Source organism: Eufriesea mexicana, unplaced genomic scaffold (assembly GCF_001483705.2).
Source record: "Eufriesea mexicana isolate 0111107269 unplaced genomic scaffold, ASM148370v2 scaffold7846, whole genome shotgun sequence".
NCBI lineage: Eukaryota > Metazoa > Arthropoda > Insecta > Hymenoptera > Apidae > Eufriesea > Eufriesea mexicana.
The window spans coordinates 1-120,295 of record NW_016915643.1 but is presented as its reverse complement, the minus strand read 5'-3'; the positions used below and the strand labels follow the sequence as shown (position 1 = coordinate 120,295).

At 39.8% G+C, this 120,295-nt stretch overlaps 1 long non-coding RNA gene across 1 annotated transcript; it reads left to right on the top strand.

Moving 5' to 3' along the window:
* Positions 1-47,927: 47,927 nt before the first annotated feature.
* Positions 47,928-118,868, top strand: LOC108552713 (uncharacterized). Its single transcript, XR_001890578.1, has 3 exons — positions 47,928-48,438; positions 118,289-118,476; positions 118,628-118,868. It is a non-coding gene; the product is annotated as an uncharacterized LOC108552713 (long non-coding RNA).
* The last annotated feature ends 1,427 nt before the right edge of the window (positions 118,869-120,295 follow it).

Genomic DNA, 120,295 nt, shown 5'->3' with positions numbered 1-120,295 from the left:
AATATTGGATTGGCAAGAAAGTACTTTCGGTTTTTTAGTGTGAAATAAAACTCAATTTTTTCTATACAGCAAATGAACTTTAATCGGTCAAATATCTTCCATTCTATTCGATCACCTTTTGCCATCTTTTTGGTAACTTCATGATCCCGTGCTCATAGAATTTCTGGTCCTTATCTGCGAAAAACTTAACCAAGTGCGTAAATCTCAGAAAGTCGACCAGAACGTTGTGGGTATCTTTCAGTGAAAAATCTTCAGAACGAAATTTTTTAAACTAATTCTGACACGTGCGTTCTGTTAAACAATCTACACCGTAAACTTCTCGTATCTCTTTGTGAACCTCAGTCGCATTCTTGCCTATATGAAAATGAAAAAGTAAAATGTGTCGAAAATGCTTATTTTTGCACTCCGTGTTAAGACTGACCGTGAACTGACAGTTATAAACGAAATTACGCGGAATTTCACGAAATAGCAACCTAAAGGTATCGACTCTCACATCTCAAAAGAAAAAAATTCTAACATTGACAAAAGAATAACTAAACAAGCATAACATTATTTACAGATGCAAACCGAAATTACTTTCTTGCCAACCCAATAGGACCGATGCAGGTTCCTTTTGATTTGCGCAGTTGATAATCGATTAAATATACGTGTTTATTCCGTGCATCTATGTCTCTCTTTCTTTTATTCGTGTACAGAAGTTATTATGGTTATCGAAGAACTTATCGTTGATATAAATAGAATTTGTATTACAACCTTCGCGTAATACAGGAATCGGTGATTGTACCTTGCCATACATTTTAATATCCATATATCAGTGAAGACGTATCTACTTTTCCTCTCGGAGAATTCATTTTTACGTTTCTTGAAACATTTTGTGGAACGCTGCGAGAAATATAAATTTCACGAACAGTGAGCTTTCATCCTATCGTTACGTTTCTTGCGTTTTTCCTGTGGTATCGCATCCAAGCGTTCTCTTTCTATCAGAATTCGAATACTTCTCGATCCAATATTCCATATTTCCATACCAGCGACGATTTTTCGTCGTATTAAAGTTTAATTTCCTCTTCTTAAAATAAAAGAAGTCGGATGAGAGATTCGATAACGCGGGAGGATACTCGTCCATTAGCTTGCTAAATCCACGTGCCATTTTTCTCCAGTAACTGTTAAGTCAATATGAAGGTTTCGTGCAATAACGAATCCGTGGACCGCGATAACTAATATCGGGTGAAATTCTTGGCAAATTGTCGAGTTTGGGAGAGAAGGGTCATGAACCTTCATAGGAAACCGGAAATCTCTCGCTACCTCTTCATAGATTATATTTGTGCTCCATGTTTGTGCAAAAAATTGGTTATCGAGGAAGCTCTTTGAACGGTGGATTACGTTGAACTCGATTTTATCTTTGGATGTACACAACGCACAAAGCCTGGCCATGCACACGGCAACGGCTTGGTCTAACGCAGGGAAAATAGTTGCAGAAAATGCTTGGCAGATTTTTACTCGCCACACTGCGCTTCTAACACGTTCGTAAATCCGACCTTTCGCTTCACCAATCACGATACGCGTTGCGTGACCATGTGCATTCGACTGACACCGAAACGATAAAATGGACAGACCTGGTTTTATTAAAAATCCTATATCCTAACCTGTAATTAACAAACTGAGAAGTCAAGATTTTCACAGAGGCAAATACAAGTAGGTTCGTTTGCAAAATCATTGTCTCTTATTAAAATCGAAATTTAGAAACGACTCGATGAATAATGAATTGGCCAATAATATTAATATGAAATTAGAGTGGAGAGTAATTGAAGGTACCATTTTGGTTAGTAAAAAATATATAGAAGAGATTAAAGATTGTTTTTCGATAGGCTATTTTTGAAACATATTAAAACATTTTCCACACAGTATTCCACGCGATACTTTCAATAGTATTACTTTTGAAATCTCGCGTGTCTCATAGCGCAAGGAAATTTTCTCAGAATCCATCATAAAAATCGCGTTAAGATACTAATTTACAAATTAGTAACGTAAATAAGTAAAGTAGTTCAGTGCAGTTCGAACTGTATCCAATATGTGAAAGACGAGAAAGAACTGCTACACGAAATTATGCTATTCTTCGGCAAGTATAAAGAGCCGTATAAAAGATTATCCTAGTCCTCGAGCAACCTCTACACCAATCAGACCAGAGCAATGCGAATTTTCCCGTCGCGATATCCCATAATCCGTTCAGCCATTAAAACCACGTGTCTTAATGACACCGAAACGATTCGCGGTGTCGAACGCGCGTCGACTCACAGGCCAGAAGCGACGTCCCTCGTTGGCTCGTTATCATTCAGACATCCCCGATACGCCGTAATAATCCCGGGGAAACGGCAGGGGTGGTCCTGTTGGCCGCGTGTCCGCCTCGTCGATACGATCTCCGGCTTCATTTTCCCGCGTTCGGAAAATAATTACTGTTCCGTGGCTTGTGATAATTCGAGCGTAATGTCTTTATAGCCTCTTCCAACGTGTTGCGGCGGTCTCTGCGGGTAGCGATGGCTGGCTGTCATAATGAGAGCGCAGCGCAAATCTATCCCATTGCGGAGAGGAAACCCTACTTGGAGTACTACTCCCCGTGTATGGCATCAATCGCGGATATCGCATCATCTCCATCTGGCCATAAAATCTGCCGTACCTCGTTAGCCACGCTTGTTATGTTCCGCACCCCAAATTCAGCCCTCCACCGCTTCATCTCACCCACCTCCGCCGCCCTCCGCTCTCGCCCTTCCTCCATCCACGGATCTCCCGTCGTGGAGCACGGATTCTACCGCATGTACGTATATAAATGCACGCGCGTGTTACCAGCCATGTACGTGGAAACGATCCTATTCCCATGCACTCTTACGTATCGTCAGCTACTACCCCTAATTATTTCGAGTCGAACTTAACGGGAACCGCCACGCTCCGGGATATCGCTCCGTAACCCTAGAAAGCACGCATCCGGTTTGCCTCATTAGGTGCGATGATGAGTGCCTTTCGATGGGATGCGAGGAAAGGTTGCATATCTTTCGACAGAGCAGATTTAGTAGTAGTTTTGTTTTTTCTTGTTGGCTAGGTTCGAGGAGGAAGATTTTTTGTGAAATCGGGTAGCTTTAACGAGGCTGCAGAAATATTCGCAGGCTGTTGCGTCCAATCAATGGAATATCTCCAATTGTCAAAAACGCGTCACACGCCAACTTAATATCGCGTGATTTGTTTATATTTTACGGATCGCGAGTGTAGGTTAGAGATAGAGTATTTATTTTCACTAGTTTGTGGTTATTTATTGTAACTCGACTATACAACAGTTGGATGTGAACTGTTGGATGTGAAGCAGCGGAGTATCGTCTCGAACACGCGTTTTACGTTATTTATAAGATTTTTCGGTGATGGGTGTGGAATACGTACTGATTTTTGCTTCCTGACATGTCTTATCGTGTCCTGTTCGGTGTTTCCTCGAATTTGTTTTGATTGCTTAAAAGTAGACGTTAGTGTAGGAGAAGTAGTCGTGTCCTGTTCGGTGTTTCCTCGAATTTGTTTTGATTGCTTAAAAGTAGACGTTAGTGTAGGAAAAGTAGTTTCTTGATTGGACATGGGTGTGTTGGATGGAATTTTAGTTCAGGACTGGGAACTGTTTTGAACTAGTTGCTTTTCGATACTCGATGACGTGATTTTTAAATAGGTAATAATTTTCATAGCTTCGGTGGATCTGTCGCACGTGGGTCCAATCTGTCGAGTCTGGTAGTTGTAAATGTTCTACAATTTTGCATTTAAATATATGACTTAATTCGCTGAGGGGGCGACGAGGGGTACGTCTAACCTTCGGAGTTGAAGTTGTAATACAAAATAATTAAGTCTTTGGGAATGATCGAAAATTCAATTAAGAGTTATGCCATAAACACGGCCTCTGGGACGGAACACAGATTTTTGTTTTTATTTCGACATTTACGTATGTAGATACTGATTGGGCTCGAAGATAACGAATCAGTATCTACAAAAATATTTAATTTTCTTATATCGCTGTAGATGTTGGGTTGTTACAAATTAAAAAGTGGTTTTCGTCAACGAGAAGCACAGGAGTAATAAAGATATCGCGTAATAGTGCAAATGGAACCCGAGAATCGCGTAGAATCTAATGTAATACAAAATCTGCAAAGCCAAGTATCTGTCGAGAATCGAAAGACATTTCGCGATTCCACGCTGTATAATTTTAGACGAAAGGCAATACTGAGAAACGATTTTTGTGTGAGAAAGATCAACCAACTCAGTGGAGTTCCTCCTATGTTTGATATTCTTTCGATATTCAATCTCTGACTCCCCTCTCCTCGGTTCTCCGTCAGATCTTCGTGTCTTCTCTGATTCTCTTGATCTTGTCATGGATAGAAAATTAGTTTCGAGTCAATATACTAGGCTAAGTACATATATCTGATTACGAGGAACCCTTAAATTCCTCTCATTGAAAAGAAGTAGTAGTTCCTCGAAGAAACGAAATAATATTAATATTAGACAATTGTATAATAATTCTTATTTATTGTCGAGAATGTCACTAGAATATTTTTACAAAAATAATTCGTGAAAGATTAGAAGGAAGCATAGGTTATACGTGAAAGGAGACACTTTTCGTGCCTCATTTGCAATATTTTCAACAAAATGAGTCACTGCCTATATTACGTGCATTTCCCCCGAAATTCGTCGTCATTTTCTTCAACGAAAACCGCATGTTTAATTCAGGAACAAATTTTCCTCCGCCGAAAAACAGTCTTTCTCAGACAGTACTTGGTCCATCGATCTTCCCCCTGAGTCTCAGTATTAACGCAGCCTGGCACAAAGGGCCGCAAACAATTCCGCTGTAAAAACATTTTTTCCCCCCAGCGTACGTCGTAAAGTTTTACGCCAGCCAGCCTTCATAACAGCAATTAATGTGGAAACAGACCGGGCGATTAACTTTTTTTTTCCAATATAACCGCATCGTGGCGCGACGATGACGAAGGGGATCGAGAAGAAGTCGCGTCCAAACTAACGAGCCCTCGACGACGCTTGGACAGGCAACGAGCGACATTTTTTCGTGCACCGCGTGGCCGCGTCGCGACGCCCCGCGTCGTCCCGCGTCGCGTCGCGTCGCGTCGGCGCGGTCGTTCTTAATGACCGATTGTGCCGCGCTGAGTCGACAAATTGAACGTGAAACGCATTCGCTTAAAACGTATCGCGGAAATTACCCAATGCCGTACCACCTGCTGCTCCATTATAATAATTATTGCCGAGCCGCGACGATTCATTTCGTCGGATGCGCCACTTTGCGGCAGTTGCGGCGCGTATTAATTATACGGAGACGTTCGCCGAAATATATAAACAGAGGCGCGTGTCACGTTGCTTGATTAAAATGGACCAAGGAAGCGAGATCGGTTCGAAGGGAGCATAATAGTTGTCGAGGACGATGCAAACGGATGCCCGAATGCTTGCGATTGATGGATCATTTTTGGCGCAAGCAGATTATTTATGGGGTTTGTTTCTTTGGTCCGAAGGACGGTGAGATTGTATCACAGATAGCGTTATAATAATTTTTTCGCAAGAAATTGGTGCGAAAATGTAATAATTTAATTTAATCGATAGTTGGCAGTAGATACTTTGCATGGATCTGTGTGTAAGATTATATTTCAACTTGGAGCAACTGTTCTATAAATAAGTAGTTTAGGTCAGTCATTTTGTCCATAATTGTTTACCTGGAAAAGAAAGAAAGCGTCATGGGACTTTTTCCCCGAAGAGTTTCGAAATTGCAATTTTTATTTGCATTCGTTTCACATACGAACAACCACCAGTACTTGTATTCGCACAGTCCACCAGGATAGTAAGTTCTCAGTGATTAATCAAAACTTTCCGATTTTGTGAATTATCATTCCACCTGTAACGTGAAAATTTCTGTGAATTTTTCCTCTCCGAATCGTATCGAAACTCGATCCAATATTTTCCATTTGCTCCGTTTCACGTACCTTCGGAAAAGCTTCCGCGACGATGTAACATTTTTAAAAATCCACCAAAAGCTGCCTTCACTTTATGCCATTAAAATTCCCGAATTTCATATCGGTGAAAAAACGAGAGAAAAATGCATCTCCCAAACCTTTCGTAATCACTAGCTAGCGCAGTCAATCACTTGTCAAACACCGAATTCAACAAAAAATGTGCCTTTACCCGGCTCACGCGTGTCCCTTGTGCTCTCCGCGCAATTTTTTAGCCAGCCCCAGCTGGACCTCTCGTTCCCTGGTTTTCTGCCGTTCGAATTCACCGGCAAACAGTCGAAGAATCAACGCGAAGTTGGAAAATCCTTCGTTGGAATAAGTTTGCCCTGCGCGTATGGCACGGTCGACTTAATCCGTCAAATGAAAAGCGGGTTGGACAGCTTCTGTCGCGATTGCTTCGCGATTGCAATCGTTTTTCGGTTGTCGTGACCGTGCAACATCCTGCTCGAATGGACGTGGACACTTCGCCCTCCGGTGGCCCCCGTTCGCGTCCTCGAGCATCTCCTTGTACATTTCCTCGTAAAAATCGAGTCATCCCTTATCGCGATCGCTCGCGCTGATTCCGCCCGAAGCTTTGCACTCGACACTCGACAGATTTACTGCTGACTACGATGGAGCGCGTTGCGCGGGCAAGCTGGCTCGTAAAGCTGCGGAAAAAGGGGCATTGTCTTGATTCGACGTCATACTGAATCGTAATGGACTAAACTCGATTAGCTCGTTTGCGGAGCAGACGCTTTCAAGTGTGATTGTATTCTCGGATAGACGCTTGTCTTCAGGCTGCTCGCTCGAGGATAGTAAACGTCGTAGGGGTAACCTTGTTTAACTGTTGATTCTGTTTCCCTTTAATGGGTTGCACTAGAGATAAGGATTTTTACGCAATTCCCTCGGACCTACTAACCATTCAGTCTAGCATCGTTTCGATGCTTCTATGCAATTGTTTCGAATTTTCTATTATTCCTTCCGCAGCTTTGGTCTTCGATTTTTCACGTACTTCACGCGTGGTCTGAGGAGTCTTTTATGATATCAAATGATACAGAATGTCCAACGACACTGACGCGATCCACGAGCCTCTCGAGAATTCCGTGGATGTTAGTTTGGTGGTCTCAACCTCACAAAATCGTGCGGAGTAGATATTATGTTCGCCAGGTCACGAGTTCTTAGTCTCTCGGCTCTATCGCGGTCCAGGGTAGGTTCTACTGCTTTGGAATTAGTGCTTCAGGATCCTACATCTCCTGTGTGTTCTCGGCTGGGTTGCATGATTTCGGAGTCAATTTTGAGGTTTGGAAACAATCCGTGGTTGAACCACTGGCACCAAGGCTCTAGGGTTTCCAGTCCGGAAGCTCTAGTATAAATCTTTGGAGATCGCATGACATCGTAAATGTCCATAATTTGACGATCCAGGTAATCTATATAGCCTCAGGGTCGTAGTTTTCTAAGTTGCTCTGTATTCCTCATTTTTGTCCTACTACGATCCTGTAAGTTTTATCCATTGCTATACGTCAAAAATTATATTTATCTATTTATTATTCTGCATCGCTGTTATATTCTCCGTGTAGAAATTTCAATTTCTTCATAGTTATTTGAGTTTATCCTAGTTAGAAAGACTTGGGCTAAATCTATTGTAGCAGTTAGTATTTAAATATGCTACGTAAGAGCAATTAAATTTAAATAATGAGAATAGATAGGCAGATATAACCGCCAGGATAATAGACAGATTTGTGAGAAAATGTTTAATAAATAATAGGTTTGTACAGTTACATTTCTACCCGAACAGGCATATTTTCAATAACAACGGAGAAGAATCTGAAACTAATCATTATGACTAATTCGGTAATTCTAGCGTTAAACAAACCCGTTCAAATTGCACATTCGAATGCCTATGAATTACACACATGCCTCCACGTAACGTTCGTTTCATTCGTCCACATTCCCTTTATCGTCCCAACAGATCGGGCCAGGGACTCCAGGTATTTATCCTGTACAATCGAAACCTTACCGCGTGATTTTTCAACCATCGTTTATGATTGACGATGTTTGCCCATACACCGAGCGATCGAGCGATCGTCGTTCACCCCGTTTCCTTACTTTCCAACCCTAGTATCGATCTTCGAACGTATAGAAGATCGAAACAGGCACTGTTTGGACCGAGCAAATACAAAAAGCAAACGATGGTCGACTGATCGATCCTTGGACCGTGTCCCTTCCGTTAAATCGAATAGCCACGGAGATTTCGTCCCGCTGTTGTTTGTTCTTCTCTTATAAACCCGTGAAAAAATAAACAGCCATGGCCAGGGAAAGTTAGTAAATTCGGCACGGAGGTAATTTCGTAAATTGGCAGCCATGGCGCTGGCTACACACACGGGGGATGCGTGCCTTTTCAATATCGGTAATGCGTTTCCCTGGACTATCCAATCCGTGGAGAACCGACCAACCCTGTACAAATGATAAAGTTACACCGAATAGCAGGGCTTCTGGCTTAAATCTTGACAAACCTTCAACGTCTCGTGCATGCGTGCAGTTTCCACGGACCCCGTTGATTCGTCTGTTTGCCCGACAAAAACTGTTGCCTGCGACACCGGATTTATTGCAAACGAGTGAATATAGGCAAACACGTAGATAAATATTGAGTCTCGTAGATTGAGCGTCGGGTATAAAAGATGGAAGAGATAAATGCGTTAGCGCGGTTTCCATGAGTGTATGAATGACAAATTTGGAGTCTGTTTGTATTTGAATTGCAGCTATTCCTCGTAGAATTTGTTTCTTTCGAGAGTGAAAGATTCGTTTGATAAATAATTCGAAGCAAGAAAATTTCAGTTTGGTAGATGTGTGAATTAAATGTAAGTACCGATTTATGAGAACGATGATACGATGCGATGGCTTTTTGTTGGAATGCTAATGTTATTAATCGAGATATCTCACATCTATATGTCGATACTAAACTATTTTTGTGCTTATTACACGCACATGTAAGATTGTGTACGTGTCGGTCGCTAGCTAAATTCTATTGTTATTACGATCTAGTCTCTAAGCTATCGTTGTACAACGCACACCGAGCGAATCACATAATATTATAACGCTCCCTTTGTATAATCTGTGTTCTTTCCTTTTTGTGTCGGTCGCTAGCTAAATTCTATTGTTATTACGATCTAGTCTCTAAGCTATCGTTGTACAGCTCACACCGAGCGAGTCACATAATATTATAACGCTCCCTTTGTATAATCTGTGTTCTTTTCTTTCTAACTCCATTGCCATACCAAATTCTATCACTTTTTAATTTCTGTCTCCATTTTGGACTTCAAATTCCTATAGTCGTTTCTCAAAATTCTTGTTTTTCGAGTATAAAATCTTCGTCTATACTTCTTCACTGCCCTTGCACCTATGTTCTTCGTATATTCTCTATTTTGATCGGTATGATTATTTTTGTGGTAGTTGATCTTGTTAGAGGCCCACTGCAGTGTGGATATATCGCGATGTTGGAGGAGCGGTATGCTAGTTATTTTCAATTATGCGTTAATTATAATTTAACGTGATATTATTTAAAGATTCATTCTGAATAATTTCATAGAACATATAGGACTGGGATATACGACACAAGAGATATGAGTATTTTCTAAAAGTATCCTATAAAGAATAATATTCTTTATTATATTAGTTTCTTATAATAGTCCCTATATTGCTCGATCTTTTTGCTTTTTTTTTTCTCGATTCAAATATTGAATCCTGAATCGTTTCGCACATTTTCCATCAGCTCCCCCCCCCCAATTTATATGGTTTTCCAACTCTAATCTTACTCTTTTTTTCAGGTAAATATTTACGCCATTCTCCTGAGCGGAGTCGATAGACGGAAAAATAAGAGGAGATCGATACTCGAGGGACCGGCAATCCACGCACAAAGAGTACGCACACTACTTACATGTGAAATTACAGTGAAAAATTACACACAATTACAGTGAAATTGTCACTCATTGTCGAGCACTGCTCCCTTCGCATCGATGGTGTCCTTGCCCAGCTGATTAAAGTGCAGGTAAATTTCATTTTCATTATATACTACATACTATATATTATTCTGTAATTTTCAACAGATTTATTGCAGTAATTTGTACATAACATAATTATTATTATTTTTATTACAGTAATTATTACATAACAGTAATTTGTCGAGTATGACAGCAGACTCATGCTATTACTAATTGCACTTTAACATTCTATAATGTTATGTGCCTTGATAGTTAGATATTCTTCAATTTTTTGTGTCTTATTTCATGCTTCGGTCACTTTCGTATAGTTCACTCGCAATACACTGGACCTAGATGAATATTCCGTAGTAAATATTCATTACTAGGTTTTATGTAAAGGAGGTTTTTGTCGCATAAGCGCTAAGTTTATAATTATAATAGTCATAATAAGTATCAAGGACTATTTTGTAAGGAATAAAATATTCATCTATCTTATCGAAAAGAGGATTGAAATTGCAAAGAACGAATTTTCGTAGTGCCAATTGCAGTGATGCAGTTGCCCGTCATTCACTCTGACGGATGATCGCTGCCATTCTGTTTCCAAATTCAATTCGTTGGTAAATCGAATTTTTCTTTTATTCCGAAATAAATCCTCGATTTAGTCCAGACTAAATCTCCCAGTGATCGATACCCTCTTTCGACTTATTTTTGAATTCGTTCTCGAAAAGACTTTTAATAGCCGACTTTATCAATGATTTACACAAGAAAATGGAGGGAAATTTTAAATATGGACTTTATTCGATATCTTTGGATAAGGGTTCTCTTATTCGAAATTACCATAGATAATAGGACAGGTGAAATTTAGCATGAGAAGGAACTAATTATATAATTTATCAAAAGGTTAGACCGGTCAATGCATTTTACGTCAGTATTACGTCATATCCTATTTGGGATAATAAATTTTTAAGTTTCTTCCGTTGAGGGAACGCAATTAAAATGAATAAATCTCCCAAATTCGTGGGTGAAATTAAGAAATATACTCTCTAATTGTCGTCCCATAATTGAAATTTTCCTAACATCAGAGAAGAAATGTGTTTACATTTCGCGTGATCGATATGCGTCCATCAAGCCCGCACATACGTCGGGGCGAAGTGCTGACAAACGGGTTGGAAATTGTTGAAAATGGTCCCAAGCAACGTGCAACGTGCGACGATTGTTGAAGCTCATTCGTTCTGAAAATATTTTCGCGACGTATCACCTGCATACAGCCTGCATACAGCTAGAAAAAAATTCTAGTCATTTGTCGTACGTTGCAAAAACGATTTATTCGCGACTTGAAACAGGAAAAGTGGAGGAAAATTAAATCGCATATTAGCTCTCATTGGGACAGAAATTTAATTATTGGTTAATAATTCTACCGTCAATTCCGTTGTTTCGAATAGGGTAAATAAAACTTCTTAAACGAAGATATACTATTTCGAGACCGTAGTTTCGTTATATTTCAAAATACGAGTTCTCCGCCGATTATGACAATTCTTCCTCAAAGAATAAACAACACTTCCGTAATTCTGGAGTTGCAAGGAGAAATCTCGCATATCAATTTCAAACAATTCTAACCATTCTTTTTCGAAGAATAACAAACACTTGCATAATTCTAGTTTGTTCGTTAACTCGTTTGCAAAATTTACAATTTGCATACGTATCGAAATAAATAAGTAAATACAGAGCAATTTTGTTGCTCGAAGAAGAGTTGTGCAACGTAACTGAATGTTTTCAAGAATTTCCCTCTTCTAAAAAATAAAATCAAAATTTCACGTTCAGACGTCGGGACAATATCCCGTCCTTATTAACCATGGTGTTGTGTTATCGATTACTATATAAGGGAGAAAGAATTACACGCGTTACAAGGGAATTCGTGTCGTTTTTCAATGAAATCCTACCATTACCATATGCTCCTCGATATCGTTTCCGTGTCACAGTCTCTTTTCCATATCCGGATCTAACGGATGTACATGCAAGGAAGGGAGAAGAAGGAACCGATAGATTCCTCGGCGTCTTCCCGAAAGAAAACGTGGCTAGTTTCTCCCCCATGGTTTCTACGGTACTCGTACGTTTTGCCAGGGAATTTCATAGGTAGCACGTGTCTTTATGGTTTATGCGTCTGGCCTGGGCACGGATGAACCCCGTAGAAACAGGACTGACTGGTCGTCCGCAATATATTATTGTGCTCCAGGATTCGGGGATTCGATGCCACGATAAACTACATCGAGTCCAGCTTTTCCTCTTCCTTCACTCGTCCCGGCCCGTTCACGTCGATTGGCCACTTTTATGCGCACCGTTTTTCCTCGAAACAGAATTTTTCGGCTTCTAGAGTGGCCTTTGCTCCATGCTTCCTCCACAGATAGGAAAAACGCGCAGTAAAATGTCGGCTATCCTTTTGATACCTAGTCTAGTGTAGAGTTCACTCGGGTAGATCCAGTATGAAGCTAAATAAATAGACGGGAAGTGATTTTCGCAAAATTCGTCATGATATTAAATTTACCTTCTGCACTCCATCCACTGAGATACCGATGATATATAAATTCTTATTTAATTTCATTTTTCTCGATAATAAATAGGGAAAAGGAAGAAGGCTATTTCATAAATGAATTCGTACGAGTTTCTTTTCTATTTCGCCACTATCTTCACACTTTTCATGTGGTACGCTCAAGGAGTCGCAATAAAATTTCTATTATTCTTAGGATATAACGATGAATTATCGAACAACATGGGAAAGAAAAAGAAAATGGTGGAAATTATTCATGTTTTTTATTCAGAATTCTCTATTTATTTACATTGTCGAAATTTTCAAAAAATGGTTGGAATAAAACAAATATAAATTTCAAAAATTAGCCGGACACTGGTGACCACCATGGCAGTCAACGTGTTACTAGAAGGGCAGATTCTTCTTAACCCTTTCGCTACCTGCGTCACATATATGCGACGACCTGATTTTCTTACCTGAGCCCGGCGTCACAAATATGTGACAGGTTTTCATTATCAGTTTATGATAATTGTTTGCACCAAATCGTGTCGCACACAGACGGGTTATATTATAAAACAATAAAATAGGTACAGGATGTTATTGGTCTGGCGACAATTACTTTTTCAGAAAAGATCTGGGCATCACAAATTTATGCTACGTGTTCTTTATCAATATTTTTTAATTGGTTGCACTAAGTGGTGCCGCAAGTATATTAGCTGAGTTATATGTAGAGTTTTTATTTTGCTTTTCCTTTCCAATTTTATTAATTTTCTTTTAATCAAACGTGTCACATATAAGTGACGACGGGGCTACCAAAGGAATTATCTATCTATAGCCCAGTGTCACTTATGTATGACGGCTTGTAAAATTGCTAATTTCACTTAGTTAGAACGTTATAGATACATCCCACAAAAATAAATGACAATTGGTATCACATTTCAATAATAAAACGTCTGGGCTGTGGTGGCGGTTTTTCTCCTGAGGCTCTGGTAGCGAAAGGGTTAAAGAACTTTAGAAATGTTACCTTTTCTATGACGTCTGTCCGCAAATATCCGCAGTTCGATGGAATATTAAATTGCTTCTTTCCAGATCGTTTCCATCGTCAACGCTCACCGTTCGTCGCGCTGGCATAGCAAGTTAGCAAAAAGCAATCCGAATCTCGTACGATATCGTCGGTGCAGCTGAGATAAGATAGGATACTTGGTCGGAATGAATTGCTTGTCGTTCCTTATCGTGGCCAGACATAACTTGGCTTGAGTTTCTCCTCGTCGCTTTATTCCGGTTACCAGTAGTTTAGCTGTATAAAGTCACTAACTCTTGCGCGCCCCGTCGAATTTTCCGATCGCGGGCGTAGGCCGAAAGACTGCAGAGGAACGTCGATCAAATGGCAAATGAGAGGAAGTGGAAGTCACTTCGAACTTGCTGACGTATAATCGTCACGCGATGGAAGAAAAATAGGGAAACTTTTGTGCAATTCTCATCTCTAACAGGTAGGGACTTTGCTAATTGATTCTCCAAAGAATTTTTACGTCAACGTAGCCATTTGCAATTTCTCTGTATTTTTCAGGAAAATTATTCAAATTATTTCTAGATTTATGAAAGAATATCTTTGCATTTACCGTTATATTTGTTTCGTATTTGATCTGGATCGTAGTTGTTCGAGATCCGTTGTAAATATTAAAAATTCAGACAATCCGATCCATTTAGGCAAGTCGTTGATTCAGGTTAATTTTTTAAAGAGTCTAATAAACATCCTGAATGAATTTATTAAATTAAAAGTACTTCTCTGATGTAGGAAATAAATAGATAAGTTTGCAGTAAGGACTATTGCCTGTGGCATGAAGGAAAAAGAATGATACCAGGCTGGTCTGCACGCAAACATCGGTTTTGCGGGATCGATTTCCTATTCTTCTGACGTATTAGACTCTGCGAGGAGAGTTTACGTCGACTTAAGTACTTTTCTAAAGGAATAATGCCTGGTAAGACATCTATAGTTAACAACGATGGTACAAAGTAATTGCAAAATAATTCAATTTCTCGATACTTTTCCATACTTCTCGATATTTCCTCCAAATTACATTTCTCGGTAGATACATAACCAACTGGTGACACAGGTAAATGAATAAACTGGCAATTAAGTGAATCGATTCAATTTTTATTTTCATTCGTCGATATAGAGATAGTCTTGCCAGTCTACTATAGACTATTTTAGAAAAACAGGTAGGTTCTCTCTTACCTATAAAATGATTAAGAAATTATCAAGGAAAAACTAAATAAACGGTCAGTATAAATTCGCAAAAATCACTCCTCGATTGCAAAAATTCTCTCGTCATCTCATATTCGTTTCTGTATTTACGAAATCATTCTTGCAATCTCCTTAACTAAATATAGTTGCGAATTTCATTAAAATATCGAATCTCACTTCCATTTAATCTTCCCTTACGCTGATAACGTATTTAAAATCCAAAGATTCTAACACCAAGTCCATTTCGTATAAGAGTGGCCAATTAGTATCGCGTGATTAACGTCGGAAACCCGAAATTAGCGCACGATTAACCGAAAAAGTTTAACGCGCGATTGCCCGTGTGCTCCCGATAATTATATTAAAATTTCGCTGTCAGTCTCGCAGCGAATTTTCGTGCAACACATACACGTATGCACGCGCGCAGACGAGTAATTCCCAACGGTGTGCGCGTTGCAGCTGTAAATTACGTATCTGGCAACGAATCAAGAAGGCTCTTCTAGTCATGCCACATTATTTTCCGCGCTCAACCAAGTATAACGGCATGGTCACGGAAGTTGTTCTGCCCGGTTAAAGTGCCGATATGCTGTGACATAAGTAACGTCCAATAACAACGCTCATAGTAGTGTAACAATCCTACATAGGTGGCAACTAATCGCTGCGAGGTGATACGAGGCTGTTAACCCTTTGTTATATCACGAGACTACAAAGGCGTACAAATATATACTTGCGATTTTATTACTTTATTAGCGTGTTTCGCCTCTCTGTCGCTATATCGCATAGAAGAACTTGTTCGTGCATGGTAATTAGCAATTAATTTCTTCCTTAGAACGAGCAGTCATTGCAGAAGCAATTGTATCCTTCACAGAAATAGCCAGGATTATAGGAAATTCCTTCTTCCTAGTTTTTAAATTCTAATATGCATATTTGCTATGGAGGCATGCTAGGAGAGAAACGGAAGATTTTGCAATTGCCAAACATACGTGTATATTTTGAAATATAACGTATCGACTGTGACGAATGCTCGTTAACCGAGATGACGAAAATTATTATAATTGGGTATTCTAATGAGGAAAAAAGGCAGGTCTAGTGTTAATGAAGTAACTTTCGTTGTTTTAAGCCTTTCCAACAGAAACGAAAGTGAAATTAAAAGGAAGGAAGGAAAATAAAATTATTTGGAAAATAGTGTAGGATACCAAAAGAAATCGCGAATCAGCTATTGCCAAGAAAAACAAATTGTAAACCGATCGATATCTTCTAGAAGCAAGTAGAAAAGTTATTCTATATAACAAAATTAAGTTGCTTGACTCCCTTACGGGGAGGTGAAGCGTAGGTTAAGGAAAGCATAAAAGCGTGGTCCTTGACAAGCAAAACAGAGTCCTTAGAAATCGGTTGTGACCAGCACAAGCATGAGTCGCTTGGTGCTGGAAGGAGAGTTTTAAAAGAGTGCATCTTTGTGTGTTTTCGATATCTTGGTGTTTTTTCCCTAAGTTAAATCAGTTTACTAGTTTTGAGTTTGTGTTATCGCGTTCTTTCGTCAATTCTCGGTGTCTCAGGACCAGTTTCGCCATCCTGCAATATATATCGACATTATATCGGTATTTTATTCTTTCTTCAATTTCTCTGTTTCTCGATACCATTCTTCATCTGCAATCGTATCAACAATTTTGGACGCGAGTGACAGTCATCTATCTTGTAGTATCTTGCATGGCATATTCCTTCTTCGAACATTGTAGCTAGCTTAGTCAACGGTCGAATGACACCAGCCTAATGTCATAAGTACCACTGACAACTTTCCAATCTTCCTGTTTCCGAAAGAAACTTGCCCAATATCGATCGTATCAAAACGCAAGAATTTTTCGAAAAAGCAATTTGCAACACGCTCCAAGGTGTATGTAGGTCAGCAGGTAAAAAGTTCCCGTTGACAGTCGTATAGGCACGCATTCTCGCTTTCGCAGGAGTGGAAAGGTAATGCGAGAAGACGCGAAAAGCCGTGGCACGACTCACGCGACTCTATTTATCGGATATCATTATTATTTCTCGCGTCAGCCATTTATCGCGCTCCTGTTATTTTATCTACGCGAGAAAAAATTTATAGACGGCGCGATGAAAAAAGGGGGAAAATGGAAGGGGGGAAAAATGAAAAGGGAAGGAAGGAGCAGAAGGGTGAGAGGGAGAGTGGTCGCATGGAACGGGTCGGTTGTCGGCCTAAAGCATGAAAAAGCTCCGCGTACCGGCGAGAATCTCCCGGTGTGGTCCAGAGTATGTCGTTCGAGCGTCGTATGTTGTTTACTCGGCTACAGCGATACCTGTGCACATGCGTACGTGTAATGGGAACGATACGTTTCCCCGACACGTAACACGAGAACCGTGCTCCGTTACATTATTTATCACTTCGCGGTCATTTGTATCGGCACTGAATATCCCCCGTCCGCGCCGACTCCTCTCGCGCCGACTCGTCCAGCCGATTCCAGCTACGCTCCACGCCGCTAACGTTCGGAAAACTGCGGCAAAACGTTCTGCATTTTTCTCTTCCTTTTGCTGGTCCACAGGATTTCTGTTGCCGTTTTTCCAAACTGTGCTTGGACGTTCAGGGCTGCGGGGAAATTTGGAAGCGAGTGTTTATTAGTCTGGATTGCGAGAAATCTGAAGTTTCGTCTGGACGAGCGAAAACTTCATAAGTCTGCAAATTTATTTGCATTACGATTTATGATTATTTAACGATGAAAGTGGTATTCAGTTTTCTATGTGCGTGGGTGAAAAGAAAATTAAACGACTAAATGTAATATTATGATTTTCGTGATTTATGCCCGGGGTCTAGAGTAGGTGATCTACGGCATTGCGCATGGCTATTGATATTTAGCTCTCCCAGTATCAGTTTGTTTGCGATATAGTCGAATTATATTCAACTTGGCGTGCTCTCTTCACGCCCTGGCTCAATGAAGATTACGTGAGATTAGCTGAACTCGTTGATATTTTGGAGAATCTACTGCAATTGGATGTTTGCAAACTGCTAGTCGCATAGATTACTGTCAGACAGACAATTTAGATCGTAACTGTTGTTTATTTCTCGCAGAGTCTCAGATTTCCTGTAGCAACATGTGCTTCTAGCGTCGTTGCTCTTTCACCAATATCAATTGAGTATCATGAATCCGCGATGTGGTGCCTGCGGTTAGAGGCCTTAAGCGGCGTCTAGCATTTGGGTTTCGGGTATTCAACAACGTTCCGTATCTACAGGTTGTACCCGTTCAGGCAGATAGAAATCGTGGTACGGAAGAACTCTGTAACGAGTAAATACCTTTACCGTGAAATTAACGGTACCTTCGCGTTTTATACGATAAAACTAGACCTGCAATTCCGAAAGCTAACGATATCTAGGAAATTCATAGTAATACTTATTGGTTATTGAACTAAAATACTTAGCTTATTAGGAAGGTGAGGAAATGTATCGACTTCTCACATCATTCCCCTGTGAATTAGTACAAACTTTTGTTTCTTCGCTACCATTTCAATGTTTTCGATGTAACAAGGATCGAACAACATCTCTGTTGGGAATTTCGTGGAGGAAATAGCCAAACGCACAGGGAAATAACTGTATTCAGTTGTATAGCAATCTTATTTGTAAGAGGTTTATTATACGATATATAATTAAAACGTATGAGTTCTTTTTTTTTTTTTTTTTTTTTTGGATGCCGCTATGGGTCACAATGTATAAATAGCCGTTTTGGTTTCTAACCGAAGACTGAGGAGCTCTGAGAGACGCCAAGCCCTTTTAAGCCCTCAAAACCGACCCTTTGAAGTCCAAAGGTCGGTAATGCCCTGCAACCTTCGACAGGCATGTCGTCATCGTTGCATGGGCGTAGCTGACTTCCAACAATCTGCCATCTCGTTATACGATTAAAATTACTCGCTTCTCTTAAAATCGTCCCTGAACATCCTTAGCATCCGTGACAGCTACTAACATCGCGTTCTCGTTACGCGTATCGTCCTTCAATCTGCTGCCAGAGTCTATCGCGAAACCAGCTCTCCCTATTATCTTTCCCTATACTTCCGACAGGCCCTTATCGATTTTAGCCGGTATACAAATCCAACTTGGAGTAACATTAGTCACTGACGCTTCCACTGATACACGATGCGTCCTGTTCCAAGTAGACCTTAGGTACCATCACAGCTACGCGCCCACGGGAGACCATAGTCCACACGAAGAAGCTACCGTGACTCTACCACGTGGAAACAGTCTCGATCTCATACGTTGTCGCACGCGTGTGCGTGCTTTCGATTTTATTCCTCCCTTTTTTCCCTCGTGGGGTAGTCGCCATGTGCCTGGCTCCTTTTTGACACCTCGCCTTCCGGCGAGCTTACGCCGCACACATACGTACGTGTATTCCGCATGTATGTATAGGCTATAGGCAGGCTCGTCTCCAGCTCGGTGACAGTTACAAACGACGTGTTATCTATAAGGATTGTACGTCGAGAGGGCGAAAATGGCGAGCACCTGCTTGCTTCACGTACGTTCGTCCTGCTGTACACCCCGTCGTTCAGTTCTCACCCCCTAACTCTGCGCGTCTTCGGCTACTCTATAAACCCGTGTCAATGGGAACGCAATCGCCTCCAACCCTTTTTCGAGCCGCCACCCTTTTACCGTTCCAGCCACGGATAGTGTGACAGGGAGGAAAGGAGTACGAACGATGGTAAGAGTGGGAGAAAGTGAAACGAGTCCTGTATACAAATGGGTGAGCCGTCTCTGTGTCGAGATTAAGTCGAAACGTCGTGCCTGGGTCGCGAGAGCAAATTTTCTGAGATTCCTCGCAAATCGTTTTCCCTCGGGGCGTTACTCTGTTTGCCGAGTTCCCCGGTGTTAGGGTAGCAACGGATTTCTCCATGGTCCGTGCGGAACACGGCTTTTTCATGTCAATTAATTTGCCACGGTGCTAGGTGTTCCTCGTTCTGCGTAAACTGTCCGGGGTGTATGGTGGTTCTTTCAGGCTACTTGTAATTGTCTTCATCGAGTTAGCCGAGGGACATGTCTTTGTCTAAACGCAACGTATGTACTTAGGTGGTTGTACTCGATAAATGTTATTCAGCTATTAGCGTGTACTTATTAATTGCTGTGGTCAGAGGGAGTTTTGGATGAGAGCGAAAAGCGTGACTGTCTCTTTAAAGGGACTATGATGAAATTGTTTATGATAATTTACAATGATATCTGTATGCGCTGTGGAGTGAAGCGAAATAACGGAGAACAGGAATCTTTCGTGGAATTATTAATTAAGAGGATTACAAAGATTTTAGCAAGGTTTTTTACTTATTCCTTCAGCAGAGCGAGATTTACTAAGAATAGAGATTTTAATCAACTTTTTCATTGGAAAAGAGTGAAAAAGAATTTAGAAAGTAGTTAATTGGTTCTGGATAAATGGGATACGAAGATAATTATTCCAAGAACGTTTCATTACATTTTTATTAGGAATGCGTCTGCCCATTTTCCAGGAATATTTCATTTTATTACGCCAATCCGTTATTTTTCAAAACTGCACGAATTCCGCGAACGAATATAAAATTTTATTTAACAAGAATTATCAATGGTAACAGGATCACTGAAAATATTATTTGTTTTCATTTTATAATTCTATTTAAAGAGCTGGAAAATTCCTACATTTTTCTGGGAATTATTAAAATGGTTTCATTTGTTTTACAGAGGCACAAAGGGTGTGGTATACTACATTATTCCATTGTCTTTATTATATTATACAGATACGTGGAACTTGTTCAATGATTTATAGTTCATTACCATTGCAATGGGCAGTTGTATAATACTCATTTTACGAGAATCACGTTAGACGCCGCTTCTGCTAATGAATTTAATTTGCTACGCCACAAGACAGGTCTAATAACATCTGTCACTACCTCCCTGCTGCCAACTTGATTTGTTTCGTTAACAGCGAAGTTTCTCGCACTCAGTGGCTTAGTTATACGTTGTTCCTAAAAGTGGGATTAACGCTCGTGTATTTTTTAGCAGTTATTCAATAATAATAATAAATTATTAAAATATTCGCGCTTGTAATTGGGAATTTTGAGGAAATAGGGGTTCGTAAAATTTAGTAAAATAAACTGCATAGGATTACACGACATAGACACGCGACAAATTTTACAAATTTTTAGAAATGGGTTTAAATAGTACAATTTGAAATATCGAAAGATATCTAGGGATATGGTTCCGATCGGCAATATACGGAAATGAAGGACGGTATCAACTCCAGTATATATATTTTATTTACGAGCTAAGGGACCTTCACTCTTTCAAATTTCGTGTCTACTCTCACCAACAAGACTGTCCCAGGACAGCCCTTGCATCCTCATTTTAACCTTGCACTCTGTCTTCTTTCGTACTCAATCACGCATTTCCCATAACCTCGCTCTCAGTGGGCCACGTACCCTAAACATTCAGGCACCTTTCGCTCTTCACTCGCATTCCATACAGTTATAAATATCTCGTTCATTCGATCCTTGCACGCGGTCACTCGTCCTTCCACGCGTAATTGAGACATCCTCTAAACATTCAGTCCGAACCCTAGATTACTGTTTATTGCCCGTCGCCAGGTAGATGGGTCCAAGGGTTCCTTCGCACTGATTCTCAACCTGATGTTATTACAGATATATAATAGAACTTTAACGCCATTTATACAATGTAACATAAAGACTTGGGAAACTCATAGTGTGATAAGAAAGAACGAGTATCAAACTTTAGAAGCTTGTAATATTCACCGTGAGTGATATAAGAACACAAAATCATCGTGGGTTTTAACCCTTTGCTCTCGACAACTTTTTCGTTACAGAAAAATAGTAATTCGAAGATTTTCTGTCACAGAGTCGACGATATTTTTAAAATGGTAAATGAGAAATCGTATGCAAATTAAAACGTAGAATTATTTTTCTTCGACATTCCACACATCGTTACGTAATTTTAAATTTCATATATTAATTAACGTCGATCTTTAGAATCTGATTGAATGGTAACTGAGAGTCACGTCTCGAATGCAAAGGGTTAAAATCGTAAGGGTTAAACGTAAATTCGACATGGAAGTAATTTATCTCGGTATCTTCGTCCATTAATTTTTTATTCTTTTCTCGAGCCTTATAAGATCGAAATTCTAACACTGTGGAGATAATGACTAAAGTAGTAACTCTAAATTCCTCGAAAGCTATTCCCCGTTTCAACAACGATATTCGCGTGCAAAATTTCGCGAAAAATCATCAAAACGAGGGTATCGTCTTACTGGCAAATAGCCGGGAAACGATGAGCCAGACCCGAAGCCCATAATTAAACGAATAAACGGCGGAATGTCGCGCGGCGTACCGAGAATGGTAGGTAAAACGAATTGAAATTCGTCGCAGCCATGTCGTTGGCGGGGCTTCCTGGCGCAATTATCGCCGGCGCGAAAGTGGAAGACAGTGGCAGAGTCAACAGAGATCAAGCCGGGCGATGATCGCGGGCAAACGATACCAAAAGTGTTCTCCTAAAAGCGACAACAACAGGGAGGAAAGGCGAGAAAGCGGAGTAGGAAGTCGGGCAGCGAGCTCTCCCGGTGTCGGTGTACTTGAGTAAATATAAGCGTGACGTGAATCTTGGCAGCATCCGGCGACGTTCCCTCCACCCACACTTCATCCATTATCCGGCGAAAACAGGTGTGCGTATCTCCGTAGCGAGCCAACTGTGGATCATTCGTCTCTTCCTTCTCTATTGCTTCTTTCGCTTTTTCCTTTTGCTTCTCCATCCTCGCGTCTGCTGCGTTTCTCTGCGGTCGCAGCACCGCCCTTGCGCAATTCTGTCCGATCGAATGCGACCAGTCCTTCTACGTCGCTCGCTTTAATTTGTCGCCAGCAACGTGTTCCTGGCTCGTTCGTTCGACGAATGCCCGTGTCCGGCTGCTTGACGAATATGAAATGTTGGACCAAAGGGAAACTCCATGGGGAAATCGGCCAAAACTGATGAGACCATATTTTTTCCCCGTCTTTATGTCATCTTTCCTTCTCTCTCTCTCTCTCTCTCTCTCTCTCTCTCTCTCTTCGTATCTTTCTCTCTTTCGTAGAACGGTTGTCCCTTTGAGTGGCGTCTTCGTATCTTTCAGCATTAAGCGAATGTCGAAGAACGTTTGAAGAAGTTGGTCGTCGGTTAGGGGCACGCGGTGATTATGGTTAAGTGTCGAAGAAGATTGCTCGTTTCGAGGATAATACGACGTGAAGACGTCAAGGTGTAAGTCGGAAGGAACGAGATATACGTGGATTTTGTATTTCAGGAAAATTTACGGATTTAATGAATTTTCAAGATTTTTCATTGTAATTTGTTACATTAATTACCGTCGATCGTGCAGTTTGAATTTGTTATACTCCTCGATGGAAATTGAAAGCTTTGATTAAAACGTTTGGATTCCGAGAGACAGGTTAGGTCTCTCATATTCACCCGAGAGTCCGTAAATCCTGACATCAACAAGTCCAAGTGGACTGTGCTTCAGTCAAGAATCCACGACATTCATGACTGCGAATTTCATCCGTCTAGGTCTCGTCCCAACTATGAACCATAAACTAGGATTCATAGTTGGACATTTATTACTATGTCGGTTGGACTCTCCAATATTTTTTGGCTTAAGTTCCTCAGGAAATTCAATTAACCGTAACATCGTTAAACGTCGCAGCCTCAGAAATTGCGTAAAACCGATAGATTTTATACCATAATTAGGATAATAGTGTGCATTATCTGTTTTTCGTTAGTCTGGAATATCAGTGAATATTGTATAAAATCCTCCCCGATATTTTTTCCGATATCCACGTTATCTTGCTCTCTCTCTGATTTACAAATATGACGCGATCTGTCGTAATTCGATCCCTTGGCAACATCGAACTCCCAGTCCATCGAGTGCGTTTATTCGAAGTTTGTTAATTAACTCGATCAAGCCGTTCGTTCGTCCGTATAAAATTTCAGGTTGATTTAAACTGGAAGTTCGCGTGGAAATAGTCTGTTCTTATTTACGGGTTCATTCGTTCTAAAAGATGTTCGCGAGAGCAACATCGGTTCGTTTACGCAACCCTTCTTTTTCTACCTCTCGAGGTTGATGAGAGAGATACCTTGCTAGGTGAACGAAACTTTCACTATTAAATACTAATTCGGCTTGCAATCTCCTGGGTATTGACCCGTTACCCGTTCGAAAATGGAGGGCCTCGATGCTCGTTCACAGTGCCCGCTTTTCCGCTCCCCGCGTATTTCTGACTCCGTTACACTCCAGGGACCTCATTGATCTTAGATACGTGTACAGACATCGGTAATTACTCGCGCATTGTTAGCAATTTGCTAATAGATCAATAGGTAGCTCGGCCAATCTCGTCGTAGTTCGGATGACCGAGCATCCTGTGACCGGATATTTAACTCGGTTCCTTTCGATTTTACAGCGAGATACCCTTTTCAGCCGTTTTCTTCCACCGTTTCTTTAGCCGATGGAATTGTCCTTGGTTTTGTCACGTTTCAACGTAATTCGTTTTAAAATTTTGCTATTTCCTTTCAAATATGTCCCATGTCTATCTCGATAGAGACTACTGTCTATCAATGACACAGAGAGGTTTCTTTGCTTTCGTACAGTTTATGACTAGAGATATTTTCTTTGAGTTTGACCAGGGAGACTGCGAGTATGAGCAGTCCGGATGTTGAAGAATGCCTGCGGACTGGAAGTTACGTGACTATCGGGTATCTTGGGATTGACTGTTTGTAGAATGTGTGAGAGAATTTAGAGACAGCCCGACATCGTGTCACTTGAAAGAATAGTAACACTGTTCCTGAAAGATTGGACACATGTGTGGGAGAAGCAAAAGTGCTTTTTGGTAAGAGGACTGCGAGGAACAGCATGGCACTTGTCCCAAAACCGTCGAATCGATTGTACGTCTTTTACTACATTTAGTCGTAGAAGACTTTTTCCTTTTTCCTTTGAAATTTCTGACACGTGTCGCGTGTCGAATACGCTTCCCAGTTATTCGAAATCAATCCTGTACCAATGTTTACATTTCTCTAATCATCGTAAGCTACGAATACCGACTGTTAACACTCGACAACTAGAAATCGATTCGAACTGAAGAAATCGAGATACATTCGTTTCGAAAGATCGACATCGCGAGACAACTCTAGCAGAATAATTTCATATTCAACGTGGTAATTTCGTCGAAAATCGAATCTTCGAACGAACCTGCCATTTTCCCAAACTCGAGCAACTTTCGTTTCGTATCACAATTCCAAGTCGCTGCACCCGGCAACGTCCGATATCAAACGATTACCGATACAAGATTATATTCGCCCGTGCAACTTATGGATACCTTGGAATCTATTTACCAGCCGCTTGAATGCGCGCACCCGGCCTCGTGTCAGGGTCTCTTTAATCGAAATGAAACGAGCCAAGAAGGAAGTTTCCAAGAAGCAATCCGCGCTGGTTAATCCAGTCGCTGCGGCGTTAACACTGCCACGTGTTTCAACGCTTCGATGGCGCGCATTCATCGCGAAAAAGGGGGTAACCCGTAACGCGATGCCGTAAACGGCCTGGGAGCATCGTCGGGACCCTTTTGAAATTGTTTCAATAAAATGGTTAAAAAACGGCAGCAACCGGGCAACGACTCGTTGAAAGGGTTTTCGCGTAAATAGGATATGGGATGGGTGGTCCGCGGAGTAATTCACGTCGCGTGATTACGAAAGATGAGAATATGCCTGGTGTGTATACAGGCGTCGTTCTATCAAAGCGATTCGGCGCACACAGGCGACGCTGTCACAAATGAGAGTCACCGGCCGACGTTGTATCAGAGTTTCGTACAACGCGCCGATAAATATCGATCCCTCGGCCGGCTCCACGTGCTACGTACAGGGATTATTCGGCTGGGAAAAAGGGGGTGAAGAGAGTAATCGCGAGGTGGGGGAAGCAACAAGGGGGTTATTTGGGGAAATACGAGTTGCACCGCGCAACCCTTTCACTAGGGACACGCCGGGCACGATGAGAATTGGTCACGGTATACTTGGATCGATATTTCGATTGCGATAAAAATTAGTCTCGCCAGGAAGGTTCTGCAGCGACAACTAAATGCCGGAAAATTGAAAATTTCATGTTTCGAGATAGACGGCTCGATGAATTTTTCCTTCGCCGCGCGTCGGCATCGGAGATTCTCGTTTACGAGCATCAGCATCGTGAATGGTTTTGGCAAATTGAATCTTTCGTGATTCACGGTGTTTAATTATTTCCCTATTGATTACGCGACGCTGCATATTCGCGAGACGAATTGGAAATTTCTCTTTACGGGGATGAGGATCACGCGCTGCCTTGGCAAATCGTGTCTTTGACGGTCCATCCTTTTTAATAATTTCGCTGTTGATCTGGTACTGCGTGTTTTCGTCGGACGAATTATAAATTTTATATTTCGAACGGGTGGCATCACGAATCCTTTCTTTGCTGATATATTTTCATCGGTTCATCCTTGTTTTAAAATTTACAGCGCGGAGACAATAGGATACCGTGTATTTTGAAATCTTACTTTAGGAAGCAATGGAAATACGAAGAAAGCGTTGCTGTACTATCGAATAGTTTTTAAATTTGTACAAATGGGGAAAAATACGAGGAGATTGAAATAACGTTATTGAATAAGACACTTCATATGCACTTCGTGCTGAAAGGATGATGGAATGTATGAAATTACATAAGCAAAGAAATGTTTCAGAGAAATATTTCAGAGAAAGTTTCGTAGGATGATAGCATTCAGTGATTCGGTATCAAGTGAAATTGTATCATTGATAAAAGAATTTAGATTCTTTTTGCTGCTCGTACAACGTTCGTATTCATTACCGAAATTATTCGTTGGGAAAAGGAGAACGATTAATTCTAAGAATTGTCTGCCACGTGTTTAAGTCTGTACGACAATACCACCCCAAAGGGGATGTTGAAACACCTGGAAAATATCATTCTCTCCCTAAAAATAAACTTACCTTCATAAATCATCTCGCGTTTTTTAACGCTGAAACATAAAAATGGAGAAATTAACCTCCATTCCGTGATATACCACTGCTGGTATCGCGCTCGATCCTCGATACTCGTCGAACCAAGAAACCTTATCATCCAAAGAACCAGTCTGTTTCGCGGATCGATCATCGTGGAAACTCTCGATCGGTACGTCTATAACTACATAGAAATAGAAGGACAAAAGCCGGGAAAGGGATGGACAGAATAAAGGACTACGAGTCTCACGGCGAGATGATTTGGCGAAGGTAGAATCAGACTGACGGGGACAATCGGCGGAATCAGAGATGGAGGCAGGTCGGCGGAGAGATGACGATAAAGCACGTCTTTTCCGTTAGTATCCCAACGGACAAATATTTTCTATCGTGGATGCACTCGGCTGGCTGCGCAAGGAGAGGCTTAAGCGGCTGCGGTATACGTTTTCCGTCGTCGACGATGCGATCCTCCACGGTTCACTTAATTTCTCATCTCTCTTCGTGGCGGCACCAATGACGTTACATTATTCTCCGCCGATATGCCGTCGAGATGCGGAACAGATTTGCCTTCCCCAGCGACCTTCCGATACATTGTCTGCAAAAATGTCGCCGCTCGTGGCCGCCGCCGCGGAAACTGGCACACGACGAGCGTCTTTTTCAACCTTCCGCTCGAAATAATACGCAGCCTCCCGGTGACGTTGAAAATATTGCTTATTCGCGATTCGCTCAGCCTGTCGGGCTCGTTTTAAACCGTTCCTGGAGATATTGTTTACCGGTTGCTAGCGTGCCATTTTCCTGGTTAAATGGGAAATCGTGTTGCGAGGCTTGTGGCGCAAGATGCGTCATTGGGGAGCGGATTTATTAAAGCCAGTTTAAGGAATTAGCTGCAGGTAGTGTTATCGTTATTTTCGAAATAGCCTGTCCTTTTTTATTCTCCTTTTAATTCCCATACCGTGTCATCGCATTGCACCGTTATGTTATATTGACACCAAAGGCTGGTTCAATTTGTAACATTTACCGCGTAGTTTGGCGGGAATTTCTAAAGGTTTGAAATATAGAATGTTTCCCTATGGTCTCTTCTCTTCTCTTCTCTTTGCAAAGCGAAGGAAGGAGGCACAGGAAGCTCTTTCCTAAATATTTCCTAATTATTCGATATGGGCCGAGAAATGGTGAATAGCTAATAAAGCAGCTCGAATCGATATCCTGAAATCGTGTCGTTCCCTCGCGCGTGGTTCGCTATGTTTTCGAAACTGTTTGTCAAGGTACGAGTTGGAGAAAAGTCATAAAACGAAGCAAAACTTGCGTGGACCTATAGAGCCCTGTCGTAGGAAAATATATTCCAGACGACTTTGCGACACGTGAAAATTCGCCGGCCACTTCTCTCTGTCGCGATATCAAGGTTACGCGTTTTTTCCCTAAACAGCCCCTCGAAAGCGTTCAATATTTCACAGACGCGCACAAGGGTCCGATGAAAAGCGGCGGCGAAAGAAAAATGACGAAACTATGGAACATGAAAATTTGATAGTTGATCGTTTCGGTGAACGGTGGCAATCCTTCTTTCTTCGGCGTCGAAAAATGTGTCAGCATAAAAACACCCGGGAGCTTTCAAGCGTTTTCGATTTTTCCCGCGGCGAGACTTTGCGAAACTTCGTGGCCGAGTTTCAGCGGGACGAAAGGGGAGGGATTGGTTGGTTCGATGGTTGAAAGCTGCGTGGAAAAAGAAAGGGAGAGAGGCAGAGAGAATGAGAGAGAGTTGAAAGGGCTAGCAAAATATTCCGTCGTAAAGAGAGACGAAGCTTGAGGGGGTTGGCGGGGTTTGAGTTTCCATTCTCCCCTTTCTTCGCTCATCTTTTCCTTTTTCCTTCGTTTTCCCAGTTATTCTTCCTTTTCATCATTCTCTTCCTCGCTTCTCCATTGCCATTTGTTCTTGCCTCTCCTTTTCCGACTGCTTCTTTGTCGCGTCCCCTTTTCCCTCTCTTTTCAACCCCCGTGTCTCGGTCCTCGTCCCTCGAACAGGATTGTCCTTTTTCATCCTCATTCTTAGCCTGGCCAAAGCATTCTAAAAGCGACCGTGAAGCTTTTGAGGCGTGGAGAAAGGGCGCCGTAAAAAATGTTATTAAAATGTGTTTAGAGTTGCCATGGGGGAAGAGACGTTATGAATATTAAGCGGGCTCTTTCGCCAAAGCGCGCACGTAGACACGTGCGAGCGAGAGGGAGAGAGAGAGAGGGAGAGAAAACGAGAGCTGGACGACTCGTGTATATGTACAGGAGCATACGTGTGCTTGTAAATAACGGAAAGCGTATTTGTTATCGAGAGTCTGGTATCGGGGAGAAAGTACGAAATTTGTTACGTTGCTATATGGAAAATATCATACGAGATATTTTCTGTTGGTCTCTTTATGGTGGTTGTATCGATCGTAAATCGTTTATTGAAATTCTGGTTTTTCTGCGCGCAATTTATGGGCATATTAATATTCATGACATTAGGTAATTACCAGGCATTAAATTCGTTGGTTTATGAATAATACGAGGAGAAAAGCTTGGTCTAGTAAAATGTAGGAAGGTATCGATAACGATCGGTATCTGTTGCACTCGAGAGATATTTCCAGAGAAATTGAACGGAAATGTTCGTTTGGAAAAATAATCGAAAATGCAGGAGAAATATGAATTAGCATGGTAAAGGTACCAGAAGAGAAATTGGAAATTATAATTTTAGTATTGTAGCGTGTAATATCGTGTGATATATTGCAACGTGTTAGTACTGTACAAACTCCAAAATATTTTTTCCACGAAATTTTCATAGCACATTTTTCTGTGGCACGTGTAATCATTTTCGCTTCGCGCAGTAGCAGTTTAATACAATGCTGTAGACACAAAAGAAAAATCGATAATTTACCATTATCTCCATTGAAGCATTACAAAGTCTACTTTCGATCTTTTATAAAAGTTCAATTACCGAAATCAAAGCTCGAGTTACGTCGTGTTTGATTAAAAATTTTGCGCAACATAAAAGGGACTTTTCGTTACAAAGATCATCGCTAATGTTAACGTCACGCAGTAAATCGAAATTAATTAAACAAGTTTCAGATCTTTTGACGTGAAATTAACGATGCTCTGTCGAGTTTCACTTCCAAAAATCCCTGAAATTTACAATTTTTCTCCGATGTACGTGCACGTGTACTTTTTCGCTTCACCGAGTGACAAAGTAAATTCGTTAACTGCCATCGAATGATTAATAATTGTTTCGTTCACGTGTACAGCTCACATAAATATACTTTATAGTTCGTCTAAATTATCTTTCAGTTTATTACACTGGTATTTGCTCTGTCCTTCTTGACAAACATAGGTTTTGCGTTTATCGTATTGCAATAATACGAGTCATTAAAGCATCATCCATCGTTACCGTTGATTTTCATCTCTTTCTCACTTTTCTTTCGGCAGCTGCGTGTCAATTAATCAGGAGGCGTCAGGTGTAAATTCATTTTAATGCACAGCAATGAAATTTTCAACATACAGGCATTGGATACCGAAAAACAGGCCATTATACTATTGCATGTACATTTATTTTCTCGTTTAAATGTCAATTACAAATTGATATTAATTACAGCCACTGAAACTCTGCACCCATAAACATCGCCTTTGCCAAACCGGCAAACTCCAAAAAGAAAAGTAGAAATTTATTTTCAATCTGAAAATTTAAATATCGATCAGGTACTTTTGCGTTAAAATTAAAGAAAAAATTCAAAAACTCGAATTAAATACTTCGTGGGTGGTCGATTTGAAACTGTAACGTTGCCAAAGACGATGAGATCGAATTGTACATATGTACATGTATGATTTGAAAAGTGTGTCTTTTTATCAGCCCTTTACCGTTTCCTTTTTGATTGGCTCGTAACTCATAGCTCCGAAACATCTAGTACTCCTTCGAATACGTTTACGGAAGAATTGTTTTCACGTCAAGAATGGAGGTGGAACGGAATAAAGGGTAGGCTAGGTGCAGGATATCGCGAGACTGCGGCTGCAGTCCGATGCACCTTGGTGGATCGGTGCAACGGCACGCGAGAACAAAACCAGAACGATGCAACGTCTCTCGGCAGAAACGGAAAAGGAAGCCTTTTGTTCCTTTGACGCAACGGTCACGAGCGTGTTAATTAATGTCAGGGAACGAGAACTTCGAACTTCACCGACGGTCGAAGCAGCCGTGTACTTCGTGTGCTCGTATAAATGCGTCGTCCGGTTGAAATTTCACGTGCACGCGTGTCCGAGGAACACCATGACGAAAGTACTTAGCGTTGCTTTGCTGACGCGTGTTTAAAAGTTCTACCGGTCTCCTGTATAACAGGTAACCGTAGCTGGCTAGTACACCATCGTTCTCGTAATTTAAGGTCACATGTGCGCGAGGAATCTCTAGATAGTAGAACAAGTTCCATGGTCTCGTTCGATTCATGGTGAGAGACGAGATATTATTACGAAATAGTGGTCTCGATTTTACTCACTTTTCAAATTTATATTTCTAATCATTCAATCCTTTATTTTGCTACGTTACAGTAGAATCTTTTTCATCGTTATTCTTCTTCGATAATTTTGTGGCAACATTCTCACCACCGTCGATAGATGGATTCCTACTTGAAGCAGGTTCGAAGACTTTCTGGCAAGTACTTGGTAAAAACCCTCCATTTCCTATATATACAATTTCCAAGTTTTGCAATAGTATCCTCGTCTAAGTCAACGCCTGCCAGGTTAGCCTCACCGATGAGGCTACTAGCAGGCTCAGGACGAAACGTATCCCTTTCTTTTCCTTTTGTCCCTTCTAGCATTATCACCGCTCTGAGGTTCATAGTCTACCACAATAATCGAAGGGGGAGGATCCCCACAGTGTCAAAAACAAATTGAAATTCGTCGTATGCCTAACTTCTTATGCGATTAATCAGCCAGGGATATTTAAAAATTCCAATCTTTCATGATCTCGCTGTTCTACCTACGTTTATAGATCCTTGTCATCGTCTCTTCTTTATTTCTCATTCGTTTTCTTCCTGCTTTCAGCTTGCAGCAGAAATTCGCACGCTTTTCTGACATTTACAGATGCTGCATCCGCAGAATTTAGAATGGAATAAAATTTTTAAGACGTAAATTATTTTTCGACGAGGTTGTAGATTAATTGGAATATCTCATATTTGCATAGCTTCCGCCCCAAGTAACTTTTTTCTCGAGCTGCTGTGAGTAGCGAAAAACTAACGCGAATATGGTATTATTCGGCACACTTCACGCGTGCCAGAGTGCCACTAACGTTAAAAGGCATGACCATACACGACTCTCATCCGGTTTCCAGAAATAATCAGCAACAAAAATTCCAAACTCCATTTCACCTTACCCTCATTCCGGCAACTCGCCGGGCCTTCAACCCTCGGCGCAAACTTTTTTCCCGCCAGCATCGCGCGCGAGGATCCGCGAAAAAGGAGAACGCGAGCGAACATCAAACGTGTTCTCTAATCTCAAAACACACGAAGTGCATCCACTCGCGCGTTGCAGTTCGCGCTTTCCTTTTCGTCCACTTCAATTTGAAACGCAACCAACGGTCGAAAGGGCGCGCAAATTTAGCCGCGGCTCCTAATGCGCTCGCGTTCGTCAAGTGCCCTTCAGCAAGCCGCTCGAGCGCCATTGCATTATTTACAAAGCGAATTTCACGTTTCATTTATTCGTTCGCGGCCGGATTTTATTGCTCTTTATAAATCGCGTGCGAGCCGTTCGAGTCTTTGTAAATCGAAACCGCCCCCTCGGCAGTGAATCCGGATTTAACGACAGTCGGAAACACTGTGCTACGATTTGCTACTTTGTGCGCTGTAATGGCGGTCCGGGTAACACCGCGTTGCCCGACCGGGAATAAAAGTGTTGCTCTCGATTATCAAAGCGGGAATATTAAACGGGAATTTGCAAGCGGGAATCCAATTAGAACGCGAGATACACACCGTCGCTACAGGCTGTTCTACAACTTCTGCTAGATGTCATAACCAGCCGAGTAGTATACGTACACGGCAATGCAATTAAAGGTTAATACTTCCACCTTGTACGCCTATTGTGCCAGTGTCGAGAACAGTCGCTCGATAAAGGGTATTTTTTCTAAATCGTTGCTGTCGTTGCTGCTGTTGCTAATGGTGCTGTTCATCATATATGATTATCGGGGGTTGGATTTCTTTTCGAACGATTTTATCGTGTTTTTTCGATCGATTATGGTCTTTCAATTGCTACGGAGGCCGGTAATAGAGCTTTTTTTTAGCAGGAATTGCAGGAATGATTCGGGTCAGTAGTTGCCGAATATTTATGTTCGAGTTTGCTGCTGGTTTGGTGCCGTGAGCGATTGTGTTTGGTTATCGAGGTCGGGTATATTTCTGATGCATTTATTGTAGTTTCTACGTCGGTGGTCTGTATTTTTGATTTTCTACGAAGGGTAACGTGGAATTATATTTTAATAGAGTTTTAATAGGGGTATTTAATTATAGGCACTAGTCAAACGATATGTATATTTATCCTATATATCCGCGTTAATTTTATTGCATTTTTCAAACGAGGAATTAAATAGTCACTAGTCGTCAAGCGTTTGTACAGGAATTTAGCATTCGTTGGATACTGACTGAGAATATGACTGAATATTGTCAGTTTGTTGTATAACAATCGTATATTTATTAAAGAAAATTATAAATTATACACTTCTTATAACGTAATTGTTCACCCTCACGCTTCTTTTAACAAACTGAACTTTATTATAACATATCAACTCTGATCCATAGCATCTGCATAACACCATTCTAGATCTTTTACTCGTACTTGTAAAAACATACATATCTACATTCGTGCCATTACTCGACCTCGCACATTTGCATTCGCACTAATAAAACCAAATCCACAAATACAACTCTACGTTTTATGAAACTTGTCATATAGCTAAGGAACTTATTTTAACGGGCGAATATTCGTATTTTCGAGAAGAAATCGCCTTTTAAACTAAGCAACTAGGGAATCGTTAAATCGTATAACTGCAGAATGTTAAGTATAAATTATTGTTAAAAGTAGCGGGGTGTAATGAGTTCTTTCGAAATGATAGACGATACGATTGTTAAATTATTCCGTACAACATAATCTCGTATTTCCGTAGAAAATTCCGTTAGTGGGAAATACCAGAAGAAACTCGATGCAGAAGTTTCTCCGTGCTTTCTAAAATTACTAGGAAATGAGAATTGCTCTGCGCACTACCGCGTGACCATCCATTGAACGTGATTAATGAATTCACCGTTTTCTAGTTTACTGCAATTACATTTACCTTTTAAATTGCAAACCCCTTCTGTTAGATTTCCGCGGAACGACGTTTCGCCACGACAAAAGGATAACGGTGAATTAGAGTCATTAATGATATACGATGGTATAATTAAGCAACAGGCTGTCGAATTTTTAACTCGTTCTTTTAGGAATGTAAACGAAACGAGTTTCCACGTTTTCTTATAGGTCTTTCTATATCGTTTCCTTCGCGATACTAATTTTCCTATTTAAATTATTATACTTAACCCTTTGCACTCGAGAGGTGGCCTTCAGTCACCGTTTCATAAAATTTGGAAGATCGATATTAATTAATATATCAAATTTAATGTAATGTAACAGTGTGCGAGGTATCCAAATCAAATAATTCTACAATTCTTTATTCACTACTGTAAAAAGTATCGTCGATTTTTTAGTAGAGAATCTTTGAACTTCTACTCTTGTTTAGCCAAAAAATCGTCGAGTGCAAAGGGTTAAAAAATGAACTAATCAATGATATTAAAGCAAGAAGGTTCTAGGTAATTTTAGCTTCGTACAGTTAATCAAGATGAAGTAAACGAAGCTCGGAAATTGTTTAATCTCGAAATTTCATGCAGACGAACTCCAGTTAAGCATTACAAATAGAAAAGCAGCGTCTAAGTACTTGTTCCACTATTATAGTACACGGCAATCTTCTCCTTGTATATTATACGTGATTTTCAAGCGGAATCTATTGTTTTGCATAGGGGATGGTAAGGCGCAGAATTAATAGAAAGTAGCGTATGTCTATAAAATATGTGCTATCAAGGACTGCGCGAAACAGCGCGAGACAATGTAAGTCTGTGCAAGATTATACAAAGCTTTGCAAGACTATTATAAGGCTGTGTAAGACTGTGCAAGATTAAGCGAGATCGTGTGTTGGAAACAAGACTGATGCAAGTTTAAATGGGATTATATAGGATTAAATGAGGCTATATGCAAGACTGAACAAGGTTATATCTAAACTACGCAAGTTTGACCGCTTTGTACGCACAAAATCGTATGAAAGCTATAGATATTCTAGTCGAATCATTATCGAGTCGAGCGGATGTAATACTTGGTCCACATTTTTCGACATTGTCTTCTTTCTAAGAAACGAAATAAAACAATTACAAGCAGTAGAAATTCTAAATCGTGAAATTAGCTTGTTTGAATTATCTCAAAAAATTCCTCATTTTTAAAGGAACATACTATTTGACATTTCTTTTATGGAATAATAATTGTTGGGAATTTCGTGAAGGAAATGGCCAAATAGATTAACGTGCAGGGAAGTAACCGTATTCAGTTATACAGCAATTGTATTTATAAAGGTTTAATATACGTGAAATTTATACACTTTATGCAATATACAAATGAAATATTAGAGTCTTTTTCAATGCCACTGTGGGTCACAATGTATAAAGTATCTATACTGTTCTTGATCTGAGAGTGAAGAGCTCCGAGGGTCAGCAGGCCCTTTTAAACCCCCCAAACCGACCCCTTGAAGTCCAAAGGTCGGTATTGGCCTGCAACCTTTAACAGGCCTGTCGTCATCGTTGCATGGGCGTAGCTGACTTCCAACAATAATTACAGTTGTTAACGTAGATCATGTATCCATACGATAAACACGACCATGATTGAAAATGCTATTGTAATACATCTTCTAATTTCTTTAAATATCATCCAAGTTCCTTACTCTCTCGGTAGTTCCCTTATGAGATCATTCAAGAACGAAGGTAGCAAATCTCTATTTCCAACGAATAACAGCGTGAATGTAAAAATGCAATTTCCTAGGCTATGATTCATGGTGTTAGAAAGGAAGAAATCGTTATAATACTTCAATTACTTTCTGTAATTTACCAATTTCACTTTCGCGTACCGTTCTTCCGAATCAACTAATCTACTCTTGCATCTGCAAATTCAGCATAATTTTTATTTTCTATTCACACATTCCTGAATGCTTAGTCTACTTCCTTTAACCCTTTGCGGGCGAGAAATTGACGTAAAGGATATGAAGAACGATGACGCAAATGCTACAATTATTTTTCGCTATAATACAAGCAGTTTTCGCTGTGAAAAATAACAAAATTTCCAGGTATATTGCGACGTTCGTTCTCAAAGGAATAATCACGCGTTGATCTTCGCGCATTTTGACTCTTGTTCGCTACTCGTCCGCACGAAAATAAGGGTAGTTAACGCAAGAGAACCAGAAACTTCGTAGGTCGATACTATGTCTCGTCTACTATTCCTCTAGCTCCACGCACCTTTTATATATTGTGGTACACTCAGGGAGCCACGATAAAATTTCCATTATTCTTAGGATATAATGATAAATTATCAAATATGGCTACGAAAAAATGGTGTCAATTATTAATGTTTTCCATTCAAAGTTCTCTATTTGTTTACGTTGTTCAAACATTCAAGAATTGGTTAGAATAAAAGAAATATAAGTGTAGGATTTCTAGCTAAATTAATCTCAAACTCTTGTTCGCTACTCATTCGCACGAAAATAAGGGTAGTTAACGCAAGAGAACCAGAAATTTCGTAGGTCGATACTATCTCTCGTCTACTATTCCTCTAGCTCCACGCACCTTTTATATATTGTGGTACACTCAGGGAGCCACGATAAAATTACCATTATTCTTAGGATATAATGATAAATTATCAAATATGGCTACGAAAAAATGGTGTCAATTATTAATGTTTTCTATTCAAAGTTCTCTGTTTGTTTACGTTGTTCAAACATTCAAGAATTGGTTAGAATAAAACAAATATAAGTGTAAAATTTCTAGCTAGATTAATCCTATGCAGACCGAGATCTGCTCGTCTAATGAACAACAACTCCCTTTTAATAATTAAATTGGTTTATTTAATTAACATATTACACTAAGTTCCTCTCAATTCTAACTCTCAAACACACGATCCTCTATTTCCTACGTCTCGACTACACGCAATCTGCAGCGCCCACGCCCTTGCACCCTTACTTAACGCTAGGTTTACGGATGCTATCTGTATACCCATTTCTAAGGACACCTGTCAAATTGACAGGTAAAGGGGAAACCACGTGCCTTTTTCCTTAACGATTAGTTTAATTTAAAAACAATTATATATTATATTAACAGTCTCAATATAAGTCAACTAAATCTGTTACTATCGTATAATTGGAGCAACCCTTCCGTCAAATTCACGGGTTCCGTAAATCTAGTGTTAAAGTCAAAACTCTCTCTTTCCATACACAAGCTTTCTCTCTCAATCACTCGACCCAGTCATAAATATGTCATCCGTTCGCACGCACTCCAGGTATCATCCTAAACGCCTAAGTCGAAGCCGATGTCACTGTTTATTATTCTCCAAATAGGGTCCTTCGCCACTTGCCATCCCACGTAAGTTTAAAAAATTAGTATCACTAATTGACCCCCATGGTCCCACTGAGGAGACAAGTGCCGGTCACCGATGACCACCATGGCAATCAACGTGTTAAGAGGGAAAGTTGGCAGGTTATTGATGTAAAAAATGTGCAAGGCATATTGGTGTAAGCAACCGATCGATTTTTCTACGGTTAGACGTTTCTGAATTCTACTCATTGTACACCGGAAACTCTAATTCCCCAGGGCTAATCTCCGCGCCACTCCCCTGGGCGAACTTCTAAAAAGTTCCACTCGAAGCGGTAACTTTCCCGTCAGCGGCACGCTCCTGGGGGTTAAAAAGACTCGTGCGAGGGATGACGTGCGATCGACAGAATTCCACTGGAAACTTGTAGCCGTGGTCGTAGAATCGATACTTGGAAAAATATTACTCCGCCCGATGCACCGTTCCAACTTTCTACTTCTATTTTTGCTTAGCTTCGCCATGCTCATCCACGTTCCCTATTTATCTGACCCTCCTCGTTCCGCGCATACGTTCGCGGCTAACTGCTTTGCTCGAGCATTGCCTGCTTGAGCTTTCGTTTCTTTTATTTCTGCGGCGTTACGCGTCGAACCAGCCGAATCAGTTGACGTGTAGACTCTACTCCAATCTGGGGTCCGAAGAGTAGATCTTTATGACACCTGTGCCACTCGAATGTTCACGTGTACATGGAGTTGCAACTTTCCTTCCTTTTCTATTTATTATTCTATTCCTATTAATATTTCCATTAAATAACTCAGTTATTTTATTGCAATTAAAAGATCCGACTGATTAGAATCTCTTGTTTCTGGGGCAAGGAATATTCCGCTTAAAGATGGTTAACACGAGTTCATTGTTGACTGTAGTTGTTCCATTTCAATGTAATCGAATAATCTCGTTTATAGTTATATATATATATACATTTTTTGAAATATCTTTGTTTACTTGTATATATAGATGAACAAAAAGGGGAATCATGAATGTACTAAAATAAGGTGGAACGCATTGGACAAAGGAAACAAAAATATGGAGATGCAAAATAGCGTGCATTGTAAAACTTCGTTAACTGGCCACCGATGCTTTTTCTGTTTTGCTTGTCCTACGATTGTAAAACTAGAATGAATAAAACACGAATTGGAATCGTTTAGCCATCGAAAAACTATCCGTGGTGCATTTGTTTAAATATCTATTTGAATATTCATCTACTAATACTTACAGAACAAATAAAAATAGTAGTACTCTCCATCGAAATCTGTTGAATCGAAAGCTGGTCACGTACGTCGGTATCAAACCGATGTGATTCAGCAAAACAAGATTTTATTTCATGCCTTCGATTTACCGTTGGATGAAAAATCAATACCCCGCTAGACAATATAAGTTCACTAAAATCAACCGGTGTCAAATACAATTGCCAAATTGTATTACATGGACAGAGAGACAGAAGTGAATTCATCTAAATTAATTCTCAATATCATTCGTAATAGAATTTATAAATCGGACAATGTTGAAGAGAGTAACGAAAAGGGACAGAAACAACAAATTTTCATACTTCAATGGAAATATATTGGGTTGACAAGAAAGTACTTTCGGTTTTTTAGTGTGAAATAAAACTCAATTTTTTCTATACAGTAAATGAACTTTAATCGGTCAAATATCTTCCATTCTATTCGATCACCTTTTGCCATCTTTCTGGTAACTTCATGGTCCCGTGTTCCCGCGCTCATAGAATTTCTGGTCCTTATCTGCGAAAAACTTAACCAAGTGCGTAAATCTCAGAAGGTCGACCAGAACGTTGTGGGTATCTTTCAGTGAAAAATCTTCAGAACGAAATTTTTTAAACTAATTCTGACACGTGCGTTCTGTTAAACAATCAACACCATAAACTTCTCGTATCTCTTTGTGAGCCTCAGCCGCATTCTTGCCTTTATGAAAATAAAAAAGTAAAATGTGTCGAAAATGCTTATTTTTGCACCCCATGTCAAGACTGACCGTGAACTGACAGTTATAAACGAAATTGCACGGAATTTCACGAAATAGCAACCTAAAGGTATCGACTACCACACCTCAAAAAAAAAAATTCTAACATTGACAAAAGAATAACCAAACAAGCATAACATTATTTACTGATGCAAACCGAAATTACTTTCCTGCCAACCCAATAGATAGGAATAACGAAGAAATAATAAACAAATTTTCAAAATGTCTCTCTTCGACTACCAAAATTAGCGCGTTTTTTCGCAAAACTCAAGATTCGTCAGAGCCTCGTTCAAAAACGTTCGCTACGAAAAATATTACACCCGTCAAGGAAGTTTCGAGAAGCAAATTGGCGCGTAACACACACGACGCCTTTAATCATCTCTGCAACATCTTCGCAAATTGTCCGTCGCGCGATCTGTCAACCGATCACGAGGTGCGATTTTTCAAAACGCGGGGCCAAAACGCGAGATCCGCGGGCCGCGTTACGAATTCACGAAACGCAGAGAAAGCATCGGTCGGCCATTCATTCCCGCGGGCGCACTAATCATTTTGGCACGGTTTAATAATTCGACCGGGTTGTTCGACGCTGGGAAAGAGCTGCAAGAACCGACACAGACGTGCCGCGGTGTACATCGTTCGTAACCCCGGCTCGTGTATCAATTTAACGATCCTGTCCACGATGAAATAATTTCAGAGGCGCGCCTCTTCGAAACGTGTTTCGCATTTCCTTTCTTCCTGGAAACCATTTCGCGGCACACCGCCGCGAAAATCCGCGGATCTATCGCGCCGACGCGCCATGTCGATATCGATCGCTCCTGCGGTCGTTGTTTACGAGTTCGATCAATGCTGTGTTATCGCACGGTAATTGTATTTATCAGTGATAATAAGTCATAGATGAACTAACAGCGGTTTAATTAGAGCGTGACAATTTTCGGACGCCCGATGCGTTAATGTCAGTGGCACCTGAGTCGAACCGCGTTTCCACGAGATGCATTTTCGTTACGATTAATTTCCTTTTTATTTTTCCATTTTTTCCTTTTCGCGTCTTTTTGTTCTTTCGTGCTGGACGTCGTAGCTGGGAAAATAATTGGGACGATGGAGATCGGTGGATACGCGCGCGAAATTCGGGATGCACGATCGATCCGCGTGGAATCTCGCGCATGCAAGTTCCTTTGTACGCGGACCCTTGCATATGTAGCGAGCCATCGATGCAATTACAGTCATTAAGGACCAATTATAATTGCGATTTAACGCGTAGGCTGAAAAATGTTTTTCCGATTTAGATGGGTTCTTTCGATCTGCAGTGTGATTTGTTCGCTTGGATTCGTTTTGGATCGATGTTTCGCGAGATAAATGGTAATATCTGTACTCCTATTTGATGGTAATATTAAGATTCGAATTTATGGTATTCGTGTTATTTATTATATTCTGGTGTTGCGTCGTGCGAGCAAGTAAACCCTCTGTAATTAGAATTTCGTTTGCTTCCGAACAGGAAAAGTTACGAATAATCCCAGTTTGTTTACATCTACGTGAAATTCTCGCGGTGATATTTGTTTTAAATAGTCGATTAAAATTAATCTAACATTTGAAAATAATAAAAATTAGAAGCAAATTAAGATGTTTATCGAAGGGTAGGTATTTAAACGGTACGACACAGAATTTTGAGGGTGATTAATGTAGTTGGTGATTTCACGTGGCTCGAGTTTAATGCGATTAACGACTTAGATTTTGTCATTACCTTGGGCTTTTAATCGAGTTCCAGGTACTCGTTTCGATGTAATCGATTGGTTATGGTAAACTCGTTTTTCAATTGCACGAGAAAAATTTATGTAACGGGTAAATCGGTAATCGTGGGAATTAAAAAACAGGTGTTCATTACGCTATCCAGGGAAAACATATTGTCGAAAGTTAATTATTACCGCGCGAAGTAATAAATAAATAACCGATTAAATTTTACTAATTCTACGAAGGTAAACATGATCGACCTCCTACGAGTAAAATTTCACGTACAATAATCTCGTTGAATTTCGATAAATCATGGAACGATGATTAGCTATACGCACATTGCAATATATTCCCCTTAATGTATATTTAATACAATGCTAAGTAATAAATATATTACCACATTAACGGAGAAATATGAGTTCCATGGATCTATATTGGTTTCGATGTTAAAATATTCGCGTTCGGTTCATTAATTTATTATTAAACATACAAATTACGTTATAAATATTTGTTAACGCGGGGAAAAATGTTGTCCTTTCTCGTGACAAATTCAATACCTAACTATCGATTTCTTTCCTCGATCAGTCAATGAACATCGGTTTCATTCTGTTTACAAATTACTTATCTCGTGCCCTCGACCTGGGTTATCAAATCGATGTGGTGTACGTATATTTCAAAGTGGTCTTTATTCGCGTTCTTCGTACCATCTTTCTATCTAACCAGAGAAATCTTAAATGCCACGGAAGTATTATCGATAACTTAGTCATTTGGCACTTTGATCGCGGAATCATTAAAATTATTGATCGGTTCCCTTTGTAGTTTAAATGTATATTTTCATTTCTTTAATTTAATTACTTCAACGATCGATAAATAAATAAATCAAAAAATCAAACAGGTCTGTCTTAATAAATTTCCCTGTGTGTGTTTAAATTATCTTATATTCCTCAGAAATAAAAATTCTGAATAACCTTAATAAACGGTGGATACGTTAAATATTCGACAGTCGTTATCTTCTTTGCATTATCAGTTTCGTTATAATAAAATCGAAAGAGTTCAATAATCTCATCATACATTCATCGTAGAATATTGATAATAAAAATGAAATCGGAATAAATACCTGATATTTTAAATATTCGACAGTCATTATCTTCTTTGCACCATTAGTCTCATTGTTATATAATCTACAGTATCAAAGAGACTAATAACGAGACTAACTTTCTTGGCATCTGACCCACTATTTGTTCAATATTAATCTCCATTCAGCCGAAACTGTGCTTGGACATCTCTTTCCCAAATATCCCGAGGACTCAGCCCGTGCCTCTGCATCGGACTAAAAGATAAATAAAAATAATATTCGAGTAGGACCGAGAGCTTTTTACCGATCGTTCGGTCACCGTTCGTGCCTTATCGAGCAATATGACTTAACCGGGGGCCATTGGAACGCGTGGAGGCCGCGATACGTGTAAACCCATTTTGTCGGACAGACAACGCCTCCTGGTAATGGGTGCATTGTCATTCGAAAATTGCACCAAAGGCGATGCCAGTAGGAACCGACCGTCGAGGAGCACGGATACATTAAACTGGCGAACTTGCGACAGTCGTGACAAATGGCACTCGGGGCCATTCGCGCGAGTACACTAACATCATAATGAAACCCGTTCCGACCAAAAACGTCGTGGCGTGTAAATTGGTGTTCTTCGTGGATCGTTCTTTCACTCGCGCGGAGGATTATCTCGCTCGCGATCCAAGTCGAGAAACGTCGAGGAAGACGTTACGATCCCGTACGTATCGACATATTCTAGCAATTTACAATTAGCGTCGGCCGAACGTAATCAGGTCACACGTGGCTGATAATGTCAACAACGCCAAGCTTATTTACATTGTGGCAGATGGTGGCAGAAGCGTTAACTCGCGCGTGGAATACGAACGATGGATTTTGTATATCGTCAATAGGTCGTCCTCAATTGGCGACGGTTAATGACGAACCAAATTTCTTGAGGAACGTTGTGTTTATAGTGGACTGTATTTTACGTAGTAGTTTCGGACAACTCTTCTGAACTGTTCGAATGATATTGACTGACGGACCTCATCTTCCTAATCTCTCGATGGTTATATAATGTCCGACTGTCTGCTGATTCGTTGCTATGATGTTGGGGGTGTATGTTAACTTCAGCGTCCTTCGGTGGTGGTGGTTGTTTAAACAATCTAGATAATTGTGCTTGTCTTCTTGAAGGGTGATATATAGTTGTTTGTTGCGGATTACCTAAGTGGTGGCTTAGGTGCTAAAGAAATCAAAGGGCGCTGATAGTAAGGATATAAACAACCTTCTACTTGGGACATTGCGGTCCTAGGGCCTCATCAATGGTACTTGAGAACTTTCAGAGCCTTCACACGGTCTATTCTAAACAAATGGCCGAACGAAATACCGGGACGACATTCCAAGGCTTAACAGATTTGTTATGTAACTCGTTCGTGGTTATTGAAGCAATGGGGTACGATATCCGTGGATATTGCAGGTTATGAACTGTCGCGAAGCTCTGCTTCTTCATCGTCAAGCTTTTTAGGCAGTTGTTCGTTCCGCTTTGACGAAATGCTTTATTTCGAGAAGCTTAAAGATTCGCTTCATTTCACTTCATTCGTATAGAATTTATTTTTCCACAGTTTTGATACCTATATTTTCTTCGTTGGAAAGCCTTTTTCATTTTATTCAATGATTTAAAGTTCCAGAAGCGAGGTATGAAATTCCGAATTTCTGCAGTTGCGATTGAAGATACCATAAATTTTCTTCCACGATATATATTTTCGTAGTGGGAACAGTGCAACCTCGATTAACCGGGCTTCGATTACCCGTGGTCTTGGTTAACCGGGGTCTTGGTTGACTGGGGTGTTGGTTATCCTGGTGTCGGTTATCCGGTGTAGCAGGACTGGGCACAAAGTAAAGTATCCAAAATAGACTCCTGAATAATAGACTCCAAAATAGACTGCCGTCGATAAATAAATATATTTCAAACGAATCTTCCTTGCTTTCTAAAGAAATATTGTCTCACGAGTCCATAGATCTTTCGCAACTTATTTCATTCGGATAATATTAAAATCGACTTTGTTCTTCTAAATGGAACGACTCCTTTTTATTATATACACTCAGGCCTACCTTTTTACATTTCTTCAGATTCGAATTCCGTTAAATATTTTCATAGACAGTCTTACTCGTACTGAGATTTTAAATAACATAAAAATGCATATTTTCGTCAACAGAAATTTCATTATTATCTTTTTCTTCGGAGATCTTGATTAAATCTCCTTATCGAGGTTACGTTATATTTCCAAAATTATAATCCCGAATCAGAATCGTTAATAACATATAATTACTATGAAATAAGGAATTTTTAACTTAAATGTTCACCCATTTGTTTAAACTTTTCTCTACGACCCCTTGTTAATTATCTTCATTGCGAAATGAGGACTTTCCTTTGCAAAGTGCAAATAAGAATTTTCTACAACGTCAAGAAATACTTTTGCAATTTTCCAAATCTTCAAAGATAAATAAATAATTAGAACAGAAATGGCAACAAAGACATTTATTTTAAACATTTATGATACTACCGCCCCACACAGTAGCATGAATCATCGAATTGATCGTTGTCATAATCATTCTCTGAGAACATTAGTACTGCAGTAGCAATCACTCGCTTCGAACCACCAATCATTTTCTATCTGCTTTTTCATTTCGTGCCTTACACGATCTCTCGTATATTCACGGAGAATGTTCCTCAACCCCGCATTAGCGCGTCATCGCGTCCCATCGGGAAGCATAATCGACTGACAGAATCAAATCGCATCGTACAACAAACGCGTGTGCAACGAAGACTGCAATCGACGCATCGGGCAAATGGCCATTCGCTCTTAAAAGTTGCATGACCTGCCGCATTGCCATTTCCGGTCGCGTTAGCAATTGTCATCGGTAACCCGGTATCAGATGACGCATTCTCACACGAGAGTCAATCTTCAACCCACGTGTCACCTCGTGGTATCTAGAGAATCGATGGAAAACTGAGCGAGATGAAAGACAAGAGAAAAACTTTTTTCATGAAATTTTTTCCCAGTGGGAGCTTCGAATTTATCGTGACAGTTCCTTCTGTTGTTTTCACGAGTGTTTTACAATTGATTCTTTTTCCTTTATCGTGATTCTTTGGCTCCATTAAGTCTTTATTCTCTACAGAAATTTTTAACTACGAAGGGAAACAAAGATCGTTAATAATAAATAATATGTGTGTGTCAGTGTATATATATTTTTATGAATGTGTTATGAATCAGTGTATATATATTAATATGAAAGAATAACAGGGGTTACAAATACAAATCTTTCGTTCTCTTTTTTCTCTTTTTCCAATTATTGTCATAGTCATCTTTCAAATTCGGCTTCTATTAACTTCAGCTGAGAATTACCCGAAGAAAGTAAAATATCGTGGGAGACTCCTGGTAAGATAGGTCAAACATGAGGTAGCGAGAGGCGTAGTTTGTAGATAAGACCAAATGTAAACATCGACAGGCTCGAGGTTAATTTTCGCAGATGATGTTTCCTTGTCTGAGTTGCGTGTTATTCTTTCGCCACGTTGGTATGAAATGGCTCGACGTGTGATTGATTTTCCTGTTGATCGTGCCACGCATCATCGAAACTTGGAGAGTCTTCGAACGAGAGTTCAGTGAGTAGTATTTATTTTACATCCTTACAATTTTTGCACCGTTCTGAGGAAAATTTAGTGTGGGTGATAAAACGGTTCGTGACAAACGATAGAGGAATTAATTTCGTTTTCGTTGGAAACAGAGAAGACACCTGCGTGTTTATTTGGTCAAGAAAATTGGTAGTTTACATAGCTAGAAAAATAGTATTTTGTACGTGTTTCTGCAACGTTTAACGATTATTTTCATTAGTCAGGCTCGTTGTTAATTTTCGCTGATGCTTTTCTGCCTCGGTTACGTGCTAGCCCTGAAATGGCTCGACGTGTGACAGACGTTGCTATTGATTATGGCACGCGCCATCGAACATAAGTCGTAGGGTAAGGGATTAATCGCGTTGTTTTGTATTTTTCATTATTTTTTCGTCCAGTTAAGTTACGACGTGTATGAAATTTTCTTCGTGAGGCTATTTTAATAAAATACAAGTTTGCTTTCTCAGAAGTTAACGACGACATCGTAAAGAGAAACAGTTTCACGTAAAAGTAAATACTAAAAGTTGATAAAAACATGTCGTTGCTATTACGAGGCGAAACTTCCTTCTTATTTAAAGTAATAACAATTTTGCAAAGGCTAAACAAGCTATGGTGCACATATACAGGCTACGTCTGATTTAAATAAAAATGGCAACAAATTTTCCTTCCTAAAATTTCAATTTGCTAAAAATTTAATTTGCCAGTTAGGATTTAATAAAATATTTGTGTCTTCAAAAAATTATTATTTACAAAGCTCTCGTTATCATTGTATTTGTTTCTTCTTTCTTTCCCGTAGGAAATTAATTTTCTGTAAAATTTTATATCGGTGATTCATCGTGAATTAGAAATTGCATTCAATAACGCGTATAAAGTTTATATTTTAATTCTAATTCGTTGAATATTCGGTACGAAATTTTAGTAATATCGCTTACCAATAATCGTTCGTTATTTCAGGTGTTCATAAGTCCTCATCGATTTTTGGTACTGAGAATATGAATACTGCTGCAGATACAGTTATAGTAACATAAAATAGTCTACCATCATCGTATAGCAATCAATCATTCGCTTAATTTTTTCCGACCTTCTAACTCGATTATAAGAAGATTATACGATAAAAGTATTACATAAGGGGTTGCCTATTTTCACTCTCGTAACTTTTTAATATTAATCACGAAGACGTGGACTGCCGTTCATAAATATCTGAATATCTCCATCGATTCGTAGCAGGAGCTCGTATATCGTTAAATTAATTTAAACAATGAGAAATTAACGAATAGGAGCAACTTCTTACCCTCGTACGGAATCAACGTCCTATAACTTTAATCCGTTAAGGAGCTTATTAGTAGTAGATTAAATACGCGATGTACTCACCTGTTGTAGACTCCTCTGCTTAAATTAATCTCTATAGTCTACCAACTCGATAGAACCTCCTCTATCCCAATAATAATTTACGAATTAAATTTCGATCGTGGGAACAATTTCGCTTGGACTATCAATTGCGAACAATAATTTCGCCGTTGCTAATTATTCTTTAGAATCAAATTTTATCCCACGATAATACTCAAATGAGCATAGTAGTAAGGGACATCAGGCAATCACCTAGATTTCTAGTATAAGTCTGGTAAAAAATAATCAAGTGCTTGGGCATTTGGAAATGTCAGAGTTCCCTAGTACTCGTGGACCCCCTGTCAAGCTTCTGATCATAAGGACAAAGCTAAACATCGCATCGAAACTCGCGCACCTTTCTCGCGAACGATGCATCCACGGCATACGGAGACTCGCGTAACCGAGGAAGAGTAGGTACGAGGAGAGGGAAAATGAGAAAGAATTCATCAACCCTCGTTCGCCGTCTGATCGCGAGTAAGTAGAAAGCGAACGACGCGCGACGACGCCGCGCGACGACGACGCGCTTCGACGCAGCACGGCAGAACAGACAGAGGAAACGGAACGAAGGAGAAGCCAGAGGGGGTGGCGAGCGTCGGTGGCGCCTCCATGCGACGCTGGTGGGGGCTCGTGCAGCAGGGGCGTACGGACGCGACGCGGCGGATTCGTCTCTCCTCAGTCGACGTCAAGCCGTCGCGACGCGTGCGTGTTCTCTTTTGCCGGTTTCACAAAGCTCACGAGACTCGCGTGTCCCGCACAGCGTGACTAGTCTCGTCCGTGTTCGCCCACCTGTTCGCTCCAGCAAGTCGATCGCGAGTATCGTGACAACGAATGGTTCGGTATAATAATCGTTAAACGTTGCCTGGTGCACGTGCATCGTCGTCGTAGCCCCCGTCGTTGTGGCTCCGTGCTCTACCAGGGATACCTGCTATTTCGAGGGGTTCTCGCGAGTGACCTGACAGCCCCGCGACTAGCATTCCCTCGCGGCGCGTGTGTCCGTGCAACGAACACGATAATCTCGTGCCGCGTGTTTGGTAGCCTGGCTAAACTGGAGCAGTGTGCGATTGGGACGTGTCAGTTGAAGAAGAGAGTCAAACGGTGTGAGGAAGAGTCTGTCCTCTGGTCTTAGTTGAGAACGTCAGTGAGGCCAGTCTCTCGGTGATAATCAGTGCGAAACAACCCTTGGATTATGACTGTCGGGTACGTACACGATAGTATTCCAATGTTTCCTAATTGTATGCTAATGAAAGATGATATAGAAACGGAGGTTGGTGTCGTTCGTGTTTGGTGTCAGTTAGGGTGACCGAAGGTGAGGTGGTGGTGGTGGTGAGGTTACCGGTGTCCGTTAGTGACACGATAGTGGAGAACGAATAGTGTACGGTAGCAGGAGAATTCGACCGGGTGATGGTCAAGTTCTCACGTTCCACATTGTTCGCGTTGCGCGTTATTAACGCGAATCTAGCGTTCGTCAGCAGTTGTACTTCGACTCTGGTATAAATAACATCGAAACTACGATGCGAATCAGCGATACGCTTAGCGATTGTTACACGGCACTTTGTTTTGTTTCCCTCGAGCAAGGTCGGGTCACGGTTCGATCTGTTCTCGGTCGCCTTAGCCGTTGTTCGAGAAATTGCGAAAAACGTTGCCGAGTTACGAACGCCTGAAATTCGCCTCACGGGGAATCGGCTCTGTCAACCGATTAACATTTCCACTTTGGTATTCGCCGGGATCTCGTTAACGTTTCAACGCGAGCTTCGTTTATCTTTGGACAAGTGTCAAGTGCCCTCGCTGGGGGCAAATTTACAATAGGCGCGAGAGCTGGATCCGGTGGATCCGGTCCGGTGCGAAAGTCTCGAGCTCCGCGTAGCTCGATCATCTCGTTGAAATTTAAATAGACCATTGCGAGACGTTCATCGCGAGGTTTCGTAATTCGATGCAACCGATGCTTTCCTCTCTCTTACTCGATATAGATCTTTCTAGGTTCGATACCTTCGGAGTTCAGTGGACAAAATTCCGGCCCATCTAATTCCACCTGACGGAAGATATCCATTAATCGATACTTCTTTCTCGTTCCTTCCTCGATCGATTCATCGCTCTCACCTAACCCAGCATCGCGATTGTTCGAGGTCTGTGCTGCTTCGTTTGTTCGTCGTTTTTAATCCCCAGCCGTGTAACTGGTATTAATGACTCTGTCAGTAAGGCGTAGCAATGTCCGTGGCGACTGTTTACATTGACATCGCCGCTGGCCTTCTCACCTTGACTGGCTGTTGCACGCTTTTGCAATTTAAGCCGGTCAACGTGTCGCGTTCGCGTGTCACACGGCTCCTGCTGCTTTTATTGCTTTCGTTATCGATTCGCGGGCCATCGTCGATTATCGACGATCGTGCACGCGTTCGCCGATCGAGCCAACGTCGTCTGTCATTGCGCGCGATTTGGACGGCCTTGATGATCCCGATCGAACGACGCACTGCGCTCTGTTAGGCTTGCAGTGGTAGAAACGGTATCGATATTATTAGACCCCTGGTTGACACGCTTAACTCGACGATCGTTACGAAAATTTGTCAATGGCTTGCATCACGTCGAACCCGCTCCTATGCTTTTGCAGTTTGTTTCGTTTGGCAGCAACGCGGGTGTTGTTCCTTTCCTCTCGGTTGCGCAATGCCGGGCGAGAATTATGGTTCATCTATAGCAGACAAAATCAGCCGATTGTTCGACGTTTGAACGGGTGTAAACGTCGTGGCTGCAGCTCCTCGACGTCGAAATGTAATTTTTATTTCGATAACGAGATTGCTTCTCGAACCGACGATTTTATTTCCAAAAGGCAGACCTCGTGGCTGTTAGTATTCCCGTGCCACCTGAAATGAAGCGGAATCTATGCATTCTTGATTCACAGACCGTTAATTGGGCCACGCGTGCTGATTCGCATTACCATGAATTTTCGAACCTACCTATTCGACATGAAAAATACTAATTGGAATTAATTTCCTTGATTTAAGTATATCCGCTCGAACTCGTGTTTCGATGATAAATAATCTTGCTTGCAATATGTCAGAGTTTTCTTCTGTCCTTCTTTTAACGCAGCGAACAATCTTTTCTTTGTTCAAATCAAGCGATTTTACTGTTGATCGCAGGAGATGACACGAGTTTTCCAATGATAAATAGAATCGTTGGAATAATTACTTGTGCCACTGTCTACCAGCGTTCATATGTCGGGGTCACGCATCAATTGATACTTCTAACTGAAGTTATCCGAAGAAAATAGTTTGCTCACTGTCGCGTTGCATGTATAGTGACCCAGTAATTATTCAGATCCACTGGACACTTGCGAGGCTATGAAGTTCAGAGAAAACACGTTTCCCGGGAAACGTATTTTGTAATTCGAAAAGAAGAAAATTATTTATCATAGTGATCGCTTTTCGTAGATCCAACGTTCTCGTGATGCAAGAGGTACTTTCACGTTTTCGTTGGTTCAGTTTTTGCGTGTACACGTATTTCTTGACACTTACTCTTATATCCTTTTACTAGGTAAAACGTTTTTGCGCCAAGGATAGATAGGTTTTGGCTTTGGATAACTTTACGTCGTTCGATATTGAAAATAAGATTGACATTTTTACCTTCAAAGAGTTTAGGCTGTAAAAAGTTAGGCGAAAACGATCTTCTCTTTTAAACCTTGTACTTTTTATGAGAATTTCTAAATTGTCTGAATCATGTAAAGGTGTTTACGATATTATCGGAATTAAAATTTCGCGAGAAATAATGGTATCTTTAAGATAATTCCTGAATTTCTTATTTTTAATTTCACGTTTTCGTCTTTTAAATCGTAGAAGATTTTTAAATATGTTTTAGGTAAGGTAGATCGGTGTATTTACTAATTTTTAGATCGGGGTAAACGAGTATACTCGATTCCGTGTAGCAAAAGTTTCCAGTTTCAATGAAATATACCCGTTCTTTTATTTATGAACTTTGCAACACGGTTAATTTGCAAGAAATAGCATTGCTATTCCTTTCTTTGTAACAAGGTTTAAACTTTTCTTGTTATACCTACGATATGCAAATGCCTCGTTTTCATGGACATCTGTTATTGCCAACTTATTTTAGTTATAACGTGTACGAGGCATCGATAAGTACTTTATGTCCCGAAACAATATAATTTACCGATACGACGCTAGTGTAATTATGAAAATAATTTCAATCGATGCTTTTAAGATCACTCCTACTCCGTAATATCATTGAAATTCTACCTCAATGAGTCTTCCACATGTTTTGCACACTAATCACGAATCCAGTCCATAGGAGTGAACCGAAGATTAGATACTTTGAAATGCCATTACAGTGGCATACATTCGAATCAAATCACTCAGATACCCTATCACGGTGTTACGTAACAAGCCTCGAACACAGCAAACCGCCTAACTCACGCGCACACATGCTCCAAAATATTCGTAAATGACAGCCGATATCGTAACACGAGTTTTCCTCCTACTTTTGTTTAAAACGCAGGTCCTAAAACTCGAATTAATCGCGTATCCAAATATCGCGATACTTGTAAAATTTGCCCGATTTTTCCAAAGTAACGTAATTTAAATAACTCAGGTAGGTTTAATAAAAATTACTAAATCCACGCGGAAAATTCCTCAAGCGACCGTGAAAAATCGCTCCACGGAGACTGTTCGACTCGGTCCATATGCTCGCAATTTGCAAAGCGGTTCCGCGACGGTCGATTCGTGGCGAGAGGTGTATTCGCGCTTGAAGAAAGGACGGAAGAAAGCCGGGAAACAAAAGGAGAAGAATTTGGGGAACAGCTCGACGACGCTGGTCGGGTCGTGGAACGTGCGGTGGGTGCCGGAGAAAACGCTGTTCCGGCGTCTTTGTCCCGATCGACACGTCGCTTTATCGCTGCACGTGAGCCCCGTGCCAAAATCGGAGAGCGTCGGGAGAGCAGAGGGTGGCAACGACAAATCGGTATCGCGGATTTACCCGCGGCGTCTGCTCCGCGGCGATGAAGAAACGATATGACAAACTGCAGGCGAATTGTCCTCCGCGAGGGCTTTTGACTGCGAGACGCGGTCAGAAGCCTGGCCAGGAAAGCTACGACGTACTTCCGCGAGAGGAGTGGAGGCTATACCCTCGAAGACGCTCTGTTACTTGGCCGTTACGGGCTCCGGGCACGAACTCTCGTCGAGGGTGTCCGTATTGGCGAGAGAAACGAGTGGCGCGCTGACTCGAGCTGCCTGCTCTTTCTTCCATTCCTCTACCCTCGCGTGCAAGCTCGAGAGGAGAGCTCGTTATCCAGCGGCGTGTGTGCCACCCACTCGCTCCACCAGGCTTCGCGCGTTCTTGTTTTTCGCTTCCCACGCCGGACTTTGATGCTCCCTTCTAATTAGGCGACTTTTCCCACCACTTTCTCGCGATTTCTTGCAATTTCTTTAGATCTCACCCTCTTTCTTTCCTAAGAATTAGATAATTATTGAGTTTATGCTGGCTGCGAAAGCGTCTAAGAGGGTCTTTTGGTATCTTGCTTCATTTTTTCTTTGAAAAATCGTTGCAACGAACGATTCAGGCGTTACGGTTTGAAATTAACAGGATTTACATGTATTGTCTTGAACTACGTGTGTTGCATTTTTCGTTCGGAAAAATTGAAAATTCCAGGTGTTACGAACCGTTGTCTGAAGGGTTGCTTAAAAATCCGTTATCGATGGTGTCCGTAATTCAGGCTTTTCCTGACAAGATTTCTGTCGAGTATCAGTTCAGCTATGACTAGTATTAAAAGAATCAAAGAATATAGATAAGTGAAAAAATGGCGACATTCTGAATGTATCTTATCCATATTTTCACTTTCTTTTTAAATATACGAGTGTGAAAGGGATAGAATGAATGCGAATGTTTGAATGATTTTAGCAGGGGTTATAACCACAGATGTACTTAATATTTGCGCAAAATTTCGTGCTAATCTGTCAGATACTTTTTGGCAAATTATGGATACCGTTTTGGGAAACACAGTTTCGAGAAATACACGTTTAAAGTTTCACGTTTCTATAATAATTACCTCTATATTAAATAAAACCTCGTTGAAACAGCTATAACTCTGTTATTTGTAAGAGTTCGGGTCCAATATTCACGGAAAGTATTGTTGAAAACACGTACTAAGTAAAAAGAAAATCGATTTTTTGGTCGTAGATAATAATTCATTATTAACTACTATGGTCATAGGTTGGTTTCTTGGTTTAAGAATTTCAGATTGTTTATAGTCTCTCGACTAGATCGATGCTGCATTGAAACAGATAGACTGCATTTGAATTTAAATGTCCTTTGTTATTTTGCTTATATTGCCACTGTGTTATTATTCGGTATATGTTTTATGTATTAAATAATGGGTAAGATTGTATTTTTCTTACAATAAATTTGATTTCAACTGGATTCGACTTATTCTTTCTCATATTGTTTAAATCAGTACCATATTTTGATCATTCGGTACATCTTTTGATAAATAGTTTACGATAAAACCTCGGTATTCGAAAATTCATGATTTTACGTATTCTGTTTTTGTTTCCGAATTTCTTCTCTTTCGTATTCCGCTACGTGTTTATCCTTTGCACTGTTGTTGCATCGAGTTACCCTGTAAGTAGTATATATATTGACCCTTTGCACTCGACGATTTGTTGGCTAAAGAAGAGTAGAAATTCAAAGATTCTCTACTAAAAAACTGACGATACTTTTTTGAGCAGTAAATAAATGATTGTATAATAATAGAATTGTAGAATTATTTGATTTCGATACATCGCACACTGTTACATTACATTAAATTTGATATATTAATTAATATCGATCTTGAAAATTTTATGAAATGGTGACTGAGGGTCACCTCTCGAGTGCAAAGGATTAAATAGAAAGAGTGGTGAAAAATTAAGCGGGAAATCGGGTAGAAAATTGATAAATAAATGGGAAAAATGGCAATAATTGTTAACGAATTTGCTTCGCTCTTTTCAAAAAGAGCAAGATACTCGTCTTATTTACAGGGTGACCTGACGTTATCACGTTCCATATGTCGAAGTTTTCCCACTATTTAGTTACAATAATAATACTATCAGTTAAGTTGGACGAGGTCGTTCTTTCGTAAGGCCTTATCAGGCATCCACTATTCACGTGTCAATTTCCATTATGAGAATCTAGAATTAGAAACGGTGTTCTATCGCGACAATTGTTCACCAAATTACCTATTTGACGGGGGAAAAATATGACAGTATTTATCGGTAGACGAAAGAAAGTCGATTATCTTTCAGTAGCCTAACTGGGTAGAGATCCAAGAAGCGAGTACATTCGCATTTCGTCTAGGAATTTGTATTATCGTTATTAATATCTATCGTCTCGACATTGTTTTCCTTTCGCTCCTTAACGTTGGCTTCGAACATGCAACAGGTTAAAGTTCATAATTCAATTTGGAAAAAAAAGAAACAAGGGAAGCCCCAACGAGTTCGTGAACTATTAAGAGAGACTCGCGAAGAGAGATTCTTTTTAGATTGTATTTATTCTTGGAAGTATTCATGCGATACCTGGCATACTTTATCGTATTTTTAAAGAGGGTCTCTGTACCATCGCATTGTTTCGAACTTGTATCTACTTTCGCGTTATTGTCACAAGAACAGAATGCAGGTATATGTTATATGTTAATGCATCTCTCGCTGGTAATTATTCGAACCACTTCGAAAGTCGATACATATTGCTTGAATAATTTAGGCTCGACATATGTTGAATTTCAAACCTGTACCGCGATGAAAACGATGATCCTCGTCCTCATCAAGGCACATAAGTTCTAACAATAGCGAGATACGAGAGCGTCCATTTCGACATCCGCGACTTTTAACCCCTTCTATGTCGCAACCATCCTATATAATCGAGAAGCTAAAATGGTTAATAACGTGAATGGCAGAAATAAAAATTTTCTTTATAAAAAGGAAACGTATATACATCAGAATTTACACGAACGTCCTGATCTTCCAACGTCCATTACATTTGTAGGTTTTAAATGAAAATAAATTACAAAAGTTGCAGTAAACTATTCATCTCGACCAGCGTAGTTAGTCGATAGTTAGTCAGTAGTTGATTTTAAAATGTAAAATAAATTATTCCATCATTTAAACTAATCCTTAAAATGGAATTTAAATGTTTTCTTCGATAAAAGAATAATTCTTCATTTTTGGGGCATTTATGTCGTTTACCATTTAAATTATACAGCCATGACAGGCACTCGCGTTTAAAATAAAAGACGTATGGAATTTCTGAAGCCTGAAACCTATATTTAAATAGCAATAAATATAATCTAGCAGGTTTACGATGCGCTATTCAATAGTCTACTCGTTACGTATCGTTTTATGTTGAGAATCGATATTCGTATAGCGAGTGTGTGTCATCGAGACAATATTAGAAAGGAATTTTCCTCGAACACGTGCAACGTGGCACTTGCCACATTGTGGGTCATTTTTTACCTGCTCGTCGATTTTTTTGGTCGGGAAATGGGACGATGGGCGCGAAGAAGGCAAGGTCCGTTTCGTAGACGAAGAGTTAGCTCGTTGCGGTATCGCGGAGAATTTTCCGTCGTCGGCAATTACGCAGCACAATTATACAACTCGTCGTGATAACGGATAGAAAACTTGTTTCTTTCTCCGCGTTTTATTCAAGGTTCCACGATACGAGCGCGAGTATAATTTTTCTTCAGTCTCGTGTGATTTCGCCTGCCTCGTTTCGAATAACTTCATACATACTCTTTCCACCGAGTTCATTTCGTTACGCTTACACGTTACGTTATGTCGAGGAACTTGGAATTAAGTCGTTTTTCTGTCAAACGATTGCTGCTGCATTTTGTTTTCATTCTAATATCGTAAATGAGTAATTCGTGTCAAGTGAATAGAAGAATTGGTATCTTCCGTAATTATTTTATAACTGTCAATTGGAATAAATACTTATGTTTCTATCGTGTTATGGCGATAGTGAGTATAATCCGGAAATAGGATGACTTCTCGTAGATTTTGGCAGATTTTCGGTCATCCATTGTTCGGTAGGTTTGAAATTTAAATTTTGAATTGAATTTAAAATTATCAATCCGGTCAAAATTACCGATCTCGGAATCCTCCTTTTTGCAATTGCTGCCATATACCTAGCTTTCAAAGAATTTGCGTTGACTCATATCGAGATGGAACAGTAATTAATATATTTCCTTATCTTCGCGTTACTGAAATTACTAAAATATCCGTAATTAGTAAATTATTTATACCCGCTGTGTTTATATGTCCATTGAAAATCTCACATCTGATAGTTCTAGTGTAAATAAAATATTTCACTGTTTAGGATTTTTTGACAGGAATGATTATATGATTATATTTCATCGCGAATATCTAGGTATACGTGCAAAAGATTTGGTGAACCGACATCATAGCCCTATGTGGTGCGTAATGCAAGGAAGGTCTTGCGCGTATAGAGGGAGTAGATTTTCGACTTGGTGACCTACATGTACAAGAATCTCTGATTACATGTCTCGGATAATCGAGAGTCGGAGAGGCAATGCCCGTATAATTGGGAGTCCAGGTAATCGATGTTCGAATAGTCGGTATCCGGATAATTGACGTTTTACTGCATTAACAAAGTAGCATCCGTTGACGTGACACAGCGGAATAATCGAAATTATTGTTCAATCGTGAAATTCCATCAAGATAATTCAGGCTACTGACATGATAGTATTATATTATGCGAATACTTGGACGAAGCCTTCCAGGCGATGCAGTACTGAAATAACTTGAACTTTTCAATTTCGATAAACGATTCTTCCAATGGTACTCTCTTATCAAACTTTCAAATTTTCGCATAAATTTAAAATTCCCGCTTTACATTATAACTTTCAAATTCCTGTCCTGGTTATACATTTTTTATTCGAATTCTTCGGAAATTCTTTCTCCTAGAAGAAAATTCGCGAGCTTCGAATTTCTACATAAATGATGATCTTATTTTTGATTAAATTATTATTTCGACATAGTTTTTCGAATACGAGCTTTTATTAAATTTCTAGTCCAGAATAGAAATTTTTATTTCAATTCTAAATTTTTACGTACGCTCCGAACTCTTATTTAATTTCAGAAGTCCGGTTTAAATGCGTTTTCCTTGGAAAAAGGAACAAAATTTCCTTGGATAGAGCATTTGACGTATCGCGTTATACCCGAACGCAAGGAAAACGCGTATTCATTTGATATTTTCCGAAAGTATGCCTTTTTGCATGCCGCTCTGAACGTTGACATTTTTCACAAGGCAAAGATCACACGAAAATATTTCATTCGTAAGCAGACGCAATAGAAACACGTTGAAACATCAAAATGAAACGATGGCCTGTTATGACCAGCTATCGCGAAAAGGAAGAAAATGATATTCTGTCCTGAGGGTAGAAAATTGTCAAGAGGTTACAACGTAAAAGAGATTGAAAGGTGACTGATCAAAGACACGAAACTCGCTTAAAAGCTGAATTCTACAAAGGTTCAAGATGCACTACGGTATTCAAAGCCTTGCCGACTAAAAACTTATAAACTAAGAATCCCCCTTTCAAATCTATTATTGGGCAAGGTAACGTGCTGTACCCTTTCGTATTTGCAATTTCATATATGAATATAAGGGGTGCCAATTTCCCTTGATATGAAATTTAATGTAACATACACGTATGTCGTACGTGTATGTGACATATTTGTAAATTATATTATAATAGCAAATGCAACTACTGAAAATAGGCAATACTAATTCCGAAGAGTTGCAATTGGATTATAGGCAGATGTTCAACTCGCGACATATAAAACAAAACATTTTTAAATCTTTAATATTTAATATTATATAATATAATAGTAATGTTTAATTAAATATTCTGACCAGTTTTAAAATACAAATATTACCCCTCGATTCTGAATTTCGACCTCCTAATGATCTCTTTTAATTCCTGGTCCTCGATTATCTAATCTCGAGTATCTGGAATCGCATTTTCCATAGTTGTTTTCTCTCTTTATATCTTTCTTTCTCTTTCATTCGATAAAGTGGCTACTGAAAGACAGCCAAACAGGCCCAATTAAAATGTTAGTTGACCACGCACTCATCCTTCACGCTATAATCTCAAGCATCCGGTCCAAACACTCTTCTTTCACACCTTTAGTACTCTAAATTACATACTCCTTATTCGTATATAAAGGCGACAGTGAAAATACATGGCAAACCATTTTTCATCTTTTACGCTGGGACAATTTTAAATTTAATACGTCATCGATCAGTCTCGTATTTTCAAGATGCTATTTTTATTTGGTTTTGGGACCACTTGGTTTTCACCTTATAGGTTTCAGAAAAATCGGTTATCGTTAGGTTACCAGCGTAATTAATTTCTTATAAGAATTCTCAGATTTATCATGTTTGAAAAATATCCTATGACTTTGCATCTCTTATAATTATTTCCTTTCATCTATTATGCTAATACTCTTAGCACTTCTGGCGCAACTGTTTCGTCATGCAAACAGTCGTTCTCAATCGATTAGATACACTCGTGCTTATTTATTTATTCGGTATTTATGTCTTTGATATTTCTAATTCAATATTTGACTGTTCATTTCGAGATAATAATATCTATAGTTGGCATGAGCGAAAAGTTTATCACAATAGATTTAGTCGTAGATGTATTAGCCAATCGGTGAAGAGAATACTTCTTCTCGGATATCGAGTCGCGCAAAACTCAGAGAATCGACGAGGAAATAAAAATCTCGTTTTCATTTCTGTTCTCCATATTTGTCTCTGTCAGACGAACACTCTGAAATATTTCATCGGAGATCCTATTATCTACCATATGTTCGTTAATATTCCATCATTTTGTGCTCTTTGCCTTTCTTACATCTCGGACTTTACACGATAGAAGCACGTCTCGGCAAGGGACCCGGAACTTTCTCGACACCTCGGGTGACAAGCGTGTTCATAATTCCGTGTAAACATACGCATGCGCGTATGCAAATGACGCCACGATCGACGTGTGTCGAACGGATGTAAAGCACGTGTGCTCGGAAAAGCGTTCTCGCGTGTGTGCGTGGCGCGTTCGTGAAAGAAAGTCGAACTTGCGAGATGGATAGTCGACGAAGATAGTGACTTGAAAACTTTAGGAATAAAAAGGGATAGGAGCGATGAACTACTGAGATAAACTGGACGAGAAAAGAGTCGTTGTTATTGTATTATATGTAAGATATTCCAAGTGCTCTGTTTTATCGATCAATTTATCATTGCTCATTAGCATAATCGCGACATCTTACCTGAGATTAGGAAACAATTTTTGTCATCTAACGAGTCATTTAAAGAGTAACACGTGCGTAGACTAATAGTAAAATGTGCAACACTCCGTTTGTAATATCGGAAATTTATAGACAGTTATTACGCCCCTGTATCGCTCACGATACCACGTTATATTTAACACTTGCTTCGTAATAGCGAGTAAGACGTTCGTGTTGAGGATTATGGTTTCGAGTCGATAAAGGCAAAGGTCAGTTTGAATTTCTCCCTACATTGTCAATTTGTTTCAATTTTAATAAATTACGTAAAATATTTAAGCATTCGTGTATGACAATAAACCGTATATCATCTTTATCTGGTGAAGGAATCATAAGGCCAAGGGTTAATCGTCATTGACGCGAGCAACACTATTTTGCAACGATATGAATGTACCAAGTGTTTCATACGAGTCAATAGCGTACCGTGCATTTAATACCATTGTTTTGCAAATTATTCTCAATAATTGAGATGTTGCTGTGTGTTCGAAAGCTCTAGTTGCAGCTGGCAAATTATTTCCACGAACAAAGTCATTACGTTTTGTTCCTGGAGAATAGAGGAGTTATCAGGTGGCCTTAATTTGAATAATTTTAATCGTACATATTTCGAATTTGAAATAGTTCTCTGGAATTTTAAAGAGTAATCGTGGTAAATAATTATTGCTATAATTAAGCATTAGACACGAGTGTATTTTAAACGTGGAAAAATATAATATTCGATTTCTTCAGCTTCTGAATGTGAAATTTCAGTTCCAGATCTACACGGTGTTCCGTTCTCTAGGTCAGCAACTAAGGGATTAGGTTATTCTCGCATCACCAAATACCTTAATGCATATGCATCTCGGAAGACTATCACAGTCAGAATTTTGCGTCACTGGTGCTTAGTTCTTGTCACAAATTCATCAAGTCGATTTAGCTTTTAATCTTCGTCGTAACAGTGTTACGTTATAGCCTCTCACGCAGTTCCTTCTTCGTTCTTATATCGAATTTTCAAAATGAGATTCTCTTTATAAGAATTTTCTTCTTCGGCTCTTTGCATGATCCTCCAAATTCTATAAGAGAATTGTAAATACATCTCACAATGTCCTTGCACGATTAATTAGAATTAAACGCAAGGACGGATTATAATTTAGTCATCGGGTAGCTCAACTTTAACTTCCTCAGTTACATTCGATATTCCTCGATTCTTTTTCATTTACTATAACCTGTTATATTAATACGCGGAATATTTCCATTCGTCGATTGAATTAACAGAGAGCGACGCAGATAAACGGCGTTCTGAAGGCAGCTGAAGGAAGCTTCGAGTCATCGGATAGAGTTAAGTTTAGCCTTCCGTTAGCTCTAGTTTGAACGCCCGGCACTCATAAATAATAATAACCTCTGTCACTCGAGAGATCCACATCCCGACAGACCTCGCGCCTCCTATATTCGCGCCTCTACCCAGCCGATCGACTGAACCCACCCCACGAAACGCGCACGATTCAGCGACAATGAACCGGGAAGATCCTCGTCCGTACGCTCACCCACAGGTGCCTGGTCGCGATACATCAACCGGTCGATGGTTGGAAAACAAATTCGCGGGAAACGCGACGAATTGGCCAGAGATCACCTATTATAAACGAGAAGCATGCGCGTTATATTACCGGAGTCGGGAAGAGGAGGGTAGGAAAATAAAGAACGGAAGAGGAGAGATACGAGCGTGGAAGAAGAGCGAGGCCGGCAAGAGAGACAGAGGTGCACGTCGGAGGGCAGTGATTCATAGTTGATGAAAGAGCAGCGTGTAAAGTACGATAACGCGCGTAGCCTGGCCCGAGTCCAATTCTAAGCGTGAGGGTGCCGCGCGATCAAATCGAACCCGTTTACAAGAAACGCCAGCCGTGCTATAATCAAACGGGCTGAAACGGCGATATCGAAACGGACGCGGGACTGCGAGCAAAGAAAGCGAGAGGGGAAAAAAATAAAGTGGAAGAAGGAAAGAAGAGAGAAGGAGAGTCGTTAAGGTGGCCTGTTTCGTTCGGTTTCGCGCGTATTTCGCGCGGTATGCAGATGTAAACGCGGCCGTTCGTATCGGTTTCGGCGTCCACTGCGTTTCGCGCTCCCTCTATTTAGATGGTAAAAGCGCACTTGAAAAAACAATAGCGCTATTTAAAAGCAAACGCTGAACGCCAGCCAATAATGCGTTCCGATGTGTACACGGACGAGCGCAATTGTATCGATGCTAAAACTACTCGCGGACCCCCCGAGAAATCGGCCGAGCTTTTGTACCCGCGACCTCTGCCGCCGGAAACTTCGCGGAGAACGGAAGAATAATTGGCTCTGGCGGTATTTGGTATGGAAAACCGGTGGATTCTATAGGGTGGTCCGTTGGAAACCGGCTCTCGCGTTCCATGCAACTCGATCGGTGGATTTTAGTGATTTTTCGACCTTTGATTTTTCATCTCGTCGTTGGTATTTTCATTTTCGCTACTCCAGCGATCGTTTCGAAGAACTAGACGGGTAATTTGGGTCTGCTCGTGTTTGGAAACGGGATTCCGTGTTTCAGAGAGGTGGTTTCGGGACATTTGCTTTTTCATCTTGGTATTCTTTCCTTTCTATGTTCGTGGTTCGGAAGGAACGAAGGAATATGAAAAATTTAGGAGGTCCAGGGAAATTATCATTTAACCCTTTCAGTGCCAGAGAAATGCCAACGACGATATATCGTTGCATATGCGATGGCGCCTTATTCTTCGCATTGCAAACGAATTAAAAAAATTGTTTTTGAGTTTAACTTTTTGCTATATTCTATGCTGGTTGGTGCCGATGCTCTGTATACACTGGGGCGATAATGTAATCGCAATATCTTTATGTTGGTTATATTAATAACCGATATTGGTTATTTTATTAAAATGATTGAAAATGTAATACTTATACTTCATACTAAGTGACCTACATGAAACTGTAATCAATCGGTGATTATTCTTATGTGCAAATATTGTTTCTGGAAGAGAAACCTGTTTCTATGTTTTTCTTCGTGTTTTATATTAATATTATTCGTATGATTTTTAATAAATATTTAAATACAATTTGCATTACATTATTTCCAATTTCTTCCGTAATACGCTGCATTTTGAATTTTTTAAACATTCTTAGTTTGCTTTTTATCAGTTTTTTCCCAGACCTTAGTAAATTCGTCGAATTCGTCCAGTTATCCTTGCATAGGCACCCATTTTTCGCTCGGCACTAAGAGGGTTGAAATTCATTGCTTCGAAGATGATTTAATCCGACGTACTCTTACATACAGTCTCCGTATTGTCTGGAATTATTTAATATTCCAATAAATCCTATTAAATAATTCAATACACCTTAAAGTAAGGGATAAGAAATGTATCAGGATTTAACATTACAATGATTCCAAAGCAAGGAATATAAAGTAGAATGAACCGTAATTAGCGGTGATATTCGACGAGGTTTTCGTTTTACTTTTCAGAGATTCTATGGTGAACAGATCTTTTCTCTTATGACAATCATAATTTTAAGAAGCTAAAGGTACACACGCGTACTAGTATCTCCGAAGAGGTTAAAAATCGAAAGAAGATCGATTAAACTTGCTTACTGTTCGTAAAATAGCCACGAAGTATAGGAGCTGAAATAATTCGAGAACAAAGCCAATGATTTTCGTTGAACTGATAATTCTAACGAGGCTGTAAAAGCTCGGAACAAATGGAAATAATCGGAGCAAACATTGGAAAAATCGAGTGCGCGTCGTAACGCGAGCAGTAACAGAAAGCCGTTCAATTTCTCGGCGAAACAAAAATCGTAAATTAAATACGAACAACGCGGTGGTCTTGGAAAAATCGAGAAACCATTCCCCGATTATTTCTGCCACGGTCGTCAGGCAGTCGATAAATCCAGGTTGAAAACGTAACGTGTCGAGGCTGTGCGCGGAGCTCTCGCGGCGGCGTAAAGTTTAATGGTACCTTCCGGTCCGAGGAGAGTAAACTTCTGGCGTCGTTGGTTATCGTTAACCGGCAAAAACCTGCTTCGAACCTTGTTTAGAGCAACGTGGAAAGTGGCGTGGCACGGTGGTGCGCTCGCGCGAGGACGCGAGCACCATAGGGGCGGAGGAGCGGAGAAGACTGCGGAAAATTAGTTAATTAGTTTTCCTGGCTCGATGGATGGGCGGTCGTGTTGCGGCATGGATTTTAATGTGGTCATTTCCATACGGGGACGCGCGCGGTGGTGGGTGGCCAACGCTGTAGTAAGCCAAAGTAATAGAAGAACTCGCAATTTAGTCGAAATGTAATCACCATTTCGATGCAAAATAATACCGTCACGTTGCCTCCATTTCTATGGTTTCGACAGCTCTCTGCGACCATTCTCATAATTTAATGGAGAAATATCGTTCCCTTTCGATTCCGGGATGCTCGATCACGTGCTATGCGACTGTACGATAGTGCACGCTATGATTTTCCAGATTCTGTCGAGTATTTCGAAGCGGTACGTCTCGAAAAAGGAATTACAAGGCAGTGGGTTCAGTTTAACCCTTTGCACTCGAGAGGTGACTCTCAGTCGCCATTTAATCAGATTCTAAAGATCGACGTTAATTAATATATGAAATTTAAAATTACCTAACGATGCGTGGAATGTCGAAGAAAAATAATTCCACGTCTTAATTTGCATATGATTTCTCATTTACCATTTTAACCCTTTGCACTCGATGACATTAAATTTGATATATTAATTAATATCGATCTTCCAAATTTTACGAAATGGTGACTGAAGCCCACCTCTCGTGTACAAAGGGTTAAAAATATCGTCGACTCTGTGACAGAAAGTCTTCGAATTACTATTTTTCTGTAACGAAAAAGTCGTCGAATGCAAAGGTTGATCTTACAGGGGGAAGGCTAGTATTCGCGTTGATGAAATGCCGTTGACAAAAATATTGGAAAAAATTATTACCTTTGGAATATTTCTTTTCTCGAATTACTTCAAAGCAGTATAGCTCCATGAAAGAATCGTGGGATTATCGTTCAGGTTTGATTTTACACAGAGAGGGTAGTTCTGTTTGATACGAGGCAACGTATTGGAAAATATATTTTTTATTCATTTGGCTCGCATATTTTCATAATGATCGAGTGTATATACATTTGCGTAATGTCCAGTAGACTTTTTTTCACGAGCTTTGCCGTGGAATTAATTTCAACGATGAAACGGAGAGTCGGGCGAGATTTTAATTATGATAACGTGGAGAAAGTCCGAGGCTGATGGGATATTTACTGGTGGTCCAAAAATTTCCCCGTTCACAGAAAATTTCTCAGTCGCGTGATAAATTTCGAAATATCTATTTGGCTAGAATTAGTTACGCGATGTCTAGGGTAATTGGATGGATATAAGCGAATGATATGATAAATGTATATATATATATTTGATATACAGATAGCCCTCCTACAACACGGTATCCGATAACACAGTTTCGCTCTAACACGATAACAAAATTCCAAAAATCTTTGTACAACACTGTACTTCTACATGAGCAATAACGACGAAGAAATTTATTAAATTAAAGTTGCGTTAATTTAAAATAATATCTTTGCCTTTCTTTTGTTTTGTGTTGTACATACGTTTATATTTTTAATAAAAATTAAGTTGTTTATGTAGAATTAAAAAAAAATTTGTTTTTAATAAGTTCTCGAAACGTAACCTTTTTGTACTGGCTCTGGGCCTCATACAACACGGTTTCACATAACATAACATTTTCTAGGAACTTATCTACCGTGTTATAGGAGGGTTATCTGTATTTTCTTTTTTACATTTACTTTATAAATAAAATCGAGATTTCCTTGACGAGAATGAACGATTGAACACTTCTCGATTCTATTATTGCATCACAAACGATCCTTTGGCAAGTCACTGATTGTACCTTCGTGTATAACTGTCAATAGAATTGAGGTGGGGAAGGAGAATTTATCAAGTGAGGGAACAAACAGCATATTTAGTTTGTAAGTATTAGAGGAATGATTGCATGTTAGATATGTTAGATATTTTCTGCGGGATCATTGACAGGTACTACGCAACCATAATCGTGAGGTATTACACAACTATAATCAACATTTCAATTGGACATCTTGAATTTCATTAGATAAGAAGGAAATAGCTTGAGCAAAACGTGACATCATCGACGATTACAATATAATCGTACTTATTTATCGCTTTCAAGGAAAACCATGCTTTCATGGACGTAATTGAAACTAATTAAACTACAATAAATCTTGACGATAATCGGAGAAGTCGAAAATATTTTATAATTAGAATCCAGTAAAAATTGCGCGTTACTTAAGTAACAAGAATAATCGATATATTAAATGTAATTTCCATTTTTTCCTTTTTTTCTTTTTTTTTTTTGTAATTGAGGTATCCAGAGGATATATAATTCCTAAGATTTTAATCCCCAAGATGTATAAAAATAAATTACAAAACTTAGGTTTAACAAAAGTTTGGATACGTTTCAACGATATTTTGATAATACAATTTTACAATTTTACAATTTTTATTTTATGCGTCTTGTCATCATTATCATCGTCGTGCTATATGTTTCCAATAATCTACCTGCATGAATCTGAAATTTTTTGTAGTCGAAGGCGGATCGTTTTATGGAATATTAATTGATAACAGTTACATAAATTTCATACTATTTATTCATTATCGCGTATAATAGCGACAATCCTTCCTGTCGACGAAATTTGTCGCGTTTAATACGCAACGAAGGCTATATTTAAGGTTATTAAATAACATGATTTATAAACTTTCATACCGAGTACAACGGCGAAAACAAGTTTCTTAGATCTTTAATCTCGCGATCGATTCGGTACTAATAATTGAAATCGGCTTCGCGTGGCAACAATAATTTCCAATCGAGATTGTATATCGTCACTAGGTCGGCTTAGTTGGCGACGGTTAATGACGGACGTTTCATTGAGGTAGGTTGTGTATAGTGGACTGTATTTTAGGTAGAACTCTCGCATAACTCTCCTGATCTCCCTTCGTGACTGCTCTATCGGTGGTTATATATTCTTCGTCTCTCTGCTGATTGGTTGCGAATACTATTGGGAGTGTATCCTAGATTCAGCGTTTTTCTGTGGTGGTGGTTGTTTAAACAATCTGGGCCCCCATGTCCGTCGTCTCAGGGGTGATATATAGTTGCTTGCTAGGGTTTACCCAAGTGGAGGCTTAGGTGACAATGAGTGTAGAAAAGTCAAGGGACGCTGACAGTAAGGACATAAAACAGAGCTTTCGCTTTTAGATTTACAGTCCTAAACAAAGGGATGACCGGAGTACCGAAAACGATCTTTCACGGATTAATCACTTGCGTTATAAAGACGTGCCACGCACGTCGAGATGCTTTTGTTCCAAAGCCGCCAGCGACGTGTATACCACGTCGATAGGCATTGGGGCGTCAATGCCTTATCGCATGTTATATCGTAGAGGACGGCACGGCAACCGAAAGTTAAATCATTGCGCAAGTGGTTAACAGAGATTATGTGGATCCGTGCTTCACGTCGATCGTTTCTTACTCATCGAAAATTCACTCGTACCTATTCGTTACGATTTATCGATCGCAGTCAGTCCTTCGAATTACGTTCGAGTAACACGGTAATTTCCCCAGGTCTGGCGTACTTCTATTCGAGTGTACAGATCGTGAATTATAAATCGACGTTAAAATTTATTAATTAAACGGGAAACAAAGATTTCGTTTAATATTCAAATAGAGAGCAGCATTGGCGCGTTTGCATGGCGGTGTAATACTCAATTGGCCGATGCTCGTGAAATATTTTGTGAACGTCGCATTATAAATTCCGATATTATTCACGTATCGTTATCCAACGCCGCTTTTTCCTTGCCGTGTCGCGTTTTGCGAATCCGATCGTTGCGAATGTAAAATGTCGTGTCGATGTAGCCGATAGAAATTTCGAACTACGCGGTATCGCCTCCTTTTTTTTCCACTTTCCGCCCAATGCGAAATTATAATATGCAGATTTTTCCGTTTAACTTGTCTGGAACTAATTTTGGTATTTACCGTTGTGTTTGCATATTCTGACTTTTTCCTTTTTCACTTTTCCTTTTTGATTGGTTTAACTGCCGCGTTTCTTGCAGCTCCGTGGAAAAAGAGCAAACGAGGTTTCCTATATTTTTGAATATCTTAAGAAGAATATAGCGTGAACGTAGTTAGAAGAAAGTTGGAAATACTTGGAGGGGTTATTTGAATATTTCCGTGCGTTTAACATTTTCGAATTGTATAGTAGTTACGAAGGTGTTTAAAATCGTGAAATATTTTTTATAGTTTGCCTCTTGAAAGTATTCGTCCTGTAATTTATAATGCGAGTGATATGTCCAGTTACTTCGGTTTCATTACGTTCTCACGACAAGGTATACCTAGATATTTCAAGTAAATCATTTTAGTTCCGCGAAGTAATCGTTAATATTCAAATATTCATATATATTTATCGTGTATTTTAATATAGAAAATTGCACGTGCTAACGGAATAGCCGATACACAACTAATGGAATATTCATTTTTTCGCTTTAGATAATCGTAGTCATAAGTATCGTGTAATATATCTATTTTCCGATCATAAATAATAAAGCGAAATTTATTTCGCTTCGCTCCGTTTTACGATATTTTAATATCGCCGGAATATGTACAAAAAATAAAACGATACGGTTCCATTTTCGAATTGTAAAATTCAATACAAGCCACTATTTTAATTGAAACGTTACGTATTAATCTCAAAGGTTTAAAAAACGTTCATCGTGAATATTTCGCAATATTTAAAGCTTATCGTTCCCCGTACTTCAACGATAAATCCCCATCGAGTTGTCCTAATATCTGTAACAATTCGCGAATAATCCCCAATTTCAGTATCACTCGGAAGAATCACCTCGAAACAATTCGGAAAGCTCTATTCCTCGTGAACCCTAAATCCTAACGTGATGAGCACACGCTTCTGGAAAAATCACCTCTTCTGGAATCAGAGCCGAAGAGGAAAAAAATCCGTTTCACTCGCAATTTCCAAGTTTCTCGCACAGTGTCACGTTCGCGCGACAGCCTCGGCATTTCGCCCTAAAAACCGCATGGAAAAGAGCGAAAAGGGGGAGGTGAAAAATGGAAAGGAAAAATGATTTAGCGAAAGGGTAGCGGGAGAAATGAGGGCGAAGGTTCGGGGAAAGTGGAAGGTCTCGGTACAGATAACGGAGCTGAACGTTGAAATCGCTGAAGGTGCTGAAAAATTCAAGTGTGTCTATCGCGCGCGACAAGCAACGGTGGCTTGCGGTCTAGCAGCGAGCGCGCAAATTCTACTGCCGATGTCTGACTACAAACGCGGTCAAACCACTTGGTTTCCCACGCGAAAGCGCTTACGTTAGCTCGAACGGTGGCTCGAACGGTGGTTCGAGAGAGACGAAGCCAGAGGGGTAGAGACAGAGCAACGTTCGGCCAGGGATTGCGGATTGCAGCCAGCGAGTTTTTGAGTCTTCTCCTACTCGCGATTCTTTTTGCCTCGCTCTTTTTTTGCTTTTCGGTTTCTCTTCCAACCGTCTGCCTCTACCCTCTCTCTCACTTTCTCCCTCGGCCCCCCTCGCTCACTGCACACACGTCCACACGCGTACGTGTGTTTTCCCTCTTTTCCTCGGCAGCAAGCTCGCGAGCGAGCGAGCGAAATCGAAGCTCGGTTCCTCCTTTGTTCCCCACGTGAAAGCGCTCGTTACAGCGTTCCGTGCCGCGGGCTAACGTTATTGTTACTAATTTCGTTCCGCCTCTTTCGATTTCAGTTTTCAGCCCGCGAGTAATTATGGAGCGAACCCGCCGCGACGGCGCAAGATCGCGGGCCGCGCGAGTCGCACGGAATATTCGTTTCATCTCGTATCGTTTCGCGGGTGAAAAGGGTGAAACCGAGCGACAGTTGGTCCCTGTTCCTCCTTCTGGTCGGCTGTCGCTCCGTCGCTCTTGCTCATCCCTGGGAACCGTTCCGTGAAGCCTCTCTGTCTCTGTCTCCGCGTCGGATGGTATCGTCGCGTCCTCGTCGTACGCCCGGCGTCGCGTTGTGCCGATCGTAAACGTAATATTATCGCAGGAATTTCCGAATGATACTTCGAAACGTATCGCGCGACTGATGATATTCCGTTACACACGCGAGCGCGGCCGGTTCTCACGCAGAAGTGCTTACCAAGCGACACGCGAAACAACGCCATTCTTGCAAATTCTGTTCCACGCTTCCTCCCTCGTTCTCGAATATTACGAATATCCACGTAACAGTGGTTTCGAGTCGAGGGAATGTTGACGGTTATCGATTAGATATCAGTGATATGACCTGTGAATTTTGCGGCAGACGTCGAGCATCCGGGGTTCAATGAAATATTTATCGTTCCATTCTCTGCTAGAACAGCTTTCCTTTGCGATTCCTTGTCTTCTCGTCTGCTTCGTGGTGTCTATTATTTCTGGGGGTTAGAATGTGGTAGGAAAGGATAAGGTGTTGTGGGTGGAATTGAATTTTGCGAATTTTTTGTATCACATCGAGTTGTTAAAGCTATTTATATAGAGCAAAGGGTTACATGTTTCTAATGATATTCTCTTTGGTACCTGACACGTTCATTTCCTTTCTATGGATTTATTCCAGTGGAATGTGTAGACGAATCGTGATACTATGGTTAATATTTGGAGTACAATTAAATTCGGAATTTAATTAAAATCGATGAAATATCGTTAGTTAATTTGTACCGATATTTCAGGCAAAAATGTAACACTCGGTTTCGTGTACGATTTGCAAGGATTAATAGTAGCCAAATTATATTAGATAAAATAAATTTGATTAATGGGTGTAACTATTATACGGGATACATAAACAATTTTGAGAAATCCTGAATTTGTTAGATACCGTCTCGAAATATTTTACTAGACTTGCCAATATTTTCATTTAATTTCAATATTGTAATGTTCCCTGGACGAGCTTTCCGAAATTTTTCGACTCCAAATTTCATACTTCTGGTTAATAGATTCGTCTGTTTATCATTTATTTATTTATTACCTATATTAAATAGTTGTTGGGGCTATTTATATAGAGCAAAGGGTTACATGTTTCTAATGATAGTCTCTTTGACACGTTCATTTCCTTTCTGTGGATTTATTCCAGTGGAATGTGTAGACGAATCGTGATACAATGGTTAATATTTGGAATACAACTAAATTCGGAATTTAATTAAGATCGATGAAATATTGTTAGTTAATTTGTATCGATATTTCAGGTAAAAATGTAACACTCGGTTTCGTGTACGATTTGCAAAGATTAATAGTAGCCAAATTATATTAGATAAAATAAATTTGATTAATGGGTGTAACTATTATACGGGATACATAAACAATTTTGAGAAATCCTGAATTTGTTAGATACCGTCTCGAAATATTTTACTAGACTTGCCAATATTTTCATTTAATTTCAATATTGTAATGTTCCCTGGACGAGCTTTCCGAAATTTTTCGACTCCAAATTTCATACTTCTGGTTAATAGATTCGTCTGTTTATAATTTATTTATTTATTACCCGTATTAAATATATCTTAGGTACTAATATTCCACGTATTAATCATTGCCTAAAATAATTTCGTGTAATGCGATTTACATCAAACTTCGTCCATACTCTCGAAGAAATTTCATACTTGCCCTATCAAAGCGAAACGTCTTCTCCAGAGCAGGAAATAATTTTCGCGAATAACACAATCTCAGATCTAAATATAATTTCTCGCCTAAATTTCGCGGAGAGTTTCACAAAAATTTCCATCTCGGTTTGACGCGCGAGATTTATATTCTTATTACGGTGAAAATTTTGAAACACTAGCGAGAAATGATTCGACGTGAAATTCCACGGCGAGTGATTTATTAGATATAAAATCTGCCATGCTAGACAGCGATGATTTCGGAGAACGAGCTCCACCAGGTCGGGTTCCTGTGTTCGTTTCGCGTACACTGGCAGCGGCAGTCTCTAAAAATATCATTGTTACAATATGCAGCGGATGTGAATTATAAACGAGCGTCTTACAGCCGGATAAATCGTGAAACTTTATGTTTCTCGTCCGAACAATGTCGCTGGTATCTACGTTCGGTTCGTGTTTCAGTTTCATTCGTTTTCAAATTTTACAATGGAGCGCGAGAAATAGAATTACGATCCAATCGGCGGCAAATCGGGTTATACCATTAGGTGATCGACACTCGGGTTTGTCCGTCAAGTGTTAGTTTCCCAAGATTCAGTTGCGAGATTTATGCCATGCGAATTCTACTCGACTACATTAATCACTTGTGTAGAAAAGGAAAAGCAAATAGGATCCGGTAAATCTGAAATAATTTTTCGTTTTATTACACGATGGGGTATCTTTCATTGCATATTTATTGCATATTATTCTACTGGGAAATATTATGTTTATCTAATAATTCATTTTTTCATAAATACTTCAAGATTACGAAATATTCGTTGAAGATTTCAGAAGCAAATGGGATTCGATTTCCTTTTTACGTAAAATAAAACGAGTTTCAAATTTCGGAATAGAAGATTTTTTCATGAGAGCATGAGAAACGATGTAAATTGGTACATTTCAAGAATTTTAATTGGTCCCCTATTGTTCATCTGTTCGAAAAATTTCACTTCGAATTATCTAGGGAGAATGTTTTCCATGTACATATAGCACTGCGGATGACTTCATCGTAAACGAGTAATTTCTGTCAAAACAGAAGCATTATTCGACTAATGCTCGAATGTTACTCCCTGCTGTCCATCAGACTTCCGACAGTACGTTTGATAAAACAACAGCATAAATCTTTCGTAGCTTACCATCGCGTATATCTTGCATATTTCAACTACTAAGCAAATAAGCTTTCCAGAATCTTTCAAACTTTCGTGCATCTGGATTATGCTAGGTGAGTTAAGCTCTCTAGCGTTCGTGTCTGAAACGATATCAAGAATGACAGATTGCTACAATTAAAAATTTCACGCAATCCCAACAAACATTCGAGCCATCAAACTGTGATCGCTGCTCGGTGGCAAAAATTCAGAGCTCGTTATAGATCCTGTACGAAAATATACACGTGTCTATCCGAAGATACTTTTCTCTAAATAGAGCCAACAAGCAAGTGTTTCGAGGAAGAGATTTTCGAGAGATAGATTCGCTTTTCATAAGCTCGTAAAACGCGTGGAATTTGCAATTAAACTAGCCCCGGGTAGCTTTTGCTAGCTCCGAGCAGTTTCGGCGTAACGTTTACACTCGTCGCTGTTTAGAGCGACTTTTTCAGCGATTTCGCTGATTTCAGTACCGGCCAGATGCCGTAATTGGTCCGTTGTTTCTCTCTGTTCCTCGTGCTTCGACAAACAGAAGCCGGACTGTTTGTTTTCTTATCGGCACTCGTACTAATGAGACGTCGCGTCTATTCAACGATTCTCTCTAATTATTTTGCTGCGTCGCTCCAACACCGTTACGTTTCTGTTTTCCTTCCCATTTTCGCATCGCGCGATATCGGCGCTAAGTTTCCCTCCATTTTCCCGGCGCACGGTGTTGCTCGGATTTCCTCGAATTTCGAATATCTCGCGTTTTTTCACGATCCAACGAGAAGGTCGAGGTCTAGAATAATCATGGCGATGAAAGAATGATTTGGCGAACTAGCGAGACGGTATCATCTACATCGTTATCGTCTATTGAAATAGACTATTAACCCTTTCGGCCACAAAAATTCAGCCAAAAATTAAGACAAGTGTTACCGTTCCGCTTAGCTCTCTTCGCAAAGAATTGCAAGTGCCATTACGATGGTCGAATTTTCTGTTTTTCTTCTTCTTCTTTAACCGTTTGAGTCCCAGAGGCTTTTGGAAGGACACGGTGGAAAAACCCCGAACAGCGCGATAACGCTTGCCTTAATCGAGTGCGAGGAAGTCCAAACGGCGCGATAGCGCTTGTTCAATTTTATATCAAAAAATACCAATCGTTGCGATAGTGCTTGTTAGTGCTATGTGACGTACGTGCTTCAGTAAAGTTGAGCGCGCCTCTTCGGCTGAAGAGCGCGATCGCGCTGCTTGGGACTCAAACGGTTAAAAGACTTGGCCCCGAATGCTAAATACTGCACGATCGTAATGTTTCCATCTCTGGCACGGCGCTTCGTTCTACAGGAGGGACCTAAGCCCACCATAGCGAAAGGGTTAAGAAAGTTCTTTTCTCTCGTATTGGTGAGAAATTGCCACGAAGTTCTATGTTTCATTATTCGTAGACATTTGAAGGGATGTCGTGGGTATTAAAGAACGAAGGCACTGCTTCGTGTTAATACAAGCTTTATTACGCCAGGGGGGTAGGGTACAGAGGACACGGTGTGTGTCTTCGAAAAGCTCTGTCCCCCACTCTAGTTGCGAACCAATTGTGTTTTCTAGTATCTAGCCCAAACGTTGGAGGTGTCCGCGAGCCATGGGGTGCTAATTCTAAAGACGTAAATTAAGCCCCCTTAATGTCTCTAGCAGTGGAAACAATATCTAAGCCTTCCTTTTTCGCATCGACGGATGCGTTCCTACATATTCGCTTCGGTGGAACTGGGAATTTTCATTGGTGTCGGGTAGATATAAATTGATTGAAAGTTGTGCCCCACGTGTTGAAATGGCCCTCGTATTCCTGAACCAATGATCGTTATGAGAGTTTGGATTATTATAGTTTTAGAAATAAGTGACTTACGAAAGAGTTGGGGAACACTGATCTGGCCAGCGAGTTGTTTAGAATTTCGTCACAGGGGTTGGTTAGGACGAAGGGATGCCGAAGTGACTGGAAGAAGAAGAAACGTGTTCGAGTCATGCTCGCGTTAACCTAATCACTGGTGCACGTGCAACTGCCTTGTTCGTGCAGCGTCACATTTTCCACGGACCATTGGCTTCGTTCTGAATGCAAGCTGACCACAGGAAACACTCAAAGCCTCTGGCGACCGTAATAACGCTTCCGTTTGGTGCCCCCCGCCCCCTCCCCCATTTATACCATTTTTCCTCGCTTCCCCTTTTTTTTTTATCTTTTATTTGACTTTGATAAAGTACGAGTGGTATTTTATGCTTTTTTATTGGACGCATTCAACTTAGAATAGATTTCTCTGTTAAGGGACACGACCACAAAGCGTTTGACGTCGGTCTCGATGGATCGGTCGTGTGCCCTTTTGCAGTAGGCTTTATAACAGCCGGAAATAGAGAACGCGAAAAATGATTTGTAGAGTTTTGGTCGTTTGTGTTCTCCAGGTATGAAAGGAATTTCAGAGCAAGTCTATTATTCGGACGTAAAAATTCTGCATTGTCGAAAACTTATGTCGCGTGTAATGAGTGTACGCGAGGTTCATACGATTAATTATTCAAATATTGCATATAAAACAGCTACAAAGAGAAATGATGGTAATTAGAAATGTCTGGTTAGCGTATGCATAACGCAAACATTAGCTTAATCTGATATTAACCAGAAGAGTCATACTATTAATTTTAAACATACATCTGTTGAGGTTTATTCATCTTCTTCGTTGCGTGACGCATTCCATGATATTATTTCGTTGTCATTTGACACAACTATTTCGCACGTATTCGAATTTCCACTTGGTTGACATTTATTTTTATGTACCTCGCGCATTTATTTACCTTACCCCGTCCTTCGTTCAACATAAATTTATTCAAATATTTTTCCATGCTTTATCATCGCTTTCCGCATTACACCGAGATTTTTCTAGAAAAAAGGAAAATTAACTCACTATTAAAATTCGAAAAAAGCCAGCTGTTTTGATTCCATAAATCGATACATTAACGATACCTCTTATTTCAGAAAGGTATCCAGAGACAGTCATTCACCTTTAAAAATTATTTCAATCTTCAGAAGGATCTATTAGACCTATTTGGTACCTATGTATCTAGCAAAACGTTTACAGATTATATGAAGATAATCCACAGCTATTATCTATCATTCTGATCCAATTATCTTATAACTCTATCATCACTTATTGTTATAATTTCGAAATTTACTACAACCCCTAACATCGATGTATCTTGTTCGCTCAGGAGTACCTCGGGTAATATCCAGACAGGTCTGATAAGAAGCTCGTGCTTTCTTCTACCATCGAGAACTTCATCGGCAAGTTGCTCGCAGTTCGATCCCGCAGTTGAGCACCGAAACGTAAAAAGAGGCGCTTTGCCTAGAAATCGAAGGTTCCGCGACGTCGGGCGGACGAAAATTCGCTGTAACAAGGCGAATAAGATAAATATGAAGCGGAGTCATCGCGCGAGGGAAAGACGTGGAACGAAAAGCAGTAAAACAGAGGTCGGGGAAAGGTCTTGAACGCTGTTTTGCTTCGACGGAAATATTCGAAGCGAGAGACCTGTGTAAACCTATCTAGATTCGCGTATTGCCATGTACCAACGATCCGCTATTCGTGCAGCATTTCCGTCGCGATCTCCGCGGAAAATAAGTCCCGTGTGCATAGACGGAGGACTGATATTCGCTTTGCGTTTAATTTCGAATTTTTCGCGAGTCCGATTACGAGGAAAATGCAAATGCCGGAATATTCGAGCTGTGTCAGGTTTTCAGGGAACAAAGAGTGGGTGCAGGTGCCGGATGAACATAGGTTTTGCGTTTAAAATTTCACGATATGGCGGATAAAGGGAATCGCACAAAGTGAAAAAGGTTTAGGGAGGACGCGACAGCAAGGTTCCATTGGCAATATTGCTTTGGAATTTGCCAACTGGTGAATCGCAAAATTTGTACGGTGTTGAGAACGAAATATTTTAGATATTCTATATTTTTCGGGAGTCTGCGTAATTCTGTGATCCTCAATAACGTTCGGCATGTTAGGTTGGTAGCCTGATTTCCGAGATTGAAACTAACCTTGATTTTTCAGATATAATTATGGGAATACGTTTACGCTTTTAATTTCGATACCTCTCCAATACCATTTACGAGATCTGTTGAAGGAGAAAGAAAGAGTAGGTATTTCAACCTTCGAAATTGAATTTTATTCCATGATTGAATTAAGACTAGAACTATTGACCCGTAACATCTGTTTAAGTATAGTATATATATAGATAAATAGGTAGATAATATAATTACGTGAAAAGCTACTTATTCTCGGTAATTGACAACTCGAAACAGTTCCAGTATTAGTAACTGAACATCAAATTTCCATATTTCCAAGTAACATCAAATATCCTCCCAAGTAAAATTGATATTATAGTTTGCAAGCTGATTATTGATAAAATATCGTGCAATTTGCGATAGGAATAATTCGTCTCTTTTATCTTCCTGGCGTTTCAGTTTCAAGAAAATGTATTTGGTAAAGGTAATGCAAATAGTGTTCAGGATGGAACGAAATTAACAGAAATATTGAATATCCTGTCACACGTTTCTGGTGTAATCCTTTCTGAAAGCTGTGTCTCCTGTTCGTGCCATAATCGTGAACCTCGTTTGAGGAATACTCCGCTGATTCCATGTTCGATATTCCGAATACGAAATCCTGCGATTATTCAAAAGTTGCTCGCATTCGCGAAAAACTAAGCTGTTTATGCTCCCCTTGAATTATAGTTTCCCGAAACGTCTCCTCATACCTGTTGATATCTTTTTTAAGAGGAAACTTCTTAACTTTTTATCGGTTAACCAACTTTGCCTCTGCCTGCCGTACTTTGAAGCAGAACAAAAGGAATTCATTTCCTCTTTGTAAGGTACGAGAGTAAAGGTAAAATGCTATGAAAAGTACGGATTCTAAGGATTTTTCTATACGACCAAGTACTCCCTGAATTTAGCGTATCTTAGGCTTCCTTATGTACTGATAAAAATATATGTACATAAAATTCGATAAATATCTCTACAATTTCATTAATTCGCATTATATTGGTTACATAATTTGATATATTTCAAATGTCGTTTATGTAATTCGACGACCGGAAGGATTTCTTAAGAAGCAAAATGAGAGAGGAAGAGTGAATTTCGTGAACGTTGTAAAATTATTCCATGCACTCGGTTTCTTCGGTAATCGTTTTACGCTTGCACCGATTTGTCATTTGAAACCTGGCTGTACGCACGGATGTGCATTTTACGTCCACAGAGACGCGAATTGGTCGTTTTCTCCTCCAACGCGGCTAATTTGTAAGCGTGTAACGAACATGCGTCAACCCGGCTCGTTATAGCTAACAAGGGATAACGACACCAGGTCACATTTCGTTTCGAGCTGCGCTTTTTCAGGGGCAAACATTTGCACACATACCATTAGCAGCGCGAGTGTGGAAAAGTAAAATTGATTCGAACTTTGTGAAATCGCGTGGTTCGGCTGTCGATGATTGATCTTCAAATTTCGTAACTGGAATTAGGAAAAATATTATACCGAGTGTAATATCGTGATTAATCGCCGTAAAGTGAGCTGAATCTCGAATTTCTTTCTCTGCAGAATTTTTCTTCTATTTTCTGAATTTCGAGGAAATTTAAAGGGATGATTTCTTATGGGTTTCATAGGTTCCAGCGAGAGGTTGAGTAATATCGGCTATTTTACTTTGTTCGATATTCTGTTTTGTTGTAGCAAAAACTAAGCAGTAAGGTGAACTCTACATCCTAGGAATGTGGGGACAATCCCTTCCCCTGCGTTTTGTCTTTTGTCTCCTGTTTTCTGGAGACGTTCTGTGACCTGGTGGCCCTAAACTGGCCAGTTCTAACCGTTCGATAAAGATGTATACAGTTTTTCCACCGTTTCCACTGATCACTATTCCTTTGCGTTATAACCCCTTTAACACGTTTGTTTCGTGCATTTGGTTGAATATCGAGTATGGGACAGTTATGAACTATGTTGTCGGTTTATTAATTTAATTACAAATATGGCTTGGGCCTGAGAATAATCTTTAGAACGAATGACATGAAATAAAATAAAAAGAGAAATTACTAAATGCCTTGTAGAAGAATTATTATTTTATTAAACACTGTTAAAACGATCGAAAATGAATTTCTCTAATGTTTCAAAGCATATAGCGTTAACGACGAATATTTATTATCAAAAGTCCATACAGTTTTTGAGGGAAACTGTAATTTACAATTTCGAACCAAGTAATTTTAATGATCCATACTCGCATCGGTATTCTCGCATGATTTTCTTCCCTTACCCCTATTCATAGTTGCTGCTGACACAGTTTGATCGCTTAATTCTAGGACATTCCGTGGGTCTTTCATGCTTGTCACTCAACGCATGTTAAAAAGACAGCCCTTTTTACAGCTTGCTACGAATAGTGAAAAGCGTGACGCTATGAATGACGAAAAATGAGGGAAGGGGAAGAAGGAAAAAAAAAAAATGGAAAAGAGCGAATGAATTTTTAAAATCCGTATTTTACGCGAGCTTCGAATTGAACATTCCGTTTCATACGCGCGCTGACACATTTTTAATGAGAAAAACGTATAAAATGTAACCCGTATACGACGTACCCCACTACAAAGTTTTAAAACAACGATATTTGATTTTTCGTTCGGATCCCCCCCCCCATTTTTATTTTTCCTTCCTTTGTTGGACCATTCATTTCGACTGCCATTCTGTTTACAGTATTGTGTTCGATACGCGAAAATCTTTTCCCGTTGGATCGTATTGCTTTCTCAAAACAAATATGCACTCGTTTCGATTAAACAGGATAGAATGTAATTCGCGGTACCATCGGAAAGGGGATGAGTTTCGCATAAAAAATAAAAAGGACGAAATGTGAAATCAAATTTTTTTTCCCGTCCCTGCGGCACGGAAAAATCAAATCTGACGAATATTCGTCAAACGCGAAGGAAGATTCGCAAAGCGACAGTGAAATTTTTACTCTGGTTCGAGAACTCTTTCGCTTTGACTGTAAAAATGTTTTCTAGACTACGTAAATATTTATTCCAAGCTTTTATTGGTCGATTTCGTATTTCAATCCCTTTCCTTTCTTTTCTCTTTTCATTCTTCTTTTCCTTTTTGGGAATAAATTTTCTCTCGATATACAGAGTTTGTAAACAAGGAATGATTATGTTTCTCTTTCATTTCGGGTTTCCTAAATTTTCATTCGTCACTATATTATTTCATTTGAAACGTTTGTTTATGATGAACGTGTCGATAAATATGACGCTGTTTGCGCGAGGTTGTGTATTTTTATTAAAAATGTTCGGAATGCGTGAAATATTTTTTAATATACCTGACAATTTATCGCGAATTAAACGAGAAATATATTGCTATATGAGGGTACCATTTTGCACTAGTAGAATTTTTTATTTTCTTTTCAGTTGCATTTACGCGTCATTTATTTGTGCTTAATTGTCAACATTCCAATATATTTCCTTTCGTTTCTTATTTTATACAATTCGGTGCACGAATTTTTACATCCTCGTTGTTCCCCAGCAACGTCTCTTACATGGATCGAATTTATCATTTTGAAATACTTCGTTACAATCAAAATGCAGAAGTTGATAAATTTTTATTCTGTATTTAATAATTTTAAATTTTCTTCATTTTTCATTTATTAAAAATACCCAGTAACGAAGTGGTGTTTAGGGAATACATTCGTACTTCTAGGAGTACACGGTATGTATCTTTCCGAGTTTTACTTTCATGAAAGATACGCAAAGGGTAGAAAATGAAAAGCTAAAAGACTGAGCGACAGTTTTTCAAATATTGGACATTGTTTATTGATCACGTTTTGCATCGTTATATTTCCTTCTCTTTTCTCCGCTTTTTTGCCTACCCATATCGTTTGCATACATAAATGGTGTCTCGTATAACGTTGCATCGTATAGACCTACATTCTGTTCGGTCAGCTTTGGCGTCAATATAAAATTCGCAGAACCATGCATAAAGTAAGAGATAAAGAAAGAGAACAAAATCGTTTCCCCGTTCGTAATTTGCATTCATACTTCATTTCTACTTAGTAAGTTTCTAATTCGTTTTACTTTCGAGCCAGGATACACTCAATTGTTTGACTGAGAGTGTTATATTCAGCAAGTCATATGTATTTGTAATTTAATTTTCAGTTCAAATCAAGTTCAAATCATCAAATTCAATTTAATATAATCATAATTTCCATGACAACACTCGTAATCGTCCAAACATTTTCAACCACGAATGATATTAAAAAGAATGTTCACAATTGTAATAAGGAATCATGCATGTCACGAATAGCAATAGATTCTTACTTAATTTTTATCAAGGAAAGAAACATTTTCTAAAATCTCTACTTTGTTTCATATTTCGTGCACCTGATCTCACGGAACAAGCCTCGATTAGATATTTGAATTTTTCCGCGAATCGTATGGTCAGAAGCTGTCATTTGTTATACAGGCTATCGCAAAATCGAGGAAACTCTATCAAAATTCATAGAATATTTAAACACCGAAATATGAGTAGGTTTTTCATGGTTTCGCGTCAATTACAAACCTGTTCCCAGAATCAGGAGTCGTCAAAATGAAAATTGGAAAACACAGAGAAAAGATCTTCGTACGATACATGTGGCTTGACGTCTACTTAATAAACATCCAACAAGACAATAATTGAAACACGAAATTCGCGAAAAGAGAAAAAAATTCCCCGAATCCATTTAAATACGAAATTACCATCGATGACCGAGTTTCTATACCCGTACGTGTCGAACGATATTTCGTGTGAAAGAAAAAAGGAATGAGAAACGAAAAGCGTCGTCTGATTTTCGCGGTATCCATGGCGTTTCACGCGTATCGAACGACACGAAATCGGTGCACAGAGAATCGGACAGTCGCATAATAACGCGTGGCTGCAAGTGGAGCGCATTCAGCATTATCTGGTTGCCGGTAATAAAATACCCTTCACCCATTTCTGCGGAACCCGTGCTGACGTTACGTACACGTAGTACGTATACGTGTAGAGACACGGCCGTGCAATCCCGCGTTACAACCCTCCACGGGCCGTGTAACCCACCTTGGATATGTTTGATGTAAACACGTATGCAACCGTGCGTCACGGGTCTTTGCCTGGCTCGCTCTACCTCTTCCCTTTCCGTCTTTATCTCTGACCCTTTTTCGCTTTGTTTGCCTTAACTCGTTGAATTTCCGCGGAATTCCCGTGTTTTTCTTCCCTTTTCCCTTTTTCCATCCACGTGTGGTCTCTATCGTCGTTTTCAAACGCTTCATGCGGATACATTGAAATTACTTTTGACGTTCAAACGTGCCTTCGTGGAACGGGTGGAAAGGGGCCTCCGTGGTCGCGGTTTCAATTTGAATTTTACGTTTGTTCGCGAATGTTTGTTTGATGAACGACGCGCGCCCTTTTTCGAAATCCACCAAGGAAGCGCCGAGGGTTAATTGCAGCAGGCTTGCTAGTCCAATGGACCGATTTACCTTCGTTTGCGTTCGAGGTTTGCGAAATGTAAGTTACAGAAATCGAGCAGAGTTAGGGGGCGCAGAGAATTCGTGGAGGATCGACCGTGGTACTTTTTCGGAGGAATTTTGGCTTTTGATTAATTCCCTCATCGGTTCCTTCATTAAAATATTTATACAGACGGTAATTTCATAAATTAAATTTAAATGTATTTAGAATTTGATGAAATTTACACGGTTTCCCTCGTGCGATTTTGAATCAGAATTTGCAAAACGAAGTTTCCGCGTTTCAATGGTAAACGTATACATAAATGATCAAGCTGGCACAAACGTAACAGCCTTTGCCTCTAATAAAACTTGCACCCCGCAAACTTGCTAGACATTCACCCCTTGGTACGCGCCCTCCAAAGTCTTTCTAAATTCTGACCACGCACTGTTCTCCCTTAAGAAGATTCACTTTCGCACACATAGCCACGTTTCACAATCACGGCCGAATCTTCCTGACACCCTTCGCCGGAATCCTAACTTCAACACGGTAGTCAAATTTGCTCACCCCTAGATTATTAATTACATCCGCGACATTTTCTTGCTGCTTTGTAATTGGACGATACAGGGGGGACAAAACTAGTTCGACCCAGATCTAAGAATTTTCTTGGAATTATGCATTTATTTCAGTCATTTTCCTTAATTTCGTTTATTCGTATTACTGGTATAAGAATTATGCGATTTTATTTCTGGATTGAATCCTAAATTCTCGATTGCAATATTCTTTGTGTTATTTCAGCAATTCTTATAGTCCTTTATCTTTGACATTTATGCCTGTATTTATGAAAGTCATAAGAGGGGAAGCAGGATGTTACATTTTTCGATTTTTATAGAGGGTAGTCTGAAGCTAAATATATATATTTTCGACATCCTCCATATTTCAAGAATATTAATCCTCATAATATCCCCAGTTATATCCCTAGTTCTTCACCAAACATCGGTGAACTGCTTATTTATTATTGAAAAGCATCCATCTGGCGTATCGAAGTATTGGAGTAATTTCTTTGAACCATATCACGTTCGAAATATCCGGAAAGGAAGAAGAATATATTCATCCGGTTGCCCGAGAAATATTCTGAAAAATTACAACTTATCCTCCAGAGACTCGAACCTCGAACTCCCCAAATTAATCACACAGATCAAACCCACTATCATTTCCCATCCCAGATACATCACATACATCCTAATACATTAAAACTCTTCCTTCCCAGGCATCCCTGTCATAAACCCAAGTATATACTATCACTTTCACCCTATCCATCTGCCAGAACCAACACTCCATTCCAACCCACTCCGAAACTCATTCCTATCAACAAAACCACCCTCATAATAAACACTCGTACAAGAAGCATCCCTTGAACCGAACTGAAAAAAGCACAGACGACGAAAGGAAACGCCTAACGGGCGAGGGGCGCAAGTATCAGTGCATGGTGTCTTGGTTTCCGTTTGATCTCGCGGTTTCCGGGGTACAAGGTATCGACGCTTCAATTTCGCCGGGATCAGGCTCGTCTGCAGACGTAGGTGGTCCGTCAGCGCGGCTGCATCGAGAGGATTCTTGCGCAGCGGCGCACACCTTTGACGCCCGTGGCGTAGTCTATAATTATTGGCAGGTCAGCGAAGCCGAAGTCCGTCCGCGGAAAGTTCGTTATACCACAGGCATGTGCTCCCCGTAGGCACTTCCCGTGCACACAAACATACGGCGCCGGCAGGTGAGACGGGCCTTCGTACGGACGTTAATTATTATCGACAGTTTCGTAAAACGAACTCTGTCTCTTGGTCGGCTGTCTCCCTATCGGCCGTATACACGCACCGACTAACGCTTTACGAGTTGGCCCGCCGCGATGGTTAATTGCATCCAGCCCTTCGTCTACCTGACGTTCGATTATACACGCGAGTAGGTCGCAGATGACGTGATCGATACGAATCGCTTTTAGCACGCTGCTAAGGTATTCTTTGTGCAGGATTCTTTGTGGATCTTGTTACAGGGTGAAGCTAGTGGTCCGTGGTTTCGAAGAAGCGTGGTAGGGATTATTTGAAGTGCGATGATAACGAGGGTGTGGAAGATGACGATCGATTGCAGTTACAAGTCTATGAAATATTCTCTTTTGAAAATCTTTCGTTGATCTTGGAGTAAGATCGGGTGGTCCATGCTCTGGGTAGGTCTGAAGAAATTTGTAATTGAGGCAGGTATCGTGAGATGATAATTAGGATGAACGGTGGTAATGTTTATTGATAATAATTGAGTAACAAAATTGAGGAAATGTGCGAATAATGATTGTTGGGAATTTCGGGAAGGAAATCCAAACGAGTAGCGTACAGGCAAGTAACTGTATTCAGTTGTACAGCAGTTGGATGTATAAAGTTTAATGTAAGCGAAATGCATACACTTTATGCGAATATATAAAGAAAAACGAGAGTCTTTCTCACATCCACATCATTGTGGGTCACAATACCTAAGCGACCTGCACAGTTTCGGGTTTGAGAGTGAGAGCAGCGAGAGACAGCAGGCCCTGGCTATCCTCAATACTGTATTGACTTATGCCAATGTCTCCAGCGACCATTGCTCTATCCATTGATCATTCTACAATTGCTGAAGAACCTAGATGATCAGCGAACGGATTATTTCAATGGCTATAGTATTGTCTAGATGGCTACTCTCTGTAGTGTGTGTGTAATAGACCCAAAAAACCAAACCCTTGATGCCTGCATAGTATCTTGTGGTCCAAAGGTTGGAATTAGCTTGCAACCTCTAACAGGCCTGCCATCATCGTCGCATAAGCGTAGCTAATTTACAGTGATAAATCCACGAATTATTAAACTACACGAATTTAAAACATCCCTTTGCCTTCTTCGATAATTCTACTTGACTTCTCGCGATTCTCGCGACATCAACAGCGACTCTCTGCATTCCGTTCATCGTCAGCTTTCTTTTCGTTTTATCCTCGCCGTGCACACAAGCTTTTCGATATTTCCCTTAAACATGCCCAAATGTGATCATGTCAAGCGTCTGACGCACGCCAAGGGTTTTTCCCAGAAGACCCGAACGTTTCACCCTCGTTCTTTTTGTAACCTTCTTAAAACTAGGTGCACACGATGGAAAGAGTACGATACTACGATATATTGACTCGATCACGATCCTGGAACGACAGTGTCCTATCTGTTTTTTCTTTTAATTTCTAGTTTTAGGGCAATGACGAAGGAATCGTTGCTCACCTGGAAGATTCGTATAATTGGAAATTAAAAGATATTGCTCATTCCTTTATCACTCGTCCAGTGTTCGCTATTTAATGATAAACATGTACATACGTATATGTATAAACACGTTTGATTGCCATCAGGGTGAGAAATCTTGGCGATATTTTTCGGTTTCGATATTTAGAAAAATCAGCAATGCAATTTGTTCGTGGTATTATTCGTATTAATTAAAATCGGCGGAAGCTATAAAATTTTGGCTATTAAGATAATACTAATCGCGTATGCACTGATACGATTCGTATATTATGAACGGAACTCGTTGAAATATCTTGCAATTAGTTATTCCAAGAACGATATCCGAGTACTTATCTTTTCAAGCGAAGTCTTCCGTGAAATATACATAATTTTCTTTTTATTTTATATTTTTTTTATATTAATTTTTTAATTTAAGCTACTGATTTTTGGAATAATCATAAATACGCCCGAGTAAATGGAATTCGGTGTAACTTTGGAAATTTTTACAAAGACACGCGTTTCCTTCGATTGTTGGTAATCGAATAATTTGTCGTATTCCTTTTCGTATTAATCTCTAAATAGGAGATCAGTGTGATTCGAGAAGTAAGAATTTAAAAACTGTACATCAGAATGACGAAGTAGTGGTGGAGGGTGTTTATCTCTGTATGTGTTTAGGGGTGAATCTTCTTAAGGGTGGGCTAGAAGAGACGAGGGAGAAAGTCCGCAAAGTGAGTTTCGAAAGAGTATAACGAGTGAAGTATGTGCTTAGCGTATACAAAACGCTAGCTTTTGACATCTTTCATATTAAAATTGATATACTTCATCTTCTTCTTAAATCTACTGAAACCTATATTCAAAGAAAATGTACGATCGGATTATTCGTCCGTTTCCGAGAAGGACATGAATATTTGTTAAGTTCAGAATTATTTTTTCAATTTCTCGAACAGAAAATCCAAAATTACATCTTTCGTAATCAATTAGCCATAATTACGTTTCAACATTTCTACTACCCCTGGCGAAATGTGTTTTGCCAATCCCAGTAATACTTATTCCTTCCTGAGTAATAAACAAAAGTTTCAATCACATTTTTATTTTATCTTTTATTCACATCGAACCGATTTAACACCTCGTTTTATACTTACATTATAGCATTTTACATCTAGAAAATTGCACTAATTCTCGATAATTTCGTACGATGGTGTTTGGCCAAAAAGTTATTATTAATTCCTTATCGAGGAATAGTACCAACAATAAGAAACAAATGTATGCTTCCCTTCCATACGTCGTTCTAAAAGCAACAAAGCTCGTTAAAAAGAATTGTAGGAAAGGAAAAAGAAAGAACGATCATACCTCTCGGGCAGTGAACAGCAGTAACGTTACGTAACAAACTCAATCAGCTATAACGTCTGATACCTAGGCGTAATTCTCGTATTTGTGCTGAACGAAATAACCTGTCACCAATGGCGGTCGATACGCGTAACAAACGCGAGTCCATAAACGCTTACGTGTTGTTAGTGACGGCCATTGTATATCGATGTTCGACCTCCGCGGAATTTTCCTGTGTATTTTTTTAAAGTCGTTCCTCGACGTCGCTGGAAAGAAAACAGTCACGATACCAGAGATAAAATCCTCGGTAAAGGAAGCAGCCAGTTTTTCGCGAATGTGTATTCGCGGAACGTCGTGATTTTCCACAGGGTGGTAGCACTGGCAGAGGAATAGCGCGTGTTCGTGGCTCGTTCACGTTCTTCACCTGCCGAAAGTTTCCCAAGCAGCGTTACATCAACGCGTGACCACTGATCTCGCCGATTGTTACATCATTGACACACGCGAGAGTGCCCTTCGTCGTTAGCATTTTCAGCGGGAACGGAAGAAAATGGTACACGGTTCGTTAAAAGCATCAACGTTTCGTCGGGATTAAGAAATAAAGGACGTTCGACATAACGAATACACCTGGTCTTGGGTTCCTTTTTCTGTCCTTGGTCGAACGTCACGAACGATGGGGCCAATCTCTTCGAGAAGAAACGTCCAACGAATTCATGCTACGTACGAGAGCGGAGTTTCGATCGGCGAAATTCGATTGGAGTCCATCCCGGAAACCGTGTATTACCCCCGATCCACTTACGGTAATTACTGAAATTGAATTTTCGAGTTTCCTCCGCCTCGATGCCACGAGGATAGAAAATTATCGCGAAGCCACCGTTAATACTTGCGATATCGAGCTCCTCGTGGTCTTTTGACTTTACGTGTAACGATACTCGTATTTACTCGATATACACATAGCCGGCGGAAGCCATGCAGCGAGCTTGTAAAATCGACCAGGCGTTGAAGTTTACATGTTTCGAAAGCTGAAGCAGCAATTTGAAATATATATGGGTATCGGGAGAGACGAGAAGATCGAATTAGGTATGCGTCTATTGGTTGAGCAAAAATGATCGATGCCCTATCCAAAGTTAACGATGTATCGGTAATTTCGTTAAGACATTATCGAGAACACTTGGATCTTGTCGATATTTATTCGTAATTTATATACTTACAATTGCGATAATTCACATCGTCGCTTAATTTTTTCATTTGTAAATCTATAATCTCGTTATTTCTAATAGAGATTCGAATTTTAATAGAAACAACGTAGAAACTGCCATTTTTAATTATATTTTCCTTTTAGAAATTTAGCATCGTCGCCAATTTGATCGATTTACTTTTAATTAAAGTATCGTTTATCTTTGGTAGGAATTGATTTTTAATTTCTTTTAAATTTGCAACACAGTGCATACAATTCAGCGATTTAATTTACGACCTCGCCGCGTATACTCTTTTGTTCTGGAAATTAGCAGAGAGTACCAGGGCCAGCAGAGTCGAGCCTAAGTTTCTTGTAATTTAGACGAACTTTTCGTTTCGTTTTATTGACCGTTTAGTTGCGCTCCTCGTTCGATGAACCCGCAAAGTTTTCAGTTTCGTAAAAAATTCGCACGAGTTCGGGACTTCGATTTGGGTACAGTTCTAACAAGTACGAGGGAGTTGGAATGTTTCGTCAGTTCCCAGTTCCAGTTTTGATTTTGCTCTACCGTCTGAGTTCTGCTCTGAAAATGAAGGAGGTAATTTTCGAAAGCCGAAAGTAGCCGAGAATGTAAATGGAAGTTGGTTTATCAGTTTCTGAATTTGAAATTTTACGACTATATTCTTCTATATCACTTCTGCATTAGCATATACCGTGAAGACAGGTTAAATAACCCGTGTCCTTCATTTCCATCAAATTTTTCTCCAAATTTTCCTCTTTATAGAAAGTAATTTTACAAAGAGAACTTGGATTCTCCTGAAATTCAACATTTTTGCAATTGATTCAGTCGTACTTGTTAAAGACTTAATAACTCTACGTAAATTTCTGGTTTACGTGTCATTTCGTAAACCCATATTCCTGTACGTATATGTATACACGAATATTAGCAAGGTTATAATTTCCTTACTATTCCTCCTATTGTTCGACGCTACCCACACGAATTATCTGTCCATAGGAATTTAAATCAATATGGTAGCATACGGCAATCACGTGTATACTCCATATGTACTATGCGGATATCATTCTTGGATTGGAAACGGAAACGTTTGCTTATTCAAAGAACGATACCGTCACGATAGAAGACGATATATCAAAATCTATCATACTCGATAAAAACCTGTACAACAAGTTTTATTCCATACTTTCGATTTATATTCCTGTTTATTCTTGGAACACCATGTAACATGACTCAGTGTATCCTTTACGTCAGTCAAATCGCATAGGGGAAAGGTGTAAAAACAGATATTGTGGAAAGTCATAGTTTGTCGCAAAAAGAATCAAATTAACGCAAAATCTAATGCAAAACACTAATTATTAATATTAGTAGAATTTAGAACTCAAAATCATTTACAACAGTAAATGATTCTCACATCCCAGCCCTTTCTTATTTATATGAACATCTTTTCAGGCACTACCTCCATCCACTACTAAATTATCAACCAATTTTATACAATCCTCCATACAATTTTCTAATCCCCAAAAATATACTTAAAAGAACTTCTCTTTCACTATCACGAAACCTTCGATAACCTATATCGGTAATATAGAAAGCAATCTGTCAATCGAAGCAAAAGTCAATTTCAACAGATATCCCTAAAAATGGCCCGAAAAATTCAATACACTCCCTAACGTTAATACGTATTAATACGAAATTAATACGCTCTTTAAAATTAACAGGCATTAATACAAAATTAATGGTCTCTGTAACATGATCCGACATGAACCGTCGCTGTCAAGTATCTCTTAGAACGCGTCAAGGTGCACGCATTCATCGCGATTAAACCTTGACGCGCGTCCTCAACATCGATTCGCGTCATCGAGAGGACGCACGTACCGAACCGGTTAAGAATACAACTACCAATAGCAGATATCTATCCCTTAATCCACTTAAGCCGCTTAATTCGCGTCACATCAACGTGAAATATTTACGATCCACTAACACGACGATCCCGCTCAGGTACGGGGCCCGTGTAGGTGAACGTAGGCAGCCTCTCAGGTAGCGAAGGGAGGCAAGGGAAGCCTTAGCCAAGAGTTGCTAACTCTGTCGGAGCGATATAACGAACACATGTTCCAACGTGAGGCTACATAATCCGCAACAAGCTATAGAGACGCACACCCTCGCGATCCAGGCCATCCGTGTGTTCTTGCACACGTGTACTACCCTCCCTTCCCGACCCTCCCTTCCTCCCTTCCTTTATGTCTCCCTTTCTACCTCCCTTTCTCCGCCGCTATTGACTCTGTGCTTTCTCTTTGCTCGCTTCTTGGTATTCCTATGTACTCCAGGCTTGCTCATCTGTAATTGAATGTTAATCATACAGACTGTCCTTCGAGGGATGGTATATGGCGAGGGCGAGGGGTACTTTTTTACGACCAAATTAATCAATCACGCGAAGTATAATTTTTCGACGCGAAGCTCTGAATCAGGCTCGGATTAGACCTGGATTTGTGTTAGGTTTAGGTCCAACGACCGTAGCGCAAATGTATAATATCTGTCAGAGAAGTTTATTTTTAGAAGAAATCTAATTGGAAAATTACCTTGACACGTATGAGCTTGAACACGTGTCCTCTGTGTAGGGTTCCTATAGGTGAGGATTTTTAGAGGTCTTCAGATTTGCCTATAGCCGGAAAGTAATATTTACCTCGTTGGTTTCTTTCATTTCTTTGATGATGAATCCGTTGATAGTTATATACAGCTGAAATCTAATCGTACGTACAATTGTTACCAAATTTTCACATTTCCTGTCAAGGAACCTTCTTTTACCAAAGAGTAACAGAATTTGCTGTTTATAAACACCTATTTTACATCGTTATTATTCTTATTTTACGTAAACCCACTGAAACAAATTACCTAATCGGAAACTATTCTAGCCATTATTTTCCTATAACGATTGGTAGTCTGAGACAAAGGAAAGAGGGAAAAGAGAGGATGCAAGCATCTGATTTATAGGATACTAATTTCTGTCAGAAGGTAGTCGTTTCGAACATTAATACAATGTTGACCGGGGTTGAAACAGTGCACCCCGTATTTTCCCTCGTTTATCTTCTTGAGCATCAAACACGGCGTTCGTGAAACAAAGGTTGCGGGTGGTCGCGGGACGAGTCGAAGGAAAGAAATGCATTTCCATCGAGGCGTGTACAGAGGAAAGTGCACACGCACGGATAGAGGCGCTTCGCACGTGACACGCAGCCCAACACGTAACCGGTTACACGCAACGCACGAACAATTTCGCGTACGGAGGGCGGCTATCCCAAGAATCGACTTCCAATCGGCCCTAATAGTCGGTGCTCGTTAACGAAATTGTTTGTACTTCGTGATTCCGTTGCTAAACAACTCTGTAGCCCGCTCCTCCACTTTAACGCGCTCTCGCGCTGCCTAATTGTCTCTTTCGTGGTGTCCTCTCTGTGACGCAAATGCGGCGTGAAGAACGCGAATTGTGATCAAAGTCTCTGCTCCTGCTGAGAGAGCGAATTATTTTTTCCACGGTATGCAGGGGTAAAGTTTTTCAATATTTCATAAGACAAACTTTCACGTGGTTATTTTGTTACATTACATCGAATAAGTGTACGAAAATTTTACTACTCTATAGTTACCTCAAAAAGAAACTCAGGACTTGCATTGTAATAATTAGATATGGAACAAGTTCAATTGTATAACATGAATTTTATATTTTAGGAAATACGAATTATAGTCATTTGGTTTTGTGGTTGGCGAATTTCCGGAGGTATTGATTTTGTAATCGTGTTTTAAGTATTTTCATGGGATTAGGTATAACGTTGATAATTAATGAGATGGAGAATTTAAATTGAGAAGCCAGGGAAATATTTATTAATTTCGCCTGCTTTTGCGTTTTATGCCAAACATCATGCGAAATAGTAATTTTGAGTAACATTTTGTATACAAACTTGAGTAATAGATACAAACCATTGTTACTTGAAGGTATCAAGAGATACACATATTTCCATTGGACTTCAGAATTCAAAATGAGCACGATATTTTTAATAATGTTATCAGGAGCTGACAAAAGTTAATAGTTGTTTTGTAGGAAATGCATCACAGGGGTCAAGAGAATTCTATTGATATAGCTATGCCAGTTATCCGTGTCTGTGACAATATCGTATTTAATATTGCAATTGAATGTTTGTTTCGCTGTTTTTCCATTACTTTACAAATACAATTTTACTTGGTTACAGTGCCAAGCAATACTGATATTTCATAATACCAGTTTTCATTTAATTCCCTGGAAATTACTCGTCTACTTTCAATGTCAATTAATCCTTGTAACATCGAGACTTGCAGAAATGAAAATATTGAACTTGTCGTGAAAGAATAAAGCTGCAGTCGGCAATTTTTAACAGGTAGTAGAATTAAATTGAAATTTTACAATTGGAAATATTTTAATTTTCTCCTGTGTTTGCTCTGCGTAAACATTCGTCGTGTTATAATTAATAAATTATAAAACGTATTGCAAAAATATTAAAATCTGTAGGAAAAATTCGGAAGATAAATTGGACGGTAATAATCATATAAATTACTTAAATCATTCAAATTATTAAAAAAATAGAAAGGCAAAATTAATACTAAAATTGTATACTATATATAATAGTACAGGTAACCCTCGTATAACACGGTAGATAGGTTCCTAGAAAATGCCATGTTGTGTGAAACCGTGCTGTATGAGACCCAGAGCCAGTACAAAAAGCTAGGTTATGTCCCAAAAATTTATTAAAAACAAATTTTTATTTTAATTCTACATAAACAACTTAATTTTTATTAGAAATATTAAAAATATTATTTTAATTTAACGCAACTTTAATTTAATAAATTTCTTCGTCGTCACTGCTCAGTATAATCAACCGCGAACGTTTTTTCGGTGAAATAACATCGTCTTCATTTTCAGAACTTTTTTCTTCATTTAAAGATCTTGCATCTTCTTCCCTCTTAAAAAAATCTGTAATTTCACGTTGCTTGCTGGTTCTTACCAGATCATTGTAAATTCCTCGCTATGGAGCTAAACAGTTTTGCAGCTCCCTTTTGAATTTTCGGCTTCTTTCAGGGGAAGGGTCTACATTCGAGAAAAATGATTCGAGATATTCAATTAAGCTTAGGCCTTTTTGTAATTTTTTTAATGTTAAATTATTAACTGCACAATCTTCACCAATGCTAGTGTCCTCAGAATCGATTTGATTTGTAGTTTCAGATGCCATTTCTATCAAATCCGCTTCGTTAAGACGCAACTGTAGAAGTACAGTGTTGTACAAAAATTTTTGCAATTTTCTTATCGTGTTACAACGAAACCGTGTTGTAGGAGGGTTCCCGCAGTTTATGAATCGTGTTATAGTGAAACCGTGTTATACGATGCCGTATTGTAGGAGGGTTACCCGTATTTATTAAAAACGTAGAAATCTTTAATGTACTTTCGTTTGAATATCCATTTCTCGCTAGTAGGCAATTTAGCAGCTGGCACTTCTACTTGGAATACTTGAAATCTGGCCAACGTACACCGTATTACTATCCCTGCTGATCGCAACACGTTAGTTCCAATAAATACAACGAAATCAACGCCTCGTGTACACGAAACCACTACTTTGCAACGTCGATGATTGCAAACCGTTCTGCTTTTCTTCGCGATATCGCAATTTCTATCGCACCCCCTGTAAATCACCTCTCGCGTCCACTTCATCCCGCGTTACTCGGGTAATTTTTGTCACGAAGCGATATCCTCCGCGATATAAATTTCCCATACGCAAAGTCGCACGAATCATCCGCGAAACAGGGAGCAAGGAACGTGGGAAACCGAGAAAACGATGGAAAAAGAGGGGAAAAAGTAGGGGATAGTGGGAAAAAGAGAAACACAGAGAATATTCAACGATCGCGCGAGTCGCGCGATAATTCCCTGTCTTCGATTGAAATTTATCGACCGAATCGTGAGATATTTAACGCGAGCGTTTCCGCTTCGCGTGAACAGAGTTTCCCAGGGTGAATTTGCTCTCGCTCTTCGCACCCCCATCGCGCTCTCTGTCGTTCTTCCCTATCCAGCGCGATGATATTTCATCTATGGCGCGAGGAACGATATTTTTCGACATTTACTTTATCATCGGCCGCACAAAGATTTTTCTCGCGTGATTTTGAATGCGCCACTGGATGAGGGTGGTTCAGGCTTTTGTAGCTGCCGGTATCCGCTTTCAACCGGCCCGCTTTTGTAACGAGCTATCAATAGGCACGACTTTTTAATACGTCGGCCCATCGATTTTTTTCTTCCTTTTTTTCTCATTTCTCTCTCTCTCTTTTTTCTTTTTTTTTTTTTTTTTTTTTTTTTTTTCATCGCCCGAACAAAGCCCCGTTAGAAAGGCCGTAACACGTCGAGGCTCTGGCCACGAATCTCGGTCGAATCGCGCGTGGAATAAAATTCGACAGCCGGCTCGATTCCATCCGGCGCGCGATCGAACGCTGAATATCCGTTAATTTCTTCTGCCTCGATACGTCCCAAGATATGGTTTCAAGGGACAGGCCTTGGGCCTCCGAGGATCGCGTGGAATCAACACGTGCGAGAATCGATGATATCTATCGGCAAACATGCGACGGGTTATTGGAATAATTTGCAAGGTAGCCGCTCATTAATTAAATCTATGTTCGAGAGGGAGTTGGCACTGTGTGGGGAAATGTTGACGAATTCTCTTCGATATCGCGCCTGATGGGTTTACGCGTGCTTTATAGCGTGTGCCGTTGCTGTTAGGAGATTTGATGCTAGGTTTGGGAAGCAGATTTTTGAAATTTCATTTTCGAAACGAGCGCAGGTTATTTATCTGTGATTGAACGCAACTTTGACAGGGAATGTCAATTTGTTGCGTTGTTTAGGTGTCGAGACTTTGACAAATGAGGGTAGTGTACAAAACGTCGATTTATCGGGCTCTTTGAGAAATAAATTTTACGAACGTATAATTTATTTCAAGAGAGAGCATCCTAGATTGGAATTAAATATTTGACAGCAGATGTGCGTGCTGGAAATATTTGGCAGGTTTAATTCGAAGAATGGAATGTTAGTAATACAAAGAATAACTTGGAAGAATTTTTACATTAGCTAGTTTTCTGAAATTCTGCTGTCTGATAAAAATAACATTGCGATAGGCGTATATTGGTAATTGGGGAATTTTTATAGAATGAATTAAACCTATTTTCAGTAATTATTTTTACGAAGGTATAATTTATTTCAAGAGAGAGGATCCTAGATTGGAATTAAATATTTCACAGCAAATGTGCGTGCTCGAAATATTTGGCAGGTTTAATTCGAAGAATGGAATGTTAGTAATACAAAGAATAAGCTGGAAGAATTTTTACATTGGCTAGTTTTTTGAAATTCTGCTGTCTGATAAAAATAATATTGCGATAGTCGTGTACTGATAATTAGGGTATTTTTATAGAATGAGTTGAACCCTTTACACTCGGCAATTTTTTCGTTTCCGGAAAATAATAATTCGAAGACTTTCTATTATAAGGTCGAGGATATTTTTAAAACGGTAAATAAGAAATCGTATGCAAATTAAGACGTAAAATTATTTTATTTCGATATTTCACGCATTGTTGTGTAATTGTAAATTTGATATATTAATTAACATCCATCTTTAGAATTTGATTAAATGACGACTGAGAGGCGCCTCTCGAGTGCAAAAGGTTAACCTATTTTCAGTAATTATTTCCTTACTTTCCGAGAAGTATATCTTGTTTTAAAGCCTATTTTGCAACTTGTACTTATTTTCAACGGCATCTTTCGTTTCTAATTTTAACGAAAACAAATGTCCAACGTATAAAGTGGCTATTAACTTCGGTTATCGCGTGTATCACATGTGTTTCTTGTCATCTCTTCCTATCCTCTGTAGAAGCTTTAGAGCTATAAAAAATTCTCGATACACGATGTTGAAATGAATCATATTCTATTTTAGTCGTTTATATTCCGAAACGCTATTATTGCTTCGGAGGTGTTGCCTGGAAACTGTTATGAGCCGAAAGGAGAGCACCCGGAAAGGATTTCGTGTTTTATCGCATACTTCTAAATCTATCATATTGACGTGCAATAAACTGAAACGCTGGCTTAGATACTTGGCAGTCCAACAAATGCATCAAAACACACTTATGTATATCTTCCACAGCGACAATCGTTATCAATCAAATGATCGATGGCGCTCCAGTTTCCTCTTGAAATTAATATTAGTATATTCGCATTCTCGGAAAATTCCTTCGACAAAATCCATCTACTTCTATGTTTACTTCAGTTCCCTGTTCTTTATATTTTTCAACACATCAGAATTATCGGTAGTACGACGATATATTTTTAAAAATTCACTCCATCTTTGATAATATTCTTCTATCCCACTAGCCTCCTATAGGATTTTCAATTCATGAAATTTTAATAAAATGATTCCCATGAAAGCAATGATTCCAAACAGTGAAACGATACTTGTAGTCTCTCGATATTGAGAAATGATATTCTAGATTTTAAAGGATATTAATCCTTTGTGCTCGACGATTTTTTGGCTAAAGAGGGGTACGAGTTGAAAAATTTTCTTCCATACGGCTGATGATATTTTTTGAGTAGTAAATAAGAAATCGTATAATAATTAACACGGAGAATTATTCAATTTCGATACCTCGCATACTGTTACATTATTTTAAATTTCATATATTAATTAACATCGAGCTTCGAAATTTTATCAAATGGTGACCTAGAGGCACCTGTCGAGTGTAAAGGGTTAAATATTAAAATTATAACGAATGAAATACAACTCGAAATCCCTCTATGTTAACTACATATTTAATCCTAATGAAATTAAAACTCTAACTTTCGCTGGACGAAACGGAACTGGAACTTTGTCAACTTTAACTAAACGTTTATCTGGAATACAAGCATATCGAACTTCTAATCTAGTCTAGTCTGATGACAGAATTCGAAGTCTTTCAGAAAAACCCATTAAATATTAAATCTCGGAATTTTATCGAATAAAGGTGAACTCCAACATGGAAACTGCGAGGTCTTCTGGTCACCGATGTTATCCACCAGTTTATACATTCAGCATCGAACCTGTTTTAAAACAATAAGTCCATCGTAACATACCTTGCTCTATCAACTCGTCTCTCGCCCCAAATCCCGTGAGAACTTCACCCTGCGCGTTGTCATGGTCAAAAACTTGGGTCACCTGAAACGAGGCGTAAAACATCGGAATTTCATGGCAGAAGCGACAGGCATTTCTCCACCTGTTCGACAGTTAAACTGGTTTCCACCATGGCACGGCTGGTGCGCAACGATCTACACGAAAATCTGTGTTCCCGTTGTTCCCATTTTCGTCATCGTGATCCGCGCACCAGTTGTTTCCATCGGCTTGGACGGAAGTGGGTCAAAGTGGAAGTAGCATGGCAGGCAAAACTCTGGTCGCCGGGGCACAACAGCCAGACAAGATTCGTAGGTAGGCTGGCTGACGCATTTCTTGCAAACAGAGCTTCGTTTCGCGTGTATTTGCCCATACGTAGGGCGAGGCAGAAAAGCAGAGATGGGTTCCGCGAAACGTCCAAGCCTCACCGAAACTGGTACGAAGTTTCGACTTTCCAGAGTTCCAAGCTTTCCACTTTTTTGTCATTCGAAATTTTTTCAAACTAGGTAACGGCAAATAGAAAATCGATGAGCAAGGGAAGGTATTCTTCGAAAATCCTTTCGGTACATTTCGCTTTCCTGTATTATAACGGATGAAGAGATAACTGGATTGGTTCAGAAAGAGTTCGGAGAGTTTGGATGTAAGGGTTACACAAACCTAGTAAAACCCCCCAGGGTTAGGCATATGAATTTTGAGATTTGTGTTCCGTCCCGGAAAGCGAGTTTATAACATGATTTTTATTCTAAGCCTTACACTTTTAACAGACCTAACGGTTTATTTTATATTTTATACCGCGACTGCAATTCCGGAGGTTAGATGAACCTCAACGCCGTTCTAGCAGATTAAGTTTATAAAGGTAAAGCAAAGTTTAGGAATTCTACAAGTACCAGACGCGACAGATGGGACCCACGTGTGACATACCCAACAAGGGACCGACGGACAGCACTTATAAATCACGTCATTGACCATCAAAAATCGGCTCCTTGACAGTTTCCTACTCCTTAGCCAAAGGTCCTTCCGTCACACCCTCTGTCCAATTAAAACTCCTTACTTTTCCACCACCAACGTTTATTTTACCTAATCAGAACTAAACTGGAGAAAACACCGGACAGGACACGACGAGACACGACATAGAGCAAAATCGAGAAATCGGTTCGTCTTCGGCACCGATCCTTGAAACATCTTACTTACACGTATAAACGCGTGTTCGAAACGGTACTCCGTTCAACGTCTCCATTATAACTATTCTATACTTTTCTATAAATAAACACTCTCTTTTGACCACACACTCTGGATCCTTATTATTACAACTAGTCACGCAATATTAATTTGGCGCGTGATAAGCGTTCTAGGACATCGAAGGGATTCGATACGATAGGACGCTACAATTTGCGTGGGACTAGGGTAGAAATAGTAGCTAATTAAAGAGGTTCGAATGTTTTTGTATCATGTTTTGTATATGTATAATATGCAAAGTATTCGTTTTAACTGAACTCCATGGAATACTTCGCAAAAATATCTCTGTGCTCTTGTTTTCAGGAACATCCTTGGTCTAATTAGATCCTAATTAGATCCTCCCAATTATTATGCCGTAGGCCCTGAAAGTTGATAACGTTGGCAGACCTGTTTTTTCGTGGGAGAAATATTTAGTGGACACTGGAACTAAGGATCTGTCACGTATACTTAGATACTATACAACCTATACGGATAGTAATAATTAACATCTCCTGGTGAAGATGAACCGGTATATATAGTTACATTTGTATTTCGACAAAGGTAGCATTAATTCGTTGTTTCGTAAGCTGTAACAATGAAAGCAGGAAATTCGAATCCACTCATTTTGCCGAATTTAAAGTTGTAGTTGTACCACATCAGTGGTAGAGTCAAATAGGATGCAGCTAACTGAGGAAGCCGGAACATTCGTTGACTTGATTTCCTGAGGTTTCACTATTTTATAATCTTTTGAAACGTACAATAATTTAGTGATATAATATTTTGTAGAATTAGTTATGTTATAAACAAGGGAATATCAGGAACGTTTAACAGAATTTGATTCGTGAAGGAATTAGATATAGTAATAATAGTTATATTTAATTATGGTATAATAGCAATGATAATTTTCACTATGGCTCTTTCTCCGTTTAATTCTCACCTGAAAACACTTACTCTTATGCTTCTTTGTCGAACTTTTCCTTTAAAACTCTCACTCTCAAATCTGAATTATAACTATAACTATAAGCTGTCTCTCTCCCTCTCTCTCTATTTCTTTCTGTCACTCAATTCACTACCAACTGGTCGAGCAAGCATTTTGCATAACGATTTATCGTGCATTCTCTGTCCCTGCATTGCTCTATCTCTTTCACCAAATGCGCATATTCCTAGAGGGCACTGAGACATCTTGTCCTCTGTCTGATCTGAACATTTATCACTCTCTCAGTATAAATAAAATATAAACCACACCAAGCCTAATATCTTCACACGTAATATTCGTAATATACTCTCTCTGTTTCAAGTTTTCAAGAACACTTCCCCACAAAGACACTTCAGTTCCTCTTAAAACACCGTATTCCACCGTTTCCAGTTAACACAGATACTCCACACACGAGACGCGTGATACAAATCAAAATTTCACCTAATTTCTCCCTTCGTTTCGAGCGAAGGATTTCACCCCTGTGAAAAATTGGGAAATCCAAAAGAAGGAAGCTTATTCTCGATAGTGTAATAAATCTCTTGCAATCTGTTGATCCTCTGACAGCCATAAAGTCGCAGTGGAGACGTTTCTTGCGTCGTCACATTTAAGAGAGGATAATTAGGTGTTTAGGTACCACCTGTTCTAGGTGGTACACCCGGTACATAGATACACCGTGACCACTTATACGGAACATGGCCGATGACATAGCGCGGTCACAGTAGTCACTCCATCGTGCATGCATGAGACACGATATGAATTGCAAATGGAGCAGCCCCCGCTGGTGGGGAACCTGGTGGGTACGTAATATCGGCGATGCTCGTGGAATTGCTGTCTGAACGAGTAGTTTGTTGGACCGTGTCCGCGGCGCTTGGTCCCCCTTAAATTCAATGAAATAACTTGCGATATATCACGCGGCGAATTATCGAGAGCAGCAGGAAAATTACAGCGCGGTTGCCCCGCGCGTGTTTCAGTTAGCGTCGCTGGCCGCGTACCGTTGTTAAATTATGCTAATTGAATATTTGTCGTACGAAATGCACTTGGAACGCGATAGAGTAGCCGTGTGTCGCGGTAATTGCTCGCGTTCTTTATGGATGTACCACGTCACGTGCGTATCTGCGGTGGCACGCGTGAACGTTGCTCCATTGCTGGATGTGCCTACAGGTTCACCGATTTCTAGCCAACTCAACTCGAGATAGGTGTATCTCGACACGAGATAAATTCGACCACGCAGAAAATTTGGGATTTTTAATTCCTTCTTCTAAAATTCCTACTCCTCTTGTTCGAGAATTGATATTCAACCTTTGAAATTCGAGGCTTAGAATTTAAAGCCTGGACGTAGCTTTAACTTTGGGTTTCGCTCAATTTGCAAATTATCTGTATGATCTCAGGTATGTTCTGCAATTTCCAAATCATGGAATTCGATGTTCTTCAAATCTGTGGCCATCTTAGGTAAATTCTATGGCCTCGGGATTTTCATAGATCAGTACCACGATTACAGGATCATCGCGATTGACACCGCTCTGTATTTGGCTGCTTTCACGATAAGGCGTAAAATCCTGTTTAGGCTAAATTAAGAAAGGATCTATTATAAAATCTTCTTGTTTCACTTTGTCCTTGTTTCACTTTGTGCGAATCTTGACAATAATTACTCAGTCAAAATTTATTGTTTATTTGTAAAAATACTGAAGCCATCCGCTTGTTTACCTGATAATTATTTATCTAAATTATGTGTTGCGTGGTAATTGTTATTGGTTTAGAATAACACTGTTGCATTGGCTACTTTCCCCCAATTTTCCTCTAGCATTGAACTATTAGTAACTGCTACCCTCGTGCAAACTATCCCTTCGTCGGTTACGCTTCAGCAATTGATATCTACCTGCCAGATCTCGTTAGTAACGGTTAGATTTCGATTGATACCATCATTGGTCCCACTCTGGCGAATCAATTCTATAAACTTCGTAGTCAAGAAATTCGCGCTTCCTTCCTACGTGACTCGCTATCGTTTCAATGCGGCTCAACTACATAAATGTGTGATAGAAGTAGTTAGATAACGTTGGTGCGCACGCTACGCTAAATATCGGTCAAAGTACTATCTTCGTCTTGACACTTACATACATCAACGTGCGAGTGTCGTGGTATTTCATTAACGTTGCAGTATTATCTGGCTTCGATTGTATAATTTCCTTGCCGTTGCATGCCTCGTATGCGTAAGTAGAAATCAATTATATCGTTGAAAATCCAGCTATCACGTGTTTAGCTTCTTTGCTATAGTTAGCACACGATAACGAAAGTTACCGAAACGAAGTGCCAGTTTAGTATTTCATTTGAACCAGTACAGGGATATTGACAATTTCCAGCCTCCTATTTGGTTTTATAAAGCTGATTTATAAATAAGTTCACAGAGACATACATTTTGTTTTTCTTTCCCAAGCAGAATATTCGATATCGAAGAATTTTCCACTTGCAAAACTTGTATTTCAGAAATAATTGATTAATTGTATCAAACGAATACTCTCTGAAATATCCAGTCTACTTAGATTTAGGCGAACTCGTCCAAAGAACGCACGTCTTAACCACTTGCGCTGGCAAAAAATTTACAAACACGTGTGCCAGAAGGGTCCAGGATTTCTGTGACAATTGCCTGACGACGTGTATGGCGATTCTGTAACAAAAACATTACGACGTGCGTGGCACGTCTTTCCAGCGTAAGTGGTTGAAACAGAAGAAAAAGCAACAGGACGGTCGAACGATCAACGAACAATCGCGACGAACGAATCAAACTTCTCGTTACCATAAACGTGTACACAAAATCGCAATAAAGATGCTCGACAAGCGTCGTTCATGTAGCTTTAATATCGAGCTGGCGAGCGCAGAGCTATGAAGGTGCAATTTTCTCGCAGAAGGGACACGAGTTTCGCGGGGAAAGTATACCGAAAACGTGTAAGAATATATAAGATTAGGCGACGGTTACCGATAAGGCGTGAGTGAGGAGCACGTAGCAATGATAACCGGAGTCTCAAATCGAAGCGGCGATCCCCTTGATCCGCGATCAATGAACAGAGGAGGTCCATCCTTAACCCCTTGACTACGGCAGCCTTTGAAACGCACCGGTCGTACCACACGGGTAGGAATTCATTTACAATGTCCGCCGAGAACGGCGAAATTTTGGGTAGAGATGCGTCCTTCGTGTCAGAAAAGCAAACTGTGTTGAGCGCTTATATGCGCCTTCCGTGTCACAAAAGCAGAATTTCTGAGCGCGTATATGCGCCCACAGTAGCCAAGGGGTTAAAAGGGCAGGTTGAGAAGTGTACGGGACAGTTCCGAGACAGTTCTTAGACAGTGCGTTGAGAGGAGTTGTTGAGAGACAGTTCTTAGGAAAGAGTATTAGCGGTCAGTTCTTGTTGAATATTAGTAAACCCCTTACAAACGCAAAGTTTTTATCCAAATCTGCACGAACTCCATAAAGTAACTTCATTTTATCCTCCAACAACGCATTCGTCTTGTCTTGCATTGACCTGACAACGAATGTCTGTCCAACCCGAACGATAGTCTTAATCCAGTCGTTTCCCTGCACGTCAGAATGAACAAACGGGAGATCTCTAACTGAACCCAGTTGTGGGAATTCTTATATTCTCTATAATATCGGTGGTCCGTTGAATCGGTCTCTCAACAAGTAGTGCGCCCTGGACCGAGCAGAGATGGCTGAACTAGCCTGCAGTTCCCTCGGCATTTCGGTGGCCGGTTCGTTTCCTTCCTGCATCTCGTCTTACATTTATCCCCCGGTTCCCATTCCGGAATCCATTTCCGTAGAGTTTTACTGGCCGTGGCCGAGGAAGAAAAACCTCGAGAAGGGTCCAGCGAGGGCAAGAAAAGGGTGGTCGGCGAGCGAGTGCGTTGGGGGGTGGAAGAAAGCGAGCGGGGTTCGGGTTGCAGAAGGGAACGAAGCCCGGAATCCACGAGCGCCGAATCGTCGAATGTCCGTTGAAAAGAAACGCGGGTTTGGATCGTTTATTGTATATCCAAGAACTAATTTTCCAACCGAATGCCAGATATTCGCGGTCGACACCGACCTTTATAGTTCGAGCATTGCCAAATGCATCGCGAGGACGGCCAGAATCGAATAGCCGCTGAACGAGCTCGGATTTCGGCACAAAGGGGGACGCTTTTCGGCTTGTGACGGACAGGCTCTTGATTTCGCGCTGATTTCAACTGTGCTGTTAAGCTTCGCTGCCGCTGCGAGTTAAGCTTCGTCGTCGTTTAAGGGCTTGCGATCGTTCCGTTTAACGAGCCGAGTTAGAAGGGATTTTACTAGTTTTTAGGGGATTGACTTAGCTGCAAGATTTTTTACCGAGGCCCTGTGCATGCACGTGTATGTACGGTGTATTTAAACCTTTGCACTCGAGAGGTGACCCTCGGTCACCATTTCATAAAATTTGCAAGATCGATATTTATTAATATATCGAATTTGATGTAACGTAACAGTGTGCGAGGTATCGAAATCAAATAATTCTACAATTCTATTATTATACAATCATTTATTTACTGCTCAAAAAAGTATCGTCAGTTTTTTTAGTAGAGAATCTTTGAATTTCTACTCTTCTCTAGCCAACAAATCGTCGAGTGCAAAGGGTTAATATATATACTACTTACAGGGTAACTCCAGGCTACAACAGTGCAAAGGATAAACACGTAGCGGAATACGAAAGAGAAGAAATTCGGAAACAAAAACAGAATACGCAAAATCATGAATTTTCGAATACCGAGGTTTCATCGCAAACTATTTATCAAAAGATGTACCGAATAATTAAAATATGGTACTGATTTAAACAAAATGAGGAAGAACAAGTCGAATCCAGTTGAAATCAAATTTATTGTAAGAAAAATACAATCTTACCCATTATTTAATACATAAAACATATACCGAATAATAACACAGTGGCAATATAAGCAAAATAACAAAGGACATTTAAATTCAAATGCAGTCTATCTGTTTCAATGCAGCATCGATCTAGTCGAGAGACTATAAACAATCTGAAATTCTTAAACCAAGAAACCAACCTATGTCCATAGTAGTTAATAATTAATTATTATCTAGGACCAAAAAATCGATTTTCTTTTTATTTAGTACGTGTTTTCAACAATACTTTCCGTAAATATTAGACCCGAACTCTTACAAATAACGGAGTTGTAGCTGTTTCAACGAGGTTTTATTTAATATAGAGGTAATTATTATAAGTACGTGACACATTAAACGTGTATTTCTCGAAACTGTATTTCCCAAAACGGTGTCCGTAATTTGCCAAAAAGTCTCTGACAGGTTAGCACGAAATTTTGCGCAAATATTAAGTACATCTGTGGTTATAACCTCTACTAAAATCATTCAAACATTCGCATTCATTCTATCCCTTTCACTCTCGTATATTTTAAACGAAAGTGAAAATATGGATAAGATACATTCAGAATGTCGCCATTTTTTTACCTACTTATATTTTTTGATTCCTTTAATACTAGTCATAGCTGAACTCGTACTTGAGTACAAAGGGATAATTATTCTATCGCGTTTTTATTTTTAGACAGTTCAGAGTTTATTACTTTACGGAGTAGCTGTATCTGCGTAGATTTTTTCGCATATTTGGTGGAAACTTTGCGAGATGTAGATAATAGGAATAAATTTGGTTGCATTATAGTTTATTACGTATGTTCCTAAAATCATTTGATATTTTCTGCAAAAGGATCGTTGCAACTAAACCGAGTATATTCTAAGCGATAATTTTTAAGCACGCACTGTGCAAAATTCAGAACAATTGCTGACGGACAATGCATAAAGTAACACGCTTCGTTATTTTCATATTTGTAATCTCTGATGTCGGTGAATTTCAATTAGTATCGTATTATTTCTGCGAGTATATTATAGATATAAATTTTTCTAGAAAATATTTCGATACTCGGTAATACCGTGTAAATTATTTTTCATAAAATCGTGTCTTGTTCCTCGTGTTCGATTTTCGGTTTAAAGTGAAAGATAACGTGGAAGACCAGTAGATAGTATTGATTTAACCATTTGTAGGAAGGTTCTTAATATCTCTCTGATCGATAACCGCGATATAGCACAGAGCTATGTCAAAAATAAACTAGCTACTAAATGGGTCGTTTCTTTAATTTTGAATTACGTCACAAGTGACCTCTTCTTTCACGGTCTCCATATAGGTCTGGCGAACCTACTTATTAGGTTTTAAATAGTAATATCTGCTTCTATTTTCATTTTCCAGAAACGAGAAAATGAACTAGTTTCACTTATAAACAGGATATCTGAAATAAAACTTAGCAATTGAGAATAAACATTTACATCGTGTCTATTACTTTTCAACCCGTGTATATTAAAATTCTTTGTCAGTTCACTCAATTGATATACACAGGATATATATTTAAATATATCAAAGTGGGCAATAACACGAGGAAAATATTGGTAAAATACTTATTTCCTTTATGGATTTGTGATTTCTTGGAAGAAACGACAAGGAGGCATAGGTAGAAAGTGAAATGACAATTTATTATCATTATCGTGAATTTATTCAAATCTGTTCGTAACTCCATTAACAACATTCTTCCACAGAATTTATGCTATTTTTATATCCCTCAATCCTGATCCGAAATTCTTCTCGTATTTAGTCAAATTACCCAGCGTGCCAGTCTTAAACGAGTTTCCACAGCCACTCCTATCTTGCACCCATTTATCGCTTAATTGATTAATAACTTTAAACGATTACTTCCTCCGCACGTAACAACCGGAACACGATCTAGCCCATTCCATCTTCACCTGTTAACCATTTGAAATAATCGAAAAACTACCTTCTCCGAGCACCTGAGAATCTCGAGAAACAGAAAGATATATAAATTTCCTGAAACTAATTCACCGCTAAACTACATTCGACTCTCCATACGTTCATTATCGATTCTCGTGCAAGAAAGTTCGCGACGGGTCGTGGTACTAAACGTTAGGGGTTTGTGTGCCGGAGGAACGAGTGCTGGCCACGATGCAAACGATGGGCAGTCGGACAGGGGATCTTGTTACGAAGATTTATCGGTGGTGGCCGCGCGTTTGCATCGAAGTTCGTGTAAGCGGTAATTACGATTAGAAAAGGAACGCGGGTCGGTCGCGTAGAATAAATCATTTCTATTCCCGAGGTTCATCGATCCTCCTCGACCAGGGCGTTTCGCGATCGACCCGAGCTTTCTATCAGCCCCACGGTGAAACAGACATAATTACCCGGGGAGTACACGATCGGTGCGGATGAAGATGTCCAGGGAGAATTATGAGTGGCCGCTGTCCACACGCGGATGATCGTTTCAATTTACATTTTCTCGAGTGTTCCACCACGCGGGCGCCCCCTATGCAGCTCGTATATCTTCGTTCTTCCGTTAAGATTCGAGGCTGTGCTAACCGTGGCCACGCCACGAGCCAGCAAGGGTGGTAAGGGTGCACCGGTGTCGTCGTCGTTGTCGTTGTCGTTGTCGCTGTCGTTCCTTCCCCTCGATTCGCCGCGCCGGAAGAATGGAAAAATTATAGCCTTTCCGATAGCGCGATAACGCGACGAAGGTTATTACTGCGACAGAAAAGGGCGAAATGAATGGAGCCGCGTTCCACGGCCCTCTACGAGCCGAATGGTCGATACCACGCCCGAATGTGTATATGCGTGTTGTGCGCGCACTTGTGTAAGCCTGGCTACGTGTAATGCATGCCCGAAACGGAAGGCATACTTCTGTAATTGGGGCATGCTCGGCTGTTGGTTAAATTATACAACGGCTGGTATACTTTCCCCGCGAAACTCGTGTCCCTTCTGCGAGAAAATTGCACCTTCATAGCTCTGCGCTCGCCAGCTCGATATTAAAGCTAAATGAACGACGCTTGTCGAGCATCTTTATTGCGATTTTGTGTACACGTCTAAGGTAACGAGAAGTTTCATTCCTTCCTTCTGATTGTTCCTTGATCGCCCTGTTGCTTTTTCTCCTGTTTTAGAGGCGTGTTTCAGAGCTGGCGGATAATTTAGAGGAGAGGTATGATTTATGGACATAGTACACGTGTGTCTGGGTCCAGTCAGGGCAGTTGTTGCTTGTATTTTGGTATTTTTATTACGATTCTTTTCGTATTTATTTATTGATTGATTAATCGTTTCTGCGAATAAAATATTTGCTTGTCGATTCTTCTGGTATCGTATATACATTTGCATGCACGTGTTTAGTTCTTAATGGAATAATCATGTATGAAATATTAATGGAATTTAACCCTCGTAGAGGATTTCGATAATTCCTCGATTGAAATTTCTCACTGACATCATGTCGGTCTTGCAATATTTTTTCTCCACTGTTATTCTAATTTTTAGCAATTTCTAGGAATTTTTCAGTTATTCTAAATAATGGATTAACCCTTTGCACTAGACGACTTTTTCGTTACAGGAAAATAGTAATTCGAAGATCTTCTGTCGTAGAGTCGACGATATTTTTAAAATGGTAAATGAGAAATCATATGCAAATTAAGACATAGAATTATTTTTCTTCGACATTCCACGCATCGTTAGGTAATTTTAAATTTGATTTATTAATTAAAGTCGATCTTTAGAATCTGATTAAATGGTGACTGAGATTCACCTCTCGAGTGCAAAGAGTTAATAATAAGAACGGCGATTTAAGTTGAAACGAAAAAGTGTTGATCGATGATCCATGTTATAATTTCGATACACTCATGCTCCTTTGACAATTTATATTTATTTGCTGTTATTTCGCGATAGAAACGAGACTTCCTGGCGTTTTTAATATACTAATCAAATTTATTTACAACGTAATATAAATAATGCATCATTAGATTATTAATTTAGGTAAATGTATGAAGGTGGAGGACGAGAGGTTTTTAGTGAAAAGAGCACTACGTTTCCTGAGTAGGACTTTATTATGTGTGGGGGGCCAGATGCGGAAAACTGGAGGCTAGCTTTTCGGGGAAGACCCGTTAGGCGTCGAGGTGGTCCGCGAGTCATGGGGCCCTGGTTGTAAAGACATAAACCAGGCCCCCATTGACCTGGAACCCTCGATGTTTGGAAAAAGTCGAGAATATTTACAAGGAACCTTTGTGGTAAAGGATCGGGTTTATAGAGATTTAACTTTAAACTTTGATTATATTTTATTCTTCTGGGGTACAAGTGTGCGGCGGCTTGAGTCTTGTAGGATGCATGATGCAGACGGTAGTTTGTCGAAAGAGAGTGTGTTCCCTCGAACCCTTCAGCCAGGTTCTTATAGACCCTATGACGACCCATTGCGTCACTCAGTCCTGCTTCGAAAATCGATAATCTTGATGATTCCTCGAAGCAAACATAGATCCCGATGCAGGGTGCCGCCATTCAAATAAAGACTCCTCTCACAATACTTTTCGGTATTAACCCTTTGCACTCGGTGATCGTAGTAATTCGAAGACTTTCTGCCATAGAGTCGACGACATTTTCAAAACGGTAAATAAGAAACGCAAATTAACAATAAAACGTAGAATTATTTTACCTCGATATTCCACGCATCGTTGGGTAATTTTGAATTCGAGATATTAATTGATAACGATCTTAGAATCTGATTAAATGGCGACTGAGTCTCCTCTCACACCTTCGTTTTCCGCATCTGGGATGTGTCCCTGCATGTCCGTGTTCGATATTTGTAATGTGTCATCATGATTTGCATACTTGTTTTATACGAACATTTTAAGTAACATAGTCAATTAAGTGAAATTGATTGTTCGTAGCATTTGCTTCAAATATTTTTATTGTAATTTTCTACGTGATATAATTATTCGAAGGAGAAGTTATTTCTGCATTATATGGAGTCATTCGATTACATCATCGCGAAGATTCGTATTAGGAAAATTGTACTATTTGTAAAATTAGCGTGCATAACGATTTCAAAGTTTCTTATTTGTCATACATTTATTCGATAACCAGGCTTCTTTTCACAATACAAATATCACAAGCATCGTTGCATACACCTTACACGAGTATTAATCATAGCGACTTGGCGTAAGTCGGTCACAAAGCATTTAACGCCGTCGCTGTACCGTTCATAAACGATCAATTCCAAGAAATACAAATCATCTGCCTCGAAGAATTAAATCCTTTTCATAGGACTTAACATTTATTTTCATAATTATACCATTTATATCAGCAACGCGATATTAGTCGTTGAATTAAAAATCGTTCGTGCCATCGTTCCATTCATTCGGGAATCTTTTAATCTTTTGCATTCCGAGAATTTTTTATTCCATCGATTAGAGCATCCATCTCATTTCTATTGGGTTGGCAAGAAAGTAATTTCGGTTTGCATCAGTAAATAATGTTATGCTTGTTTAGTTATTCTTTTGTCAATGTTAGAATTTTTTTCTTTTGAGATGTGGTAGTCGATACGTTTAGGTTGCTGTTTCGTGAAATTCCGTGTATTTCGTTTGTAACTGTCAGTTCAAGGTCAGTCTGAACATGGAGTGCAAAAATAAGCATTTTCGACACATTTTACTTTTTTATTTTCATAAAGGCAAGAATGCGGCTGAGGCTCACAAAGAGATACGAGAAGTTTATGGTGTTGATTGTTTAACAGAACGCACGTGTCAGAATTAGTTTAAAAAATTTCGTTCTGAAGATTTTTCACTGAAAGATACCCACAACGTTCTGGTCGACTTTCTGAGATTTACGCACTTGGTTAAGTTTTTTGCAGATAAGGACCAGAAATTCTATGAGCGCGGGATCATGAAGTTACCAGAAAGATGGCAAAAGGTCATCGAATAGAATGGAAGATATTTGACCGATTAAAGTTCATTTACTGTATAGAAAAAATTGAGTTTTATTTCACACTAAAAAACCGAAAGTACTTTCTTGCCAACCCAATATAAGAAATATTTCGAATCCACTCGTTTTATCTTAATAGGAAATATCTCTGAATTTTTATTCATCTTATTTACTTTTTATCTCTGCTGACGAGAACAAAACTACGTAGCAAATTACAGATTACCGATATCTTCTATCTTAATGGCAACAGTAAATTAAAATAGTAATAAAAGAATTTTTAGTTATTCTCGAGTGTCTTCACAGTGAGCATATTTTGATAGAAAAGCACGATTATAAATTAAATTTCATTTTACAGGGGAAGACTTAACAAGAATATTAGAAACAATTACTGTCTTCGTAAAAATCAAATAAATCTTGTAACCAAATAACGTGTCCATTATTAAGGAAAAAATACTTTATAGGAAAAATTTGCATACATTTGCAAATTTGCAAAAGTTCGTTAGTTTTAAAACAAAATTTGCGTTAGTTTTAAAGGGTGCCGAAGATCATCGGGGCTGTTGCCATTTTGTTATGCATCAGTGCATATTAACCATAGGCAATATTGTAACACTTTCTTTTATTGAATATTTTCATCCACCAGTTTCCTTAGTTGTCTCACATTTTACCCTTTACACCTTTTATCCTTTATTCGAGTGTCTTGGCCACGTTACTCGTTACACGAACTCTTTCGTGAGGTCAGGTGAGGCGAAAACGAAACGTTAGGCTCGCGGGGTGTAAGATGGGGCGAGCCAGTGGTCTCTTACGACTTAGATTAGCCGTAAAATTGGACACCTTCGGGAAGACGAATCTTTGGTGTCCGGTTTCAGCCGACCCCCTTACCGAAATATATCACTCGACGCGCGAGGGTCGAACGAATTACGCACACAGCCCCGTAATGGTAAAAATGAATTACCCTGACGAAATCGAATAGCCGGATCTTGAGTTACGCGTTGCCGTACCAGTACGTGTATTTGTGGCAGATGGAACGGATGGGGGTAGTTTTGCCGGTAGAGAATCGAGGGTGATAATCTTAGAATTTGAAAGTACTCTTGCGCGTGTCCTATATACAATTGCGTATGTAATAAGATATTAGAAATAGCATAATTTTGCTGTCACATTTGTGATTCTAATTTAAAATTTTTCTGATTAAATTTTTTCTCACGATTGATAATTGTAGATGGGAATAATTAATACGGAAAGTTATTAACACGTTGACTGCCACGCGCATTTTACATGGTTTGCCCATGACGCCAACATGAATACATTATTATGCGATGCATATTATGTTGAAATATTATTTACAACAGATCAGGTGAGTTGTATAATCGCGTTTAATGTATTTTTCGTGGCGGGGGTCACCGGTGACCCCCGCGGTGCTGTAGACCATTTTTGCCATTATCAATTGTTTAAAAAGCAACTCGAAAAAATATTTCAATTCCCGATTTTAGGATGAAGTTAGCGATGTATTTATTGAAATGTTCCGATGACGAAGATTGCATTTCATCGAGCAATTACGTACAGAAAAAACGTCGTCACGAATTTAAAAAGAAACCTGGAAATGTGCGAAATGTAAGGCGATTTTGCAAAGTGTGCTATGAAAATAATTCGAATCAGCTAGGAAGAATGAGAGCAAAGAATTGCACTAAAAAAGTGGCGACATATTGTGTCGACTGTTTTGGTTCACCTTTTCTTTGTATAAATAAAATTATTTTTGCATGTTCTGTATGGCATTAATTTCTTCGAACCATTATAGTAACAATGGTACTGTTTAAAAATTTATCAGTATCGATATTTACTCTAATTATGTATTTTTACTAATGGTCGCGTCGCCGGTCACCTGTGGCCCCCGTGGCGCCACCGCCAAGTTGAGCGCCGGTCACCGGTGACCCCCATGGCAGTCAACGTGTAAAAAATCATTTTTCTAATTTCTGCCGAAAGATAGATAGATATCATTACCATTACAATCACAATTGTGACATATTTATATATTTTCACGAATATAATTTCCACGTTTCTTTAATTCATAGTAGATCTTCAATTATAGATCATATAGGTATCGATGTAGCTTCAATTTTGCACGTACGTAAATTCCAATATAGCACACTCTACTATAATATAGCACAGAATAATATAACGACACATAACTTTTTAACGCTAATTGCTAGGTCGTCCAACCCAGAGCAATGTCAACGAGACGTAAAAGGTATTTACGGTGGAAAGGGGGGCGTTTGCAAGCCACGCACCATGCATCACATGGGGGAACCTTATCTCTACTATATGGGCGGATTGTGCTTCGTAGATTATCACTGGAACCACACCACTTGACGCTATTACGGGCATAGTGTTTCTCCCTCTTCCTTGATCTCTCCCTTTCGGTTTGTCGATCTCTGTTTCTCTTTACCAGAGATAAAACTTCGGGAGTACACAGCTGATGGTACCAGGTCTGCATCAAACGATAACAGCGATGTCAAGTCGCTATATAGGATGTATAAAGTTCTTTGATAATAGCTTACTTCACGTTTTTCTCTAATTAGAATACTTTTCATAGATTCCGACGTTTGTCACAGACTGCCATAAATATTTTAAACATGCATTCGATCGTTCGAGAAACACGTAATATTATTTTGACGCGTTTACGATTGACTTTGTGATACAGTCTTAAATATGATAGATTACGTTGGCATGGAATAGACAGATTTTCATCGGCGCATCGTTTCTAAGTGCAATAGAATTTGAAATAAATTTTCTTTGGCATTATAAAGGTCGAAAGTAAACGATTCGAGTATTAATGTACGTAATTAGGATTCCAGGCTGTTCTACTTCATTTGCAATGACGTTGTTTAAAGTTAATCAACGTCTCCTAACGAGAAACGTAAGCAAAACTCGCAACTCTCCGTATCCATTACACCTACTAAATAGTTGGAGTCTAAATTTAACATCTTTATGGTTGTGACTAAATAGACACAGCTAAATATTTGCACACCAGGTTCTTCTAAAGCTGATTAAACTCCAACGTTTGTATACGTGTGCTGAATTTATTTTTGGGATTTAGCCCCTTAGCTTATAACACCGGATCACGCTCGTGGCGTGAATTACAGTTCAGCTGATAAAGGAAGGGTCGAATTTTTAATTTAATTTCCATTCTAATTATAACTTCAGCTTCGGCCCTGCCCACCAACGATTACCAAATGCAAGTTACGCATACAGAATTATCCAATGTTTCTCGCCTGACTCGGTACCAAAACAATAAATACGCAACACTATTATGCGTGGCTAAGAATATCGTAACAGAAGAGAGAGAAGTGAAATACGACCACGATGACATTTCCAATAGCTACATAAATTTAACTTTATATTCGTCTCTTACGAGAAACCACGAGACTCGTATAAGAGACACTTACTGTCTTCGCATTCTCGCAGCCATACTTCCTCGCTTACTCACATCTAATAATCACCTTTCCTCTGTCATACTCCACTCCGAACTCTAATAATCGCAATTACGCGGTTACGCAATGAAACTCACGCGTGTATCCTGAGTAAAGTTGAACGATTGAACGATACTCTGACCAAGACTGCACCGAAAATCTGCGAGGTAACTGTGAAGGGAGTCTTAGAGTATAGATTGCGAAGCCCAGCAGAGTGAATTTTACGCTAGAAGGCAACGGTCCCGCGAATCTTTCACGCATCGTGGGGCCGTTTGGAAGTCCGAAGGAGTCTCTGGACCCTCGAACAGGGACAAAAGATTTGCACGTTGAACCGCAGGCTTAGCCGCGCCTGTGATGACGTAAACGCGACTAGTGCGAGCGACTAGGGGTATAGAGGATACGTCGGAAGGGTTGTGCGAGAGAAAAGGGAGGGCAGAGTAGATTGCTACGAAGTTAGCTGGTTAACTCGACGAAACAACGGTAGCAAGTTAGCGCGAGAAGTTGGCGTCAGTTGGCACCAGCGCGTCGTGGAGCTGCAGGAGGACGCGAGAGGGAGGTGCAGACCTCGAAGCAGGAGCTCTAACTATTTCATTGTTTCATAATTGAAGCATTTGCGGTCTCACCGTTATGCATATATCTATTAGAGAGGCTGAAGCGTGAAAACGCAGCGCTGTCGGCGCCGAAACTTGCTTCGTTATTGAAGTAAAACGGGGCCGTCTTAGAGACTAGAGCTGATTTCTGCTCCAACCTGGCCGGGAAGACGTCTTCCGTGATCGTGGATGACGACAATCGCGCAGGAATAATAATCGGACACCCTGACACGTCGATGGTGTCAATGGTGTAGCGAACTTCGTTGTCCCAACTTCCAACGTCCATCACCGTACATGATGGCGCGTTTGGATTAACGCGTCTGTCATTGTTCCATATTTCAGGACAGCCACCTTCCCCATGGCCGTTCTGACCGGTGCAATCTTGAGGGTTCTGCTTCAATTTTCCTCAGTGACGATAACGTATGGTTCCCGTGCTTGGTCGTTTGCAACGCATCTTGAAAATGTGGCAAAGATCGGATTTATAGAGATTGAACTTTAAACTTTGATTATGTAAGGGTTTACAAAGCGAGGGCTAGGTCGCAAGTCTAACTCTCGGTGACCGATTCGATATTCTTTCGTCGCTACTAGGTACGCACGTTCTCGTCTCTCGCGTAAACTGTCTCTCAAAGAACTGTGTAAGGACTGTCTCCTAATACTCTTTCCTAAGAACTGTCTCGCTACGCTTTTCGGCCTACCCTTTTAAGGATGGGCCTCCTTTGTTCGTTCATCAGGATCGCCGCTTAGGTCAAGTGGATCGTCGCTTCGACTTGAGACTCCAGTTATCGCTGCTAAGTGGTCGTCACTCGTCGCTTTATTGGTAACCGGAGCTCGCACGCTTTTCCATACTCTTACAATTATATTTTATTCTCTTGTGGTACAAATGCACGGAGACTCGAGTCTTCTGAGATGCGTGATGCAGACGGTGGATTGTCGAAAGAGTCCCGTCGAACACTTCAGCCAGGGTCTTATAGGCCCTATGACGACCCATTGCGTCACTCAGTCCTGCTTCGAAAACTGATAGGCTTGATGGTTCCTCGAAGCAACGTAGATCCCTATGCAGGGTGACGCCATCCAAATGAAGACTCCTCTCACAAAAGTTAGAACCGATCTCTAGGTAAAATAAAATATCGACTACCTCGACGGGTTATTACGAATCACGAATCAATTAATCGACAACGAAATTGCAAAGTTCCACCAATTTCTTGAGACAAACCTGCAATTCATTAATCCCAAGATATACCGATTACCTCGTCTTATGGGACACATTCGCGAAAAGGATCCAGCAGCGATGAGTTAATCGGTGAACCAGAATTTTTTTTTTTTTATTTACTTCACAAGTTTTACAATCAATTCCTCAAATGGGAATTATAAGTAAAAATGATAGCTTTATGGGTGACATGAAAAGCAAATACGTAGATCGTTGCATCGGTTCATTACTTGCAGTATGTGTAGTACAATGATGGAGTTAGAGTTATTAGGAGAATCGACGTACCAGGTTCAGGGGAGCGAATCTTTTTAGTCTAAATGGAGATTTATTTGGATTTGACAACTTTCTAGCTAATTGATTTTTGCGACACGTTAACTGACTTATGTGGCGTTTGCTAAATTGGGTGATTTCGCATTTTACTAAAGGTATAGCCACGTCACGATGTATTACGCCGTTTGTAACGTACCATGGGGCATTACATATGTTATGTAGCGTTTTAGATTGGAATCTCTGTATGATCTTGATATTGGAGTTGCTGGCCGTGCCCCATAGCTGTATACCATAAGTCCAGACAGGCTCGAGGATGATCTTGTATAATAGTAGCTTGTTTTCCGTCTTTAGTTTAGAGCGATTACCGATCAGCCAATACAGTTTTTTCATTTTAAGCCTCAGCTGCTTACATTTGGTTTGGATGTGTCTTTTCCATGTCAGTCTTCTGTCCAGGATCATTCCAAGATATTTAGCCGAGTCGTTTTGGGGTATTACAGTGTTGTTCATCTTAACTGGAGGACATGTTTGCTTGCGTAGGGTGAAGGATGAACCGGAATACAGCTGATTTTTGTACGCGTTGCACGAAGATTATGTAGCACGCTTGAAACATGGATGGTAATGAAGCAAATTTTTCCGCGTCGTTGACTGCACACGATGTCATGGCGATGGTGAACCGACGAATTAGTCAGTGACACGATCGTTCGATTTATGGAAATCGGTTTAACGTCGTCGCGCGTCCGTATATTTCGTATTAACGTAATACCTATTCCCAGCAGCGTTTCCGGCAGATTTGCATGCATTGTCCGATGGTCAATTAAAATATTCCAGTATTTATGTTCCATCTGAACGGTTGTTACGAGACAAAAGGGGACACGCGTGGATCTCGCCCGGAGAGTTCACGCGGCTGGATAACTCGTCCCTGGGCGTTTCGCGGTACAAATTCGATGGCACAACGTTAGACCCGTTATGGAATCGTGTTTCTGGGGATAACGTTGATTAACTTATCCACTCGCTTCCGAGAATCATCCCGGCGCTCTTTATCTCGGGATTCATGTTAGATGCATTTGCCAGGCGGTTATGGAGTTATTAAAACGAAGATCGTCCTGTTCTAGGTTACCAGAGTTACTAGAGTATCTCTGATCGCATATAAATGTTAGATTTTCTATAATTTTCTAGTAACACTTTCTTTCGTTATGCGTGTTATAATTACACGAGGCTATGATGCGTTTATTTTCAGATAGGATTTTCGATGAGATTGCGAGTAAAGAAGGCGATCAAAGAATAATTCAAATTAATAGTTTTCAAACGTAAAGAAATTGGATTTAGTTATCTCATACAGTTGCACAGGATAAAGTTTATCATTTTTTCCTATTTTTTAATTGATATCTAAATTGTCACAGTTCGTGAAAACTAATATTGTTTCACGTCGTGTCTCACCATATACTTTTTCGTCTCATACGATGCAGTCAGATTGTTCAAAGAATGCCACGCATAGAATTCTAGAGAAGATAAGACTCTTAAGTTACTTATAAGATAAGTCACTTCTCTGTCTAATCCTTTCGTAATAATTTCACTTGATCTTAGTAAAATTTCGAAGAAAATTCGAAACTTACTCGGATTCTACCTACAATCTATCAGAAATTTCCTTCGGTTTACGATATTTCTGAAAAATGGCACCTCTTCCAAATTTAGTACGAAAACCAATCACATGCCTCTATATCTAGTATAACTCTGGATAAAAACATAGCAAATGAAAGGATAATGCAGAGAAATTCGAAATGCAGAAATGTTCAGAACACCTGAACCATTATGCCATAAAATAATTGAACTTATTAAAATAACCAGTCCACGTAAATCCTCCAGGTACAATGTTAAAATTAACGTAGCCAGCAGCTGTGTGCGCGTTTGCACTTGTGCTTGTGTGTGCCTACGATGTTGCATAGAACACGGTTACAGCATTGCACGGGGATAGGTATTGGTCGAGCACCGTGCCTGAGATACGTAATCACCGTTGTGCACCTGACTGGACTCGGTGGAATAATTTTGCGGCGAAGATCATCTCGGTAATATAGATCCGGGGTAGGCATGGTCGGCGAGCCAACGTGTTTCGCACGCTGGTTTCGCGACGCCAGGCGTAAATAAAGGTTAAAGATTCAACGTCATAAAGCACCGTGTCAACGCGCAAGCAAATATTAACGGTTGTTCTACGGGAAAATTCTGTGCGGAATATATATCGAATAGTTGATGTGTAAACCAATAGATCGTTTCTTTGTACAATATATTCCCGCGGAAGAAGATTGAAGCAAGAGTGATAAGAGAATTTTATAGAATAGATAACACGTACTAGGGTGAACTATAAATACCTGACTGCTTCACGACAGTTCATTTCCTCGATGAATTGGTTTCTTTAAGTGATTTGTATGGAAATTTATCATTATGGGAATATCGCGTAGGAATTTATTTCTAGAAAATCAAGTTTTCTACCTGGTTAATATGACGAAGGACCTTGCAAATCTTTTCAATATAAGTACAAAGTGAGGAGCAGGAGGTAATAGTTGTCCTATATTCAGTTGAACTATGTTCAAAACCATCCACGTGTCACACAGCCACGCAAATCACACACGTCACACATACGCTCGTGACGGACACAACGAAACAAATCCGCACTCGTTTCGGACGACCACGAGAATTTGCAACTTTTCACAATGAATCGTAGTCAGACCCCTTGATTTCATACCGATCCAAAAAATTCCAGGTACCCGAAAGCTTATTTTCATCACACAGACTTATAGGGCACGTCGTAAGCTTTCTCACGATGAAAGCTCGCGTTCGTACTCGATCTAGTAAGCTCACAGCGGAGCCTGAAAGCTCTCTCAGCCACTAATTGCCACCGTTTACCATTTCAGTATTTTCGACGCTGCATAAAACGAACAACGCGTCACACGCCCACGCAAATCACACACATCACACATACGCTCGTGACGGTCACAACGAAACAAACCGCACTCGATTCGGACGACCTCGAAAATTTCCAAGTTTTATCAGTGAATCGCAGACAGCCCCCTTGCATCAATACCGACCCAAAAAATCTCAGGTACCTGAAAGCTCACTTTAAGGACACAGACTTATAGGGCACGTCGTAAGCTTTCTCACGATGAAAGCTCGCGTTCGTACTCGATCTAATAAGCTCACAGCGGAGCCTAAAAGCTCTCTCAGCCACTAATTGCCATCGTTTACCATTTCAGTATTTTCGACGATGTAAAAAACGAACAACGCGTCACACGCCCACGAAAATCACTCACATCACACATACGCTCGTGGCGGTCACAACGAAACAATCCGCACTCGATTCGGACGATCTCCAAAATTTCCAAGTTTTATCAGTGAATCAATCGCAGACAGCTCCTTTGCATCAATACCGACCCAAAAAGTCGCAGGTACCCGAAAGTTCACTTTTACCCTTAGAGTGCTGTGGACCCATCTTTGCGCCCGGCGTAAGTGACCAGCCAGGACGATGGACGCATATAAGCGATGTGCAATTTTGTCGGTCTTCCATGCAATAGTATTACATGTGACTTTATGTGAGACAAATATGTGCGTGTTTCTTAGCAACGGCAGCAGAAAAAGACAAATGATGGAACATGTAATACACTCGATTGCGGGTTAATTCTTTTGTATATCTGTTCCTATTATCATTAGTAATGTATTGTATTGCGAATGTAAATGTTGTATTGTAAACTGTAAAATGGTATAAGAAATTTTTCTTCCATTTAATGGATTTAGCAATTTACAATTCGTATATTGTATATAAAAATTCTTCTAAATCATAATCAAGCTTTCACAAATTTTATTTAACTCTCGTAAGAGATATTTTGCGAAGGTATCCCGAAGATAGACCCACAGCAGAAGCAAGAAATAGGAAATCCGAAGATTCATCCTTCTCGTCAACTGGGAAGCACTTTTATCAAAATATCCGAATGAAGCGGGTAAAGTACAACCAACAAGCAGAAAAAGCATTGTTCGAGCGAAACATATAGTAGGACGAGACACGTGATATCAATGCAGAAAATGCGAAGTCGGTTTATGTCTTGACAATTGTTTCGAAATTTATCATACACAAAGAAGCTATTAGTTCTTGTTATACTTATTGCGTTTAGTCCTTGCTCCTTATTTTTATGTTAAGATATATTGTAAATTTTATTGATTCTAATATATAATTGATGCTCGAAAATCAAGTTCTTTTATTATTTAACCTACTCTAAAAGAATTATAATAATAACCTGTTAGTTGCGCCTTGAACAGTTAATCAACACATCTCCAACGAACGAAAAGAATTCCGTTCACAGCGATCGTAAGCGCTAACTACGCACAAACCCACTGGAGCACTTCGGCAGAGAGTTTTCCGCACTCTAAGGGTTAACGACACAGGCTCACAGAGCGCACCCCAAGCTCACTCATGTCAGAAGCTCGCGCTCCTGCTCCATCTACTAAGTTCACAGCAGAGCCTGAAAGCTCTCTCAGCGATCAATTGTCATCTATTACCATTTCAGTATTTCCGACGCTATAAAAAACGAACCACGCGTCGCACGCCGACGAAAATCACACACATCACACACACGCTCATGGAGGTCACAAACAACTCATCCGCATTCGATTCCGACGACCACGAAAATTTGCCACTTTTCGCAATGAATCCTGGACAGGCCCCTAGCTTCCATACCGATCCAAAAATGACAGGAACCCGAAAGCTCACTTTAAGCACTCAGGCTTATAGGGCACGTCGCAAGCTATCTTGTGTTAAAAGCACGCGCTCCTGCTCCTTCTACTAAGCTCACAGCAAAGCTTCAAACCTCTCGTAGCAACCAATTGCCATCTTTTACTGTTTCAGTATTTCCGACGCTATAAAAAACGAA